The sequence below is a fragment of the Nothobranchius furzeri genome, chromosome 3 (assembly GCF_043380555.1).
Source record: "Nothobranchius furzeri strain GRZ-AD chromosome 3, NfurGRZ-RIMD1, whole genome shotgun sequence".
Lineage (NCBI taxonomy): Eukaryota > Metazoa > Chordata > Actinopteri > Cyprinodontiformes > Nothobranchiidae > Nothobranchius > Nothobranchius furzeri.
In genome coordinates this window covers 45,432,721-45,554,616 of record NC_091743.1, presented here as the reverse complement: position 1 = coordinate 45,554,616, position 121,896 = coordinate 45,432,721, and the positions used below count along the sequence as shown (strand labels likewise).

Sequence of the window (121,896 nt, the reverse complement as noted above, 5' to 3'; positions counted from 1 at the left end):
ATGCTTTATTTTAGTTTATTTTACACATAAGAAATAAAGAAAAACAGTCTTGTGCTCTGAACTGCTGACTGGTAAATGCTGGCCAAACAAGACGACGCGTTCATTGTAAACTGTTTTTGTTTTTTCAGACAAGCCCAAGTGAGCTTTTTGTTTCTGTCCCCTGCCAAAGTTTACCTAAAATCAAATAAAAACAAAAATAATGCCCATGTGTGCAAATCTTTGAATCCTCAATCATCTCTGCAGTACAAGGTTTGCATTCAGCTATTTTTAATATGTTCCAGTTTAAAAGTTATGCTTAATCAATCCTACCTGCCTTTGAAAGCTTCCTGAATGGCCTCTGCTTGGAGAAATGGAGTTTATAACCAGCAGGACTGATGAGCTAACAGCTAGTTTGAGTGCTGATGTTTTAAAACAGCTTCTATGTCCAAAGCTTCTCCAGAAACTCAGGGCGCAGCACTATTTTGTGTTCAGTTGGCGAAAGCATGCAGCAATGTGGACATTTCTAATATTGTATAATTGACATTGTTGAGATTAGAGTTGTTTTAAAGTGGCATCAATCCATTTTGAATGTTCATTTGGAGAAAAACAAGTCCTTGTCCAAAAGGTGGAGTGTCACCATCTTCACAGAGATAAATGTCCAGAACTTCTAATTAGCTTCAGATGGTTATTTTAGCAGAACTAAACAATAAATTCCTGAAAATGTGTTATTTATGCTTGATAATAACTAGATACATTTATGTTAATAACCCTTCAATGTGAAAAGAATGGTGGTGTGAAGGTTTATGCAACAAAGTTACATCAAATACTGGGAAGTTTCCCAAAACTTAAGCAACTTTAAAGAGACAATGTATATTTTTTACCATTAATCTCTGGAAATATCCATCAAAACGTTGATGAAAATGAACAAAATGATGTTCAGTTGTCTAAAAATATTTGCGGCTTTGTAACATATAACCATAAAAATTGAAAGTACATAGGGCGTGGGTCTATCGTCTTAGGGGGACGCCATGTTTCCTTCTGGTCGGCTCGAGGTCCTTCGTCTGTCGATGATGTCACACATGTACACCTTACGGAAGTTACTTTACCACGGCGAAAAACATTTAGGTGGTGAGAAACACAAATTTAATAACAGAACTGCTGAACTCTTTCCAAAACATTTGTGAAAGAACAGACTCAAAACAGAGATGCACCATATTTTGACCAAGTGGTATTGCCGTAGAATGATGACATTATTGAACGGCGCAGGACCCCGAGCACTTCCGGAAACTACAGCGCCAGAAAACTACAATCGGCATTGCATCTTCTTAATGGAATCAACTGAAGGACGGTCAAAGTCTGAGGAGTCCCATCGATGTTGCATGCTTTCTGCTCCACAGGTAACATTTACCGTAATGTTTATTTAAACTAGCGACAGTCAAGGTCATATGGTGTAAAACTACCCTGAAATGTGTATACTGCCCCCTAGTGCCAGGAAACTACACACTGCCACTTTAAGATGGCAACAATTATCTCAGCCGTGCTCAGATTAGCCATTTTCCCATCAATCCTAAACGAGGTAAAAGCATGTTTCTCCACACTGACATAAACACACTTAAAACGGCCCAAGCATCTCTTTCAAGAGAACTTACTTCCATCTTTGCTAAATGTTTAATCAAACAAATCTCCTGCTTGTGCGGAACCTTTGACGTCAGAAGCATCAGATCCCATCAGGTGCAAAAGCATTCATGAGCAAATACAACTCCCGTTGTTTGACTGGGCTGCCATGTTGGAATTGTCAGCATGATTATACGATAACTCCTCCCACTTAGGAAGCACAGCTTGAGAAAGGACACGGTTTCCCCAGTAAAATCAGGACCTCGTTCCAACAAGTAACATCTCTACACTGAGAGTCCAGAAATAAAAAAACATAAAGGGTCCTGCTTGAATCCAGAAGAAAGGCTCCCGTCACCGTCTCATTCCAAACCGACTGCTTTCACATGCTTGATAACACATTCCCAAAAGTTCACATGATGCAGACAGACGAGTTTCTCATGACAGTAACAGCAACATTAAAATAAACAACAATAACAATATTTGCCCCCAAAGAAAGAGCATGTTTATTCTTTATTCTTCTATAAGAAATCCACAGAATGAGACTATATACAACCTACAATAAATACTGTGTATCATATATCTTGCTGCGGGGGGGGGGGGGGGGGGGGGGGGGGGGGGCTTTATGAGGGGGCTGTTTGGAAGCCTCTTTTTCTGAGTTCGAGGTTTTCTTAGAATTGTTTTCTCCAGTTTGTTGATGTTTTTTTTTTCATGTAGCTTTTCTCATTGAGTCTCTCCCATTTTTCTCAGGGAGGAGGGAGTGTGGGGGGAGGACTGTGTTGAAGACGTTTCAAACACAAAGTCAGTTTCCTCATGTCTCAGCTCCCTGCTGCTCCTCTTCCTCCTGCCCCTCCTCCTCCTCCTCATCCCTGTGGTGCCGGCGGTTGCGAGGCTTCTTCTGCTCTTTGAGCTCTTTCAGGTCTTTGGCCTTGAGGGCACCGAGCAGCGGGTCTCCGAACTGCCAGTAATCCTGGCAGTACTGATTGATCAGGCTCATCTCTGGCTGGCTCAGGATGGTCAGCAAGTCCTTGTACTGGCCTGCGCTGGGTGTCCACTGGGTGCTGCCGGAGTGGAGAGATGACGGCACCAGAACCCCTGCTCCTCCGTCCACCAGCGCGTTGTTGATGGCGCGGCCCGACAGCACCACCAACTGCAGCTTTACAAGCGTGTGTTTGAAATTTTTCTCCGTGGCCGTGCACTGGTACATGCCAGAGTCCAAGGGCTGAAGAGAACGCATGAGCAGACCCTGGTCTGTCTTCAGAACCCGACCATCAGAACGCATCTATGAAGGAGCAAAAACAGGTGGTAGCCAGTTGTCTCAGACCTGTACTTATGTGTCTGAATTCTGAGGAAAACTAAGACTGACAAGCTAACACTTAGAAACTGATTTGTGTTTGTAGTATGCCTTCTAGGGTTATACAACCCCCCAAAGTGCTTTACAACACAATCAGTTATCCAACCATTCACATGCTATCAGCTAACTTGAGTGGTGCCCTGGAGCACACTGACAGAGGCGAGTTCTGCCAGGACCTGGAACCACAGGTCCCACATGTCTTGCTCAAGGACACAACAACTGCTACAGATGGGGCTCAAACCTTCAACCCTCCACACTGGTGTGTGGTGAAAATTGTCCTCTGCATTTGACCCATGCACGTGGGGAGCGTTGAGCTGCAGCAGTGGCTGCGCTCAGGAACTATATGATGGTTTAACCCCCCAGTCGAACCGCTTGACACAGAGTGTCAAGCAGGGAGGCATTGGGCCCCATTTTTAAAGTCTTTGGTATGACCCAATTGGGACTTGAACGCTGATCTCCCATTCCCAGGGCAGACACTCTACCACTAGGCCACTGAGCTGGTATTTACAGGGTGAGCACTTAACTCCTCTGCCCACTGTCGCCCTAAATTTCTAAATATTTACTATTTACTTAAACTTCTATTAACAATTTGAGTGAAAACTGGTGGCAGAGCAAGCTATATGTAGCACTTCAGATTATACTTACAGTATTTCTGCTGTAATACCAGAATAACATAATCTACAGCAATGACAAAGTTCATCAAATAACATTAGCAAGAAATTTTCTTGACATTTTTGACATTAGAGTGGTTTCAAGATGGCAGAACCCCACTTTGGGACTGGCCTGACTAGCTGTTAGCTATAGCTATTCTCCATTTTACTAAACTGAGGTTGTTCAAAAAGAGTTAACAGTAAAGAAACACTGGACTACCGTGATGAAAAAGAAACAGGTGATTTGCTACATTAGTTTTCTGCTGTTAGCTGGGTCAACACATCTGCGCAGAGGCCACTCCCCCTTTTGGGTGCAACCCCAAACTTTAATTTTATAAAAGGGCTTTTATTTATGAAATGACATCATATTTACACAACATGGTAACTATATTTGAAGGCAGGGTAACCAGTAGCAGCAGTAAGGTTTTGAGTTTAGGTACAAAAATAACTTGTACCATTAAAATAGACAAATAACAAAAATAAAAAAAAAAACAGTTTCATTCTACTAAAGCAAAATAACAAACTAAACACTCATCATAAACATGTATATTGTAATAAATACCCTTTGCCACAGAGCTCTGAAAAAAGCTGCTTTCCTAACTAGAAACTTCTTCTTCCGGCTCTTGGTGAGTGCAGACGCTTTTTTCCTCCCCTCCTCCCTATCTTATCCCCAAGGCTCTTTGTCTGTCTTTGGGTGCACGGCTGCTTCTGCATTTTTTCTGGAAACTATTAAAAATGGACCTGGTCAGCTGGTCACTCAATGCCATTGATAACATTTTTTCAACAATGAGAACAGGAGAAGGGGCTCCCGGATGCCCCTCTGGGACAGACCCAGCTGGTCGTATCATGGACTCCTGGAAACAGTGGAACCTGATTTGCCTATCTCAGCTGTCTGTAGAGGATTCTGAAGATGTCTGGATATTTGTGGTGTTGGTGTCAGGTTTCCTGCTCTTTGGCCTAGGAGGCTTCCTGGCTTATCGGAAAATTAACAAGCTGTCAAGGAATATTGGCACTCTCCCCGAGCTCAGAGATGGATTGCACCGCGCTGTGAATTCAAAGACTCACATAATTGTCGAGATGGATCGTAATCTTGGAACTTTGGCTGAGATTCTTGCATTGGCACAAAAGATGGATGCCATCAAGGAGAAGCACGGATTGGGATAGATTGATTTACGCCATTACTGGGATTTTGAGAGGTTGAGGACCAACGGAACTTTAAGACAGAGAGAAAATTATCTCTGCCTGGCCCCTAAACAATTTCTAATCTGAATCTGGTGCCCTTGAGCCTGTAAGGCTGCAACGAGTACATCCCCCCTCAGAAGAAATGTGGAATGCTGCAGTCGCTATGGCAACTCTGTCTCCCATCCCAGCCTGGGCGGGACTGCTGGCTGTGAAGGCCGCCGAATCGTTCCAGAGTCACTGTGCTCTGTAAACCCAATTACCTCCTTCCCCTGTCCAAATGGAGGTGACGAGTGCTGCTCATTGCGGCTGCATACACTGATGTGAGGAGAGTCCAACCCTACTGCCCCACCTAGTGGACACTTATGTTGTGTAATGTCTGAAGTCTGTTGCATTTCTTTCTGAGGTGTTTTTTTTTTTTTTGCAGAGCAAAGCTGCCCTCCTGGTGGGAGGGTAACTCTGAAGTGCCTTTTTTCCCTCCACCTGAACCAACCCTCATGTAACCCTCTGATCTCTATTAAGGTAGCATGACTCAGGGTGGCGAATGACCACAGTCACCAATTCTTGTCATGTGTCTTGCCCATGTATGTCTGATCTTTGAATTGTGTGTATTGAAACTAATTTCCCTCTGGGATTAATAAAGTATCTTTGAATTGAATTTGAATTTGAAGAAGAAACCAGGAAAACGGCATGATTAGTCAACCAACAAGTGTCAGGACGATGACACTCAAGTCTGATTAGGGGGCGACTGCTCCTTTTTGCTCTGAAACCAGGGGAAAAAAAAGTTATATTTGCCTTTGGGATTGAAAAAATCCAACAGACCTTTAACTGAGTAGAAAAAAACCAACAAACCCACAATAAAACTTTAGTGCCTTGAGGCTGCGTCTGAGCAGATGTCCTATCTCTAAGTGGGCCTGAGGATGGTCTGTGTGAGCAATCATGCATCAGCTGGTCTCAATCACTTGATCAAGCTAACAGATAGTCAAGAACAAATTACACTAGTTATTTTTCAAATGTGTCACATTGCAAATAAATCTTTATTCCTCTGACACGCTGAGGAGGTTTATGTCACATCTTGTGGTTCCTGTACCAGTAAGACAGATTTATGAGGCTGTGATTGGCTCACCTCTTTCCTGCGGTCACTGTTGTCTCTCTGCAGATGCCATTTGATGATAGCATGTGGAGAGCGTGCCTGACACTCCAGGAAGGTGCTGCTTCCCTCCACCCCGTACTGCACCATCTCCAAAGTGTTCTTATTAGCTGCAGGGCAGAGACAGAGAGGCCCATGGCAACAGAGACACTCATAATGAGCTCCTCAGAACCAAAATGTCCTTCCACACAAAGAAATAAATACTAACATTTCCATTTAATTTACTTTTAGATGATAATATTACACATACATATATTTAAAAATCAGACTGCACACAGTTACAAACACATTTTAAAAATATGTTAAAGCAAAGCTAGTGGACAAGAGTGGATGACTGAATCCAGTTATTTACAGGATGAGTCACACCATGGGTGGAGACTTAGTTCACCCACACTTCATGTAAGAAAAGTAAGCGATGCCTGGCGGACCGAGAGAGCAGCACTGAGGCAGTCAATGATCTAACCCTAACCATAACCAAAATCTTTAGAAATGAATCTTAATGTATTGAGTTATATCTTAATATGCTGAATTATTTTTCTATGTAAATATTTAACATTACTTCTAGATTTTTAGAATGAAATCTTACTGTAAATGTAAAAAAATATGTTAAATTTAATGTTAATTTTATACAAACATTTATGATAGATATGTTTAGAAACAAATCTAATTATTTGTGAATTACATTGATTCATTTTTTTGTGACCACTTCCTCTGTAAGAAAATGAGCCAGCGAGCATCATATACCAGTCCCCATTAGACTAGAGGCGAGAGACATCCTGGACAGTCCAGTCCATCACAGGGACACATGGAGACTAAGAAGACATATGACCAGTTACACACTCACTCACACCTAGTGACAATCTAGAGTTGCCAATTAACCTAATATGTATGGAACTAGGATTGGGACAATATTACATGCAACCCGCTTTGTAACCTGTAACATGTTTCGTAACTGTAAATTTCATTTTGTAGCATGTAATTCTCGTTTTGTAAAACGTAACTTTGGTTTTGTAACTTGTAACATTTGGTACGTAAAATGGAACTTTCATTTTGTAACTTGCAGACAACAATCAATGTACAAGTTTCAAATCACAACTCTTAAAACACACATCTCTGTCTACAGCTACAAAACACATTGTCCCAATTCTAGCTTCCTTCCCAAAGAACCAATGACAGGCTTGGATTCCTTTTCGAAGACAATTCCTGTTGGAAGGAAGCTAGAATAGGGACAAAATGTTTTGTACTTGTAGACTTGAGTTTTGTAACTGTAGACTGAGATTTGTGTTTTGAAAGTTGTGATATGAAACTTGTACGTAGATTTTTGTCAGCAAATTACAAAATAAAAGTTTCATGTTATGTGTCAAAGTTACATAATACAAAATGAGAATTACATGCTACAAAACTTGTTAGCTGTTACAAAACGAAAGTTTCGTGTTGCAAAAAACATGAATTGCATGCTACAAAACAAAAGTCACAGTTACAAAGCATATTACAATTACAAAACTTGGTACAAGTCAAGTTGAATATTGTCCAACTCTAGTTCCATAAATATGCAGCTGTTTGGTAAATCAACCTTCTTGCTGCAAGGACACAGTTCTACCACTGCATAAGATTAAAATGAAAATATAAACAAACATGACACCTAAATATTCAAAATGAAAGGAGCCTACCAAGTTAAATACAGAAATAAATATGTGATGTCTTTTAATAGAGGATTGTTTGAGTGTTAAACCATGGATCATTTACTCATTAGCAAAATTCTTAGTTTTGGGCAACTTTGTATTAATTTTAATGTATTTTTGTTTAAATTGTTAGATTTAAAAGGTGTGGTTCACTGAAAAGCCATTTTTAATCATTATTTCTGATTATAATCGGTCACTGTGAATTTTTCATGCAGGCTAAACATGAAAATAGTCTCCTACACCCATCTCCGGCCTTAGCTTCTGATAGAAAATCGACAGTGAAACTCTAGGATCAGAAAATCCTGACGGATCTCTGTCACCCTGTCACTAAACATTCATGGACTCACCCATCTTGACTCACAACAGCGAAGGCTGTTGCTGGTTTAGCATCCAGGAAACAGCAGAGAACGTCTCAGCTAGTAAGAGCTAACCATTATTATTATCAACTCCACCACACAGAAAAACTCCTCCAGGCTTCAGTTATTTATGGAAAAAACATCAACGATGCAAGTCAGTGGAAGAGTCGTGTTGCTGTTATCCAATTCGAGGCGAGATGTCCAAATATCAGGAAAGGAGACTGCAAATTCTGCCGCCACTCTGTGCGGCAGCAGACTTGTCGGCGCTGATCCAAGAAATTCTGGACTTTTTTAGCCCTGAGTAGGGTTTGCAAGGCATGCGTTCCTACCAGAGACCACTGCAAATGTATTGATTAAACGAGTGAACCACACCTTTAACATCACAACTTCCTAAAAATAAATTATGAAAAAAAAAATGACTAAAGACTTCACATTTCCTATTATCACATTTTTATCTTTAGGATTCTAAAAGTGACTATACATGAATGTGAAACTGCTAAACATGGTCAGATGCAAACCTGCCAGATAACAGTAGGTAAAGATCTTAAAATTCTTTAGTTACCGTTAGAGTTAAAGCCTCTGCACTGGCGGATGGGGTTCCCGTACCGGACGTCCTGCCTCCGGCTACGTCTAAAGGGGTCAGACCAGTATTGCCAAATAAGGAGAGAAAAACATCATAAAGCAACCGCAAGCCATTCAAAGCCATTCAATTATACACAATATGCATCCCAAACCATCACCTGGCTATAGCCTCACCTTTAATACTTGTTAGAAGAACTAGATATTTTATTAGGCTTGTTAAGCAGAGATGAAAGGAATCAGATCAAAGAGCCACTCAGCCAGTCTGATGTGAGTCAGTTAGTGGTGACATTAGTGATGATGGTGCTGGTGCTCACCTCTTCTGTGAGGCTGAGTACCGGGAGCAGGACTTGCCGTCCCAGGCGCAGTAGGGATCTCGGGCCAGGCAGCAGTCAGCGCAGGCCTCGCCGTACACATCGCAGCGGTGAAGAGCCATCTGGGTCAGCCCGATGTCAGAAGATACGTACAGCTGTTGCTGTTGATGGAAAAAAAGGACATCTGACTGAAAACTCTTCAAATAAATTCAAATAATGTTGACAGGAGCACACATCTTGATTCTGAAGACAAACGCGCCAGTGTCAGAGTCCTCAGGGAGGCGGCTGCCATCATCATTTTAAAATCAGCAGTTTGAAATCTATCTTTCTGACAAGCAGCAAGTAATCCTAACTCTGTCTGCAGGCTGAAGTCACGACTCGCCAGCAAGTCCAAGTATTTTAATCACATGCAGAACTTTTGATGTCTTTTCCATTTTCGTTCCATGTTGTCTTTAAGACCTAGAGCTTTCTGTGAATTATGAGGAAGGAAGCCAACGGGACATTACAGCCATGCACTCGCAGCTCGTATTCATTTGAAATCAGAGTGGCTTCACGGCATACGTAAGCAAATGTGAAGAAAATCTCTAAAGCAGACACACTCACCCGTTTGGACGAGATCTTCATCGTGGTTATTGGAGTAGGGACCTTGTTGGAGAGAAAACAGATCATGATGACCGTCTGTTATGTGACAAATATGTTTGTAGGAAACGTGACAAACAGTCTTGAAGCTAACCTTGAAAACCTCAACCTCCTCCAGCACCAGCTCTTCCGTCTGCAGGTCATCTCTGGGCAGCACGATGACCTTCTGAACTGTCCCCTTGTCTGTGGACCACAACACACACCTATGAGCTTTCAATCATTACAACGCTGAAATTTGCTTTAGATTCAGCTTAGTACGAATGTGCCTAAAGAATGACTCCACTGCATCCTCTTTGGCTAGCTCCAGGTGAAAAACTACAACACCCAGACTGCTTAAACATGGACTCAACTAATCTCCACTAAAATAAAACCTTTCAACAGTTTATAATTCATCTGATTTTGTTGGTAAAAGTGTTCAAACCTGATCTTACTAATGAGGTCGTTTACAAAAAAAATTAAAAAACACCTAAAGTTTAATTTTTTTTAACCTTCATAAACTGAATAAAGGCTTCAAAAACCAAATACTTCATTGTCAAGATTCTGTTATTAGTCACAGTCGTTGTGTCCTTGGGCAAGGCACTCAATCCACCTTTCTGGCTGGTGGTGGTCAGAGAGACTGGGGTCACCAGTGCTCAGCAGCTGGCAGTACAGTGTAGCTCATCCCCACCAGTGCGTAAATCTGTGTGTGGGTGGATAACGGGTTGTGATGTAAAGCGCCTTGGGGGGTTGTAGAACCCTAGGAAGGCATTTATGAATTAATAGTGTGAAGCAAATTCAGTCAATGCTTGTATAGTCCAGGTATTATAAATTAAATTGGTCTTGATCAATCTCTTATGCAGACAAACATTTAAGCTAACTTCAGCACCAACCCCAGATTGTTGTTTGATTTTCTCAGCAGCCACTAATAAAGATAATCCTAATATTCTGGGGCAGTAGTAGCTCAACAGGTTGAGCGAGTTGTCCAGTAATCGGAAGGTTGCAGTTTCAATCCCGGCTCCGGACAGATAATTCTGCTGTTGTGTCCTTGGGCAAGACACTTAAACCACATTGCCTGCTGGTGGTGGTCGGTGGAACCGGTGGCGCCAGTGCTCGGCAGCCTCGCCTCTGTCAGTGCGCCCCAGGGCAGCTGCGGCTACATCGTAGCTCATCACCATCAGTGTGTGAATGTGTGTGTGAATGGATGAATGATACACTGTAGTGTAAAGCGCTTTGGAGTCCTTACTCTGAGAGGCGCTATACAAGTGCGGGTCATTTATCATTCTCCCTTCCCCCTGATGTCCTCTCCAGGTATTTGTTTCTGCTCCCGTGACAAAACTCTTCTGTCCCTCCCACCTCCACTCATTTGTTTGGATGCCATGAGGCATTTTCTGGCCTCTCCCTGCTGTTAGAATTCCTGTGAGTTGGATACCTGAGATTTATTTTGTCCTCTGAACTGAGCCCCAGTGTGAAGCTGAGCAGCTCGGACGCTCTGACAGCTGCTGAAAGGACACGTTCCTCTACAGCGGCTGCCACACAAAAGCATTACTCTCCTCTAAAAAATCAGAGTAAAGAGAAATGCAAGGCATGATGTGAGGGCAGCGGACTGTACCATGGCTGCTGCCACACAGCGTCCTCATGAGACAACTGATAATGACTCTTACACCGGTGGGTCTAATTAAAGGGAGACTAGGCCGTTTTGGCTTGCTTTTAGCACTCCTTAGTGTCTGTTTAGTAGAACCAAAACTCATCTCATTGCTGTGCGTTTGTCTTTAAGTCCTTAATCTGAAAGCTGAAGCATCTCCCCAGCCTTCATTAGTGTCTACAGGAGTGATCCATCACTAAATGAAACAAATCAGCTGTGTTCGTGATCTAAAACATGCAGGAATGGTAAAGCATGCAGGAAATGTGCTTATGGCAGACTGCAGCACCAGGTATGTCAGACAGGTAAGTCCAACAGACCGGACCGGCACTCTGAAGTTGCAAATGCTGTATTCTGGCCACATAGGGCAGTGGGGGTCTGAGTGACATTTCTTTAACTATGTAAATGGTCATTTTAGCACATACTGGATGAAGAAAAGTATTTAAAAATATGAAAATATTGCAAAGTATGCCTTTAAGGTGACAGATCTCACCCTCCTTCCTGTGCTGTTCTCTCCCCCCTGCTGCTGATCCACCCCTGCCCTCCAGGTACAAATCTCCTGTTGTTTGCTCCACATGAGGACACACTCTTTGATGGGTTAAACTTCCACTCCAGCACAAAGGAAAAAGAATGCTTTTCTGCTAATGATAAATGATTACAGGGGAAGACAAGTCCTCCAGTTTTCTGGGATTTATTTCTATGGGGAGATCCTGTTCCCATTATTCAGCTCTCCACTGACAGTGTCACTCAGCATGTCGACTCCGATCAAAGGGTTCATGAGTTCAGACTGACCTCACAACGATTAAAACCAACCAAGATGGGATTTTAAACACTTTAAAAAGAGTTCCATAAATTATGTCTAATCAAATGACAATAAAATGAGGAAACACTCACCAGTTCCTAAAAAAAGCACTTCATAGTTGCCGTCTGCAGCCGTCACCTGGTCCACTGAGATAGTGGTGAATTCATAGTCCACGTTGGTCCGAACCACCAGGGGGCGCTTGTGTACTGGGTACACAGCATTGTGCATGGCGGGGTGATTCCTCATGAAGTTAATCACTTCATCTGGATAGTCCTTTGTGGACTTCATGCTGGGGGTGAATGTACCTCCAGGGCACTGGGAGGGGGACACATTAACATTCTGAGCACGAGAACCAAAACCCAACATCTCGTTAAAGTGCAGCAGTAAGATTTAGGATCCTGCTCAGGTGGTTTTTGTTATGATGGAGGGAAGCTGCTGATCTGACAGCTCACTGTAGGGCTTGGGAGAGGCTCACCGTGCCGGGCCGAGGGTACGGGATCTTTCCAGTGTAGGCCACCCACTGGTAATTGGGGCCTTCCTTATGAGCAAAGGGTCCGTTGAAGACCATGCGGATGTCAGCCATGGAGTACACACACACTGCAGAGCCTTTAAACACAGAGCTGGGGGGGGGTAAATGTTTAAAAAAAGGGTCACATTTTCCTTCCGCCTCCAGATGCAGGAACAGAACAGAGTAATTGTTCTTACCCAGAGACAGTGAAGACTCCATATATCACAGGATTCTTAGTATCCTGAGCTGGCTGGACGTATACCTCTCCTGTAACACAACAGAAAAGTCAAATCATTGAGTGGAGACATGCGGGAGACTCTTCACACGGTCTGAAAGGACGGACACACAAAACGTTGGATCTGGACAGACCTTGTGTCTTTCATGCAACTTATTTTTTCTTTCTTTGGGTATTCATCTTACACTTCACATACTTTATAATATTAACATTTTACAGGCCTTTATACTAGGGCTGGACAATAAATCGAAATCGTATCGTTATCAAAATTTCTAGTTCTTACCATTTTTCCCATGTCAATAAATTTGATAATAAATAAAAAGAACATACGTGTGCAGGCTGGTGACATTCATGTCGTTTTAAGAAATTGTACCACCTTAAGTCACATAAGACATATGACAGCCCCATCTAGTGGAAAACTTTTGTTTATGCACTTACATGTAGTTAACGTCTATTTAGCATTATCAAGGTGAAATCCTCATTAAATTGTGATATTGATTTTAGGCCATATCGCCCAGCCCTAATTCATACACTTTTTTTTGCACACAATGACAAGGATTGTCTAAAAAGCATGTTTTCCATATTTATATCCAATTAAACTGATCACAAAACAATGATGTACTCTCTTTCTTTCTTTGTTCCTCCCCAACCCTCATAAATCCTTGTGGCCTCCTACAGCACCCCCAAGAAACATCAAAAACAACACTATAAAAAGTCAGACGTGTTATGTAAAAACTGCTATTTTAGCATACTTTAGGTCCAACGTGTTGCTACTAGACATTCAGTGGGAGCAGTCAGGTAGCATCCGAGAACTGGGTCGTACAGTACGATAGGGCTAAACAATTTTAGGAATAGGTTTGTCACGGTAATTGGTGTAGCGGTAAACCCCGGTAAAAAAGTTGACAATAATAATAATAACCATCATGTTTAAAAAAATATATATTATCTCGGTGGATCTTGGTTGTGGTGTAGGCGCGGTGACCCTTACCAGCCACCGTATCATCTGCTGAAGTTGCCGGCAGCACTTGCACGCTTTGTTGTTTACAACTAAAACTTTCTTGAAGCTAAAGCTGAAATAATGGCCAAAGGAGGAGACGGCAGCACTCAGGACATTTATTATCCCCCAAAGAAGACAAAGTCGAAAGTACGGGCATTTTTAGGATATTTGAAGAATGCCGAGGGACAGTTGATAGACGGCTATCCTGTTTGCAGCACGTGCAGAAAAAGTGTCTGTGAAAGGCAGCAACGCTTCAAATCTCATGACACATCTGCGTGACCATCACCCACAACTCTACAGTCAACGCAAGGCAAGCTAAAGTTAGCGTTTTAGCTAAAATGCGTGATCCGAGGATTTGGGTTGAGGGAGAATGCAACGAGTCGCTATATAAAGCAGCCGCAGCGCCGCTACCTGCATATAAACCGTGTCGCGGACACCCCCATGTTGAAATGACGCTATGCATTACGGGGCTCCCAGGGGCAGATAAGAGTTGGTCTCTCTCCAAGAATAATTATGAATTTAACAATGATTACTGCCTGATGACATTTTCCCACATCTGCAAAGCTCACTGGAACACAAACCGAGGACGATATTTTCCTGATATAGGGTTTATTACTCAAGTAAGGGTAAAAAAAAAAGTATCTGATTAGAAGGCTACTTGAGTACCGAGTATTATCTGGTCTAATATTTTTAAAATGATGACATCAAACAGACAAAAAATAAGAAGTTGTGGGCAAATACGGGTATTTTAAAGCCTAATGGGGAAAAATGTAAACAAATAAACAACATAATTAGAAAATAACACATTTTAGGCAAAATTTTGACACAAACTGAGGACAATATTTTCCTGATATACAGGGTTTATGCAGTTGTCTGAAAATGTAACACGTTTAAAAAAATACCGCGATAATACCAAAAACCGTGATTATTTTGGTCACAATAACCGTGAGGTAAAATTTTCACACCGTGACAACTATTTAGGAAAAGATTGAATTGCAATTTTTCTAGCAGAAATTGCGATTTCGGTTCAATTCACAATTTTCTGCAAACAAAGGTCCTTCACTAACCTGCCAAGCCATCCTGTAGGTTAAGTGAATAGATGGTCTATATTCTAATCTAGAACAACAAATTATTCACATTAATATTTACTATTTAATCATACAATAAAAACTGTTAAAGCTATTAATATTTTCTCCCATTAAGATCCTTTTTTTATATGTGTTTGTGAAGCTACTTGTGCTTGTGATGTTTATTTAGGAGCTTTATGAAAACATGTTCTACTCCAAAAATGCATCGAGGAAATCGGTAGGTAGAAACAGCTTTTAAATGTATTAAATAACAAATAAATATACACAGTTTTCCAGCATTACCGTGGCAGGCTGGCTGCATGTTTTTTGAAGCCGTCTGATAGTTTTTCCTCACTAACGTCAGTTCTGTGAGAGAGACGCATGCATTCTGACACCTTAGCTTGTTTGAAGTAACGTGTGCCGTCAGAAACATTCAAACCATTTTTAAAAGAGAAGTTGCGCTTTCAAGTCAACTAAAGTGCGTGACTCCGCACTCGCATTGATGAAGCATAAACCAGGCTTTAGAAATCAGCCTGAACCTGCTCCGATGTGGGAGGTGTCTCTCTCTCCCTTACTCAGCTACGTTCTCTCTCTCTCTGTCCCGGGCTCACCTACGGTGCCATTATTATCGGCTCTAGCAGCGCTGTGTGTGGGAACATAAAACAGGGAAAATAACCTGAACATGCAGCTCTGACAGCAGTGGAGTTGGGCTCGGCTCTGGACGGTACACCCCACCCCCCTCCCCAGCGCTGGCTTTTGCTGCTGCCATAATACTGGGGAAAAACCCCGGATGTAAAAAAGGTTACACAACTGATCCTGGATCAGTCAAAACCACTGAAACCGCAGCTTTGATGGCCATGTGATTGCACTGTTTGAAATCGCAGTTTCGTTCAGCCCTATAGTACGAGCTCATGACTCGTGAGACTTGCTCTGTGAGGAAGTCGTACAAATTGAGACGGAGCTGAATGCTACAAGTGAAAAAGTCCACCCAGCTTAACAGGACAGGGACACTTCAGGGGGCCAGTCAGATTTCAGCAGGGGTCAATATCCCTGTGCCCCCACCCCTACAGCCACCAATGGGGAAATGGGCCTCTCTAAGGTGCCACTGCCATGACCAGCAGAAAGTTGAGGTGGTAGTAGTTATGTGTAATCCAGGAGTGTTCAGTTAGGGTATAACTCATGATTATTCTGGTTAATACAACAATCAAGAGCAGTTATTGGGAGGTGGGAAACACTTTCCAGAGCTCACATTTACATTGCCATTAAGTACGAGAGCAGAATGACTTTTACTAGAATCGGTGTAGAGCACCATTAAGCATAAGGAAAGAAATGTGGCAAACACATTTTTGTATTTTGAAACACCAACTAATAAAACTGATGAAGACACTGACAAGTGCAGCAATAGAAGCAGAGAGGAGCTGCGATGTCCAAGCATGGAGTCATTATAGACAAAAGGTCCAAAAGGTCAGGTGTTGTGATTGATGAACACCTGGCCTTTAAAGATCATGCTGCCTCTGTTGCTCGTTCATGCCGCTTTGTGTTGTATAACATACGAAAGATCAGACCATACCTAACACAACATGCCACCCAGCTCCTGGTGCAATCTACTGTCATCTCCCGCCTCGATTACTGCAATGCCCTTCTAACTGGTCTTCCAGGCTGTTCTGTGAGACCTCTTCAAATGATCCAGAACGCAGCGGCGCGTCTGGTCTTCAATCAGCCAAAAAGAGCACACGTCACCCCTCTGTTCATTGAGCTCCACTGGCTACCGCTAGCAGCACCCATCAAATTCAAATTGCTAACACTAGCATACAAAGTCGGAGATGGTACGGCTCCCATCTACCTGAATCCTCTTGCAAAGGCTTACGTCTCGGCCCGGCCGCTCCGGTCATCACAGGATCGTCGGCTAGCAGTGCCTACACCACGCTCAGGACAAGCCAGACTCTTCTCATGCATCGTATTACAAATGTGGAATGACCTTCCAAGCACTACCAGAACAGGAGCTTCCTTTTCAATTTTCAAGAAACTCCTGAAGACCCTGCTCTTCAGAGAGCATCTTCTTAACTAGCACCCTCCCTGCACCCTTCCCCCCCCCCCCCCCCCCCCCCTACTGTCCACTCCTTGTCCCCTCCTCTCCATGACTGATGTCAATGTTGTTGTTGTTATTGTCGTTGTTAGCCTCAAGGGCAACATGCCGATTATCACTGGTAAGTTGCTTTGGACAAAAGCGTCTGCTAAATACATAAACATAAACATAAAAGGGTCATTCGACCTTCAAATTTCAACTTTATGGAAATAGGCCACTGGACACCATGCCAGCATGTACACTAGGTGTGAAGTGATGGAGGAGTTTGTTGATGCTGTACAGAAACTGCATGTTTTTGCTCTCATTTAGCAATTCTGATTTGCACTAACTTTTTGTAACATATCCTGTGAGTTTATCCCTCAGAAAGTGATGGGGGGGGGGGGGGGGGGATAAGAGTGTTTGTTGCAACATGTGATGTGACAAAGAATTTTTTTATATTCAATTCAATTCAAAAATACTTTATTAATTCCAGAGGGAAATTGATTGCTGTAGTAGCTCAGGATAATAATAATAATCAAGTCAAAGAGTTGTTGTATATTACAATGGCTGTTGGCAGGAAGGATCTCCAGTAGCGGTCAGTGTTGCAGCATATCAGATTTTTTTTTTCTGAAATACACATGTAACCTAAACTACTTGAGATTTTACACAAAGTTGGCAAAAATTGTTATCATCCAGCATTCTTCCAAAACTTTTACTAGGAAATATGACTTTTCCCTGAAAGGAGAGCTGCATCATAAAGTTTTGAGCCAGTTCTGAAGGCCTTTATATCCCAGACAGTCACATGAGTTGTCCCTCAGCGCTCTGACACTGACATTGCCTGATATAGCTTATCCTTTGTTTGATTCCAAGTACAGGTGATAAGTCTTCCTGCTGTTCAGTACCTAACCTAAATACTGGTCCCGGGAGACTAGTTCACTGCCTGCAACAGGACAAGTGCTGTCCACATGAAACACACAATGAGCTCCTGACCTAGTTGCAAAGTGTGATTGGTGGAAAAAGTCGAGTAGTTAGAAATGAAGAAAGAAAAACTGAAAACATGGCCAAGGGGCTTAGGAACTGAGGAGACAGAACTGATCAGATACTGGCAAAGAATAAGTACCAAATCCAGATTTATGTGTTCACAGTCCCACTTAGACCAGCATGAGAAATTAGCTGTCAGAATGCAGATAGAGTTAGGTGGTGTGAGAACGGTCTTTGGATCGGAACTTCTGGGTTCCGTTTCGGTCTACATAAAAGAGGCTATAGAGTCATCCTCTGGGGACTGTCTGCTCACTGAGTCTTGTCCCTGGAGAGCAGTATACAGCTCAGAAAAAGCATTGTCCATACTCTAGTGGCATGCAGGTTCACACCCATCCACTCTCTCTCCCACTATCGTGTCTCCCCACAGCTGCCACAAACCAGAGTGCTGGAACCGTCATGGGTTAGCATGGCCGCGGCCCAATGGGCTGCCATGGGTGTCATGCAACACATGATCCTTGTCATGACATACAGCTGCTATACTGCAGAAATGAGAGATTTGCACGCAAGAAAGTACAAGAGCCTCCTAACAGACTTGGAGACACCTCTGAGAACCAAAATCAATCAACGCTTCGAAGAGAAACTATTAAATGTTGAGTTAAGCAATAAGCCTCTTCTCTGAATCTTTTATCCTTTATAACACCTTCTAAAGAGTCCAGATTTTACTACTTTATTTTCTCTATTCTTGAGAACAAAATTCAAGCTTTCTTCCCTACAAACATTTTATTTTCAGCTTAATCAGCTTTTGAGTTCTAAAAATGTTATTTCCACTTCTCCTAATTTCTTCATCTTACAGTTTTTTGACCTTTGCATTTTCCTGCGTCACCATTAGTAAATATCCGCTTGCTTCTCCAAGTCTCTTACAAAACCTTACAGAAATCGTGTGTGAAGCATTGGTATTTACATCACATATTCCACTCTCCTGCCTCTCACCCAGTGACATGCTGCTGATAGAGTCCAACCTCCAAGTGACCCTGGACTGGCCTGAGTTTATAGAATATTTAATATTAAGGGAACAGACACTCACTTGCTGCACCAAGCCAAATCATTTCTCAAAATCTCTCTTATTTAAAAAAAAAATAAAAATTAAGGAAACTGTATGGTTTGTTTAAAATATGAACAGTTTATTTGGTTGTGAGCGAGAAGCCAGTTGGCTAGGCCTAGCTGAGTTCAGTTTGTACAAGAAAACACTTAAACAATCTTTAAATGCTGGTCAAAAAGTAAAAGAAATTCCAACACAAAAAAACTAAGTTCACCAATATTGTTGCTATTCTGCTTGTTTGCCCCCAACCCTCATCCTATCTTCTCCTACTTTATGTTTTTGTCATTTGTCTCTAATCGCTGGCTGTCCACTCCTTTGTAAAAGCTGGAAGTAGTCTATTATGTTACGAATTGACTAAATGTATGCAACAGAACGAGTAAAAATCTTTCCTGTTTTAGAGTAAATCTGTCCTGACGTAGTTCCAACATTCTGTCAGTCCAAATGCTCAGAACAGGACTGGAGAAAAACACCAACCAACCAACTAAACCAACCTCAGTCAACCAACCAACCAACCAACTAACCAAGCCAACCAACCAACCAAACCGACCTCAACCAACCAACCAGCCAGCCAGCCAACCAACCAACTAAACCAAGCCAACCAACCAACCAAACCGACCTCAACCAACCAACCAGCCAACCAACCAACCAACCAAACCGACCTCAACCAACCAACCAGCCAACCAACCAACCAACCAACCAACCAACCAACCAACCAACTAACCAAGCCAACCAAACCAACCTCAACCAACCAACCAGCCAGCCAACCAACCAACTAAACCAAGCCAACCAACCAACCAAACCGACCTCAACCAACCAACCAGCCAGCCAACCAACCAACCAAACCGACCTCAACCAACCAACCAGCCAACCAACCAACCAACCAACCAACCAACTAAACCAAGCCAACCAACCAACCAAACCGACCTCAACCAACCAACCAGCCAACCAACCAACCAACCAACCAACCAACCAACCAAACCAAGCTCAACCAACCAACCAACCAACTAAACCAAGCCAACAAACCAAGTAAAGCAACCTCAACCATCCAACTAAACCAAGCCAACAAACCAAGTAAACCAACCTCAACCAACCAACTAAACCAAGCCAACAAACCTAGTAAACCAACCTCAACCAACCAACTAAACCAAGCCAACAAACCTAGTAAACCAACCTCAACCAACCAACTAAACCAAGCCAACAAACCTAGTAAACTAACCTCAACCAACCAACTAACCAAGCCAACAAACCAAGTAAACCAACCTCAACCAACCAACTAACCAAGCCAACCAAACCAAGTAAACCAAACTCAACCAACCAACTAACCAAGCCAACCAAACCAACCTCAACCAACCAACCAACTAAACCAAGCCAACAAACCAACTAAACCGACCTCAACCAACCAACCAACCAACCAACTAAACCAAGCCAACAAACCAAGTAAACCAACCTCAACCAACCAACCAACCAGCCAGCCAACCAACTAACTAACCAAACTATCCAACTAAACCAAACCAAGCTATTTGTGAAAGGCTACAACCATAGAGTTTTATCAATAAATTCCCTAAATAACCATCACTTGTATTCACTCTCATTGACCTGACATGTCTTTCATTGTTTACTCACCAGTCTGAATCAAGGACACATTTTTAGCCTTATTCAGACTCTGTCCTACAACTAAAGATCAGTGCCAAACATACAGTAGCACTCTTCTTTCTCTGCACTGCTGTGTCTGTCAACACCAGCCAAAATCCCAAATGACACAATCCTTTGTTACAAAAGCCAAAACATTGGTCCCTGTTTACTCTCTGACATCATGTGCCAAAGTAGCTTCTTAGATGTTGATATCATTTGTCTCATTAGTAAAAATACGCAGTTTTATTTATCAGAGCTCTTTTAAACCAGTGGACAGAAACTGAGAAGGAACTTCTCTAGAATCTAATGGTCTCTGAGTCACACCAAGTCCAGCTCAGAGACCAGACCTGTCCACTACCATATCATCTCCACACACACACACACACACACACACACACACACACACACACACACACACACACACACACACACACACACACACACACACACACACACACACACACACACACACACACAAAGGAACTGACACCTACAATGTGTGCAGTTGACATAATACAAATGTATTTATGGCCGAAGGAATAGCTTTAGATTGTGTGTTTATAGTTTTGGCAGGTAAGTTTACCTGCTCTCTACATAATATTTAAGATAGGATTAGAGGTTTCTTTGTCGATGTCATAAAATGTACAGCACAAACAGGAGGTATGGCGCCTAATTATGCGGCTATAATCTCAGTGTGGTTCACACATCGGTGGTGTTAGAACACAATGTTCTAGTTCCTCTTATGTGAATGTCGAAATGAGTTCATTTAAACATTACAAAAAAATTTAAAGTAGATCTTCACAGAATAACGTTTAAGCAGACATACTGAGAAAAGATAAATGAACACAAAGAAGATAAAAAAATCAAAGAAAGTTTTCTGTTATCAAAAAATGTGCATTTGTGGGAAAATCTAGTTAACGTGTCTATGTATTTAATCAACAGCAGCAGAGCAAAATAACCCCAATCCAATCTCAAGTTGCAGACCCATTCACGAAGCGTCTGTAGTTTGTTATCAGGGAAATAACCACAATCATCAGGAGCTGGAGTTAGGCTCAAGGCCTTCAAGTTGATGTATTCACTTGACTTTATAAATGTTTTGGGAAATTTATAAACGATGTTGGACCTACTTACAGATGCTTACAGATCTTAGTTGTGTATAACTCTGGCTTCTGTTAGCGATAATAATGAGACAAACCTGTGGAAAAAAACCTGTCTCCCTACACTGTGATCATTTTTAGAAAATCAAAAGCATTGATCAATTGATCATTTATTTATGGTGGGTTGTTTTCAAGTCTGAGTCGTAAACAGACAAAACAAAAAGAAAATATTGGATTGAGTTTTAACTTGATGGGTGTTTGGGATTAAAAAAAGAGGTTGACTGGGACATTGATGATCCTTTAAATTTCTGGGACATGAATGCTGAAACACTAATACCACCCTGCCTCCTTTAGGCGATCCACACATTAACGCATCAGCAGCAGACAGTGGAAGTTTCTTCATACATACGGAGCTCATCAAAGTGTGTTTCCATGCCGTCAGCCCCGGGCACCGAGCAGATGAGCCTGGCCTTTAGGAAGGTGCTCCACTTGTTCACCAGACAACAGTGACCCCCATCATCATTCTGGTTAAAAGACAAAACACAGATACTCCATCAGCTGCACCCACCTCAGTGGATTACTGCACCCACCTCTCTAGTGAAAACAAACCAGTGCTGAGCTGCACACACTTGCACAGACACATACACACACACCACACACACATGTACAGGGGTGTAGGTTGATGATCATCCCAAAAAAAAACACCTGCAACCAGTGTGTGCCTTTCCATAACCATCTTATGTCAACACTCAAATTTGTGTTGACTTGATTTAAGTGGTCACAGGCCTCACATTCTTCACACAGTTACATTTGTGGAGAAAAAATGTTTTCATAATTTTAATTGTAGTTAGAGAGAGTATACCTTCAGTGGAGCGAAGGACGCAAATACGGACAGTAAGAGCATCCAGATGTGAGGCGAAGCAAGAATGATAGGAGGTCAGTGGCGCAGCTCACTGGGAGGGGTGTGTGTGTGTGTGTGTGTGTGTGTGTGAGAGCATGTGTGTGTGTGTGTGTGTGTGTGTGTGTGTGCAGGGTCAGTGCCTGGCCCACCCCTTCAAAATAAATGCAACAGTGAACAGCTGACACGCCACATTGTCTCCCATACCCTTTCTCATATCTGCTGTTGTGCTCACACAACAGTGCAAGCCTGATGGGGAAGCACACACACACACACGCACACACACACACACACACACACACACACACACACACACACACACACACACACACACACACACACACACACACACACACACACACACACACACACACACACACACACACAATCAGCTCAGAGACACGCACAACAAGATTTTATGAAGCAGTTGCCATTATTTATTTTTCTGGCTCGGTTTGCGTTTTTTTCTAGAGCCATCCTGTACATCAATATAAATCCTCTAGCTTCAGCAATGAGGGTCTGCATTCTAGGCCAATGCTCGAATGAATCTCTAACCCTTTTGGGAGCACCAGGGGGAAGAGGCCAAGCGATCACAGGGTCAGAGGTCAAAGGGCATTCTCTCAGACACAAGGATGCCTTGTAGACAGGGAGGTTAAAGACACATGTGGATTCCAGCATGTTAGCCTTAGCCAAATACTATCTCAGAGCCCGTAAATATTCAGACACAGTGGGTAACTTGCCTCGGGGGACTGCAGGTTCTTCATACAGATGCTTTAGGTTTTCTTTTCATTAAACAAAGTGAAAACACTCCTTGTTGTATACACACCAGGCAGATGCGTCCAATCCGGGACTGGGTCACAGGGGTCTGGCCCATCTCTGAGGACTTTTCCCGGAAGAAGAAATAGAGCTTGTCATCATTTCTCTCAGCGCTGTCTGGGATGAGCTGCACGTGAATGAAGGTGGGGTCTGATAGGTAGAAAACATGTTGAGATGTTTAAGAGACAGAAGAATCTGGAAAGACATCTGGCTTACATACTTGGCTCTAAGCATTTGCATTCACTAGAATACAGTTTTACTCTATTGCACAGTTTCATTAATGCAAGAAAGCTACATGAGAGTAAAGAGGAGCTGCACCATTCAACCATCTGGAGTTGTACTGATCCGTTCGCATGGCTGTCTTTGTTCCCAAAGTCCGGAAAATAGCAGAGTCTGTTCCCATGAAGTCGACATAGACCCCAGCGTACAGCTCACCATCTGAAACAGGAGAAAACTGTCCAGTTTAGTAACAATCTTTGACTCTTTCCAGCACCACCCTTGGCACAGAACAAAGGCTTTAAGAATTATCTTTGTACCACTAAAATCCAGCTGTGCACACATGAGCCATTGTGGACTGAACTCTCATCCATCCATCCATCCATTTTCTGAACCCGCTTGTTCGTGTGTGTGTGTGTGTGTGTGTGTGTGTGTGGAGGGGGGGGGGGGGGGTGTCCATCAACAAATATAAAACTGGATGAAGGAACAAAACCCTAAATGAAACTGAAAGTCCCACCCATACGTGTAAACAAACAGGACATTGGAATTAACTCATTTACTGACATTGACGACTAAAGTCTTCATTTGCAATTTTTTACTGTGTGGGCGTCGGAACGAGCCCCCACACCGTGAGAACAAACATCTCAGCTCTAAAGCTGATCTCCATCCGCGTATGTCACACGTCACGTGATCAGGAAGCAGAACATCCATGTGTTAGGAGATCGTTTTGGGCCGCTGCTCTAAAAAAAGTGAGGCGCGAACCGGAAAAGCTTCTGCCGATCACAATTCAACAACGGATTATGAAAGAACGGATAACACTCGAAACACTCAGATTCTTCCTGATGTAAGAGGTGAGTCTTCGCTTTGTTTTGGTTGTTTTGGCGTCAACATCATCCTAGCGCATAATGTTTTGTGATTCTTAAAAAAACAGTGAAAATGCAGAAAAACGCTGTCAGCGAATGAGTTAACGGTCTTGTTGAACTAAACACTTTTTTTCTGCACTGAGGCAAGCAACATACAAGCAGTAAAACACTGTAAAGACTTTTTACACACAAACACATTTCAGAATGGCCAAATATCCACAAAAACACCAATTTCTTTCAGTTGAAACCAAACAGTTGAATTCATGTATGTTTAACAAGCTTAGAATTCCCTGTTGTTTCACAGCTTTTTGTTTTCCTGTCAACAAGTTTCACTAAGGAACAATAAAGACCAGACATACAGAACTGTTATGGCAACCAGCCTTCTCTCAGGCCTTTAAGACACACTAAATCATATCTATGAACACATTGTGTTGAGTGTGTAGCCTGATAAATACACACAACAGCCTTGTTAAGTTACAGGAGGGGCAAGGGTTTGGTCTTCCAGCTGTTCTGCTGGCCCCACTGGCGAGCAGGTGTGACTCTCTGAGTGTGAAGACAGCAGAACCAAGAACGACTGTTCTCCCACCGTCACAGTCAATGTCACGGTCCCGGGTGGCGCTACAGGGAGATTGATGAGACATCATTAAAACATCCACGGATGACTGGATGTCTAATCTACTGGTGAGCTGAGCAGTTGGTGGTCACTGGTAAATCTTCTGTTGTGGTAATATGTTCTTAATCCTTATCAACACTAACAACAGACTCCCTTGTATGATGCAAACTGATGGAGGTGGGTGGCAGAGCCATCTTAGACGACATTACTGGTTCCATAGTGGTCAGCAGCCACTGCGCTAAAGTGGGAACGCAGCGACTGGGATTTACACCCGCTGCCTGGACCCACAGAGAGAAGATCGCCTTTCACTGGTGGAAACTCTGTGGCTTGAGCTCAACTACAAGACCTTGGGAAAAAGGACGGTGACCTCATTTGCACTATGACACATTAAAGATAGAACACCCAGACTCCATTTAACTCATTCACTGCCAATGGCGACTAAAGTCGTCATCAGCATTTTTTTACTGTGTGGGTGTCGGAACGAGCCCCCGCACCATGAGAACAAACATCTCAGCTCTAAAGCAGATCTTCAGCCACATACGACACACGTCACGTGATCAGGAAGCAGAAAATCCATGTGTTAGGAGATCTTTTTGGGCCGCTGCTGTAAATAAAGTGAGGCGCGAACCGGAAAAGCTTCTGCTGATCACAATTCAACAACAGATTATGAAAGAACGGATAACGCTCGAAACGCGCGGATTCTTCCTGATGTAAGAGGTGAGTCTCTGCTCTGTTTGGGTTGTTTTGGCATCGACATCATCCTAGCGCGCAACGTTCTGTGACTCTGAAAAAAAACCAGTAAAAACGGTGAGAAACGCAGGCAGCGAAGGGCTTTATCGATCAGGAAACGGCTGGCAGCGAAGGAGTAAATGACAAAAGTTGAATATTAATAAAAATACAGTAGGAAATAACAACCTCTGCTTCATAGAAATCAGTGCTAAGCTGATTTATTAAAGAAAGTAGAACTAACATCATAATGAATGTTAAAGGTGCTGCCAGTGGCTCATTAAGGTCATCATGGCAACCAAACATTTGTGTCTCACTCACCGACAGCAAACCTAATGAGAGGCAGAGGAACAGAGAGGTCAACAGCGCCTTTCACCACAATGTCAGAAAGTTCTGATGGCCACAGCTTCACTTCTAGTTAGGACGACAAGCTTCAGATCTAACATATGACTGAAGCTTGGGTGTTAACTTCAATAATATGATGATGACCATGAGTTTTATAATGGTGAGAGACACTATAAGGCCAACATATCAGTAAATCCATGTTTATTCTGGAAATGTACTAAATGGGCTGTGGAAATATGGAGAGTTTGCAATAAGTTTTTAGTTCAAATGCCAAATGTGCCAGAGCGTCACTTTGTGTGGAAAAACCTTAAAAATTATAAAACCTAAAAATGCATAAAACCCGTAAAACACATCAAAATAAAAGCTCAGTGATGTGCAGTCAAAGCTTCTGTGACCTGTTTAAAGATGTTTCTGTGGGGAAGTCTGCCTGCTCAGAAGGGGGCGAAGCTTTCCTGCCCGTTTTACCAAAATCACATTATTAAAATGTCAGACGGAGGGGTTGGTGGGGCTAGGGGTGGGGACTGCAGATGGATTCACAGATTTTTTTTCGGTAATTTAGGAGATTTCAATGTATAAACAGCTCTAAAACTTCAAATGCAATATAATTGATGTGTTTCCGTTATTGTTATCTATGCTGTCCTCTGTGTCCACTTTCCTTGACATTTGTTTGTGTTAGTATAATGGGATGACTGCTTTTGTCTCTGTCACGTGACTTGTAAATACTATCTCTGTATGTTTCCACTACTTTGTGTCTAACATCAACCTGCCGGAGGGTCTGCAGATGGAAATTAGCCCAAGGCTATAATCTGGCATATTTACCTTTATTGAAAAGTTCATTAATATGTATTGCCCCTCTTCCTAAAAAATAAATAAATAAATAAAATAAAATAAATAAAATAAGCACCGTACGCTGTAAAAAGCGCATGTGCAGAGATGTCCGGTATGGCGTACTAGGCCACTTAGCTGAGAGTGTGAGAACGCACCTGTTTTCAGTTGCTTTAAAATCAGTTAGAGTTATTTATTTGTATGTTTTTTGACTGGTGTTTATGTCACATTTTAATTTATTTTATTATGAGTCGTATTCTCAACATTATAGCAAATGGCTTTGTTTTTAGTGAATTGGCTGGTTAAGCACTTTCATGCTAATGTAAAGGAGTAAATAAATAAAGTTGACTTGACTTAACTGCACAAAGTCACAGAAAGTCAGTTCATTGTAATGATTTAAGCCTCTTATCAAACATTTGCATGTTTGTTTTTTTGCTCTTTGGAACGTAAAGAATCACGACAGGAACAATGTTGGGAACTCAACAAAAGTACATCAGTGATTTAGCTTCCTTACCTTATTTACTGCAACTACGGCTCAATGCCCGATGAAGAAAATCAGGCATTAAACGTGACTTTTTAAATACCGCTCGCCCGTTTATCAGTTCTGGTACAAAATACATGCTTGTAAGGAAAGACGCATTAGTGAGTTGAAGGTGTTGGCTAAATCCCCACTGGAGAAAAACCACCTTAGCATTGGCACATTACTGCACCCATCAGCACCTTAAAGGGGGGTTCTGTAGGATTTTGTGATTAGACTCATTAGGAAAAGCAGCTTACAGCAAGAAATCAGCCCGTGCTCACAACTAACCTCCTTCCACCAGCCCATAATCCCAGGGTGTGTTTAGTCCATGTATCCAACGTGCTGAGGAGCTTTTTGTTGTTGCAGGTTGTCTAGGTAACCTGAACGTATGGAGTCAGGGGTGGACTGGCCTATCTGGCATTCTGGCACTGTCCCGGTGGGCCGCTTGCCCAGCTTGTGGCTTTCACATTCGGCGGCATAGGAATGAGTCCGCGAGCAGCGCACAACCCCCACCCCTCTGAGGGCCGACGGTTCATAAAAATGCCAGTGCTGAATTTTCGTCCCAGTCCACCCCTGAATGGAGTGGAAATAGTTTTATATTCAAATAATAAAAATCTAATATGGGGCCTACTTTTTTAAATAGATTTAAAACACTGAAACTATGAAGATCTAAGTTTCATGCTTTCTGCAAAAATTGACCAATTTCATCCCTAGCCGTTTTACTAAAAGGTGTATTTTAATTCAGAAGGTTTATCTATTTCACCCCAAACCTGGTAGTGGTCCTAAAGATAACAAAAGTCTGTGTTTAATTATACACACAAACTAAAGATGACAGAAAACGCAACAGACGCGTTTATAGGTTATCTACAAGCATGCAAAAAGTCAAATGAAGGCAAAAAAAAGGGAAATCTTCCAGCTGAAATGATGAATTGTGACAAAAAAAAGTCTCACAAAGAATTAGAGGAGGCAAATCAGACTGTTGTTGTAAGGATTTGGTGTGCTCGTGTCTTCCATCCTCACATGACTGAACCAACACAATACTCACTAATCAAAGCAGACACGCTGTTGAGCTTCGGGTCGTAGGAGCACTTTCCCTTCCCAGACTCCACTCTTCCTGGTTCCAAGTGGAAGATTTCTTCCTGAAATAGAAAAATCAAATGAAGAGGGCAATAAATCCAGCGCTCTTCATCCTGTCTCAGCGACTCCCAGGTGGAGGGAGGAGGATGGAGCAAATGCGCTGCTTCCGACACCTGCGAGACCTACTGGGCCCGATGGGGGTGTGGGGTGGTGTTAAAATAATGAGCATGTGTTCACACAGAAAAATACATGCAGAGAAACACAGGAATTTCAAATCCATCTTCACTCCAGATAGGAGTGTTGTGTCTCACTGAATAATGAGCTTCAAGCCACAAATCTCCCAGCTCCTCGGTGCCGACGGGTGTGCAGGTCGGCGGCTGACACCTGTAATCCGGCAGAGCAAAACAAGCCAACGATGGAGGCTGGATGACTGATGCTCCTGCTTATGGCATCCTATAGCTCATGGGCACGGAGGGGTGATTGGCAGGAATGTGAGTAGGGGGGGGGGAAAGCGTGGCATGCGATGACATGTCCTGTGGCTAGGCCTCACAGACCCAAGCATGTCCAGTGCTCGTTTTTCACGCCCAGCGGGGACAGAGATGGAGCCATCTTTGTCACTGTCCATCAGCACTACAGCAAGGGAGAGACGGTGGCATTTTGCCAAACACACCTTTCTGCATCACTCACACACTCGCTCGCAGCTTCCCACTCATATCTGATTAAAATCACCACTTGGGCAAATAAGAAGGTGCTGATAGTTAGAACTCGAAGCCACGCCAGATGGTGACGTTAAAAAAAAACTTTTGTAAAAAGGCCGATATGTTTGGGTGTGCTGGAGAAAATATGTGTCATAATTGTTATTTTATAAATACTCCGCAATTAAACATTTCTTACTAATGTATGGCAGCATTTTATGGCTATTGATGAGGGAAGGGGTAACACTCGGAATAAAAATATCTCCGAAACCCACAATTACTGTCAGATAGTTTTATGATAAAAGGAAACATTTGAATGATTAGATGGACATATTTGTGATGAAGTGCTTTGTTTAAGTATACAAAAAAACCTGGTATGGTATGAAAACTGCATTTTCTGAAGTGTATATTAAAAATGTGCACAACAAACACAGTCAACATTTGCAGAATTGAACTAAACTATTCTTTTACGTGGATTGGGATTGAATGCACACATCATGAATAGAATTACGAGATTTTCTTTAAATTCACTTAAACAAATACAAGAAAAACGTCAAGACTTTAGAGGCTGGGATTAATGAAGTATCTTTGAATTTGAACATGCTATAAAACACTGAGATTTCATTTCAATTTTATTTCATTTAAAATTTGAGAAAAAAAGGAGCAAAGATTCTCGTCGGTGAAATTTGCAAATTTACAACGATGTTTGGAAATTCCAACTCTTCTAAGATAGAAGTTGTGTATTTAAAAGTAAACACATGTTTATGGAAACCAAAAGTGACATTTTTATGATCAATTAATAGGTCACCATTTTAGACTGTTGAAGGGCTCCGCTCATTGTTCCTTGTACTGATGTTTGGTCCAAAGTGAGCAACTCAACCGTCTGGTTGTAAATCCAAATCCAGCTTATTTATAAATAAAAACTACGTGTACCGAAGTGATTGACTTTACATAACTGACCTACTATCACATAATGATGGACTTGACTGGGTCTGAACCTTTGTTTTATTTTAATCTGTGAGAATAAATGTCCAGGGGCCTCATTTATAAAGCACAAAACGGGGTCAGAAACCTGCGTAAGCAACTTTCCACGCAAACTTTGGGATTTATGAAAGAAAACTTAGCAGAAAAATGTGCACAACTTTAAGTTGACTAAGGACCTGGCTTACGCACATGTTGTACATGGAGAGCACCTGCAGTGCTGCTGCCGAGAAGGATACAATTATGAAATCCTGCAGCATTATCACTTGTACCGCTTCGTGCGCACACAGAACAAGTAACCCCCCCCCCCCCCCCCACACACACACACACACACACACACACAGTGCGAAGCGCAGAATACGGAATTAAGCAATATCACACGAGAGGGAGTGCGTTGTTGCCGAATCACACCAGTGCTGATATTCAGCAACAACGCACAACCTCGAGTGTGATATTGCTTTTGTACAACAGTTCTACCTGCTCATTTTATTTTTTATAACAATAAGCAACAACAGATTATGATTTGTTCGTTTATTTAATCATTTATCAGGCTTCGCCAACACAAATAGTCCCGACACAAAACGGAGACTCAGACAAGGCTGTCGCTAGGCAACTCAAACATTTTCTACAATGACGGTTAGAACGGAAGTGCACAGCAGAGTGATACTGTTTGTAAACAGTCCCAGTGCTGTTATCGTCCAATATCAGCACTCTCGGAAAGTCTCTTGACCAATCAAATCACTTGGTCGGAACTAACTGTTGTATAATGCAGAATATCAGCAGGGGGACAGATTGAGAAGGAATGTCATGCGTCTGTGACAGTGTGGCAGTCCTGTCACTGTGACCCGATTGATCATGCGCCCTAGTAACTTGGCCAAAGGGGATGTCCCTTTGGCTGACTGGTTAGCGTGCGTGACTCTCACCAGGGAGTTTGGGGATCGAATTCTAATCGGACCACTTTTATATATCCGCCACAGATCTCTCTGAAGAACTCGCAGCATTGACGGCTTCAGCAACGCTGTGCCACTACGTGGATTTTCTCTTATTTGTTTTTGAAAAAGCACTTCCTTTCATTTCTCCACCTCACCCACAGGTACCTAAACTTCTGCTTCTGTGAAATTGCACTTTCTTGATTTGTGGTCGCCATCATTAATGGCAGAGCGCTGCAACGAGCCGGCTGCATGCTATATGCATGAGATCCACAAGGCACTTTGCATTGACTATTTATAGCAGTAAGTGGGCGTGGTGAGGGCGGGATGTGACTCAGAAACAGCTGAGAACCTTTCTAGTTAGTGTCTGATTTATAAAGCAGAGATGCGTGCAGCTGTGCGTACTCCATGTTTGATAGATCACAAACCTACTTGGCGTAGGTACATTTTTGTTTTGCTGAGCTTAAGTACGGGTTTAGTAAGGATTCTACGCAGTGTTTTATAAATGAGACCCCTGGTGTCAAGGTCCAGTATTTCTTGTAAATGTACTATTTTAATCTCAGATAATGTTTTTATGGTTTGTGAGTTAATAACCTCATCAAACATTAGTTTTTATGCTAAATTTAAGACTTCAATCCTAAAGGTGAACATTTTTTCCCACAACTTAATACATTTTTTCATCTCAATCGTATTTTTAAACCCTGTTTAGTTGCAGGTTTGGGACATTCCCACAACTGAGAATGTCTCATGGTTTAATGTGAAATATGCATTCTTTTTAATTTAGACTTTTCTCTGATCTTAACCCCTGGCTCTAACCAATGGCCCTAAAATGCTGCTGCAAGAATAAAGTCAAGCAACAAATAAAAACAAACAAACCCAAACCCACACCACATAGAACCATGACGTCATTTAAAGGTCCCTGTCTGTGTTTCTGGACTGCTTGGAGTGGAGGCACATTGGTGTTGCTCTGTTATTTCCTTCGCCGCACAGCTAGCTGCCTACAGCTGGCTGGAGTTTGTCCTAGACAAGCGCAGCCTGCTGTGGGAGCGGGTCAGATGCTGACTAGGGCTCTGTGGGGTGTACGACTCGATGGGACAAGCTGCATTGACTCAGATAAGAAAAGATGAATGATTAAAACCATGTGCATGTAAAATATATGCTAAATAAAATAAATATCATGCATTGAAACGTGATAAAAGACAGTTGGTTTGAATTAGTGGCTTGAGATGATTGTTTTTAATAAGCTCATTCTGCACGATGACCCAGCTCTCATGCAAAACATGGCATTTAACGCAGACGGCATGGACCATGGGTGACCAGTACAGGGTGCTCTAACAAAAAGGCTCACACAAAGGAAATATGGTAGAAACGTGAAAGAAACTATTTCATATGAAATGCGTTTATAAAACCATACAATTCTCAGAGATTGTACACGAACTAGAGAAAATGCATGCCACATGTTACAAAGATAAACGAGTGATGGCCTTATGAGAGGCAGTGGTGACACAATGTGCTCAGACATGGACAATGGGAGCATGCTGCTGGTGACCACGAGCCCAGGCAGTGCGCTGGGCTGTGGTGCAGACAGGGCCCACATCGCACCTTTAGTCCAAGTGCTTCGTGCACCGCGCTGGGTTCGGCCGCGCGGCTAGCCCTTCCTCTGGCCTGGGCCATCTGCAGATACATGGATGTCTAAAACAGGAGACAGCAATACAGTCTGGATGTTATGCGTCTGAGGAGCAGGGATCAAGGCCTTTCCTGAACTGAGCCTCCCATGATTCACGGATACGATGAGAAACTCCTCAAACTATACAATGGAGAAAATTCTTGAGGTTGGTTTTTTAACCATTTTGAAGTCCGTGTAAAAATTAAGAAGACTTGATATTTTACAAAATGTGGATAGCTTTCTGAATGGCCAGTGTTCAGAGAAATACAGATGTTGCTGGCCAACGGTCAGTCGGAGTGCAGCACAGACAGAAGAGTGTGGTGCCATCTTAATGTAATGCTGCTTCAGTCTCTGCTTTTATTGTTTTACGGCTGCCAATTGTTTTCATTTTGCAAACTTTCTTCAAACTGGAATTTATTTTAAGGTCATTATCACCAAACCCTATAACCAACGCAGGGTTTCCTCTGAATTGATCCTGCAGTGCAAAGGCTATGTAAACACTTTTTAAATCACTTGAACTAAGGATTTATAGAAGCGTTTCACTGTCAGTGCAGGGACATTTAAAGAGGTAGTATCTTGTATTAACAAGAAACATTCTCGTAATAACTTATAAAAGTAGTTATAACAAGAACGTTTCTCATTCACTGCCATTGACGTCTAAAGTCGTCATTTTAGATCCAACCGTTCACTGCCAATGACGACTAAAGTCGTCATTTGCATTTTTTTACTGTTTGAGCATCAGAACGAGCCCCCGCGCTGAGAGAACAAACATCTCAGCCCTGAAGCCGATCTTCATCCGCATACGTCACACGTCATATGATCAGGAAGCAGACCATCCATGTATTAGGAGATCATTTTGGGCCATTCCTGTAAAAAAAGTGAGGCGCGAACCGGAAAAGCGTCTGCCGATCACAATTCGACAACGGATTATGAAAGAACGGATAACGCTCGAAACACACGGATTCTTCCTGATGTAAGAGGCGAGTCTCCGCTTTGTTTTGGTTGTTTTGGCATCGACATCATCCTAACGCACAGCGTTCTGTCTCTTAAAAAAACATTAAAAACGGTGAGAAACGCTGGCAGCGAAGGCCGTTAGCGATCAGGAAACGGCTGGCAGTGAATGAGTTAATAATGAGATTGCTCGTAACGGTGAAACGCCAGCATCTCGTGGGATGTTTGAATCTCGTCCAGAAGAAACAAAGGGAGAAGTTAGAGTCAGAGAGAGGCTCTTTAAGGCTTTTTAAAAGCATTTTGTCAGACGAAAAAATGTCTCCACACTTCGGTCAAACCGTCCTCCAACAGAGAGAACCGCTCTCATCACGGTGGTTCCTATTTCTAGTCGAGCTTTCAAAGTAAAATTTGACTTCCTGTTAGTGTTTTTTCACATTAAAAATCTTCAGAACCTTTTTAAATTGATAAAATTATATTAGCATGTCCCAATATTAGAAATGCTCTGTTTGTGTGGTAAGTCTGTGGGAATTATGTATCTGTTACACCTAAACGCAATCATTGGTATGAAAAACTGTCAGAGTGTTGCCTGGGCGGAGCCGACGGATACGTTTCTTTTTGTTTGGCAGCTTTCCCCTGTTGTTGTGGCGCTGCTGCGCTGTACTTCCTAAAGTCTAAACACCAAGAACTGGAATCACTGTCCCGTTCGTTTGGGGTGAAACGCCACAGCTTGTGTCGCTGTTTTACCGTTATAAACATTCTCGTCATTACGAGATAAGAAACAAGTTTGTTGAGAAACTTTCTTGTTAAACCGACTTTTATATGTTGGTATTGCAGGAAAGTTTCCTGTTATAACAAGGTTTAGCTTTTTATCCTCACACCGACAATAATACACTTCAGTAACATTTCACTTTTGGTGATATTTACATTTGCAAACAATCATAAAATTTAGGTGAACTAACTGTGAAAAGTGGTGTAGCAGTGTAAAGCAGCTAAAATAATGTATGATGAAACTTGGGAGGTTTGTGCTGATTTAGGATGGTGACAAACACATTGGCCTCCACGTTTATCATGTTACTCATCAGTCCTGAAGATGTAAAAGCTATTTCTATAAGCGAAGGTTTTTCAGGAAGCCATCTAAAAAAAGATAAGGCTATAATTATGTATAACATTTACGCAGAAATGTAAAAGAACTTAGCTAAAAATAGCACAAATATGTCCGTAGCATAATTTATCTAGTCGTCTCCCCTGTCGTTGAGTCAGTAAAGGCTGACTCTGTGTACTGAACACTGTACATAGCTCTAAAACCAGCTGCCTCAGTAAAAATGTACTAGTGGAGTTGACTTAGACCCAGCCCTAACGCACATGTTCCTGAATTCATCCTTCACCGGTGATAACAGGCAGTCCGAACTAATTACGGCAGAACCTGTTTGTGCACCAATCTATGTGCAGTTTGTGTTTTATGTTTGTTGACTTACGGTTAACACCCCTAGACTGCCTGAGAAAGGTGCTATTGGGGGGGGTCAGGAAACCCGTCTGTGTAGCGTTCCAGAGAAAATAACAGGCCTCTCATTAATGGACTACAACTGGAACAGTCCACCTGCACCCCATAACAAGAGCTCCCACTTCCAATTATCCAGCGCTTCATACGGTGGAGTCTGGCGGGTGGCCTGGATGGATGCATGACGGGGTGGATGGGTAGGTGAGCAGCTGGATGGAAACCCTTCATTAAATAGAGGCCATGGAGGAACTCGGAAAGGCTCTCTGAGATCTCAAGAGAAAGCAGCAAAGGAACGTTAACATTTTATTTACTACTTTTTACTAAAGTCCCCTGATCATAATTAGAGCCCAAGTGTGGTGTTTAAAGAAGACTGAGGTGTTAAAGGGGAGTGTGGCGAGGTAATTATGCCTGGCTAGGTTTAGGAAATTCAACAGGACCCATTAAAAGTTGAGACTAAACAGAGAAGCATTAAGTGCTCACTGGGGACAGCAGCTGTGTTGGTGAGCTGATTGGGGAACATATGGTACCAACAGCAGGTTTAATGATGGAGGGGAACTAGAGGGAGGCTAATATATACGCTGGATGGAGAGCAAACTTTGGTAGGTGAAAGAAAAAAAAAACAAGGAGGCAAGCTAGGCCAGTAATGATGGAAGCTGTTGTTGAGGTCACCATCTTTGGTTCTGCATTCTTTCATTTTTACTTTCTGACCTGAGGCTTGCGTCCGCGGTTGACAAAGGTACAAACTGGGTTGTAGGCTCCCGTTCCACAGATGTACAGATGAGTCCGGTTCCACGGCTCTACGAGGCGGATGAAGTTTGCACACTCCTCCTGGAATCACATCCTTCTTTTATCAGTTCAGTTGAGGAAGTGAGCAAAATAGACTGATAAAATATGATTCTATACAGAAATGTAAAAATAAATACAAAATAAAAAAATCACACCTGAATTTTAGATTAGCAAAAACTGAAAATGATGGCCTCTTTAATTCACCCTTTCTTAAATCAGGAATTGACTGTGATTAAATGCATTATTTGGAAAGCTGAGTTAGATCTCACATTTAGGATCAGAGGTCATGATTCAACAATAAAAATACAAAGAGGGAGGGGCAAAAATAGCCTCCATGGCAGAGGTTTAAACACAAAGACCTGTCTCACAATGACCAAATCCTGATGATCCCAAAGCCTTTTGGGACGGTATTCTATGGACTTGGGAGATAAGAGTAGGACTTTCTGGAAGGTGTGTGTCTCGTTCCACTTGGAGTAAAATTCAATTTAGAAGTGGTGGTGGTAGTGTGATGATCTGAGACTACTTTGCTGCTTCAGGACTTGGACCATTAATATAATTGTTGAACCCATGAATTCTGTTCTCTAGCAGAAAATCCTGAAGGATAATGTCTGACCTTTGACCTTAAACAAGGCATTCATGCTGGAAACCCTCTAGTGTACTTTAGGTTGAGGGATCAATCCCCTTCTTAGTTTTGTTTCCCTAATAAAAGACATCATCATTTGAAAACTGCATGTACTGAGTTATCTGATTATCTTTGATCTTAAACGTTTCAGTGTAACAAACAGATGACATCTCTTTTCCGCAGTGTCGTGTGGATGGAAGTACTGGATCTAACGTTCAGCCAGTCAACCCATTAGTGCCAGACTGAACTGCTCCAATTCATTCATGTCTCTAAGGCTAGATATAAGGGAACCATTTATTTCTTTGAAATTTGATTTAAATCCAAAATCAACCATTTAAAAACCAAAGCGAACAATGGGGGTATTTCAATACCTATAAAAAAAACACATTTTCTTTGTTAATGCTGAAGGGTTGTCTCTATACTCACATTGGAATCCTTCCCGCTCACAAGACATTCCATCCTCCTTCGTTCAGAAACTGGCCAGTGGATCTACAAGAGGGGAACAGAGCCCAATTCATTACTGTAATACCACCTGTTATACCTCAGTAACATTTATTGCATCTGTGGGTCGAGTCTGCAAATGAAGAATATCCACGTGGGCTAATATCGGTCCTGTTGGAATTGCCATAACCCAGTTAAAGTGTTTTTAAGAAGCCATGCCAGAAAGGCTGACGTCCAACATAAATGACCTGAGCATCAACTAAGAGGGCTGCTTTTGGGGTGATATTGGCTTCACTATTCTCCATCCATATGCTTAAATCACCAACTGCAACTCAAACTCAACAGCAATAAAACTGAACTTCTTCTAGTTGGCACTAAATCCACCATCTCAAAATCTGACAGCTTTTCTTTAACTATTGACAGCGCCATAGTCTCCCCCTCCCCTCACGTCAAGAGTCTGGGTGTCATCCTCGACAGCTCACTTTCTTTCCGAGCTCACATTAATAACATAATTCGGTCAGCATACTTCCATCTACGTTCCATAAACCGTCTTCACCCCTCACTGACCCCTCACACTGCCGCCATTCTCGTCCACAGCCTCGTCGACTCCCGTCTCGACTATTGCAATTCACTTCTTTATGGTCTCCCCAACAAACTCCTTCATAAACTGCAACTGGTCCAGAATTCAGCAGCCTGTATTATCACCAGAACCCCTTCCTTTCACCACATCACCCCAGTTCTCCAACAGCTTCACTGGCTCCCAGTTAAATTCATCTTCAAAATTCTCCTCCATACCTTCAAAGCAATCCATAACCTCTCTCCTCCATATATCTCAGACCTTATAAGTATTCACACCACATCCCGTTCTCTCAGATCTTCTTCTTCCATCCATCTTGCGGTTCCTTCTGCCCGTCTCGCTACTATGGGGAGCAGAGCTTTCAGCCGCTCTGCTCCTCGTCTCTGGAACTCACTTCCCCCAGACATCAGGAACATTGACAGTTTTACCCTTTTCAAAACAAAACTCAAAACACATGTTTAAATCTGCCTATGACCTCTGATTTTATTGAACTGTTTCTCTCTTTGTTTTTTCTTGTTTGGGTTTTATTATTGTTTTATTGTATTTTATTAAGTATTTTCTGTCAAGTGACCTTGGGTGTTCTGAAAGGCGCTTTTAAATAAAATGTATTATTATTATTATTATTAAATCATGACTAAATGGAAATGAAATGTATGTGCTGTAGGTTAGAAATCTTGGTGTTATCATCGACTCCGACCTGAGCTTCTCTGGACGCATTAAAGCTATAACTAAATCAGCGTTTTATCACCTTCATCAAATAGCAAGAGTCAGAGGTCTCATAACCAGACCAGACTTGGAGAAAATCATTCATGCTTTTATTTCCAGCCGGTTGGACTGCTGCAATGGTCTCCTAACTGGTCTTCCCAAAAAAGCTGTGAAGCAACTGCAGCTTGTTCAGAATTATGCTGCTAGAGTCTTAACAAGAACTAAGAGATGACTCCTGTTCTTAGATCTCTACTCTAGTGACCAGTAAACTACAGAATAGATTGCAAAGTGGTTCTACTAGTTTATAAATCACTCAATGGCACGGGGCCAAAATACATGTCAGATCTCATTCCTGTATATACACCCAATAGGGCTCTGAGATCCTTAGGTAACGATTAGCTGGTAGAACCTCGGGTCAGAATCAAACAAAGATGCTTTTACAGTATCTACTTTGCTGCTCGCATATGAAATCAGCTCCCCCTGTACCTCAGATCTGCTTTATGAAGTCTTAGAAGTCTTACAATATGTGGGCTGTTGTTGATGTCGTGGAGGTCCAGGGACAGGATGTGGTCCTTGCTGCCAACATACATGCGATCATGGTCCTCGTCCATTCGGAGGATCCGATAGTCGGATGCATTTAGGAGGTAGGCAAAGTGATGAGCGGTACCAGTGGACCTCAGCTCTGCAGGGACACAGAAATAATGACAGCTGCAGTTACAGATGCACATTTTCACACACACACACATACACACACGTATGGACGCCCAACATATCTGCCGTGGCATTCCAACACAGCCGTGTGACCTTATCTGATGATTTTCCACCAACATGACGTAACCATACATTCAAGAAAAGTGCTACTGAGTGTCACGTTGTGTTGACGGCTTTATGCCTTTTGAGTGGATCAAAAGATTGGGTATGTCTCCTCAGCTGTGGCCTGTGACTGAGTAGATGGACTGATCTGAGGCTTCGTCAGTAACCAGAAATGGGTTAGGAGGGTCTACATAATTTTATGGGTTTAAAGTCTTCCAAGACTTTCTTGGACTCTAATATCTGAAGGTCAAAGTACGGTGTGCCTTTAGTAAGACAATGCATTGGACACGCCCTCACATGTTGAGAGAAACCCAATATTCTGTCAGCTCTGTGTTGAAGTGTTTGTTTGATATGTTCTCCTTGGTTCAGCAGCGGCGTACAGGCAGAGCCAAGAAGCCGCTGCTCCAACAGCAAAGGTCACACACACCCCACCATAGACAAACACACTCCCTTACAACCTATAAGGAAAGGAATGAACAAACGGTGTTCACGTATTGTTGGACAAACGCTATCTTAGCTCAAAGAAGAAGGAAGGTCCAGTTTCAGGGTCTAGTTTTGGGTGTAGCAGTGGCAAACTTCTCCAAACATAGGTCCACCATTGTTTAACCCTCTGGAGGCAGGCGTTGCAGATTAGCAACGTTAAAACCTGCCTACCTGGTTACTCCACGTACGTATTTCATAAGCATTTTTTTAACTCAGAAGTACCCCTGAAGGACTTAGTGTTTTGTCCTTTTATCAAAACTTATTTTGAACCTGAGGGGGTAAAAGCCAGCATGCAGGAAATGTAGTCAGTGTGAGGGCAGTACCTTAGTACTTTCACACATAAGGGTTATTTCTAGATTTGAAAATGTCCCGAGGTAGTTTTTTTGTTTTTTAAATTACAACAAAATGTTATGATTTTGGACCCATGCATCCACACAAACAGTATAATTAACAAAAAACTGTTTAACCACCTCCCTGTCCTGGAGGCGACCCTTCCAGGACAGGGGGTGGTTTAACATGGTTGATAGTTTTGTCCTTGGCAAGGTTGAAGTGGTGCACGCTTAAAAAAAATAAAAATAAAGTAAAAAAGCACCTGGCACCCATCTGACCCCATTATCAATGCGGGAGGGTTAAATGATTTTCTTCATATCCAGGAATGAGAACGCTCTTCTTCTGTCTTGCCCTGTAAATAATGCAAACGTCTGAAGATTTTCAAGTTTAAACTCAAATGTAGTGTTTAAGTGTAAAAAGTCAACTTAAAGAAATACTGAAAACAAAATGAAAGAGTTTGACTTACATAAAAAAATTACTCTAATTTTCTTAGTTTGACCACCACATGTTTTGTGGAGCAAAATCTGGGAATATTTCTCCCAAGGGTTCCATTTCTAAACATGTATCTAAAACACATTTTGGGTGCACCTTCCCTCGCGTGGACATCCAGGGTCCCATAGCAGCGCCTGGGAATCTTTAGCAGCAGTTGGTGCCGACATGTTTCGTGATTTGATAACAATCCTAAACAACATGAAAACATTATTTTATTTTGGTAGCTCGCATTAATCCTAGTGTCTAATAATTTAAAACCCTCATAAGGTTTATTCATTGTTAAACAGCAGATCTCTGCCAGATGCTGATGACGCATACAGCCTCATTGAAATGCGAAACCTGAATGTTTTAGTCAATAATAAAAAGAAAATTTCTACTTGCTTTTAAGACTTTCCACCCCATCTATTTATTTATTTGTTTAGCACTCATCACTGAAAGAGAATCACAAAGATCAACAAAACATAAAATCACAATGATCTTAACTACAAAACAGCAAATATCACAAAATCCAAACTAAAATCATGAAAAAAGTCATGAAATTATAAATGATCAAAACAATAAATAAATAAATAAATAAAACTAATGAAAGGTCGGTATAAATTCTAGTTAAAAAAGATGAAAAACACAAAAGGTAAAAGTCATTTTAAAAGGGTCTTCAGCAGCTTTTTTTTAAAGGTGTCCAGACTGTCAAGGCTACGTAAGGATAAGGGAAGATCATTCCAGAGTCTGGGTGCAACAGTCTAGGAGGAGCGATCACCTCAACTTTTATATCTGGTCTTTGGAACTTCTTGAAGGTTCTGGTGTGTGGACCTGAGGGCTCGGGTTGGAGCATAAGGCTTTAACGGTTCAGTAATATAGGGAGGAGCTTGACCATGTAGAGCCCTGAAAGTCATAGTCAGGACTCTAAAATGAACTCTAAAGTTAACGGGTGACCAGTGCAGAGACATCAGAATAGGGGTGATGTGGAGCCTCGCTGCAGAGTTCTGGACCAACTCAAGGTGGCCAAGGGCTAAAGTGTGTTACAGTAACCTAGATGAGAGGAGATAATGAAATGGAAAACCTTTTGAAGTTCATGTTTCGACACCAGCCTTTGAAGTTTAGAGATTTTTCTCTTGATAAAACCTGTTTCAGACCAGGTGGTCATGGCATTTTTATTCAAGATTTAAAACTCTGGTCAGGATGGAAAAGTCTAACAAACTGAAAACAGATCATTCCTGCAAAATGAAGCTTTCTCAGTGTTTTCATTGAAGATCGCTCCTGTTCGGCGCTTGGAGGAGAAATAAAGGTTTGTAATCGTGTTTAATCGTCATCATTTGAATATTTATGAAAACAATCATTTAAATAGAGCAGCCCTAACAAGCAGTGGTGTTCTTTGTTTTGAAGCTACCATGAAACGTTCCTGTGAGGCTGTTGGATGTTTCTTAAGAAGAGGTCAGCACACTAAAGCAAGCACAGCCATCAACATGTCCGATACTGGGACTGAAAATAAACATCATCTCCAGACCTTCTTAAAAAGACTCCCTAAGGAATCTGATCGTACCGGTCTTTCCAGCCAGCTCTACATCTAACATGGAACTACGTCAATAAACAGAGATTAATAGCATTAAACTGTCTGTATTTGTGTAGTCTGATTTAATAACTGTGCCCACCAGAAGAATGTTTGCAGGTTAGCAAAGTGATTGGCATCTGTCTGGGCTCTGCGTAGGGGAGAAGCATGTGGTTGGACCTGGTGATTATTTGTGTTGGAGTCTTAAGTTGAATGATGAGTCCCTGTGTGTGCAAATAAGGATGAACTGCACACACACACACACACACACACACACACACACCGAGGGCCAGTTGAAGTCCTTCCTGAGGCAGGTTGTCAGCGACTGCTCAGGGAGTGTTTGTTGTCAGAGCAAAGCTGGACGGGACCATCTGTCAGCTGAGGAGGGAATGTGAGCAGTGCCAAGAGAACGGCACATTAAGAAACAAACATGTGTAATCTAATCTCACAGTCATCTGATAACACACAAAGTCCGGTCTGACTCTACGACACATTGCATTTGAATTCTGTCACAGCTAAAACTAATGAAATTCCTGTCCTCACACCGTATCCTCTAGGTCCATTTGTAACGTAGACCAAACCAAAGGAGAGCTACTTCTGTCAGATGATGTCTAAAGAAATCCAGCCCAACTCATTCATTATCAGAGACTCTGAGCTCTGCCAAGGACTCAGTTAGCAGGAACGAAACTGTCAGAAGAGAACAGGCTTACCTTTAGATAAAGACAGTCACCTTGAGCCTAGATACTGGACCTCATAAAACACCTGATAAACTTACTGCATGGATTTATTATTAATTTGTGGAATAAAATATCTGTTAGAATGTTGGACTGCTCCACGTGTTTAACATGAATTTAAACATGAAGCTGGAAAAGGAAGGAAAAGGCGAAACAATCTAAAACCCCTTCAGCTACTAACCTCCACACGTGGATGCTGTTTGCATCCCTATTATTACTGTTAATGCTGATGAAGATAAGCTATCTCTTTATACAAATGACAGGTGTTGTACAGAAAAAAGCACCCTTACTGTTCAAATCCCCCCCTTCATGGGAAGGATGCAAAGAGATGTGTCACATCAGTCAGACAGGTATGGAACTAGGATTGGGACAATATTACATTAACTTGTACCAAGTTTTGTAATTGTAATATGTTTGTAACTGTGACGTTTGTTTTGTAACAGGTAACTTTTGTTTTGTAGCATGTAATTCTCCTTTTGTAACATTTAACTTTGATGCAGAAAAAAAATCAATGTACAAGTTTCAAATCACAACTTTCAAAACACACATCCCAGTCTACAGTTACAAAACTCAAGTCCACAAGTACAAAACATGTTTTCCCTATTCTAGCTTGCTTCCAACAGGAATTGTCTTTGAAACGGAATCGAAGCCTGTCATTGGTTCTTTGGGAAGGAAGCTAGAATTGGGACAAAGTGTTTTGTAGCTGTAGACAGAGATGTGTGTTTTAAGAGTTGTGATTTGAAACTTGTACATTGATTGTTTTCTGCAACTTACAAAATGAAAGTTTCATGTTATGTATCAAATGTTACGTGTTACAAAACAAGAATTACATGCTACAAAACACGTTATAAGTTTCAAAGTTTGGTACAAGTTACATCTAATATTGTCCCAATCCTAGTTCCACACACAGGACTCAAAGCCGCAATTAATTATCAGTTCTTTATAATCAAAGTGAACATAATGAAGTTTTATTTTAAATTGTCAAAATATCATTTAGAATTTTGAAATTTAAGAAATACATTTAAAATGTATTTGGAATATTTGATGCTCATGTATGATGAGTTAAAAGAATATCTCAGACTTGGTCTTGATTAACAGTGTTATAACACTACTACTACTAAGATTAATAATAACAATAATAATAACCGTATAGCTTGATGCAATTTTACCATTTCAGAGATGAAGTAAAATCACAAGAACTACATTAGATTTCTATGGGTTTTTTTTCTAGAAAAACTTCCTTTCAGATATTCACATTTTTTTCTATATTAAAAGACGATTAACAAACAAATGTGTGAAACTTAGACCTGAAATCCCATTTCCATGCATGGAAAAAAGGGACTATTTATTCAGGGGAAAAAGACATTGGAGAGATTTTTGGCTCTCTTTAATTGTTGTGAATTTAATTAATTATTATTATTGTGCCATGCATAGCATTAAAACATAGATTTACACTTTCAAAGGTTGTTAGAAATATAAACCACATCAATGCTTATTAGCATCTGACATTAAAAACAACTTCCAGTCATCAAGTGAACCAAGATCTTACTGTAAGAAAGCAACATCTGCTATTGTAAAAAAAGACCATACCAATGAAAACCAGGAGCCCTCTGCAGGTGTTCTGGATTCATCAGCTGATCAGAGTGTGACACTTGGAGTCTAGAATATTGAACCTTTTCACAATATTCTAATTATCTGAGATGTTTAGGTTCCATAAGCTGTAAGCCGTAACCATTCCAGTTATGACAAATAAAATATCTGGATTTGCATAGAATGAGTCTGTCTCATGCATAAGTTTCACCTTTTAAGTTAAATTAGTGACATAAATGAACACTTTCACCATTTTCTCATTTTTTGAGTTTCACCTGGATGTGGAGCAATAACAAATATGCCACAATGTCCCAAATAAAAACGGATTGAACAATAATAATGAAGTGGGAAGTGGATGCCTTGGATCCCAAATAGACTAAATCAGCCTCCGAAGCTGTTAAAAGTTTGTTAAAACGATGCCGAAAGGGTTGAGTTATTGTGGCTAAAAGACATCATTCCTGATTCTTTCAGGCTTTCCTCAGCTTGACCTCCAAGTCAACCTTCACCTCAGGCAGAGCCACACTACATTGTGCTTTTTTGAAAAGTTGACCGAGGACACCTAAAGGCAGCAGGCTGAGCTGGGCTGCAGCTCCACTCGGCTCTGGAGGTCAGGTCGCCCGGCAGGTCTCTGGTCTGATTCTAGTGCCAAGCAAACATCGTCACAATCAGCTCAACAGAGAGACTTTACTGCTCCGGGGAGACGCTGTGGTCAGGCTTTTTGTTCCATTTACAACCTGAATATAAAATGTCTTTTAATTCCTAGAGGGGGAACAGCAGCGTTTATTTGCTGCACGAATAGTTTGAAATGCAAGCTGGGAAATCCAATTTTCAAGCGATCTCCGAACTGTTTATTGAGTTAGACGTCTTAGATTGCTGCCTGAATTCATGGTTTACCAACTTCAGCAGCAAATTTTCTGTTGTGGATTACAATTATAGGAAAAGGCTCGGAGGGAGGCTGAGCTTTGTGGTCCACATTAGAGCCTGACAGCACATAACAGGAGTGTGTCTCTATAGAGGCAGATAAACCCTGAAAGCAGCACATTACTGTGTTTAGGTTCACTCTGGGGGGTTCACACACACACACACACACACACACACACACACACACACACACACACACACACACACACACACACACACACACACACACACACACACACACACACACACACACACAGCTTCCACCCCTCTGAGGAACGGCGACTACTCTTTTAGGGGTGAAAGTAATCCAGAGGGGGAATGTGGCCCACACCATGTGAGCCTGAGAACTTTAGGCGTTTACTTTGTTTACCTCATTTTTACGGTAGCACAACAGAACTAGTGCAAAACATCTTTCCCGTAAATGTAGTTATCCTGGTGAAAACAGAAAAGTGAGGACCGCTGAACACCAGTGATCCTGTCCGTTCTCCACTCGGCTGAACACAGACAGTCCTCTCCCTCTCTCCCAGCATCTTTCAGTGCGGTCGGCTGACACGGCCCGCTGCCTGCTCCCATAATTCAACACTCTTCTCTGGCTGTAAGAAAGGTCGTCATTGACGTTTGAGAACAGGAAGCTGAGCAAGTCACACGAACATTCTAGCTTAATGTCACCATCAGAGTGCAGCTAAATGTTGTTCAGAGATACAAATCACACACGACAGTGGAGACGGGCTGTAACAGTTATATTTATTGACTCTACAGTTTTCTGGTACTTAAAGCCACAGGCTAAGAGTTAAAAACACCTGAGGTTTGAGTCTGTGTTTATCTATCTATGAGATGGCTGTGGACAAGAGGAAGAATAGATATACAAGCTATAAATAAAATAGCTTCGATTGTAGAAACTGTCCTGAACAGCCTCTGTTTGGAGAAATAGAACATATTCTCATTAGGCCAGTTAGTCAAAGGTAAAAATTGTTGCTGCCGACGTCAAAATGCTGAAATCTTGTGAATTTCCAAAAAAAAAAAAAAAAAAAAAAACCCTCTTGCTAGTATTATCTACAATATTAGTGGAATAAAATTGTACTCTCATTTCATTTCCTGGTGTTTCCCATTATATCATCATTACGTCTGCACCAGAATTCCTTCCCTATGAAAAACACAGAACTACATCACCCCACGCATGTTTGGGCCATTTCAGGAACCAACAAAGTGTCTGAATTGGACTATGTACTCAGAAAGGTACAGTCGCTCACTGAGCGGGACTTGATAAACTCATGCTGATTGGTTGTAACTCAGTAGGAAATGACATCAGCAGGTGTAGCCAAACAACCAGCATTTGTAAAATTAGAAGAATTGGTACATGGAAGGAAAGAAAAATAAGCAACATTCATGCTGCTTTGAAATCCCCATTTCTAAACTCCCAAAACTGAAAAACGCGTCGTAAATCCCCCTCGACGCCTTATTAAACGGCAGTGTGTTGTCTCGCAGAGTGCTGTAAACCACAGAGATTCTTTTGGTCATTCAATGCATTTTCTGTCACACAAGCACTCTTCCAAATGGCTTCAACTATGACATCCATTGACAGACTAAAACTTTTAGTGTTAATAAAGTCTGTGGATGCTTTTGGAGTTGATCAGTGACGTCACTCACTGCCAAAGCAGTCGCGATACGGTGATGTCTTTGGAAATTCCTGGGAGGGACGAATTTGTATGAAGACACAACGGCTGAGGGGGCCGAGCCGTTGCGTCTCCTGGCCACTTTTCACCATCCCAGACATTTCCCTGAACTACTAAACAGGAAACAGCTAATGCATGCTGTGAAACTGGAGGGTGCATCCCTCTGCATAAACACAACCAGTACCTCGGACCATTACAAGCATCCACTATTGTGTGCATGTGAGTTTATAAAAAGTATAGCAACACAGTCAGGAGACATGCCTCGCTGTCAGCCTGAGTTATACCCTCCTTCTCTAGAGAATACTTGGCTGCTGACGAGGATCTCCGAGGCTGCAGGCCTGCATGTTTGAGCAAATCTCTCCATCTCAAATTAACAGCCAAGAGGCTGAGTTTACTTGGGAAATATGTTTGAACAGGAAAAGTGCACGAGCACAGCACGCAAACTAGAGCAAATGTTTAGGAATGAGAAAACACTGCGGTTATTATTGCATTCCCTATCATGCACTTACATTGGAGGACTCTCAGTTTTACGTTTATGGGTTAATGCATCCCACTCTGCTATGGGTTCTTGAAACTTCCTCTCACTGAGAAACGATAACTGCATCTAGCACTGACTCACAGCTGAATCCACTCAGAACTCTCCTGGCAAAAGTTCAAGAAATATTGGGTTAGTGATCATGGATTCATCAGACTGAGTTCTTAATTATGTAAAAAATCGAGTTGATTTTGGTTAATGATAGAACACTATTTCTGAAAAAAAAAAAAACCATGAGAACAAGGGATGCGCTGAACACAAACTGAAAGCATCACTATAGAGTCACTTTGGCCATCACTGGCCACCTTATTGGGTACATGTTGCTAGCACCAGGTCGGACCACATGTTGCCTTCCGAACTGCTTTAATCCTCCGTGGCATAGATTCTACAAGGTACTGGAAACATTCCTCAGAGATTTTGGTCCATATTGACATGATAGCATCATGAAGTTGCTGCAGATTTTTCGGCTGCACATCCACGTTGCGAATCTCTTGTTCTAGCACATCCCAAAGGTGCTCTATGGGACTGAGACCTGGTTCCTGTGGAGGCCATTTGAGTAGGGCTACAACATATGATTATCTGGATAAACCGATAAATCGGATGGGGTCTCGACTCGATTAATCGGATTAAATGGGAACATTTAAAACCTGCTAACAGTTTTTCTCTCCTTCTTTAAAAACAACAGAACATTTGTAGAAAACATTTCAACAGCATGCAAAACAACATGCTATCACCTAAACATATCCATAAGTAAACTATGATCAGTAAAATTTTATGTATTCCATTAACATGTTCAGTAGTAAGCTACTGGAAAGGCTAATATTTATTTTCTACTACTATAATGTAATGGTGACATTTTATTATGTTGCAATAATCCAATTAAAATTTGCTTGTGAATTACATGCTACAGTGGCTTACCATAATCCTGCTCCATAGCGTTGCAGACAGCTAAGAATAAACAGGATGATGGAAACTTTTCTTCCACTTGTCGAGTTTAGATATTCGTAGTTTCATCTTCCTTGCACAATAGCAAGCAACTTACCTGTGTTCAATAAAGTTCTGGGGAAAAAGTTATTTCAAAAGATGACGAATGCTACGTCAAAAAATAGCACAAAGAGTGTTGTTTCATGGGATGCGCGACATATGTGATGCACTGTACAGCCCAGCCCTGGCTTACAATTTTAATTAATCTGGACCTAGGATTACTCTTTAAAAATTTACATAGTTTCTTGCAACTTACCTGGGCACTGAGTTCTCCCCTTCCTGATTGATGGCTCAGACATGCTGCTGCATCATCACCATCGTTCTCCCGTGACATGCCATGTCTGATTTACATATGTTGAAGGTTACAAAAGTCCTTGCATTGCTGGATTGTCTTGACCATGTCAACATGCCTAAATGCACTGAGTTGCCACCATGTGATTGGCTGATTGGTCATTTGTATTAACGAGCAGTTGGACAAGTGTGCCCAATAAAGTGGCCAGTGAGTATAGAAAGAATACTTTCAGAACAAGATACTTAGGCCACTAATAGGCTTTACACACAATTTTCTACTAAATTGAGCAGAAGAAAACAGGAGCAGACAGCAATGCTATAAAAGCAGAGAAGAGCTGCCTCAAGAGCCAGTTAACACCAAACAATAGAAATGTGTTTTTCAGAGGCCAGAACATCCATAAAAAATACCACTGGACTCATCACACAGTGTGTGTAGGCCATTTAAAAGAACTGATGTTTGTCTTTAAAACATCTCACTTGTGTGTTTTGCCTGTGTTCTGTCTTCTTCACTTGCAGTTATGTTTAAAAACACCACATTTGGTTACAGTTATCAGAAAGGGTGGAAGTGTGTCATTCTAAAAGCTTTTTTGCATGAGACAAAATCATTTTAACATTATGTTTTGTTGTTGTTGATTGCATTCATTTGTGATCATTTCAAACCAAAATAGAAATGAAAACAACATTATGCGACTTTTACACCCCAGTCTGTCAGTCATGCTCTGTTTAAACACAACAAGGGTAGAAAACGGGTCAAAGTTGATGTGCACAACAGTGCAAAAGGCGCACTCAGGTGTCACTCCAGATGAGCAACAGTGATAAGAGTGGAGGTGTCTTTGCAGCTTTATGCTGTATAAAGTGTTACTGACGGAGCAAGACAGAGTTATGGAGGGAGCTAATGCACATCCTGGCACTTGACAGCCTGGTGTGCACTTGCTGCATGACACTGATATGGGTGTTTCCCCCTCACTGCATATTTCTCTGGTTTCAAATTGGATTAATTAAAAGTGCAGGCTGCTGCCAGTGTGAGTGCTGAGCATGTCTCGGCTTGAAGTGTCCCTGTGGAGAAGTATGGAGCGTAGGGGGACAAGATAATGGGAAGAGACTATTTGTGGTCCAGTTCTTTGACCCACATCATCAAGAGGTGGATAAGCACATGCTGCCCTAATCTTCTCAGTTCACAGCTCTGTGGTTTTAAGCACGTGTGGTCGATGGTGAATACACAAGTCCACTCTTCAGGTTCTGGTTAAGGATGAAATGCTTTGATCTGTTTGATCAAAACATAAAAAATAAGGCTTAAATCTGACGTAGTGTAATAAACTGACAAAAATACCCCGTGAGCCTGAAGCACTCACAAGCAAGCTGCTGTACCTGAGCCGGGGGCCCTGAGGCACTTTCCATCCCGTCAGAGAGAGGTGTGTTAGTTCACACACACACACCGCAGTGGCAGTAGTGATAATTAGGGTGTTTAGGAGAGGGCGGGAGAGGCGACATGCTCTCACACATCAAAGAAACCTCTTGTCAGAAATCCTTGCCAAATATTTTGAATCCTGTCAATGCAAAGAGGCGAAAATCCAGCAAAGACCGCGTTGTTGTTATTCATCTGAATCTCCAATGCAGCAGCACAGACAGAGCTGCAGAGCTTCAGAGAGATGTTTGCAGGAAGCTGCCATGTTGGCAGTTGGGTCAACTTTTAATAAGGTGCAGTAATGAGCGCAGACGCCACAGGTGACAGTGGCACAGGTTTAAGAGACTCTCAGCAGAACACAAATGTCATTACTTGTGTGAACCTGCCACTAAATTATTTATGTGTGTGCTGCTCACTAAGATACAGTTAAGCCACTGGGTGCATGTTTCCTAATAAAGTGGAAATTACGCCTAAGCGTGCACACATGTATCTGCTTTGTGATCTAAAAGAACCGATTCAATCTGGTTTCATTAAGAATGTCCAGGTTTCTAATTACGGGGAGGCCGGCTCACCTGAAATGGTGACAGGCTTTCCTAAAAGCCCTCAACTTACACACCCAGGGGGAGCCGACCAAAGACCCTGCTTCTGCTTATATGACATTATTTATATGGAGCCTCAGTGTACCGGGGATTCTTTTGAATGAAGAGGACTTCACCTCACTGGTGCCGCCGTGCAGCACGCCCTCTGCTATCTGTTGTGGTAGATGGATCACTTTGATCTGCTGAGTTCAAAAGTAACTCTTGAGGTGAAAAAGTAGGAAGCTAGGCAGCAGTTTTTCTGGATGATTGAGAGGAGACGCAGGAAGAAAAGAGACAGACAGGACAGGAAAACAGTCCAACAACAAGAAAACAAAACTAAGTAAAAATGGAGGTAGATTTATCCCACTACACAAAGTCACCATAAGCACGTAATATTTATATATTTCATACAATTCAGATCAGACCCACACTCAGCACCATTTCACGGCATTTTGGGAGCCAAGTCAAAATAGACAACTAACATGTGACTTGGACTCAATAAACACCATTGTGGACAAACCTGCTAACACACATCAGTCAGTTACTTTATGACTTGATGTTTATGAATTCAGTTTCAGGTAAACAAAGAACACACATACACACACACACACACACACACACACACACACACACACACACACACACACACACACACACACAATGCTAACGGTAAGAGAGGATAGCCGGCTCAAAGAAAAACTCTGAAACAACTTTTTTCATCTACCAACAACTTGATAATGAAGTGAAATGTATTTATCTACTTATCAACTTACTGTGTATGATTTGTCATCTAGAGTCTTCGGGCGCTGATTCGTAACTGCAGTGTTTTCCCTACATAAGCTCTGGCGTGGCGCTGTGCCACGGCTACAAAATCAACCCCCAACTACCCCACCCCTGATTTCACGAGAAAAACAGGGAAGCAAAACGTTCCGCGTGCTATTACCCCCTTCCCCACTCGGGGAAACACCGCCATGAACCCAAAAAGCTCATGAAGTGGAAGGGTTTGGGTTCTTTGCAGACTTGTTTGTTTTGACACATGGACTGCAGTACCCCTATTCAACCACAAGGTGTCATTCTTGCTTCATGCACAAATTATTTAGCCTGATCTATGGGCTTCTTGAGGCCAACATAAACGCTTAACTTTGGGCTGGATGTGTGGTATTTCACTCTTAGGTGTCAATGATTTAACACTTTCTTTCAAAATATCATTAGTTATGGTGAACCTATAGTTGTTAGGTAGGTTAACTTAATTATTATGTAATCAGTTTCCTCATAAAATTTGAGTTCAGCAAACTTATTAACTCCACATTCAGCCTTTATTAGTTCTAATTGTGATGATTATGGCTACAGCTGATGAAAACCTCACATTCAAAATCTCAGACACTCTAATCAGCAACTCAGCCCAGAACACCTGCAGAGAGTTCGTGAGCCTTTAGATGGTCTCCCAGTATAAGATGGATTACTGAAATAAATGGACGTTTGCACCGTATTCTGATTTTTTTGAGTTCCACCTGTAAGGACAATAGAATGCCATAATTCATAGTAGAAAATATTTTGAACCATTTTAAAAGGCTGGTATGCAGATCTGAAAGCAGATGTTTTCAATTTCTGATCTTAATCCTGCACAAAATTCTCACAATGACTTCCTTCCTGTACTTGCAAGTTGAGGAATCACCTGAAACAAGGGAAATCACTGAGCATGCTACAGAGCAGATGGAGCTTTAAGAGCCTCCTGGTAGTTGTGTTTGCCTGTTGGAGGTCTGAGTTACCACCTGCATCGTTTTGTCATTAGCAGCACTCCTTTCTGCACCCACAGCACCTTCCTTCAGTCTCATCAGCAACCTCCATCAACACTATTTGTCTCATTGTCAAACATTTACATGAGTTCTTTGGGTTTGTGTAAGCTGCACGCTTCAAAGCCAGCCGAGAGGTGACGGAGTTGTTAAAAAATGCCTGCATGAATACTGGAGAGTGGGCATGAGGTTAGCTGTGCTGCTAAATGAGAGGGAACGATAACAGCACAAGAAGGCAACAGCTGCTCGACTCGGCTTAGTCATTCTGCATGCTGGTGGGGAGGGGGAGGGGTCAGAAGTGGGCACAGTGTCACATTAGATAGAAGTGTCACTCAGCAGATAAATATGCAAGGGCACAGGATCCCGAGATATGATCTGAACTCCTGGTAACGCCAAAGATCCCGACATGCAGAGGAATGGAATTCTTTTGTGAGGTGTCCAAAGCTTTGGTGTGTGTGTGTGTGTGTGTGTGTGTGTGTGTGTGTGTGTGTGTGTGTGTGTGTGTGTGTGTGTGTGTGTGTGTGCTGGTGGAGCAACAGGCTTTGCAGCTTACTGCTATCAAGGCAAACACACACATTTACTTCAGGCTGACACTTACAGTGAGATAATAGTTCAAAGTTAGCATTAAACGCTTTCATTATCACACATGGTTATCGGTTTTATCTTCAGAACAAAGCAGGCTTGCCTCGCAGCAAGAAGGGTGCAGGTTCAACACCCAGCTAAGGCCTTCCTGTTTTCCCACAGTCCACAAACATACAGGGTTTATGCACGGCAATGATTAATCCCTATAGGTGTGTTTGAGTGAACGGTTGTGTGTCTTGTTTGTTTCCATGTGGCACTGTGAAGGACTGGAGACCTGGTTTCAACTGCTGCTCTTTTAAATATTCAGCTATCTCCCATGGCAGTGCTGATTTAGCCAAAGTAAGTAAGTAAGTAAATACATAAACCCAACATTAATCACAGTCTTTTAAGTGTCCAAGTTCTATAAAAGTTTATTTATTGAATGTTTATCATCATTCAGAGCTGAAAGCTGTGAGGTGGGCCATGATATTTGTGCCCATGTTAGAGTATGTGTGTGTCTGGTAACACATCTCCTAACTCACTACAGAGATTTTAATCAAACTCTAACAAAGTACTGACTGGATGTTCATCTACAGATGATTACTTTTTTAAATCAATTCAATTCAATTCAAAAATACTTTATTAATCCCAGAGGGAACCTGATCCAAGATGGTTGCTCCAGCTAATCAAGCATGGCAAACACAAAAATGGCTACAGGTTGGTCATTTTTACACACACAGAGTTCTAATTTAACGTGGTAGAAGACAAGAGTAACACCTATTCTTAAAAATCACACACATCTTTTTCAATTGTTGTCCAGAAAACCAAAACCTCTCAAATAGATATTTAATAAATGCTCCGTTTCTGTTTTATTGTGTTATGTTTTCATCAGATGGACACACCCCACCAACAAAAGAACACACATAGGTGTGTTTCTGTCATTTTTGATGCAAAGCCATAATAAACAAGACGTTCATGCCTGGTGTTTGTCCTTTGTTGCTTAGAGTTCCCCTGCAGGGAAACAATGTGACCCTCTCTTCGCAACTGGTGTTAAATATAAGCTGCATAATGCATCTGCTCTAAAAGTGCTCCCACATCACACATCATTAACCATCCTGTTCATCCTCGCAGCATCCAGAAGTCGCACCACAATCTTCCATGTCAGTGGGAGGCTGTTTAGCAACATCACCACCTCGTTACTACTGCACCCCGCACCCTCACACTCCCTCTGCTGACCTGGGGGACTCACCCGCTCTATAATTAGGAGCCACTGTCGTCCTCCTTCCCCCCTGAATCTACTCCCCCTCACAGCTAATGGCACCAATTTGTATTCACTGTCAGCTCCGATGAGCTCTCATGTGGAGAGATGGCCTTATCACAGGGCCTCTGGCTCCCATCACCTAAGCCCTGCTGCCCGTTGTCTGCCAAGTCCGATGTGTTGATGGACAGGGAGAAATTATGAGGGGGAAGGGGTCTACATCACCCCCATTTTCATGTAAACTCCTGTTAAAGCAGGTTTAGTGTTTTGGTGCACCCCCCCCCTTACCCCCACCCCCCAGCTGCATCTCACTGACGCTCTATCTTCAGTGAAAAAGACCTTTTTCTAGCTTTGGGTCAGGAGGTTTCTCTACTGGATCTTTGGTCTTTCTCAAACAATAAAATTCTTCCATCTTACCCAGTCTGGAGCAATCTCTAAAGTCAGATGAGCTGTGTGTAAAATTTTAAGATGTAGAAAAAGATCCTCTCTTGATAGTTCCAATTTAGTGACACATCTGCAAAAGCATGGTCTTGTTTCAAAGGACAAGAGATTCATTAGCCCTCTCCATATCAATAAAACACATGTTACCCATGCTCATCACACACGTCTAATTTTAAAACACTTCCACGTCACACCTCTGATTATGTCAGGGGTCGATAAAGGGGGTCTCAGCTTCTTCTCTGGATGGCAGTTTGATAAAATCATCCTCCCTGGCGCTGGTCAGCAGGGAAAGGGCTGGGCAGGAGCCAGGAACCACGGTGAGGTCACAGGTCACTGGTTAGCAGTGGCAGCTCTTTACATCCACGTTTAATCTGGGATTAGCTCAGGGTCAGGGTTATCCCGAGAATCAGGAAACAGGGATTGCCTGGGGTAAAGTGGCATTACTGGGTGCTCTGTCTGGAATCACAATGAGCATGTCCAATGGGGGGAGTGGAGAGTGTATACCAAACATTTCTCACTGGGTTCAAGGTTGATATCTCTTTTACTTCCATTCTATCCTGACATATATCTAGAATACTGAATTACAACACGCTGAGTAGATATGGTAGTTGTCTAGCCACAGTTATGCACATTCCTCCTGGTTTCCTGAGCACATTTGGTATGATGAATTCATTTTGAAGTAGGTTTCATCCAGAGGACGCAGCAGAACACACAACCACTGAGTATCATATAGAGTAGACACCACAAAGACTAAACATAGCCGTGATACATTCAGCCTCTCTTATCTGTACTTGGCAGGTCTCAGCTTCATGTCAAACTAAATTCCCAAGTACTGGATGCACTTAGGGAAACACTGACGCGCCTGAGTTCAGAGGTCATGTGAACCCAAATAAGTAAGTAAGTAAGTAAGTAAATAAATAAATAACCAATGCTTTCTGAGAACCAACTTTATCCTTTGGTAGGGCTGGGCAAAACATCAAAAATTTATCGTTATAGAAATTTCTGACTCGAAATAGTTTTTCCATGTCAATAAATTTGAAAATAAAAAATGAAAAGATGTGTGTAGGTTGGCAACGTTCATGTCCCTTTAAGAAGCTGTGCCACCTTGAGTCACGTAAAAATGTGACTCAATGTAATACACGTGACAGCACCATCTAGTGGACGACTTTTGTTTCTGCGCACATCTGTAGTTATCGTCTATTTATCGCATCAAAGTGAAATCCTCTATATATCGTGATGTTGATTTTAGGGCATATCGCCCTGCCCTATCCTGGGTCAGAGGAAAAAGCTGTTTCAACCAGGAGCATCAAACTACAAAGAACATTAATCTGCACAAAATATCATTAACTACATAAATGTTTACCAATGCCATGTTCAAATGATCATTTATTCAACATCAGAGTGACTAAAAAGTCAAATTAGCAGTGGAGGTACTGTCATTTCTCTTGCTATATATCTACATCTGGTTTAGCACTGCAGCTCCAGGTGCGTCTTGGCCACAGACTATTTGTTTATAAGTTCTACATCGTACCATTTTAAACCTTTGAGAGCTAAGGTCGGCACAGTAAATGATAAAATATTACCGTTGGCACTATTGAGAAGTCGTTTATCTTAAATACAAGTTATTTTCACCAGCCTGAATTTACACACAGAAATAAAACGCTTCTGATTTAGTGCAACTCCGCCCACACCTGCTCTGTCAAAACATGTCTACAACAGGGCCTTAGGCAAGTGAGCCACTGCATTAACAATGGTAGTCTAGTGGTTAAGGCAATTGCCTACCATCTCATTGTCTCATTTTTGCCATGTGCTGATGTGGGTTTCGAATCCTGTTGGTGTCGGCAGTCATTTATTTAGCCAGCTGAAGCAGATTTTATGTTTATATCTTTTAGTTTTATTGATTATTTTCTGCAAAATATTTTGTGTCTTTGAATTTGGTCATTTTCCAAACAGCCAAACAGCATTTAGTTGATTTACTCTGCTCGACTCACATGGACTCACACTGGCTAAATAAACAAAGAAAGTAAAAAAAATAAATAATAATAATAAAAATAAAGAGATTACTACTTATATTTTAAACTGTTTACCAATAAAGGGTTGAAAACATCATTCTGGCAAGTGTGGCTAAATAAGAAGAAGAAAGTTACTGCTGAGGCCAGGAGGCAAACCTGCATAAAGCTACATGCCAGCCCAGCACACTAACCACTAGACTACCAAGTATGCTACATGATTACAGTCGCCTATGCCATATGTCCTGTGCTGACCACAGGAGACAGGTTTTAGACGAGAGACTCGTTTCTGGGAGAGGAGCAAGGCCTGATGACGAGACTAATTTCCGTTAAGGAAAACTCAAAATTTGCAGTTGAAAGAGAAAAATGCATGAATGCAGCAGAAAATGAGTTTTTCATGAGGAAATTTCAATACCACATGGAAAAAAGCTCCCAAAAGTGGATTTTCCATGACATAGCCCCTTTAAATCGTTATGTTGATCTTGGCCCTCTTTCTCCCTACTCAAAACCAGTTGTTACCAGTTTGGGGGTGAAACTTGATGATGGACTTAAATTTGATGCTCACATCAATTCTGTGATCCGGTCCAGTTTCTTTCACCTGAGACGCCTTGCAAAAATCAAGCATATGCTGTCGAGAGCCCACCTGGAGCGGGTACTGCATGCCTTTGTAATTTCTAGGCTTGACTACTGCAACTCTCTCTATGCAAGGTTGTGTCAGTCATCACTGCGTCGCCTACAGGTTGTGCAGAACAGCGCAGCCAGGTTCCTGACTGGGACCAGGAAACGGGACCACATCAGTCCTGTGCTGGCCTCCCCGCACTGGCTTCCAGTTTGCTATCGCTCACAATTCAAAATCCTCATCTTTGTTTATCATTTCTTCCAGGGTGGTGGTCCCCCCTATCTGGCCACACTCCTGAACAGACACTCCCCATCACGCGCTCTGCGCTCCTCTGACCAAGGCCTGCTCGCTGTCCCTCGTTCTAGGTGTCGTACCCGCGGGGACCGGGCTTTCTCAGTCCTAGCACCGTCACTCTGGAACCAGTTGCCACCCTCAGTTAGGCTGTCCCCATCTCTGCCAGCCTTTAAGAGTCGCCTAAAAACACACCTCCTCCGCTTGGCGTTTCCAGAACATGTTTGATTTTGGCCCTCTTTTATGTTGAATTTATTTCACAGTTTTCATTGGTTCACTCAATCCATTGTTTTACACATTTGTCCTGTACCAGAATGTTTCACCTATTCTGTAATTTGTATTTTGTAATTTGAATTGCTTTTATTTTTGATTTATTCGATATATTTACCTTCAACTGAACCATGTTCAGCGCTTTGGGCTTCCTGACAGGGTTGCGGAAGGCGCTTTATAAATAAAGCTTTTATTGATTGATTGATTGATTGATTGATTGATTGATTGATAAATAGCCCAGAAGTTGCATAAATAATGACAACCCATTCAAACTAAAGTAATCCACTCCAAAATCTCAGAAATGTGATTTTAAATAATCTAATGACTCCTCCTTACTGTGTGAATTCACTTCTGGCAGAACCAAGCCAGATCACGTTTTTCTCTCAGGTGCTCTCCGCAAGGCCAGAGGAGGATTTACAGTTGAAAAGAAATGGGATATAGCAACATAACATAGCTGACACCAGAGGCTCGCCGTCATGATTTGCGGTCATGAATGCCTTATTTGTTGCTGGTGCAAGGGGTCATGGTGTGGGGGTGGGGTTGCTCCACTACTTTCCTGAGAATGACACAGAGGCACGACAGATTGTGACAGCAGCCATTGTGGCTCCGCACCAGCTTTCCTCCTCCCAGCGATCCCCCACGGCTCCCTCATCCTGGGTAAGTGTGCTCTGTGCCACTTCAGCTCTGATTTTCCTGTTTCTTGGGTGGGCACGGTTAAGAATATGTTGTGTACAGGAAAACCTTTGCTGTTCCGCTGCTAAAAAAAAACATCTCTTCCTCCAAATCATGTGGAGAACTACCAACCTACTGTATCTCTCTCCTCCCTTTTCTATCCAAAATCATTGAAAGGGTGGCTTTCAAGCAGATCACAGAATACCTCTCACAAAACTGTCTGCTTGACCCTTACCAATCTGGGTTCAAAAAGGGCCACTCCACTGAAACTGCTCTGTTAGCAGTGGCGGAATCCGTAGACTGCCAAATCCTCAGTGCTTATCCTGCTCGACTTATTGGCTGCATTTGACACTGTCAACCATGGCTTCCTTTTGTCCAGTCTCTAGCATGGGCATCACAGAGAAAGCACACATCTGGTTGAATTGTACCTCACAGGACGATCATTCAGTGTATCTTGGCTTGGACAATCCTCTACCGTGCACCATCTTGCCACAGGAGTCCCCCAGGGCTCTGTACTAGGACCTCTTCTCTTTGCTAAATACACCACCTCACTGGGTGAGATCGTTTGATCACATGGCTTCTCCTACCACTGCTATGCAGATGACACCCAACTCTATATGTCATTTCCACCGGACGACCACACTGTCTCTGCACGAATATCAGACTGTCTCTCTGACATATCAAAATGGATGAAATCCCACCATCTCCAACTCAACCTCTCTAAAACTGAACTACTTGTCATCCCAGCAAAACCATCCATTCAGCACAATATCTCACTCGAAAATGACTTCCTATCTCTGGCTCCTTCAAAGGCAGTTCGAAATCTGGGTGTTGTGATTGATGAACACCTGGCCTTTAAAGATCATGTTGCCTCTGTTGCTCATTCATGCCGGTTTGCGCTGTATAACATACGAAAGATCAGACCATACCTAACACAACATGCCACCCAGCTCCTGGTGCAATATACTGTCATCTCCCGCCTCGATTACTGCAATGCCCTTCTAACTGGTCTTCCAGGCTGTACTTTGAGACCTCTTGAAATGGTCCAGAACGCAGCAGCGTGTCTGGTCTTCAATCAGCCAAAAAGAGCACACGTCACCCCTCTGTTCATTGAGCTCCACTGGCTACCGCTAGCAGCATGCATCAAATTCAAATTGCTAACACTAGCATACAATGTCCGAGATGGTACGGCTCCCATCTACCTGAATCCTCTTGCAAAGCCTTACGTCTCGGCCCGGCCGCTCCGGTCATCACAGGATCATCGGCTAGCAGTGCCTACACCACGCTCAGGACAATCCAGACTCTTCTCATGCATCGTTCCACAAATGTGGAATGACCTTCCAAGCACTACCAGAACTACAGCTTCCTTTTCAATTTTCAAGAAACTCCTGAAGACCCTGCTCTTCAAAGAGCATCTTCTTAACTAGCACCTTGCCTGCACCCGTCCCCTCTACTGTCCATTCCTTGTTCCCTACTCTCCATGACTGATGTCAAGTTGTTGTTATTGTTTGTTGTTGTTGTTGTTGTTGTTATTGTTGTTGTTAGCCTCAAGGGCAACATGCCGATTATCACTTGTAAGTCGCTTTGGACAAAAGCGTCTGCTAAATACATAAACATAAACATAAACACCATGTGCAGCCTCACTGGTCATCAGTCATGCTTGACATGAGCCGGATGATGACAGAATCAGCAGGATGATGGTTTGCCCCTCTTCTCTCTGTCCTCTCTGTATACAAGCATTAACCGAGTTCCGATGCACCCTTCATTCCTTTGCTTTGGAGACCGTAAGTGGGATTAGAAAACAAATCCCAGATTTCCGTGTGTGTATCAATAGCTTCAATGCATTTTGCCATCTCGTTTACTTTCTCTATTATCATCTGAAATGAGAATGATTAGCCCTTTACAAAAAGGTTTGTGTTTTGGCAACCATTGCCTCACTGGGCTCGTCTGACCCCTGGTGCAGAAGTTATACACTGAACACACAACCCTCGAGAAGCACAGGTCACATATCAGCTCTAAACACAACTGATTCAGCTCTGGAGACATTAAAAAGAAAACCAATGGCAATGCACAAGGGAAATAGAGACCTTGCACAAAACATTTTAAACCAGACCTGAGATGCTTTTTGGTCTTTTTGGTGTGACTCTGTAAGGTCCCACACATGATGTTCAGCAACTGTAGCCACCGAGTGAGCTTGTTGCAGCATCGTAATGGTCCTCATGTGAAAGAGAAGCTGAATTTGCAGCTCACGGATGTGAAATAACCTCAGTGTCCAGTTGGCCAAAAGGCTTTAAAAAATCAACAAAATTATTTTCTAAGATGAGTAGGAAAGCTTGATCTTTTAAAAACAGCTGCCATAAATGGCAAAATGAGACATACATTCCACGTGTGGTGCCTCATGTGAAAGGTGATGACATCCACCAACCACTGGTTCTGTGATGACAGCTCACAGGATGTTTCCTGAAATGATTGTGGGATCCCGGTGTTTGCTAAAACACGCTGGACATGTTTTAATATTGTTCGACGGAAAACTTTAAATTGTCGTTATGTCTGACGTGCCTCTTCTCTTAACTTGCTAAAATAAAATAAACGTCCTGCAAACTTTTAAATGCAGACTGCTTGTTGATAATTAGCTCTGATTCTGTGACACGTACATTTTTTTCAATGATCTGCAGAGATGGTCTCCGCAGCAGCTGCCTTCAGGAGCGCTTCTTCTGAGTATTTTAATCAATCTGCACGGTGTGCACCGGAAGCTTTGAGCAGCTATTTTACAAGTGCAGCGTCATTTAAGATAATTTCTAATTATTGAGATAGTTGTGCTGAACTAAAACGCTAACAGTGGTTTATTAGATTAGTCCAACAAAGACGAGATGAGCCCATAATATGTCTGAGTTTCATTTTTCTCTTAAAGGAGACATAACATGAAAAACCCACTTTTTTATCCATTAACACAGTGTGTTTCACATTTTAAGTGTCTAAGTGAGCAAAAAGGCTTATATTATTCACTGGAGTTGCTATTTAGATATTTAATAATTAAGTTTTGGGCATATTTGTCCACCCGTTCAGTTTTTACATTATCCATTACGTCAGTAATTAATTTAGTCAGGATAACTACCAAATATGGTAATGGCCCTCGGCTAAACACAGAGCCAATCCGCCATTTTTTCTTCTCGCTAAGATTTTTTGTAGTCCTATTGGAAAAATGCAGAATGTCTGGTTATTTTAGCCACACACAGCTCAAAACTGTTCCTCGTTTTAAGGAAGGGTGGTGTGGCAGTATTTAAACCCAGGAACTGATGACACTACTGCTAAAAAAACACAGAAGAAAAAGTAGTGTGTTTGTGTTTGTGTGTGTGTGTGTGTGTGCGCGCGCGCGTGCGCGTGGTTCGTTCGTTCCTGTCTCCAGGCTAGTAAGTACCGAGGGCTTCATCTATCTAAAAGGAGTCATTTGCATCTGAATGTGGCAGCACCGGGACACAGCAGCAGAGCGGTAAGCTTCATATCACTCTAAAATGTCGACAAACTTTACTTTAGATTTACGGGCATTAGCAGCACTAAAGCGTTAGCATCCGGCTTGCTATCGCTAGCACAGTATGCTAGTAAAGTTAGCACCCAGATCAATGTGGATTTGGCTGATTTTCGTGGAATAAAACGTGATTTCTGATCAACGCCTTCTTTTACACCAGATGATAACCTCCCACTGATTGTAGCAGCAGAGAGCCTGTGTGTTATTCTACGTGAGTGTGATGTAATCTTAGCATCCAGTAAATAAAGTCCCATATCAGCTAAAATGCAGCGTGACAAAGTCATTAAAGTGCGTCAACACAGTGGATTTAATAGTTTTAAAGAACAATCTCTGAGTGGAGTGAGGTTAGTTTTTTGTCTCACTGCAGATATAAAAACTAACTTTATCAGTCATACGCAGCAAAGCTCACCGTCTGTATGAGCGTGAGCGTCGGAAAGCTGATAAAATCGGCTGTAAAACAAAAGTAAAAATGCTCCTTTGCTTTTTAGAGTCAACATCCAGAAGACTGGAGCCGTGTTTCACTGACAGGCTGTCAGACTAAAGCCCTGATGAGCTCAGCTGGGACAAACTGGTCTGATGTTTAGGTAAGTGAAGATCTGCTTCTCCGAGATGCTAGTAAAAAATAATTTAGCCAGCTTGCTAATGTTACTTTTCTTCTCTTCTAAGGAACACAGAACGTTCAGATGTTGGCATTTCACTTCACCTACTGAGGAAGGAGACCCACCAGTAAAGAGATGGTAGCTGGACCAGACCAAAGTGAGTGATGACACACCTCAGCCACCCTCATCATTAAGAACACCTCACCCCCTGAATCACTCCGTCTGATGACAGCAGAGTGATTTATTTGATGTTTTACTTGTTTAGTCTGTTTAGAAATTATTGAATTACATTATTTTCTGTAATCGACCATCTGATCTGGATGTGTGCAGAATAACTTTCCCCAAATTCAGCAGCAGCTGGCCTGTAAAAACATCTGCAGCATGTAGTAAGTCTGTCTGCACTGCTCTCTAATGAGCTTCCTTTCATAAGGAATCATTTGTATAATTTTAGTGTCACTATTTTATTACATTTGTAGGAAAATATGAAGTCACTGCAGCAAAGTGAACTTGTGAACAAACACAAACGTGACTATAAACATGAAAGCTAAAGAAACAACTTTCCTAAAGCTGCTTGTAAACAAAATATGTCATTAAAGTTATTGTCTATCATTACAGAATATGGCGATGACATCATGGAACTGGTCTTTGGAAAAGTTTTCCCTGAACCAACTCCGTTTCTAGATGAGGTAGAGAAGATCTGCATCTCACCAACACTCTGGTCTCAGAGACAACGGAGGTCTCCCACTGTTGTCCAGGACCAGTTTGAAGCCCACATACTGCCCCTCCCTCATCATCAGGAAACATCAATCCGTATCCTGAGGACAACAGAAGACGGCAGGAGGACAGGAACTCTGAGACCTAGACACCACCAGCACCGAGACACAAAGCACCTGTGTGCACAACGCCTGTTTAACTACTAAAGCCTGTTTATTATATTGTTCTACTTATTTGCTGTGAGGTTAATACTTAGAAAATTTGTATATTAATGTAAACAATTAAAAAAATCACTGATTGTATGTTTTCTTTTAGATGTAATGGTCCAAACTCAGCCTTGTAGACATTTATTGCATCCTGTAGGTAAATACACAGAACAGGCTCAGATCCAGGATGACCCAGCATGCTCTTCTTCCATTCTGGCTGTTAGGGATTGTATCAATAACTCAATGCCTACTGATGTTTTCACCTAACGGTATTTATTTAGAATGCAGGTAAGATTTAACTATATTTGTTAGCAAAGCAGACTGATCTTGGGAATTTCACTGCAGCACTGATGTCCACCTCTCTGTACACATTAGAGAGAATTACCACTTTTCAGCTAAACACATTTAATAAAGATATAGGCTACGCATTGCAGACAATAAAAACAAAGTTGTAAGCATTAGAATTATAATGATCACATTAAAGAACATTTGGAGGAATGTTCTTTATTTTTGACTCGAATCTCAAATCTTTAAATTAAAATGTAACTGCTTTTTATCCATTTTCAGCCATTAAGACACCCAATATAAAATAAGACTACTTATAAAATTATTTATAATTATATGTATGTATATATATATAGATAGAGATCTTAATAAAATGTATTCTTTTAATGGTGTTTTAATGAGCTGTATCATTTTTTAAAACATTTTTTATAGAAATAAATAAGCAAGCAGCATTCCTTGTGTGTGTGTGTGTGTGCGCGCGCGCGCGCACGTGCCTGCTAGCTGATCCCTCCGTCGGCAGTGACGGGTGTGTGTGACTACAGACAAATGCATGAGAGAGTTAGCAGCCTTGAAACAGCTTGATGAACTACCCTCCCCACATGTTTTAAAAATGCTAATATGCTATGCTAAATCTGCTATGCTAAATAATGATTTCTCTATAGAACTACAAAGTCCGACTGGGGGAGGAGAGTACAGGTCTGCACTGTGGAGGGGGGCGGAGTTTACAGCTCCTCCTCCAGTTTAAAGAGACAGTACCCAAAAACGGCTCGTTCTCAAGACTCTCCTCAGAACAGGGGTAGATGAGGGTCTGTAGAGCAACAATAATGAGGAAATCAGACCAAAGAACTGCAGTTCCACTGTATTTAGACCCCAACTGAAGGATTTAGATGTAAAAAGGAATAACTTAAAAGCATGTTATGTCTCCTTTAAAGGAACCGTAACACTAAGACACAACAGCTCTCACAATAACCTCCTATGGATCATTACAACATTTAGAAATAATTTAATGTTTTCTGGTGTTTCATAATAGTTCCTAATAATTATACGATGAGCTCTAATAATTCTGTTGGTTTATTTCCTAAGCAGACGGACTGTCTAATCCTCACTCCCTGAATTATGCAGAAAATCACATTAATGGTTCCTTTTGCAAGTTATTTATGAGATTAATGTCACAATAAAAGTATGTCTAACCTACAGAACCTGAAGATCGCGGACCTGTGTAGTGAAAGAGGCTTAGGAGGCGAGGACTCTTACGGTGCAAGCCTGCTGTCCGTAAACTCTGCTGGTTTTAAAGGACCTTTCAAAGATCTCCAGTCTTATCCTCTGGGTCCGATTCAGATAATAGACTCCCTTAAGGACCATGGAATCATTAAGTTGTTCCTAATGTGACCAACTGAAGGATTCGATTCTCCTTTTTTTTTTTTTGGTACGCGTCTCAAGCACTTTCATAAAACATAGAAAACTTTTAAATGCATGACTTGGATTATCTTAAGCGTATTCATAAATAATAAACACATTTCTCAGATTCAAATCTACAGTTAATATGTGTTGAGCATTAGCACACATTTTGGCCTAATTCAGTTTTAAAAACAGTAAGTTCCCATTGCAGTCATCACCTCAGAAGTCCTCAGAGTTTTATCTTGTCTTAGATTGTCCTTTAGGACGACCACGTGCCAGGGCCGGGGAAGATGGTGCTAAGGAGACAGTGGCTCGGGGGGGTGGCTGCTGGTTTGCAGGGTCAGCAAATTCACCAAGCCAGTTTAGACATCCCAGTTTGACACTGGTAATCTCTCTGCAGCCAGCAGGGTGATCAAATCAGTCTGATAACTGCAGGAGACGGATTGAGAGAAACAGACGGAGGAGGTGAGAGTGAAATGTCTTTCTGTACATGCCTTCTTACACCTCATCCTTTTGTCTCTAACTGATAGTGTGCACAACATGTACACGCACGTGAAAGTCTCGCACGGAGGAGTGATGGTTAAGATGCTGGTGCACAAAATAATGAAGGTGTTGGTATTTGCAATGCCCCTACATGCAAAACAAGCAGGAATTAGGCAACTCCAGACGGAAGGGAGGGAAAGAAAAACACAGAAGTTAGAAGCGTGTGAGAGATTCAGATTGAACCTGATGAGGTTTATTATGGAGGTGTTTGCTTTGGCAGTGTAAACCAAAACCTCAGCTCTCCGAGGTAAAAACAGAGACACGCAGCCAAAGCATCCCCGGTCTCTTCCTCCTTAAACCCCTCCAGGATGGCCCCTTTTCGCCCCACCATAAACACTTCATTTCTTTCCCAACTCAGGAAATGTGCTTTCTAAATCATCAAACTCCTGCTCTGTTTTTTTCTCACGTTCCCAACCCAACAGAATTAATCGAAAGAGGTGGAATGTTTATGAACAAAACTCTAGCAGCATGTCACGTTAAGCAAGGAGCTCATAAAAAGTGAAGTTGATGGGGTTTATGTTTCCCTCACAGGCCAGCAGGAGCTCATTTAGAAGCTGGATTTTAAAGAGGCATGTTAGAAGGAAATGTGCATGTCAAAAGGCATTTAGTGGGTTCGGGTCCGACTGGGTAAAACTGTGACAAGGAGAAACTTCTTGGGTTGAAATTCAAGCCGGCGGGTTGTTCTGGCTCACCTCTAACTGCAGGGTTACACATCTTCTTCTCAACAAGACCCCATTACAAGAATCTAATAACAATGAAAAACACATTCAAAGTTTAATTCACTAACTCTGAACATAACTGCAAATAAAGTTGTATTGTTGCCCCAACTGAATGAACTGTTTCTTGAATTTCAGGCCAAAACCACAGTTTTATGTCTCGCTGCAGCGGATATCCATTTCCTCTCCTGCTTTCAGGTGTGTCCGAGGAGCTGAAGCACTGCGGTGATTGAAAACCCTTCTCACAGCGTAACCTCCCTCTGGTAAAGCCAAATCTGAGCAAATAAAGCAATCCCTGTTTCTCACTCATCACTTGCTTGTCCTGCAGCCTTGCAACACAGAATTTGCGAGGTGACCTTGATGATGGAAATAATAACTGTCAATCATTGATTGCCAGGACTTTTTACACATTCACTTAGGGGGCTCCCCTTTCATGTTTGATCAATATCAGACAAAATGTACACAGAGGCGTAGCTATGAAGGGAACACTGCCTCGGGAAGGACAAACCATTTTTAACATGTAACCATTGGAGCAGAATGAGAACAGAGATGGTCTCATTCTGTGAATTTTGCAGCCTCTATCTTAAATTCTTGCTTTAATTTCCTGAAAAACACACATCAGTCTAGAGATTAGTAATGAGTTTCCTTCTTTAGGAGGAGTTGAACTGTCACTACCTTATCACGACCATTGATAAAAAACATGTTTATGAAATGCTTTGCACTAAATACAAATGCCACGATTTAAGCAGCTTTACTCATGAGAGTTTCAGTATCTTTCAGAATGAGCCATTTCAGGGTTGTCACTTTAAAGTGACAATGTGTAGTTTTTACCATTCATCTCTGGAAATATCCACTGAAATGTTGTTGTAAATTAATTAAAAAGTACCCAGTTGTCAAAACATATTGGTGGTTTCATACCATATAACCATAAAAATCTGGTCTAAAATACATGGGAACGGGTCTAAGTCTCTGGGCGACGCCTTATTGGATGCCATGTTTCCTTCTACGGAAGCCCGTGAGGCCAGAATGCATTTACTGATTTGTAACAAATGGTTACAAAACTTTCTTCATTAATAAACATTGTTGTTTTACACATTTACCTCTTCACTCGTTGCCAGTGATGAAAGGGAATCTGATGTTCTTGTTACTTTGCTGGAGGTTGCACTCCCAAGGGTTTTTGACCCTAATGGCCATCTGTGGGTAAGATCTTATTTGAACACAAAAATAATGCTTGCTTGCAATGATTTAGGTATCTACTGCCCCCTATCACGAGGGAAAATACACACGGTCACTTATAGGGAACGAGCTGGAGCTAGCCACGACTATCCATTCCCCGCTTAGACTGCTATAAGCTGAGAAGTTCTTATAAGTGAGAGGGTCTTGGAGTACAGCCGCTGCTCCTCCAGTAGCAGCTCTCTCTACAAAGTGAGAGGTGGTTCTATTCTAATTTCCCCATTTGTGTGTCACAATCAAGGACTTTTGGAAACTATTTTATGCACATAAATCCTAAAACCAAACACTGACAGAAAACTGGTTAATGTGTTTTATTTATTAATTTTGTCTAATTTGGTGTGGTCATAGATGCAGTTGAGACCATCATGGCAGCACAAAAGGAGACAAAAGGTGAGTTTTGCACAATATGTCCTTTTTAATCTTACATGTCTCAGATTGGTATTTGGACAAAACCATCTTGGCCAGGAGAATTCACTAGGTTTAAAAATAACTCCAGGTTAGCCTGAAGCCTTTCAAGGTAAAACATTCTAAATACGGGAACGATTCACCTTTGACCAGTGAAGTCCTTCAGTTCAACCATGTCTTCATCCTAACCATCTAACGACTTAAAAGAATGATGGCTCAAACTACAAAACCTGAACATGTATTTTATAAACAGCAGTAAGTCCAAAATATCTTGTGTGGAGCGTTCTTACTGTTGTGAATACACCTGGTACGACTTTTCTACTTTAGAGACGATTTTCTTTCACTAAAAGTTAAATCCTCTTGGCGTGAAAGAACTCCTGAAACCACAAAGGACCAGGGCCCTCATACAACTACAGTGTTCCACTGAACAGCAGAAGCTGCGGGTAAGTAATAAAGTTAAACATACTAAAGTAATAAACCTGTGAGTATCAGGAAAAGGTTAATGCCTTTTCTTGTTATTCCTGAATAGCTTATTTGACACGGACTCAAAAGTAATCCAGAGAAAATCCTGTTGGGTTTATATATCAGAATGGCCTCGCCGTGGGAAGCTGCGGAGGGATCGCTGCTGTGGCTAAGTCTGTAAGCAACCATCACAAATCCCTGTGCGCTCCTCAAAACAACGCATTGATTTGTGCTCGTCGATTCCTGTCCACCTTATCTCAGATAACAGAGCCCCTTCATGGTCTGTTCAGGACTGCAAAGCCTAAAGGAAAGAGCATTGAGTCAGCGGTGTTGTTGTTTATCAGTTCTGTTCTAAAAGCAACAAAAAATATCTTTAGCTGAACATTTGTCCTCCTTTGTCAACATTCACTTCAGCAAACATCCTTCTTTTTTTGGTGGAATGGTTTACTGTCCCTGTAGGACTTCTTTTTATCATTTCAATAAACTCACACTTCACACATCCATAATTCTTCTGGGTCCACGATAGCCTGGCTTAGACCCTGAACATTTGAAGCTCACAAAGGACCTCCCCTTCAAAACCCATGAAAAGACGATTTATAACGTTTGAAGCTGGCATGACAGTGGGAGCAGCAGGGAGTAGGTGTAGGGGGAGGAGGAAAGCATAAAAGGTCTGAAAAGAGGAACCGAGTTGACTGTAGTTGTAAACATGTTCTTTAGCAGACTGATTTCCTGTTTCCCCACGATGGAGATTAAAGAGTGTTTCTGTAGTAGAACCAAACACATCGGCTTGTATGATGTGTGATTTCAGAATTACACATTGTAAGAAAAATTCCACGTAAATCATGGATTATTTTTGGTGATTTATTTTACCTACACTGTGTTCCTTCATGGTTACAAGACTGAGAAGTTCAGTGGTAAAAAATCTTTTTCTGTTCAAATCGTCACCAAATAATCACCAACATAAAGAAGTATCTGCTTAAAGTGACAGTGTGTATTTTTTTCTGAAGATAGGGGCAGAAGATACCTAAATTGTTGCAAGCAAGCAATATGTTTGTGTTGGAGTAAGACCTTCCCAATGGATCCCCATTAGGGTCACAAAGCCCTGGGGAGTGCAAACTTCAGCAAAATGACAAGCACATCAGACTCCCTTTCATCAGTAGCAATGAGTAAAGAGGTAAATGTGTAAAACAACATTTATGAATGATTAAAGTTTTGTAACACATGTTTGTTACAAATCAGTAAATGCATTTTGTCCTCAGGGGCTCCCGTAGAAAGAAACATGACATCTAATATGGCATCGCCCTGAGACTTAGGGTGTTTCTCAATGTCAAGGCACCTGGCCTCGCAAGGCGAGATGTCTTGCGAGGCCAGGTGCCTTGCTTAAGAGGACACTGTCCTTCCTTGGTCAAACGGTTAAATGGAACGGACTTGCATCACGTGGCCGCGGCATCTGCGGTGGTCATGTAAAGTCTCGTGACATGGGAGATAACGTTATATTTTATACGTATAAGTTTCAATTTAAATATATACTGAGCCTTTTACTTTCTACATTGTGTATATATTTGTTAAATGTGTAAGTGAGTTACTACCTGCTAGCCACCAAAGCTGAAACTACTAAGCAACTAGCCAACCATAGATAACTTTTTTGGATCTAAAAAAAAAAAACATTTCAGCTATCGGCTCGATAGCTACAATTAGTTGACTTAAATTAAAACTTGAAAAATTTCCCTGAAGTAGCTGCCAGCCTACGATCCACCATCCTTTTGAAAATACAAGGGTGTATTCTGTGAAATTTTTGACCAAGGCCAGGCTACAAGATACCGTCCGTGTATCCTTGCTCAGCTAGCTAAATGGCTAACAAAGGGAGAACAGAAGCCTCGGTAGAACATGAACATTGGAACACGCCTTGGCTCTTCGTGATGACGTTTTTCCTAGGCAACCGGGGCGGGCCAAGACATCAAGGCAAGGTTCTTTGGCATTGAGAAGCATCCTTAGATCCGCTCCCATGTATTTTAGACCTGCATTTCATGGTTATATCTTAAGGAGCTGCCAATATTTTTCAAATTTATCTAAACTAATTAGCACGTTCCTACCCTTACCTATGGTTATGAGCTTTAGGTAGTGACCGAAAGAACGAGATTACGGATACGAGCGGCTGAAATTAGTTTTCTCCGCAGAGTGATAGAGTCCCTTAGAGATAGGGTGAGAAGTTCAGTCATCCAGGAGGGGCTCAGAGTAGATTCGCTGCTCCTCCACGTCGAGAGGAGCCAGTTGAGATGGCTCGGGCATCTGGTCAGGATGTCTCCTGGATGCCTCCCTGGTGAGATTTTCCGGGCACGTCCAACCGGGAGGAGACCCAAGAGAAGACCCAGGACACGTTGGAGGAACTATGTCTCTTGGCTGGACATAGAACGCTTTGGGATTCCCCCAGAAGAGCTGGCCCAAGTAGTTGGGGATAGTGGCTGCCCCCGCGACCCGACTCTGGATAATCGGACGAAAATTGATGGATGGATAAATAACATGATTTTAATTAATAATCTATCCATAGAAAAACAATACAAAATATCTTCAGTGTCACTCAAGGTAATTTATTTAATCAAAACTCTCCACAAAACAAAATGAATCCGACAAAATAAAATAAAAACTGTGACACAATGAGAACATTTACTAAAAAAAACTATCAGTTAACTAGAACTCCATTATTCTGTCCCTCCATTATTATTCCTCATTAATTCGGAAGAAACCCGTGTCATGGACTCAGTCGTGCCCGAGGTGGCATCCATACACGGAAGAAGACAGACAGATGACTTGACATCCGTGGAAATACACTAAGGCCTGGTAAAATTCAAAACTCAACCTTCCTGGGAGAATTTAATGACCAGTCAGTCTCTCTCCACTTGACATTAAATACGACACACCTGACAGCCCTGACATTTGAATGACAGGCAGGATATCCCGCTCCATGACCCTGCGGCCCTCGTCTTGAGTGGTTCTGGCAGAAGGTAACGAGCTACAGCAGAGGTCGGAAGTACACATTGCAACGTGAAATAAAGCTTTGGTCAGGGAGGAGGACTCATCTGACATGCAAAAATTTGTTTTTAGTCAGTTTTTGTGGTGAAACAGGAATTGTAATGGGATGAATGTGATCAACAAAAACAATCATAAGTCCCTCCAGGCAAACAAGTTCAAGCACAGGTGGTTAAACTCTGTTTGGAAGTTGTCAAAAATGTGGTGAGTGGCATGAGTGGCTGGGAGAATGGGGTTCAAATCTGGTCGGGTCATACCAAAGACGTTAAAAATGTCAACACTCAGCTTTAAGGGGTTGGATTGGGGGATTTAACCACCAAATAGTTCCCGAGCACGGCCACTGCTGTTGCTCACTGCTCCCCATGGGCATGGGTCAAATGCGGCGATGTAGTTTCACCAGTGTGTGATGATGACTATGGGACTTCATCTTTAAAGAATTACCAATAGGAGAACACCATCCAGGTTCAAAAAATCTATTTTCTCTTTAGTTTCATACAAATGAAACTGATTTAGTAATGTATAAAACATAAGAAAGTCACTCTACCATGTAGAGGTTTTATCACTGATTGGTCCACTTAAGACTACCCAGATCAACCTTCAAGAAAAATGTTATCCCAGATTTCACACACTTTATGCCTTAATCTGGATTAAAACTATACTACTCATCCCCACCTCCAGCTTTTGGAGCAACAGAAACTCACACCTCAGGTCTTCAACCTCATTTCTGCAACACTGCAGGCAACCTACAGCTGAGAACATGCCACAGCGTCTTCAAATTCCACCCCCACCTCCCATCAGCATGCACGCACACACACACACACACACACACACACACACACACACACACACACACACACACACACACACACACACACACACACACACACACACCATGTATCTGAAGAACATTTTAATTAATGCAGCAATTGTGCAAGTCACAACAGATCTGTCTCATGGAGCATCTTTGCAAGGAGACAATACTGTTCTTCCCGAGGTGTGTTCATCCTGGGAATGTGGAACCTGCATATTTGCCAGCGAGAGAAAGTTCACTACAGAGAAAATATTAGGGAATAACATGTGATTAGCTTCACAAACACAGGGGGTTATGGGATGTAATTTGGTGACGTATTATTGCTGTGTCAGGGAGTTTTTAACCTAATTAAAACAAACGATGAGCACCAATAAGCCATAACATCATGACCTCTGACAGGGTGACTTTGGCTTGTCTTCCTAAATCATTGGGAAAAGATGTCTTCAGGCCTTCACATGGACCTAACCTTCACACTTCCCACAACCTAAACCTTCATAGGGACCAGTGGCATCTCCAACTCCTCTCACACGCTCCCCATATCAATGACAGCATGGGATCCTAATAATCTGAGAAATGACTTATTTTTAAGCATCAGCTACCATAATAAAAATATGAATGCTCGAACTTACAGTAAAGGGGAATCAACATAAGTCAGCACCTGGATATAACATACCTGGCATGATATTGCATTGGTGTAAGGCATTTCTACATGCAATCAATGTTCTGTTATGTTGGTTTTAAATAAGCCCCTCCCCTTTTTATATAAAAGTTTTGAATGTGTGACTAACACATTCCGTATTTAGTTACCAGCATCCATCCTTGAAGTCCGTACTGAGACGGTTCAGCACAAATACACCTCTAGTGTGCCAGCCTATCCAGTGTACTAACCCTTAACATCCTACTGAAAACCATTATTACCTTAAATTTCAGTAAAAATGAAGTAGGGCTGGGCAATAAATAAAAAATTTATCATTATCGCAATTCCGGACTCCTTTCGAGATAATTTTTCTATGTCAATAAATCTGATAATAAAAAAATGAAAAGATGTGTGTAGGTTGGCAACATGCATGTCCCTTTTAAGAAGCTGTACCACCTTGCGTCAAGTAAAAATGTTTTTCAACGTAATACATGTGACAGGCCCATCTATTGGACAACCTTTATTTTTGCACATATCTGTAATTATCGTCCATTTATCATTATCAAGGTGAAATCCTCAATATACTGTTATGTTGATTTTGGGCCATTTCGCGTAGCCCTACAATGAAGTATGTACAATCTGTAATTACCAGCTTCACACAAGCATTAGAAAAGTCTTCTTTCCTATTTATCAGCAGCAATTTATTAAAGTGGCAGTGTGTACTTTCCTGCCGCAAGTAATGGTACACGCATACATTTCAGGGTAGTTTTAAATCATATTGCTTTTACTGTTGCTTGTTCAAACTTACCCGTGGAGCAGCAAGCATGTGACCTCGCTGTGACTCCTCAGACTTTGATGGTCCTTCAGTTAATTTCATCGAGAGAATGCAATGCTTGTTTTTTTTTTTTTTTTTTTTGTATTGTAGTTTGATTGTAGTTTTTTTTTTTGCTGTAGTTTCCAAGTCGGTTCGAGTTCCTGCGCCTTCTGATGATGTCATCATACTACAACAATACCACTCGGCTAAAATATATTGCATCTCTTTTTAGATTCTGTTCTTTCACATATGTTGTAAAAATAATTTAGCAGTGTTGCTATTAAATTCATGTTAACGTAACTTTCATACATCGTAAGTGTGTGACATCATCGACAGGCGCAGGAGCTCAAGGCGGCCAGAAGAAAAGCTGTGAACTAAATTGTTTGTTTATCTTCAATCCTATTGTTGTTTTTTATAAAGTCGATTTTACTTACTCGGAAGACGGATTTTCCGAGGACCAAGGAGAAAGCGAACACACCATTAGCTGAAAGCAAAGGAAGCTAAAGTACCAAGCTAACATTATCTTACATGGTTTATTTACCTGCTGGAGCAGATTAAGATGATGATGCCTCACTTAGAATGTTGCTGATGTCATCATCACCCAGTCACCCATCACATTTAGTGAAGTGGACCTAAACTTCAGAGGCTTTCTTTTTACCATGCTGCTTCCTCTGTTTACAGCTCACCCACAGCGACTGACGACATTTCACTCTTGTGCATGCGCTGCTGTCCCTCTTGGCAAATCGCTATCTCGCTTGTTCTCGTTAACGAACGACAAATACCAAAACAAGGCGCGGTTTCAGATCACGTGAATTGGTCCTCCGTCTGTACCACAGAATTTTTTTTGGTGCCTTATAAAGTACCGCATTCAGTACCCACCCCTAGACGCGCGCCCTGTGTACTTGAAACCAGATTTTTATGGTAAGAAGCCGCCAATATTTTTCAACACCTGTACATCATTTTATTCATTTTCAACAATGTTTTGATGGATATTTTGAGATATTAAAGTTAAAAACTACACATTGTCTCTTTAAGAGATCAAATTACAACAAATTCATATCATCAAATTTTTGTTTCAATGTAAGATTCCCGAGGTAACAGGCAGAACATGGAAGACAGAACAAAGACAAGTGGAACTGTCTACTTGTTCTAAAGCCCACCAATAAGAACAGGGATAGTTTGCTGTTATTGTTCTAATATAATGATTAAAAAAAGTATTTTATTTGTTAAATAGCAAAGCTAAAAGTTTGCCTTCTTCCAAGATGAAGCTTTCAATGAAAACTTCTTATTTTTCACTTTCTTTGAAATTGTATTCGATTTAATTTTGATCCCTTGGGTCCAAACTGCTCACAATAGAAGGGAAAGAGTGATAATGTCCACAGGCAAGCGTGAAACCACATGAAAGCATCCCGGAAAATTACCTCCCAAATTATAATGAAAGATTAGAAAGAAGAGGTGACTCTTTGACAAGTAAACCATCAGGTGTGGCTGAGTGTCTGGGGTCATGACAGCTCTTTCCTTGATTTAACACATGAAAGTGGATTTTCTTGACATCTCAAGAGGCAGTCATTGCCAAGCAGCTAAAGCACGTCAACAGGAGAGACGGCTGAACATGGGAAGCTGATGTTGGCTCCAGCTGTAGATATACTCATCACGTCGTTGATCAGTGAGCGACTCCAGGGTCTGTGTGTTAAAAGCTTTGTCAGAACTTGACACAACTTGGTTGTTGGACTCTGGGCCATGTTCTTTTCTTCCCATCAAGTTATGACAAGGTGCAAACAGCAACATGGGATCATGAACTCAAAGTGTGTAATTTTTAAAAACCATGGTGTCGCTTTTCAGTAAAGTTGCCTGTACTGTTACTTGAATCAGAAGACAATCCTGCTAATCCAACAACAACCACTCTAATCATAACAAATGGAGTAACTGCATAATAATCACATGCTGCTGTGATAATGAATGTGTAAAGGTTTGTTTCCATCTGGACTGCTTTAGATGTGACACACAATAAATCTGATCACTTCCTGCTAGACTATAATGTGCATTTATAAGATACAGCAACTAATTCTAAAGATGAAATGTTTGGTTAACATGACTTTAATGTTGGGTGGTGATTTGCACGGCATTAACCACAGAAATATGTTAGCGTATGCTAGCAAGTAAGGTCGAGCGATAAATAACATTTTTACAAGCAAATCAGTCAGTCCAAAAAAGACGGGTGATATGTTACACAGAAGTCAGGACCTGTACACCTGCAGGACATTGAGGCGTGCAGGTCGGATAACAGCTGACCCGTGTCATCCTGGAGGAGGGACCGGTGGCGCCAGTGTTCGGCAGACTCCGCCTCTGTCAGTGCACCCCCAGGGCAACTGTGGCTACATTGTAGCTCATCCCCACCAGTGTGTGAATGTGTGTGTGAATGAGTGATTGACTGACTGTGTTGTGAAACGCCTTTGGGGGTTGTAAAACCCTAAGAAGGTGCTCCACAAGTACAGGCCATTTACCATTCTAGGGTTGGGCATCGAGCATCGATTGGAACCGGTTCCAAATGTTCATTTTTCCTGGAATCGCTCAAAGTTTTTTCTTTCGATTCCTAGTTTCGATTCCTAGTGTGTCGACGGAAGAGGAATCCGCGGATCTCCGTGAAAAGTAAACGTGATCTGCAAATTGTGATCAATGCTTTTCAGAGCTGATCACACCAGCTGTCTGTGTGCAGCATCGAGTCCTCCCTCCCCCCCACCCGGCGCGTAGCGGCCAAATATAAACAAACACGTCTGCCGAACTTTTATTCCGTAACGTAAACTTTAACTCCTGCAGCGTAGAGGAAACTATACGTCAACACGGTGGATTTAATAGAAGCTTTAAAGAACAAACTCTGGACGGAGTGAGGTGAGTTTGTCTCACTGCTGAAATAAAAACACACGGAGCGTCAGCAGTCAGACGCAGCTGCTCACCAACACTCGTGTATGTGTGTGTGTGTGTGTGTGTGTGTGTGTGTGTGTGTGTGTGTGTGTGTGTGTGTGTGTGTGAGCGTGAGCGTCAGAACCTGTAGAATAATTAGTCATCATGCTAAAACATCTTCTCTGTGGTGGGCCACACCAGCTTCTGCCACAATAAATAATAATAATAATAATAATAATAATAATAATAATGATGATGATAATAATAAATCATACACAAAGTTGTGAACATTTTAATTTCCTTTCTGAACTATTTCTGTTGAGAGTTTTAATGTTTAAAACTTGTTAGATTGTTACTGACAGCAGCTACATTTAAGTTTCACCTTCTGCTGACTGAATGCTGCTGCAGCATGGAGGTGTAGTTCTCAGTCATCCTGGACATGATCATCCTGAGAGTTTTAGTTGAAAACAGCTGGACGTTTCTGGATATGTTGGAGACATTTAGCCTCTCATCCCAGGGGCTTCTTCCAGACTTTGGTTGTGGTCAGAAACAAACACACTGGTTGTGCTGCAAGTCTTTTTCTTTTTTCTCCAAAACATGTTTTTGTCTAAATGAAGGTGATGTTATTGTTCATAGAGTTAAAATTCATGTTGAAGTTAAGATTATTTCATCAAGTAGGACCTGTGGTTAGCTGGATCATGTAAAACATGTCATGTCTTAAAAAAATCAGAATCGGGAATCGATAGGAACCGGAATCGAAACGAGGAATCGGAATTGTTCAAAATCAAACGATGCCCAACCCTAACACCCACTGAGTTATTGATGTTGTTTGTTTCTGTTTGCAGACCAGAAGCATGTTTATTTACCTGCGGCCATATATAAACCATCCCATAATCATGCCACTGTAATAGATAGAACAAAGGAACTTTGGCTTTGAGATTACCTCCACTCCTAGACTCTCTGACCAGAGACCGAGTCAGCCACATCAACCAGTAGCAAGACAGATACAATACGTTTTCAAATTCACCCACAAAATAAAAGGTTAATACACTGCTAATAACCATTTAACAAAGAGCCTCATCCACAATTGTAATACTGTAAATTGGCGATGTTTTATATTTTCTGAAGACATCTGGTGTTTCAAGAGCTGCAGTAGGGTCTAGATCCAAACTTCCAACCAACGTTCCCCTCTGTACTTAATCAAAAGATTACAAAGACTGATCAAAGCTTGTTAGGAAAGCTTTTCGTTCCCATTTTTTGTTTCTGTTGAAACTCACATTTTAAATTTTAAAAAAGTTCATCGTTCGGTAACTCAGCAGAGTTCAAATCTTGTCATTTCTACACTTGGGACTTCACTGCATTAAGTCCTAACATGATATTTATGTCATACCTTCCAAGCATGCATCACATCGCCTAAATAGCAAGTCCAGTCCAAGAATGTTTAAAGAGCAAGTCACCCCCAAATAAACTTTTTTTTGCTGATAAACTAAATAAACGAGTGTCTAATCGTGATGCAGACACGTGTCGTCAATAATTTGGCACTTCAGTGCATCTTAGTTAACATTTAAATATTCTGCCTAAAACGGGCAGTGTTGTGCCGTTGTCAGGTAAAAACTCTGCACTGTATTTTAATTTAAATCTGCCACCGCTATTGGCTAAGAAGTATGCTATGATGTAAACTGGTACATTATGATGTCATAATGCTGTCGTGAGCCTGAGTGTGTGTGTATTTGTTAGCGGCTCCGCCCTCTCGGTCTGCCAGGCAACAGCATTTGTTGCATTTTTCAAACATGAAGTGGGAGTGGAGTTAGACTCTGGTAGGGGTTGACTTGCTCTTTAAGCTGTTTAACTTGGACCAAGCATTTTAGGTCACAGACAGGTGTAGCTTAGGGTCTCTGTCTATACACCTTATAAGACAATTTAGGTGATGGCATGTTGTTTTTCTGCTATTGAACTGTTTTCTAATAATGTTGTGTTTAATAAAGTGAAGGAAGGAGAGAAATGACGTTTCCCTAGCAGTTTTTAAAAATGTCCCTATGTAATCCGATTAATCGATTAATCGTGCCGAGACCCCATCCGATTCATCGATTATCCAAATAATCATTTGTTGCAGCCCTACTCAGCAGAGTTCAAATCTTGTCATTTCAAGACTTGGGACTTCACTGCATTAAGTCCTAACATGATATTTATGTCATACCTTCCAGGCATGCATCACATCGCCTAAATAGCAAGTCCAGTCCAAGAATGTTTAAAGATCTCTATTTTCACAGTAATACCTCATTAAATATTTAAATACTTCATTAATGTTTCAAAAGTTGTGCTGACGTGTTGTTACGGAGACGAACCAACAAACAAGACCAAACTCTCCTCACAGCCATTAGGACTTAAACCAAATTGCCATTAAAGGCCCCAAATCTCACCTAACCATCGTTTATCTCTCCTCTGCTAATTAGTTCCAATCAATTAACTTTACTCAATGCTGCTTCCACATTTAGGAAAACAGGAAGAGCTGCTTATTCATTGCCGCTCCTTTTCCCCGTCTCTTAAATACACCCTCGGGTTGGTTCCACTTGCTGATTTTTTTTCTGCTGGGAGGCTTCCATTAAAAAGCCATCGCTCACCACGGGGTCCAGCGCGTGACAGAGGTGGGCACTCTGAAACCCCTCGCTGAGACGGAAAAAAAGGCTAACTGACTTAATTATGGGCTTTAAAACAGCAAACAATCGTCACAGTAGAGTTGCAGCTCTGAGTTGTGTCTGACAGAGTTATGGGCAGAGGGAAGGAAAGTCTTTAAAAAGTTAGGTGACTGTATCAGTCATTAAGCACCTGAGGTGGAGTCGGGAAGCTTGCTCAAGCGTAAATACAAGCTCCATGATGACAAATGCATGGACGGCTGCCTGATTGCACACTAGTGGAGCTTAACTCCAGCTAAACGACGGCGTCCGGACGTGTCCAAGTGTGTTAAGTTACTGATAGAAACTTCTGTGTGAAACTTGGTTTTCCATTCTGGAAAACTCATCAAACAAACCTGCTATTCAGTGCAAACTCACGGTCGACTTTTTATTTCCCTCCTAAAGGATAGGAAGAAGGAATGTCAGAAGTGAGAAAGGTGGGAGAAGATAAGTGGGAGTGAAATCCTCACTAAGTCTCACCCTCCCTCTGTCAAGAGAGCTTCGTCTTGGACTCTCCACCCGTTTGTCCATTAAACAGAAAGAAAATGCAAAGTAGGCTGCTTTAAAACTCTGGGAAACGCCACAGGATGTCCAGAGCGGGGAAATGAAGTAAGGCCACTAAGATCGACTCAGTTATGTGGCAATAAAGCATTCATTAACCCTCCATTGATGGGATAAGCAGGAAAATCTGCAGCTGAGTTAAGAAGTTGAACAAGGACTTGACAAGACATAGTAACACCACCTCCTTCTCAGCTGAAGGTTTACTCAACAATGAGACTCGGAGAGCTCACACGTCTGGTTCAGACAAGCAGAGATCAGAGAGTCAACAGAGGAACGAACAAAGTGAGCAACGCGAGGGCATTAGCAAGTAGTTGCACAAACATCCCTTCTGATGCTCGTAATCCTCTTTACTTTTCTATTTCAACACGTCACCCACTGTTGGTTTGGCACAACTCCAACCCTAATGATGTCAACATGCTTCTCTTCACTTTTCTCTCCATCTGAGGAGCTCATTTGTCACCTTTGCTGTGCAGTTCCACAGCAGTGCTCCGTAAACCAGGTCTGAGGAGACTATAGGCAGCACAGATAAAGACCAGCAGGATGCTGCTTATGTCTTTCACTGAGGGGGGGGGGGGGGGGGGGGGGGTCTGATGCCAGTTTGACGCCCACCCCCAGATCTCCCAGAATGTGAATGAACTTCTGTGAATAGGAGGCAAACCTACACAAACGCCCCTGCTGCTGAATGGCCCGAACGGGGCGAGGGTGTGTGGGCGACGCCAAACAACAACAACAACAACATGCATGCCAGGGTTCCCCCTTTTTCACCCCTTCACCAATCAGAGGGAAGCTCCGCCACAGGAGGGCGCCTGAAAGAATGGGTTGTTGACAAAAAACTCTGACTGTTGGGGGTCAGCGCTGGACCCACTTGGTCCTCAGCATGAAACCATCTACTACAATTAACACCTAATCCACCAACACACAGGAGGCAGCACGAGAGAAATATTCAAATCAGTAACTCAAAGCCACACAAAGACATCAAAGTGTGTGTGTCCGTGTCCGTGTGTGTGTGTCCGTGTGTGTGTCCGTGTGTGTGTGTGTGTGTGTGTGTGTGTGTGTGTGTGTGTGTGTGTGTGTGTGTGTGTGTGTGTGCATTAAAAGGCCTGTGAGCTTAGAGTCTTCCAAACAGCTTTCTGTCCCTTTAACCGTCTGAAACAGTAAAATCTCATCAATGGTCCAATGAGATAAAAAGGTCGACAACTTTCTAACAAAACTAAACAACTTAATGATGAAAGCATCTAATTGTTTAAATAAAGAAGGTCTAATGATGCTGCTTTGTTTTACTTCTATTACATTTGTTGTGATGTCCTTAAATTATAGTATTTAAAACCCCAAAATTCACATAGTCTATTGAGTTTTAACGCCCACTCCGGTTTAGCAACATGAACTGATTTCTAATATTTGCTCAGTGAAAATAAGGCGCACACAGCGAGCAATCTGATGAGCAAATGGTCATTCAAGGCCGTTTGCTCAGCAGATTGCTCTGCAGCTGTTACACACCTGCTTAGACTCTATCAAAACCTGGATGGTGGGAGCTTTCTACAGCTGAATGAAGATAAGACTGAGATCCTCATCTGTGCCCCAGACAAGCTGGTTCCCAAAGTTAGAGACTCTCCTGGTCAGCTTGCTTCTCACACCAAACCTTCCGTCAGGAATCTTGGCGTGACCTTTGACCCAGCTCTCACCCTGGATTCTCATGTCAGTTCTCTTGTTCGCTCTTCCTTCTTCCATCTCAGGAACATTGCTAAGCTGAGTCCCATTCTGTCCCGCTCTGAACTTGAGACAGTTCTCCACACCTTCATCTCCTCACGCTTAGACTACTGTAACTCTCTTTTCACGTGTCTGAGCAGAACCTCTCTGAACCGTCTACAGGTGGTTCAGAATGCCTGTGCTCGGCTTCTGACCAAGTCCTCCAAACACACCCACATCACCCCGCTTCTCCTCCAGCTTCACTGGCTGCCAGTCAACTTCAGGGTTCATTTCAAGATCCTGGTTCTGGTCTATAGGGCCTTACATGGACAAGCACCATCTTACATTGGTGATCTTCTTAGTCCCTACACCCCCAGCAGGTCCCTGATGTCCAGTGATCAAAGCCTACTGGTTGTGCAGCACCAGGCTAAAGACCAAAGGTAAAAGATCATTTGCTGCTGTGGCCCCCAGACTCTGGAACTCTCTCCCCCTGAGCCTGAGATCAGTGGACTCAGTGGACTCCTTTAAAAAGCAGCTGAAGACTCACTTGTTCAAGCTGGCTTTTGTATGACCTTCTTCACCACTCTCTCTTTATTCTGCTCTCCCCACTTATTCCACCTTCCTCAGGATCCACTGATTTCCCTCTTTCCTGTTCACACTCTCTCTTTCTTAACATTTTTCAATCACAATTTTCTATTTTTTGCTCATTTTAAAGAGCAAGTCACCCCCTACAAGAAACTTACTTCACTCCCACTTCATGTTTGAAAAATGCAACAAATGCTGTTGCTTGGCAGACCGAGAGGGCGGAGCTGCTAACAAATACACACACACAGGTTCACAATGGCATTGTGACATCATAATGTACCAGATGACATCATTTCACACCTCTTAGCTAATAGCAGTGGCAGATTTTAATTCAGATACAGTGCAGAATTTTTCCCTGACGACGGCGCAACACTGACAGTTTTAGGCAGAATATTTGAATTTTAACCAAGATAAACTGAACTGCCAAATTATTGACTACACATGTCTGTAGCATGATTAGACACTCCTTTATATAGTTCATCAGCAAAAAAAATGTGATTTGGGGGTGACTTGCTCTTTAAATATATTTTTAAACATTTTCTAAATGCATTTTTATATTTTTACATTTTTTGTTTTTGTGAAGCGCCTCGTGATTTTTATCTTGAGAGGCGCTATAGAAATGATATTTTCTTCTTCGTCTTCTTCAGAGTGATTTCGTGTGCTGCAGGCTTAAGCCGTGGGGCCCAGAGACTCTGGCCCCAAGCTCAGATCATCCATTTAGTTTATGAGAAGCAGAAATGAGCTTACGTTTATGATCTGTTAACATCTGCAGCCATGTTGGTTATGCCGGTTAGCTAAGAAGAAACAACAGAAATAATGAAGGGAACTTTGCCACTTGAACAAAAGTTTGAGATTAACTAAAACTTTCAAATAGCAACATTGGCACTTATTGCAAATAGGGAGAGGACGTAGTCGTGGACTTTTGATGAACCTAGTTTTTTATCTTTGAACCACCGAACTCTTAGAGAAATGTTGTCTATCTAGTTAATGAGTTTATGATTTTAAACATGTCCTCTTGTCATAAGAGTCCATAGAATAAAAGCTGTTATTCATAAAGGGCGTATACAGATGCCTTTAACAAAATGATCCACGAAGACTCCGAGACTAATTTAACAATCCTGCCCGAATGGGATCCGTCCGCCACCGATGCCTTACAACTGGAACGATTCCCATGTTTGTTCTTCTGTTACCCATGGCTGCAGAGATTATGAACTTTTGTTTTTCTCTGTCAGCCCTACTCAAGCCGCCAAAAACAACACTAAAGTAGAATCAACACCAATCGCTCTCAGTGTTCCTTCTATCTGATGCGTTCATCCTCTGAAGCTCATCTTTCAATATGACGATTAGACCGTGTACACACACGGTGTGACATCACAGCAGAGCTGTCTAGAGACGCTCAGTCCAAATATTTGCTAATGACATCACCGTCATTTAATGTTTGTTTAACTTCTATAATCAGTGTTTTCACAAAAGTTCATCAAGCTCATTACTACAAAGATTAGGTGACAACGAACTGTTGGCATTTTATACACAAACTAATTATTTTGACTTCAAATGTTTTTTTCCTTGTTGTTTCAACAAATCTGACTACTGCTACAATAGAATATATGTTTTTATAGAAAATCAAAAAGGTTTTGATTAACAGCACATGTTCAAACATGTCATTTAGCGTGTAATATCTTTCAGTTACCACTTTAATATACTATACCACAAGCATTTCACAACTATATTAGTCACTTATAGAATAAACATTTAATATTCTTCTAAATATAAGATGCTACTACATTAGGCAACGGAGACGCCGAACAGTTGTGATTCAGTTTGCTAAACAAACACAAACCCAGCATGCCAAAGAGCCGTAAATCTGGGATTAATGACCTCTGAGAGATCTTGGTCATTTTTACAAGCTAAGTGATTGGCTGGTTAAGTTGAAAAAATGTAAATGTGCATTATCTCTGCCCACCTCAACATGAGTAATGAAATTCATATTTTCTGTCATAAAAACAGATAATAAGTTATTAACAGGAGCTCTTTAATTCATTTATTTAACATCTTAAACAAAAGTTGAAGCATGTGAGCAAAAATTTCAACCAATGTTCATCTAATCAGTTGTGATGAGAAATAAAGTTAAACCCGTGCATTAGAGCAGTTGGTTTGTCCTTCTATCCTGGCAGGAATGTGAATGTAATTTAAACGAAGCCGGGACACACGACAACACCTTCTGCACGAGTGTGGCTGCAAAGAAGCTCAAAAATCATTCTAACACTTGTTGACGTGTTTATACGACTCAGGTGACCTCTCAACACAAACAGCAACACATTGCTTACTTTTAAGTGCATGCTTATTAATAACTTGATGAAATAATGTCCAATAGTGCAAAATAACTGACCTGATATAAATAAATTAGACTAAACATCAGTAATTCATGTCTTTATTTGTCGTGTTGAAACAGGAACTGCTGGTTTTAGATGTCTAATTAAACGAACCCACGTTTAGTCCTTTTTAAACAACAAACATCAGGGTCTGGTTATTTGTTATCGGTTTAAAACTTAATTTGGTATAAATGACCATTAACAAATATAATTAACACTCATACACACTACTATTTGCCCCCCACCCCCCCACCCCCACCCCCCACCCGAACACATAGCAATAATTCAACCCTGGTATCATCCCCGGCAGCCCAGAATATACAGAGCATATAAACAAGTACAGGTCTTAGTGGTGTTGGGTGAGAAACTCAATCCCCTTGTGACACAGAGTGAGAAATTACTTTGTGGATGGAGACCAGAGGGAGTTCATGGCCTTGACCCCTGTAGTGGGGCTGGTACCCTCCCACTTGACCTTACTGAGAAACTCCCTCATGATTAATGAGTTTGGAGATCTACACATGCCTGGAGACGGGCCGTAAACAAAGCTCTACACGTACTTCTGCTGGACGGGAGGTACGTGGTCCACAGTGACACAGCAATAGGTATAAAAACTTGTGACATAAACGACCAAGATTACTCATTTTATCTGCAGTGGTGTGAAAAAAGTTCTCACACTACGGCAAGGTTTGGAGTCTTATTTCCTGATATTCGAACATCTCGCCTCTGATTGGCTAACAGCAACGCAACTCTGCCGCTAACTCTATTTGCTCTGCAATGTTGATTCTTTATCTTCACAAATAACACAAGCCTGAAGAAGTTCTGCTTCGTTGGGGGTTTGCTAATGCTAACCATTAGCATTAGCAACTGAGACGTGCTCTGCTCTCTCCTGGATGCTAAACCAAAGCCATCGTGAGCCGAAAAGGGTGAGTTCATGAATGCCAATTTGAAAATGTAAATTTCAGTTGACATGCTTTTTCTAATCCGGGGGTTTCCCCATCTATTTTCTATCAACAGCTAAAGCAGGAAACAGGGGTGGAGAACTAGTTTCATGTTCAGTCTGCATGAGTGGCCGACATTTCTAAAGTTACAAGTAAAAAATGGTTTCTCAGTAAACTTGGTCTTTAATGCTAAAAGGTGTATTTATTACAAATAATTAATTTAAAGATAAAACTTTATGGACGTTAAGTGAAAGGAATCACTTTTCTGAATCTGTTGGTTTTTCTCTATTATGTGATAAAAAACATCAGTAATTGTGTTTTTGTTTAAGAAGTTTAAGAATTCTGTTAAGACTCATTAATCCAGTGAGATAAAAGTTGTTAAGTTATTTTCTACATTTATTGATCTTTTACTGCTTGACTCTGAGGATAATTTTCAGATGAGTTGTGTACTGATGAGAAATCCAAGTGTCAGTACAATCGCTGTACAAGAGCTTCACTCCTCGGTAAATAAATTCCATTCTGAAGGGACAAAGACAAATTATTAGTTTGAAAACTGTGAAGTTTCTGCTGTTCAGGATGTACGAAAGGCTTTGGTGCTGCAGGAGAGGCATGTACAGGAGCAAACAAGTGAGGACTTGGCTTAGAATGAGCCAAGCATCTTTATGTATCTTAACCAGTGCAGGACTTGAGCCACAAGCCAGGAGGTAAAGGGTGGAGTGGAAATAAGGTGGGATGGGATTACACCTTCAGAAGCTAGCGCTGCAGCTCTGAATTTTCAATATGACACAAGACAGAAAAAGTAAAGGGGAGGTCATTTGGGAGATGACTAGACAGTTGGATATATTCTTTAGACTGAAATGAGTTCTTAATTAGAAGGCACACTTGGCAGTTTTGGCTTGCTTTTAGCACCCCTTAGTGTCCGTCTAGTGAAACCAAAAGTGAAATTTAGCTCCTCGCTGTGCGTTCATCTTTTTACCACCTTAATTTAACAGCTGAAATGTCTCCTCAGCCTTGATTAGTGTCTACAGGAGCGATTCATCACTAAATGAAACAAATCAGCTGTGTTTATGATCTAAAACATGCAGGAAACGTCCTGAAACCAGACTGCATTGCAAACACGTCAGCTCTATTCAACAGGTGGCAGGCCCGCAACTCTGAAGTTGCAATTACCACATTCTGGCTGTAGAGGGCAGTTGGGGTCTGAGTGACTTTTCATTAGCCCTGTAAAGGGTCATTTTAGCACAGGCTGGCTAGTAAACTTCAAACAACACCACTTTTGCTGTTCTTGCATTCTTTAGTAATATATGTAAGAAGTCAAGAAATAGCCCTGACAGTGTTCTTGTATATCTTCTGTGGAAACATTTTTGTTTGTTTGGCTTAAGCCTTTCTCTCACTCAGTGTTTATGCAGATGATGTTACTGAATGCAATACAAAAAGACCAACTTGTTGACACTCAGTACGATCTAAATAACTAAATCTAAATTGAGTTAATACCTTAACCAGAATGAAAAACTTTATCTTGTGTTTCAGAAAATCAAATTTGACTTTCCAACATGTGCTGATTTCAAGTTGGCATTCTTCTGGTTGACCAATGGCGTCAAACTACTAGTCCACTAACACTGGCAGGAAAGCAAGATATGCACAATGGCCAAATGAATGGACAACAATACCGCACATTTGGTACATAATGTTTGATGGTGTTTTATGTCAGATGCTGACTCTTGAGGCAATGATGTATTATCAGAAGACTGCTTCCCAATAAAGTTTTTAAATCAGGTACAGCATTAAGCTGAATTTATACTTCTGCATCTGGGTACAAAGTCAGTCACAGTCACTGTAAAGGTGGAAGAGTGTCTCGCAAAAAAAGTCCAAAACTATGAATGTTTATTCACCCGTGACTGAAGGAGTACAAACATATGCAGGAAGTACTATTCGTGGACGGAAACTAAAGAAAACGTTGGTTTAGAGGTGGCGACCACATGAAGAGGTGGAGGAGAATGGAGGACAAATTAATCCGTGTTAAAAAGTCTCTGAAATACATAAACACAATATAACACAATAGAAAACACACTATTGTGGACTGGATACACGACTGTAATGGTGGCAGAAAAGTGCTATGGACTCTGTTGTCCTGGCAGGGAATTTCTTCGCAACACTCCCCAGCCAGCTAAGCTGGAATGTTGTTTACAATGAGAAATATGTTTTTAATCGCCTTATCTGGGTATCTTAGCTCGATTATTTGTCCAAACTGACATAGACTAAGGTGTGTACATGCATGCTAAAACTCTGAACTTAGAATACGACAATACTTTGGTTTTCTCTCATGTGAACCAACTGACTGATCCAAAGAAGCAACATTAAACTCCATCACAGAATAAAAGAATAAACCTGTCATGCAAATTTCTCAACATGGAAAGTAAAAAGTGTGTGATCAGCTGAGTTTATACAGAATCTTCTGTTGTAAAACCAGCTGCTGTAGAAATGCTTAGACAATGCAGTGATATTGTGATTCATTGGTAATTTGATTAACACCTCATTAACACCTCAAAAGTCTCCTATGCTTTAATAAAAAGGCAGATTGTGCTGCATTCAGGTGGGCTTTTATAAAACAAAGTAATTACAAAACGTTGCTTTCTAAAGCAGAAGCACTCACAAGCATAGGTTAGAACTGGATTCAATAACTCACCTCTTCTGTCTGGACTATTATTCACATTGACACTTTAATCTGTCACAAAAGAAACACGAGTTCCCAGAATACACAATGCTCATGACACAAAGTTGCGCTGAGTCCTCAACCTGTTCATCCAGTCTCCACTAATGCCCTCTTTTCACAGGTGAGAAAAGATGCAAAGTCCCACAGGAAGCCATACTTATGTCACCAAGAAAAACGACATGCCTTCTAGCTTGGCAGGTGTGTTGTGTCCTAACCTGGTCACCAAGACTGAAAAATGCTGCATCATTAACTATTAACAATAACCCAAACAAAGGAAAGGAACTGTACAGCAAATGTGGCGACTGATGGTTTCCACCACTCGAGTTCAGTTTTAATGGAGCATGAAGAGGTCCAATGATGTAACCGATACGGTCTTCTCCTAACGCTGGTCAGGAACCGGCTCTTTTCTTGGCTCTAATATGTGATATCATTTACTGTTGCCCTAATTCGACATTTACATACAATACCAACATGCATGACTTTCCTTCTGTTTCTGCAAAATTCTAGCTATAAACCTACTTTTCACAAAAAAGGAGAAAATAAATACACATTAGAAAAAATATATATATACATGTAGAAAAAAACCTGCCAGTGGAAAGAAAGTGATTTATCTGGATCATTTGGTAGGTATTCCCCAGTCTGGAGTGCTGAGTGGTTTCATGGAGGGGCACAACAGATGCTACAGCATGCCTGTGAAGGACTAAATGGATAGACAACACTGAGTCTTCTGTCTTCCTGAGACACAGTCTTGGTTCCACTGGTGAACCACTGGCAGGGAGCGAAATCTGACTCAGGAGGCTTTTCAACAGGTGAAACCCCAAAAGAAACATCATACTTTCATCAACGTTTTCTTACTAGGTTTTAAAACACAGAAGCTGTCATGTTTACTGCAGTCAATACCAACGTGTAACAAAGGTTTCAAGTTATCCTAAAAATACATTTAAGCCAGTTATATTTTTGTCAAACAGGCGATATAGGAAAGTAGAAGAAGTGGACAAAGAAGACAAAAGCATTCTGAAACGATCCGCAGCTTCCATAATTTCTTAAAATTGGTAATAAAACCACAAATAGGAAAAAATGCAATGTTTGTGGTAATAAATAAATAAATAAATAAATAACATGCAGTATAATGAACACATTGGTACTTGCACCACTTTGGAAAGTCACATAAGAATCTGCTACCTTGCACAGGAACAGGTGAGAAAAGAAAATGGATGCAAGTTCAGTTTCCCCTGCCAGCTAAAATTCCCTTCAGTTATTTACAATATTGTTCTTCATTGCTTTTGAGCCACAACACACACAATTTACACAGCAACCACTGACCATATGCTGGAGAAAGAGAATCCAAACACTGAGACAATCTCCTTTTTTTTTATCAAACATAAGGACCACCCAGGCAGAGTGTGATAACTTTACAACCTTATCACCATATGGCAGGAGAATCAAGTAGAGCTAAGTGCCAAGAGGCTATAATCTAAAACAGCGACATACAATGTCTCAATTCATGGGCCGGTATAAAGAAGGGCTTGTGTGCACTTAACGACCACGGTGAGGAGAGAATAAAACAGATACTCCAGGAGCTGCAGCTTCAACACCAGGTGGGAGGTGCAGAGGTGAAAGTTGGGCGCCCAAGCTAAGAGACGGCACCGTGAGCATGGTTTTATTTCCAGGGGAAAAACTGGCAGAACGGATGTGAGATCACTGCCTGATGAGGAGGCGACGTGCTGAATGGTGCTATCGCACCTGTCCCCATGTCTACAAGCAGGGAGGATGAGGATGGTGCTGCAGTTTTCAGATGTGTGGAGATAAATCTATGCTTTGTAATTTAATCACTAATGTGGGTAATAACCTTATATTATCTCATGATATGTTTACTTAATGGCGATTTGTTGTGTTGGTGCAAGCACACTAGGGTGGTGCAGTGTTAATTTCATAACACTGGTGAAGCCTGAGTAGGTTTCACTTTTGTAAACAGAATCAATTGAGATAATAAACTGGAGTGATGCAGAGCTCCAGGAGCTTCTCTCCATTAGAGCTGAAGCTCAAATCACCAGAAACTGCACGGGAACTGTGGAGGGCAGACACCTTTAGGAGCAGCTTGTGAAAATCTTAAGGATTCGATCGCAATAAAAACAAAGTTATGCTCAAGCATAAAGGAAGTCCGTGACAGCGCAGAGACCGCACCATACCTCCTTTTTACTGCCATCTTTTGTAAAAAGAACATGATTGTGCCGCATTACCGCTACGGTCTGACCACTAATAAAACATCAAAGGCTCCCTGATGCCGGCTCAGCATTGTGGCAAATTGGTGGCATTGTTTTATGAAAAAGGCTATAGTGACCGCAGTGTAGAACAAGATGCAACAAACCTAAAACTACTAAACTGTGAAAAATAAATTATAGAAACTACCCAAAAAATTGAGGTCAAAATTTGCACACAATTTGCTTAGTTGATTTAAACCCCATGTATGTTTGTAAAACTGTACCTTACAGTTAAAGTAGGGCTGGGCGATATGGACCAAAACTTATGTCTCACTATCTTTATGCTGAATTCCGATAAACAATATTTATCTCGATATTTTTCCCCCAGTAAAGTATTTACAAGTTAACTCACTTCAAGCTGTCTTGAGAAATGATATACATAAATAAGTAGATTAAATGGCTGGACTCTAACAGTATTGACTCATATCAGTGATTATACTGTTATGACTCAGAGTCTCTGGTTGCTCTTTTATCAGTATTATTTTCAGGCTACTGTCGCCGTAACCCACGCCTTACAAACTCTTAACTTTTTCAACAGAATTGCTCGTAAGAGAGTATTTACTAGCATAGCAAACCAGAGCCGGAAAAAAAACTGGAACCGGAAAAACATTTCTCACCCATTGAGCTCACCTTAAAAATAAAATGTTAACCTTATAGTTTACTATTGAAATCCTTACAATATGTTTGAGGTAATTTGGCCACTCCGGCTATCCGTAGATGTTTTCTGATTACACAGGGGAGGGAGGGGTTTCGCTTGTCTCTCCGCACAAGCAGGATGGAAAAACAAAACTCAGTTGGAGTTGAACGTCCCCAAATAATTAGAAACCAGGATGCCAAATGCAAAGTTTAGAGCAGCACATTTACCCAGAGGCTCTCAGATTGAGCAAACTTGTGAGAATACACGTAATGATACTTAGAGATGGAGCAACATGTCGCTAGCATAGCAGCTAATCTCTAGCATAGCAGTTTGACCAGTTATATCGATATAAAGATATAAAGTCATCTTGTTTCTTGTTGAAAAACTATATAGATATTTTTTAAAAATCAATATATCGCCAAACCCTAATTTAAAGTTAAGAAATACCTAAAGGAATTGATTAAAATCTAACTGACATGTATTAGTAAATATTAACAGATTTTCTAAACCAGAAAATAACTAACTAAATTGTACGCACATGCCAGAGCTGGAATTGATCCTGCAACCTTCAGCTAACTGGACCACCTGCTCTACCTTCTGAGCTATACTGCTACCCAACGTATGACTGTTATGGATATGAATCCATTCAAACAAAAGCAATACATAATAGCGTATTTCTGGTTTACAAAAGCTGAACTGAACTTGCATTCACTGTTGCTCAAGATTGTTTTTAGACACGCCAAAAAATTTCCATCAAAATTTAAGGAAATATAAAGCAAATACAGCACAGAACTGTGAACAGATACTCTGGCCAACATGTACAATTATTCTTCTTGTTAATTAGAAGTGGCAGTAATTCATCAGTGCTGAACTAATATTTTTGGGTAAAGTTTACTCTTTACAATTGGGTTATATTTGTTAATTGAATAAAATGGGTAGAATGAACTCATTATTCTTTATTTCAGTGTTTAACTAATGTATTTAGTCACATTTTAGATCATTTTATTGGGTGATATTTAACATTCCAAAAAATAGTTTTTTTTTCAGTGTACTATGTTACGTAGTATGTTGCACGTTAACCAATCATTCACTCACTACATTAACTCCAGACATAGCATGTTCAAGACAACATTTTGACAGATTGTTTCTTCATGTCTTAACCCATACGATAGTTAAGGTTTTCTGGACTGAGAGCAACCTGGTCTTACATTTAGATCATTCTGATCAACGCAACCAACCTGGAAGTGAAATGCAATTATGATCCTATCAGCCTCACACCAAGCAGGGGGCAGAGTTGAAGGTAAAACGGACAGAGGCAGATGGATAATCAATCCTCCATAACTGACCTGTCAGTCTGTGGTGACTGGTCAGACACCACCGTCTGGTGACTAGATAATCACTCAGGTGAAAAGCTGCCTAAAAATCAAACTAACTAGATTTGAAAGCAGATCAATAAAGAGAGAATCCTTCAATATGTGCTCAGAAATTAGATTTTGGAGTTAACAGTGAAATGGGCTGAATCTCAGTCTGACAAGAACACAATGTTTAATTTTTTATCAAACACAAACACCTCTTCATACCTAAAAAGACAATTTTCAGAGAAAAATAAGCACTGTTTCTAAGCCGAGGCTCAGACCAGACCTTGGAACACAGCCGTCTTTCACGTTACACACACTCCTCTCTACACCCCATCGACATCCATATATATATATATATATATATATATATATATATATATATATATATGGACACCACCGCCATTTTGACCGTGTCACAGGTTTCGTCAAGCCCATACAATTCCACAAAAGGGGAGAGAGGTGGAGCTGAGGGTGGGGCTGTAAGGGTGGGATCAAATGATGACACCCGTCGAACTGAAGCTAATGTAGCTACAAGCTAACCTGAAGCTAACCAAAAGCTAACGCAGAGGTGGGAGCTAAGCTAATGGAGGTAGCAACCTAGCTACAACCAGAGTTAACTGTGCACAACACCAGAGCTTCTGAGTCACAGATATGCCGGGCTGACCGCTGGGTAAAACCGGGTGGAACACAGAGGTCTCCCGAGAGCTCCACAAGCCGGCAGCCGCACAGCAGACAAGCGCCACTGCGATCTGAGATGCGCAGAGCTGCGGGGAGGGGACCATACCGATAGTTGGAACCCAGCTACACCAACATGTTATATTTCAACCCATTTTCTAAAATGCAGCATTATGTTAAATGCACTGGGTTTTACCCCATTACATTTAAATTTCATGGTTAAACAGTACACGTTAAAATCTAAGCTCAGCTCGGCAGTGACCTAAAATACATAAATTTAATTTTACTTACCGAAAAAAATGAAGTGGAGACTCCTTGGACGCTCTATTAGTGCAATTAATACCACAGCAAGTCATTCTGTCCAACAATTGCACAAAAAATATCCAAAAAGAATACACAAACGCTACAACTACTGGTCTAAGTTCAGAGACAAAAAATCGTGGAACAGTTTTCAGGTGAAACCAAGGCTCAGACTGAGGCTACTGAGGCCTTTCCACGGAGCTAGCTCTGTGGTCACGTGGGTCTGATGCTCATCAATTATACAGAATTTTAGGCTTTTAATACACTTAAACAGAAGAGTGACAAAAAAATTCACCCCCCTCAGAGTTGTCATGAGTGTAAACTAGATCTATTAAACCTAAAACATGTTTTGGAACCAGGCTCTAAACATGTTTATTTCTGCTGTGAAATTGGTATTTTTAACATGGGAGTCAATGAGGATTTGCTCGCTTCTGACACCAGCCCCTAGTGGATGAGGGTGGAACTGCAATTTATTTTATTTCCGCATTAGCCTCAATTTCAGACCCGCATTGTGGGGGCTTGCTACACCCACTCGATTTTGAAATATTTCACAGTTGAGAACGGCCTCTGGCCGTCAAGGAACTTACAATTAGGACAGATGGGTCACAGCAGAGTGCAAGTTGCAGTGGGACCAAGCTGTGTTTGCACTTAAATCACCATCACCGCTCTGCAGATTGCATTCAGCGGTTAACTGCAGCCCTATGAATGACTGCTGTGTGCCTGCTGAGGGAGGAGAGAGTTTGAGGCGAATGGAAGTCAGCTTAGCTGCTGTGGAGACAAGCTGGGGTCTGGGAGGTGGCCAAAGTCACTTTGGTTTTCTAAGCTCTCGGTCATTACTCTGCCATTCAGCCTCAGCCCTCACAAACAGTAATTAGAGATCACAGCCAGACTGCTGCGGTGGTGGTTTCACGGCTTCTACATGTGGTCAGACTACACGGCAATATTACGGTCAGAGTAAAGGGCCAGTGCAGGAGGCATACGGAGCCGAAACAAGAACCACTAGGATCAGAGGCCGACCGATGTATTGTGGCCAATATGTTAAATTTTCTCTATACCGACCATCGGTCAAAATTATTTCTAAAAGCCGATTTAAAACAACAATAACACCAGACGCCTTTGTGACTTCAGGACGTTTCCAGTCACATTAACGGGGACAGAAGATGCAGCTTCCAGCCGAGTTGGTATGGGTGGAACACTCTGGTACTCTGGACTCTGCCTAGGGTCATGCTGCTGACGTTTCAGCCGGGAGGAAGTGTGTTTGACTCACCATCTGGCTTTAGGAACTGGACAAAAGCTGTCTGTGGTGCTGTAAGCAGTCAATTTCCCCACCGTGGGATCAATAAATTCTATTCTATTCTATTCTATTCTATTCATGTCAAAGTGGAGTTTCTGACCCCTCTATCTACTCCCACACGCTCAAACACGCTTAGACCCGATTTAGACTGAAGACTTTGCCAAAGAGTAAAAATAGTAGCCAGTTACTGCCAGGAGGACACACAGATGAGAAATATTTGGAATACTGACACGCCTCGACTGCTTTCTTTCACTGCCACCTGCACTGCCTGCAGGGAGTTGTACTGTAGCGATGCTGACCCACATTCTTGTTCCCTCCCAGTGGATTAGGCCGTATGTACTCTATGCATTGAGGAGGAGTACGAGAGAGCCTGATGACGTTACGGCATTTAAGCGACTTTCCTTTTGTCCTGACAGATAATTCCATGGCTGTGGTTGTCATGAGAAGCTGCTGCTAATTTCATTAACACCAACGCCGAGGAAAGGTGAGAAGTGCACGGGAATAATTCTCCTGTGCTCTTTGTGGCGGAGGACATGGCTCCGCCCTCAAATGTATATCAAGTCTCCGTGGGCTTTTCAGAGGGAAAATTTACATTTGTGGAGATTCTTGACCCCCGAGCCGTTGTTTACTCTGAACTACGTGTTGCCTGTTTATCTCAGCAGAGTGTGAAAAACTCCACACTAAAGGCAGAATGTAAACAGCTTCAGAAGAAACTTAAAAGAGGATTTGTCCCAGATGGATTTTTTTAGTTTTTGCAGGGTATCGCAGCAGTCCACCCAGATGAGGCAAATCTGTTCATGTGAGGTATAGACCTATAACTAGCAGAGGCACTATAACAGATTTAGATCTGGATCTGCTGAATGCATGATTTCACATATGTCAGCTCTGGGTCGTGGGCCAGAGGCAGTGATGTTGCACTCTTAACAAAACTTGTTGAGGCAGTAACTACCCAGGAGGTGTTTTTTTTTCTTTTCCATTTTAAAAATGTCATGTTTTCTCTACCTCACACGATACGAGGACGCAAAAGAAGAAAACAACAGCCGGCACATGTAAATCAGCAGAGCAGGTAATGGATTGATGCCACGAAAGCACTTGCATGACTTTGGAGTCCTGGAGAGGCGAATCCATCACACGAGCCTTTCACATGTTAATTCGGCATTTTGCTTTGGTGATGGGCACGCATGACGAAAACAGGACGATCCTACGGCACTAAATCTGAGCCGGGTTCAATCTGGAATGACGTCTTTCCTGGGCTTCAACACAAAACCTTCACTCTGCTCCGGAGAGCTGAAGGAAGCTCAGGAACCAGAATGTGAAACAAGCAGGTCTCCAACACATAACCATGTTTCCAGGAAGCTGACAAGGAAGGACAAAGTGTACATTAATGTAATTAATGAACTGATGTGGTGAATAATAGGAGATGAGCCTATGTCACACTGATTCCTAACTCAAGTGGAACTGATGAACTAAGACAACATAAAGAAACGCGCAGGAGGAAAACGTAGCAAACAGATGATATATGATCTGACATTTTGATGTGAGAGATGTTTTTATTTTTGTTTTGAATTTAGTGTTTGCATTAAAACGGTCTCACTGAAGGCATTTTATTAAATACAAATAACTTATTTCACAGGGATGATCTGATCCAGTCTCAAGTTTTGGATCAAGGCCATTTTCCATGTGTTACACACTCACTGCAGACCCACTCTGGTTTTACATCAACAGGGCATATTACAACGCCAGCTCCATGAGCTGTCCTCAGAAGCTAGATGCAAGCTCATTATTGAAAATGTTATGATCTCTATATTTAAAAACTCTGAATTTGTTTCACTTTTCCTCTGCTTACTTTGATAGAAAACTCTACTATTTAGATTAGGAAGTCAAAATGGCAGTAGAACATCGTGAGCTTATTTTATTACACTTTCATAGTCAGTTTTCATATGGATTTGCTTGAAACATCATTTATTAATATTGTCAGCACTTTAATAATAGCTGTTTCCACTAGAGGAGTTCTGGAAATTTCTGGGAGGGAGAAGAGTGACCAGAAGATATAATGGCTTGGTCCTCTCACCTTCATCTCCTCACGCTTAGACTACTGTAACTCTCTTTTCACGTGTCTGAGCAGAACCTCCCTGAACCGTCTACAGGTGGTTCAGAATGCCTGTGCTCGGCTTCTGACCAAGTCCTCCAAACACACCCACATCACCCCGCTTCTCCTCCAGCTTCACTGGCTGCCAGTCAACTTCAGGGTTCATTTCAAGATCCTGGTTCTGGTCTATAGGGCCTTACATGGACAAGCACCATCTTACATTGGTGATCTTCTTAGTCCCTACACCCCCAGCAGGTCCCTGAGGTCCAGTAACCAAAGCCTACTGGTTGTGCAGCACCAGGCTAAAGGCCAAAGGTGACAGATCATTTGCTGCTGTGGCCCCCAGACTCTGGAACTCTCTCCCCCTGAGCCTGAGATCAGTGGACTCAGTGGTCTCCTTTAAAAAGCAGCTGAAGACTCACTTGTTCAAGCTGGTTTTTGTATGACCTTCTTCACCACTCTCTCTTTATTCTGCTCTCCCCACCTATTCCACCTTCCTCAGGATCCACTGATTTCCCTCTTTCCTGTTCACTCTCTCTTTCTTCAATCAATCATTCAAAGCTTTATTTATAAAGCGCCTTCTGCAACCCTGTCAGGAAGCCCAAAGCGCTGAACATGGTACAGTTGTAGGTAAATATATTGAGTAAATCAACAATAAAAGCAATTCAAATTACAAAATACAAATTACAAATAGATGAAACATTCTGGTACAGGACAAATGTGTAAAACAATGGATTGAGTGAACCAATGAAAACTGTGAAATAAATTCAACATAAAAGAGGGCCAAAATCAAACATGTGTGACTGAGGAGTGAGCACCACCTCACCCCTGCCACGTGGACCTCAAGGGATAAACCATCAATCCTGCTCAATGGACAACTTTCCTGGCGCAGTCACCCATTAGGACAGTGGGAGGGTTAATGCTGGTGAAGTTGAGATACGTGCGTGCTGCGAAGGTTCGGTAAAATTACCCCAAAGCTCCGACAGTGGAAACACGCCTAATGCCATGTTTGTGGATCCTGGTCATGTGTACCTCACGGCAACAGCAGCATTTAACAAATCTATTAACAGCTCCTGTTTAAAACTCAAGTTTTTAATCTTTCATCTGTTTATGAAATTTTATAATTTTATTACTTTATCTTTTCTGATGTTCTGTTTTGAGATCATTATGATTTTATGACTTTGTTTTATTTTGTTTTGATCTCTGCGAAGCGCATCTATGTCTGTGATAAGTGCTGTAGAAATAAAATGTACTTACTAAAAAGAAGAAATGAAAGAAAAAGCAAAATGAGGAAAGTACTGGCTTTACCCCCAAATTTCACTACCTCCGCTCTGCTCCGACACGAACGCCGGAGCAAAATCGGTCCCGTTGTAGTCAATCAGAGCAATTCCACTACTGCGGCCGTGCTCCGGCAGTGCGGCGCAGTGCGCCGCCCTCTGTTCTGGCGTCCGGCAAAAATAGAATCGATCCCACTTTCGCCAGACACCGGAGCACCTCCGCAGTAAATGGACAGAAATCACAACCGCCCAACAGGAAAAGGAGCAAGCACAGCTTCCGTTTTTCACAATAAATCGATAAACAAAAGGCGTTTTTTGTTTCATATGCACAGGTTTAACAACTTTTAACAACCATCAATGGTGGCTGAAGTTTAAATGCACAAAAATAAGCCATAAATACAGTTTACACTATCAAAGTAGTCACACTTTGTTGATCCAAACACTGCTGATCTCTCAACACAAATGATGGGCAGATTAAACAGCTCATTTCGATGCTTCTCCCACACAACGGGTGTTTGGATCTAACTTCCGCGTTTATTGCTCGGACTGTATCGCAAGATCTCGAAAATCCCGCGCATGCTTGTTTGCCCACCTCAGGTCTCCACACCGGAGCGGAGCCGTTGTAGAGCGGGTACCAGTAAAAATTGAGTTTGGAAGCGAGCGGCTGCGGAAGGCGGGGGCGGACCGGAGCGGAGCGGAGCAGAGGTAGTGGAATTTGGGGGTTAGGGACAAAACATTTGCATTGCTCACTTTTAAAGATACACCTTCACCGCTCTGGTCAAACAAGATATGACTGACTGATATTATCTGTCTATGAGACGCATAGAAGAGATCCATCAGTTAGCTTAAATAAACCAGACCAGAAGTGGTCTAACTCATCTATGGAACATGGCTTTTACATCAGAACTTCCATCATTGCTCTCGGGGAGGTCCTGGTCCAGTTCTGGTTGCAGCACTCAGATCCAGCACAAACGTATGGAACTAGGGGAAACCTGCTTCTTGATTTATAGAAATAAAATTGATTGAATCACTTTGCTTTTGGTGTAAAAGTGGGACGCGTGAGAGTGATTGTATTGGAAGGCTTAAAAAGAGACGTGTCGTGTCGTAAACAAATGTCTCCGTTGGTGAGAAAATGGACCTTGTCCTCAGCAGCTCCAGATGTCTGATGCTAGACTCTCTCTGGGTTTAATCTTTATTTAAAGCAGATTTACTTTAATCTCTTTTGTTTTCATTTCAAACCACGTTTGCTCACCTGACTCTGATTTAAGCTCCTTGTTCTGAAACGACTTGTTTTACCTTCTTACCTCTGCTTTCCCTCCGCGGGTTTCTGAGACAGAAAACGTGATAAGGCTGAACAAAGTCTGCGCCCCAGCTCCATCCGTCACACTTTACAAACACTAATCTGATTCTAATCATCATAAACAGACATGTTTTCCTTCAACTTGCTCTTTCTAGCGAGTGTTTTAGGGGTTTCTGGGTTTTCCTGTCATAAAACGTCTGCAGACAATCTGACCCGAAAGCAACGCCGTCAGCGTTCGTGATTTACTTTACCTGCTTTATTAGAGGGAAGTGAGGGCCTCCCAGACGGAGGTCAAGGTTCATGACCTCACTCAGCTATCGAGCTAATGAGTTTGGAACTTTTATAAAAAAAAACAGTCAGAGAAAAAAGCTACGCTTTACGCCAACAACCGTAGTTTTTTATGTGAGCAAACAGAACATCGACTGGTTCCTGCAAACTGCAACCTTATCGGCTAACCTGCTTACTTCCTGCAGTCTCACAATACAAAGCACACTTGTTGTCTTCACGCTGTGCTGCATTAAAGCTGCCGCTTAGGGCCAAACCGTATTCTCAAAGAGCTCGAGCAAAGAAAGGAAAAGAAGCATAACTTCACACGTTGTGGGTGCATCAGGGGAAGTGCAGAAGCCAATGTAAGGACTACACGGGCCTCTCCAAAAGCAATTAAAGCAGAGGAAGTCGTATATTGAATGGAGCGGGTAGCACTCCTCTGAGAGAGGCAGCAGCAGCAGACTGTGAAATTCATATTGACTGGAGAGGCAAACACATGCAGGTAAGTAGCAGCTTTTTGTCCTCTACAGCCAAAGGGGTCCGCAACTGTGCACTCCTTTTATTATTCATTCCAATTGAGTTAAAACATCAATCGGTGCATTTGTTTTTAGGCTTTTGTTTGACGCTAAAGGGAAATCAACGAGGACGAAATGTGGAAAATGTAAACAATCTGCTGATCTCTGGTTGTGAGCTTACTGATGTGTTAAATCCTACTTGATTAAAGCAGGAAAACGCCTTTTAACAACGAACCATGCCAGTCCACTTAATTATGTCAACTTGTACAACCAGGGAGCGCCTGGGAAAAGCAAAGCAAACAGGGCTGAAGTTCGCTCCCTTCCCTTTTCTCTGGATGCTAATCAAAGGCTTGATCTGCGAGCAGGCCCGGCCCCGGGGAAGCCGCTCTGCTCCACTGATCCTCGCAATTTGCTCTTGATAATACCGTTTCTCCCTCTGCATCCCGTAGAACTGCAGCAACCAGCCTCACCTAATCTCAATCCTCCCCCACACACACACATCTGCCTCACCAGGGACCAATCACGTAATGATCATCGAGTTACTGTGAGCTCCTTACAACCCAGCCTCTCGATGTGCAGCAGATTCAAAGTTCCTACGCATCTAATCAAATTCACCAATTAGGAGTCCTGATTGTATTTGCTCAGTCACTTTTGAATGGTTGATGCAGTCTACAGCAGTGGAAGCATCTGGTGGTTATTAAAGGGCCCGCAGGTCTGAGCAGGGGGTGAGGGTGGGCAAGGAAAACAAAAAAACTGATGATTTATTTGTGCTCTGTTAAGTATTACAGTGGTGCTTCATTACAGCCCGCTGCAAAATCATCACGTCTGTCTGAGAAACCAGCGTCAAACCAAAGCAGCGGGGAAAATCTGACAGAAAGACAAACGAGGCGGTTTTGCTTCTTACCTTTAAAGGAGACGAAGACTCTGGGAGCAGCAAGCGCATCGTTGCTCATTTGATTCCCACAAACCAGCGTGGACAGAGCAAGAAGGACGAGGCTCGTCCGCACACCGTCCAGCTTCATGTTGGACCAATCGCCAAACAAACTCCCGATTTCTCTTTTTAAATCTGCAGGACCAGAAAGAAAGATGAGAGAAGGAACAGCGTTGTCTTTTCTCTTCCAAGAAAAATAAAGTATAAATTAAAACCTCTCACACTAAGTCTGCTTTTGTTTATCGATTTATGTGACTTGTCAAATCAGTAACTCCCAGGGGCCCGGGGACTGTTTGGTTGGACGCAGCACATAGCTCTGGAAGCATCGTAAAAACTGATGAGCCTTGACAAAGTGGAGCCAAGCTCTGAGTGATGTGTACTCACTTCCATTTGGTAAAAATTATGTTTTTTTTTCATAGTGCTACAAAGTGGTGAAAGAACTGCACTGGCTCTCCTGGGAGAGGCTTTTATTTCTCTCCTTGCTCCTCTTCTTCATGCATCCACAACACATTCCTGCTTCATGACGCCACACGCGTGCTGCTGCTGCTGCTGCTGTAATTGCAGGTTCACCTAATGCCAGGTTACAGCCCTCACTAGGACCATACAGGTTGACTGATGAAGTTCAGAATAGTAAAAGATGAGTAAACTATTGGAAAAATGTAACAGTTGAAATGAACCAGCATTCATCAATTTACCAGGAGCTGAATATGGAGACAAAACAGCTGAATTTCGCATTTTAACAGCTTCTTTTTGTCACATTTGACTGCAGCAAAAAATAAAAAGTGTGAATAATTTGTCTCTTCAACACGTGTTTTTTTAGGAAATTGCAACTTTTTCGTGAGCATTTCAACATTTATCCATATAAAACATTTTAACACACACACACACACACACACACACACACACACACACACACACACACACACACACACACACACACACACACATATATATAACATGAGCCTTCAGAAAAAGAATGCAGGGTTATGAGACCCTTTACATAACATCTCCAGACCCCCTTGATGCTGAAATTGCATGGGTCTGTTCACTATGAGTGAATTATCCTATAGGTTTGTCTTTTTATACTGAAACACACAATCAGACTCTTGAGACGTTATGTTGGGGATCTCATCACTCCAGTTAGATTTTGCTCACACCCCGGCATGCATGAGACGATAATTATTTAATAGGCTATAAAACTGCCCTGTTTGTTTATTTGGAATGAGAAACCTAATATTTGTATTTAGATTCATTTATATGGTTGTGACTATTTAGATTTAGCTTTTAAACGTTTAGATTTGATTTTAAATGTTGGGATCTCACTTCATCCATTGAGAGTTCATGAAAAGTCAGATGAAGCTTGAGTCTATTTACGTTTCATTTTTAATATTTTACAATACATTTTCACTGGATTCTTCATAATTAGATGTAACACAATTATTCTGGATCAAATGTGGTACAAATACAAGGGTTTGTTTTCATGTACTTTACAAATAGACACCCCATAGCTTAGTTTTAAATGAGCCTATCTGAATAAAAAGAAACCAGATCCATGAATAATCATCAAGACAAATTCAGTCTTTCATTGATTTAACCTTTTTTCACTCAAGTCTTTAATTCCCACCTCAACTGGACTCAGCCTCCCACTTCAAACGCACCTTTGGAGCCTCTGAGCCCGATTTATGAGCATGCTGCAGCTGTTTAAACCTCTACTGTTTACAGACTATTTGTTAACCATCCAGCTGTTTATTCTAAGACAGAGGCCAAGTCCTGCGCACACGCACACAAAACTCAAGCAAGGCTCTGCGCGCGCTGGAGATTGCGAAACCTTCATTATTAATAAGAAGCTGAATATGTCTGAGGCGTTTTTAATGTAGCGAAAATAATACAATTGGTCTGAACTTCTTCGTGTGTTAGGTTTGAAATTTTAGGGATATTAATAAGAAAATTCATTAAAAGTTGCTCAATTGATAAACGCCCCCTTTATTTCTTTATAGTGAGACTGTTATTATTTATTATTCACATTAAATAGACTTATTTAAGTCATAATATCAAATAAAAGTGAACACAAAGAGAAAACGCGTGCAGATTGTTGTTTCTGAGAGTTGCTGGAGCCAGGCTGTCAGCGTGGACACATGGAAGACAGAACTAACAGTCTGCTGTGGCACTGGAGCGCTCAGTAAACTGCAGATATTCAGTAAATACTCATAATTAATCACGAAGGAATTATGCAACGGGAGATAAATCTGAATATACAGAAAAAGAAGCACTCGAGGTGTTTGGAATGAAGACAAGCAGCAATCAAGAAATGTTTCAAGATGATGATCCAAATAAAACCCGGAGTGATCCTTACCTTCAGCTTTCCGAGAACAAGTTCTGATCCAACCTCCCAGCTGCTGATAAACCCAATTCCAACTGATCGATCCTCCTTTCTCTTTAAGCTGAAATCAATAAAAAGAGAAAATCCACAGTCCGTGTTTTCCTCGGAGGGGCGGGGTGCGGCAGGGGGTCTGTACCTGCGCGCCACATACAGAGCGTGCGCTTCGGACCCGGAGTTATGAGAGCAATTTAAAAGTATGCGTGCCTCTAATTCATCACTGCGCGACAGCGCGCGGAGAATGCATGTCGCACGAGCTGGGTCAACATCTCGTGGAAGGAAAAGAGAAAGAAGAGGAGATAAAAGATTAAAGTCCCCGCGTAAAGGAGGTCCGACGTGCGCTCCGCTGGAAAGTTGGAGCTTCTGACTGAGAGGAGAGGCAGGGCGCCAGTCAGCAGGTGGATGCGGCCTTGAGCACACCCACGGGGGGCGGGCAGGAGAGAGCCGAGACGCCCATCAGGGAGGAGGGCAGAAGCGAGCTGCAGGCTGAGCGCAAACACACCCAGGGATCCGCATCAAGTTTATTCCAGACTTCACCAAAGTGACAGAATTTCCTTAAAGACACATTTTCCTACTTAACACCACCAAGCTAAAAATAAGCACAATAAAGCAGGATAAAGTCAGCTCAGGTGGTGTTTCTGTTGACAGCTCATCAGCTTGCTGTAAAAAAATAAAAATAAAAACTACAGATTTTCTTCTTTAGAGCGCTCGGGCTACAATAAGAAATGCAAGAGTGAAGCCAGTAAAAGGAGCAGTAAAAATTTTATTTCTTGTAGGCTTAGAAGTCCCGGCATCCATTTTTGATTCACTATAATATCGGGTAAAGAAGGCTACAGGCTAACGCAGGGCTAACAATGCTAACGTTGAATTAAGAACAGTTCAGAAAATATCTGAAACTACCAACAACTCTATATTACAGCAGGGCTGGGCAAACGGCCTAAAATCAATATCATGAATATTGAGGAATTTGCCTCGATAACAATAATTGGATGATAGCTACCTGTACGTACAAAAGTTGTCCACTAGATGGGGCTGTTACGTATATTATGTCGAGTCGCTTTTTCAGGGGATTCAAAGTGGTACAGCTTCTTAGTGGGACAAGAACATCGCCAGCCTACACTAATATTTTCATTTTTGTATTATCAAAATTATCGATATGGGAAAAACGGTATCGATCAGGGTCAGAAAGTTTGATAAGACATTTTCGATTCATTGCCCAGCCCTACAGTGAAATGTATTCATCTGCGGATCAACTTACTGTGTACGACTCATATGTTTAGGACTAGAATCTTATGGCGCTGATCAGTAAATGGCAACAGTTGATCGGAATGGACTCATTTGTTCTGATACGTGGACTGCAGTACCCACATCAAAAGTCAGCCCCCTACCAGAGTCTTACTTCTTGTTTGAAAAATTCACCAAAAGGATGTGTTCCCTGGCCAACCGAGAGGACCGAGCTTTGACAGTGACTGGTAGCACCCCCAACCCCACTTGTAGCATCACTGGTAGTCCAACCCCATGGTGTTTTAAGCCCCAAGACCTCTGTAATACAATCTCATAGAATTATAAACATGATTGTCACATGATCAGGTGGGAGGCCTGTACGCAATTCTAGTCATAGAGGGTTAAATGTCAGTTTTATACAACTGTTAATTTATACATATCCAATATTTACAGTATTGCTATTTAAAGCCATACTATGCAACTATTTTATGTTTTAAAATATCTTTCTTGGGCCAGTTTGTGCTAAAACTACCATTTACATGGTTAGTGAAATGTCACTATTGCACTTGCAACTTCAGAGTGGTGGGCTGCCTCCTGTTGGACTTAGAAAAAGGGGAGCTGACATACCAGCACTGGAGTCTGGTTTTAGCATGTTTCCTGCATATTTTAGATCATGAACGCAGCTGATGTGTTCGATTTAGTGATGAATAACTCCTGCAGACTCTAATGAAGGCTGGGGAGACATTTCAGCAGTCAGATTAAGATGTTAAAAAGAGAAATGCACAGCGAGGAGATACGTTTCACTTTTGGTTTCACCTAACGGACACTAGGGGGTGCTAAAAGCAAGCCAACACTGCCTAGTCTACCTTTTATTGAGTGAGGTCTAAAGAACTTCAAAAATGTTCATGTTCAATGGACAAAATTTCCACATTTCATTATTTCATTAGTTAAACAATAAAATTTTATTTTAGAATACTTAATCACCTTTTCCGACTTACCCAAAAGACCAAAACTAGTTTATCCGTTTAATTATAGATCCACTAGGATAAATACAATAAAGTTTATCTCTCACCAAATAGAATATTTACTAAGACATCACAATATAACTATAGACACATTACTTGTGTGTGTGTGTGTGTGTGTGTGTGTGTGTGTGTGTGTGTGTGTGTGTGTGTGTGTGTGTGTGTGTGTGCGTGTGCGTGTGCGTGTGTGTGTGTGTGTGTGTGTTTCTGCTCTGTCTTCTCGATCCCCAGTGAGTCGTGGAGGATGGCTGCTTATACTGAGCCAGGATCCTCTGGAGGTTTCTTCCTGTTAAAAGGGAGTTTTCCTCTCCACTGTCGCTATATGCTTGCTTAGTATGAATATTGCTGTAAAGACTCTGACACTAGTCAGTGACTTGATGCAATTTGCTGGGTTCCTTATATAGGAAACATTATTTCTGATTAGCTTAATGAACTGACCTGAATCGGAATGTTTATTATGTGAAGTACCTTGAGACGACTCTTGTCGTGATTTGGCGCTATATAAATAAACTTGAATTGAATTGAAGTGACTGTTAGCTCTGCTGTTTCATTTCTTTTATTTCAATGAATTAAATAATAGCTATGCTACTATTGATTAGATTAGTATCTTTCTCCATCAGCCGAGTCCTACACTGAGGAAATGTTTCATCCCTTTAAGTTGGTTCCCCGTGTTTCATCTCTGTGACAACCAGAGCCTCCACCTGCCACCCGCACATGAGCTAAGGAAAGAAAATGTCTATGGGAGGGGTGCTAAATGGTGCCTATGTGTTCTTTTCTCTAAAACGATTGGCACCACATTCAACTTATGTTATGACGTTCATACAAAAGAGATAATAAATATTACTTCCATTTATTTGGGAGTTTCATGCATGACTGGTTTGGTATTGACCTCCCGCCTTTCTATTGAAAATCTGACCTGTCAAGTTCATCTTAGTGACTTGGAGCAGAGACAAAGCAACACTTGTTGGATCCGACTTATCAGAAATTAAAGCTCTAATCTTCGTTATGTAGCCAGTAGTTTTTTACATAAAGGACGAGAACGTTAATTCATTTGGTGATACGGGGGGAAGAAAGCTTCATTTGCTGAGCTATTCAAACACTGATTGGATCCTCCAAAGTCAGAGTTTTAGTGCCTGGGACCAATTTCTGAAGCTCGTTGAGAAAATTAAACATTTCCTCTTTGCGTTTAATCGTTTTCCATTCAAAGGCCTTTCACACCTGCTTTATCTGACTTCATTCAGTTTGGAGCTTAAATCGTGAAAGACTCTGCCAGAGAAGTGGAGGGAAACTTTGGGAGGTGTTTAGCTGTTGGCTGAATGAGATCAAAAGAACCTGTCCAACTTGACATTTCTTTATGAAAGCAGCTCAAACGTATTTCAAGCTGATTTGGCAGCGTTTGGATAGAAACTGGCTACAGGGAGACTTTTAATCTGTTTAATAAAGATCCAGCTGATTTAGAGACAACCGTGACCTCACCAGCTTCAGTTTTTCTAAAACAACATTTACTGTCAGACCTGACTGCAGATCATTCATCTGTTCATTCATTTTTTCTGGTTGATGGCAATCTGAGGAGTTTTTCTGCTCCCAACCAGGCCTGAACGGCTAGAAACATCGCTGAGACGCATTTCCCAGCTGTCGCTGACAACCATCTCAGTGGTGTCTGAAGTTTTGTCAATGTTCTGCAGCAGAACCTGCATTCCTGCTGAGGTGTGAACGGTGCTCTTTGCAGCTCTGCCTGCAGGGTGTGAACAAAAGTCAGGTGTTAAATCAGCATTTGCAATTTTTATACAGTTCAGGAGATCATCTGCAACACAATCCAGGTTTCAGCGTGTGTGGAGAGATGTGCCACAATGCATGCTTTGTGTTGCACTGAACCATGAAACGTATCTGTGATTCTGCATGAGGTAAAACTGAAGCAATGTGCTTTGGCTCTGTGTTGCTTAACTCTTAGATCATCATCTTTCATCCCACTTCTGCCTGGGTCTTATTACCTGCAGCTTTATTTTTCCTCAGCTCGGCTTGCAGCAAGATTCAGACCATTTGCACCCACTGAAGGGAGAACAGCAACACACACTTCAAAGGTTCATGCAAGCATAAAGTCCTCCCCAGTCTTGCATGTTGTGGTCTTTTGGGTGCTTCCTTGTTGTATTAGAGTCACGCCCTGATATAATGAATGTGTTGCTCTTGAGCTGCGACAGATAAGAAGGAGCCGAGCTTCGGGAGTTAGGAGTGGACTCAGGAGCAAACTCAGAAAGACCTTTTTTTAACAGTTGAATGTTGTGCAGTTGGAAGTGGGGGCAGATGCAGGACAGCGGCTGGGATCAGACTGGTTGCTTGATTGCAAAGCCAAGGATGACACTTGGTGCTGCAGCTGTCGACAGGATCAGGAGGGGAGATGCTCAGAACAAGACACTGTTCTAAGAACTTGAACTTTAGACTGTGAGGCTAGCTCTGAATATGAAACAGAGAACTAAGATCTGGCATCAGGCCTAAATTGTGAGAGTGTGTGAAAGCGTCTTTGGGGGTCTTGGGGCAGCAGTAGCTCAGGTGGTAGAGCGGGTTGCCTCATGATCGGAGGGTCACGGGTGCGATTCCAGCTCCCGCCAGGGGTATCCTGCTGTTGTGTCCTTGGGCAAGACACTTCACCCAACTTGTCTGTGTTAGTGGTGGTCAGAGGGGCCGACGGCGCCAAATGGCAGCCTCACCTCTGTCAGACCTCCCCAGGCCAGCTGTGGCTACAAGTAGCTTACCATCACTAGCAGTGTGAGAGTGTGAGAGTGTGTGGACGCGTCTTTGGGTGTCTAGAAAAGAGCTATATAAGTTCAATGCATTATTAAATGGAAAAGGGCCTGCAGCTGCTGCTGATAATTCAAGCACACTGAAGCCACTTCAGGTAATCAGCAAGGAGAAGAAACTGTCTAAAGCAACAGTAGCCCGCTGCCTAGGAGCACCTCCTGCTGTACGACGAGGCAGGCCCAGCTGGGAGTTGTGTACGAGAGCAGTGTTGAGAATCAGCAAGGAGGTTCTCAACACAGCTCTCGTCCTATGGAGGGGTGGTACCCATGACACCGAGCAGAAAACCTCAGCTCTGAAGGTACTACTCTGCCAATGTTCCTTCATAAGATTTGGGTGCTGAGACCTCTGATTAGAAGTTTGGGCTCATTCAGCTGAATGTTGGAGAAGAGCTGCTATTTTTTACCAACTGAGGTGCTGATGGTTATAAAATCAGATTAGATGAACGGGAACACGTCAGAGGAGGGAATGATGTCTTGTTTCTTCCACGGACTTGTCTTCTCTCTGATCGAACCATGGGTCGAGTTCTAACAGACCCAGAGTCCAAAACAGAATGACTGGAGACAGAGTTTGATTTGCCCCCCTAGGGTTGGAGTTAGGGATGGGTACCGAATTTGGTACTTTTTAAGGTACTGACCGAATTCCATAGTACCGACCGAGCACCGATTCACGTCTTTTCAAACGGTGCCTCGTTTCGGTACCCGTCCTTCATAACGAGAACTTGCCAAGACAGCTGCGCATGCGCAAGAGCGTTATGTCGGTCGCTCACTGCGAACCAGTTGTAAACAGAGCAGCATGGTAGAAAGAACGCACGCTAATGCTTGGGTCCACCTCACTAAATGTGATGGGTAACTGGGTGATGATGAAACCAGCGACAAAGATCTAAGTGAGACATCCTCATCTTAATCTGCTCCGGTAGGTAAATAAAATGTTTAAGATAACGTTAGCTTGATTTGTTAGCTTCCGTTTCGCTAATGGTGCGTTCGCTTTCTCCTCGGAACTCCGAACTCCCGACTAGAAGAACATGAGCGCGCTCTAAAGTTTGGCTTCACTTTACTAAATGCGACGGGTGATCGGGTGAAGATGAAACCAGCGACAACGATCTAAGTGTGAGGCATCATCGTTTAAATCTGCTCCAGCAGCTAAATAAACTGTTTAAGATAATGTTAGCTTGGTATGTTAGCTTCCATTGCCACTGTTGTTATCATCTAATGGTGCGTTCGCTTTCTCCTCAGAAATTCTAACTTCCCAGTAGGAAAAATCAAATGAAAAAAGACGGTAAAAGGAATGAAGATACACAGTAAATTTAGTTCACAGTAAAGATGTTTGCTTCAGTTTAATTATCCGCTTATAAAACTACAAGGACGATGTTAAAATAGAAACAGTTGAATGATATTTATCACGATATTTATCTAATATTGTAATATATTGAGAAAAATATATATTTAATTATAAAAGAGAATTAAAAAGATAAACACTAAAAAGTATCGAAAATTGGTATCGTTAAGTACCGGTATCGATTCATAGGTACCGGGAATTAGTACCGGATTGATTCAAATGTCAAAGGTACCCATCCCTAGTTGGAGTCCTTGCTCGAACCCTCTGTCTCTGCTGAAATACTCCCAATTCAGACAATCCTCGCTCCTGGGTTGTGACAGTAGTTTGCCTTGTTGCCACTCCTGCTTGTGTTTTCACTCACAACTGTGATTAGTCCAAATGTGATAAAATACCTAAATCAGAATTTCATGTTCTATGTTGCTCTCAAGTGCAGATTTTCAGATAGGTTCACGTGGTTTTGCAGCTAAAGACACAGAAGGAGTGGGAGCATACAACAGGCTCTTTGTTTTAAAAGTGTCTGCTGCTACCTCGCTGTTGGGGATAATTCTGATTCCTGAAAGTATTAGGTCTGCTGATAACCAACACAACAAAATATGTGTGGTGCATAAAGCATTTTAACAAAGCCCCCGCTGCTTTCCTTCTCCCCGCAAGATTTAGTTGTATTTCAAATTCAGCAGTGAGGTGCTCACCTGGTGTTACAGCCAGATAGGAGCAAAGCTTTGCTCCGAGCACTCTCTGTCAATGATGTCCTCAAAGTTATTAGCATTTAAATGAGAAAAAGAAAAGTGTCATATCGAGATCACAGAATAAAACTCTCACAAGTACGAAACTTGTTCAACACTTCTGTGTTTAAAACAAACTTTTTTCATATCCTGAGTGAAGTGATCGAGCGCGGCTGAGTTAGTGAACAACTCAAAGGTCAAACAAGAGGGTGGAGGGCGATTTCAAACCCTCTGATCACGCAGAAGGAAAGTGTGTGACTTTGTGGAGGGAAGATTATAACCCGAGTGTTTGGACCACCTTTCTCTGACCCCACCTGTGGTTTGGGGCCTTGAGCAACAGAATCTTCTGTTGTTTTTGGCAGAAAGTGGAGCTCCATAAACTTCCTAGACGCTGAGGGTCCAGCGATAGTTAACTGCCAGCATCGCCCCGCATTGCCCGAGGGAACTACAGCAGCAGAAGAAAGGAAACGACTTTGAGTTTCTTCCAGTTTTTACACATTATTAGGCCAAGAGTGTGAGGACCTGACTGAGTTTAGTGTGTGTGTGTGTGTGTGTGTGCGTGCGTGCGTGTGTGTGTGTGTGTGTGTGTGTGTGTGTGTGTGTGTTGAATACAGTTTTATGTGTGCTGGGGAACAGGTGAGTTCATTTTCCCATCACTGCTCTACATCACTGTTGATGTTATGTGAAAGGTAAATACTCTGTAATTGACTAAAATCACAAGCATCGGTGCAGGAAGGAAAAACCGGCCCACTTTATGTTTCACAATACACCTCTGTTCTAAAAATAAAGGCTGTCTGGTGGGTTTTTTCAGCTGCAAACGCAGAGCTGACAAGCAAAATCTTAACAAATAATACATCCACCAAAGTCTGAACGGTGATTTCATTCTGCGGAGGAATGGCTCTGTCTACATGCATAAAAAAATCACAACCAGGTCCTTGAGTTGGATCATGTTTGAGTCATTTTCTGATTGCATCATGCTTCCTTCTCACACCAACTGTCAGGGAGGCACCAGACTCGGACAAAGTTGATTCTGTGTTGCTATGACCCATGAGGGAATTAAAACCAGATTACATCATCAAACAGTCGAGTATTTGGATATCCATGTAGTAGGAATAACTTTAGCACGTACTGTACAATGGCTGTGTGTTAGAACACTGATTCAGCTCAGAAGTCAACACGAATCCCAGCAACGCAGCTGCAAAACTCAATCCCTCCTGCATGAGGTTTTCATTTTCATTTCATTTTTTACATTTTTTTATGTCTGCATCAAAGTAAGCCATGACACAAAACTACATAATTAAATGTCGAAAATTCCACAAGCCAAAGCATTGTCACTTGATTGAGCCAAGTTGCTTTTAGTCAATCAAATTACGTATCTCTGGTCATGTGACAGCCAGCTTCCTTGCTTCTGACCTAAAGCCGGGCGTACACTGTGCGACTTTTTCACTCGTAGCACTCAGCTTCAGCTCAAACTGTACGACTTCCTCGCAGGGCAGATCTCACGAGTCATGTGCTCACACTGCACGACCCAGTTCTCGGATGCGACCTGACTGCTCACACTGTACGTCTGGTAGCAACACGTCGGCCCTAAAAACATGCTAAAAATAGCAGTTTTTACTCAACACGTCAGACTTTTTTGTCTTGCCTGTTGTCCTTCGGGAGTGCAGCAGGAGGACACACAGGGATTTATGGGGGTTGGATGAGGAAAATGAAATAAAGAAAGTAAATCTGTGTTTTGTGATCAGTTTAATTTGACATGAACACGACAAACACGCTTTCTTGACAATCTTTGTGAGTAAAAAAACGTGTAGAAATTAAAACGAACACCGTGTGTTATTAGGGAAATAGCGGGGAGCGGTGTTGATGCAGGATTGCGAATGCGCCGTGAGCGGTTCTGTTGCATTTTGGGTCGCAGCTGCTCGCAGCGCCGCTTCAACAGTGCGATACCCTCAAGAGGGACGAGCAAAATATTAAGCACGCCAGAAGTCCTTGCGAGCTCACGATTGTCGATCGGTAGCTGGTCACGTGGTGTTAATCGCCTCACGTAACCCCCTGTACACTACACGACGCTCGGCGCAAAACCCGCCCCGATCTCGTGGATTCTCGCACGAGTGGAAAATCGGCTCAAAAAAGTGAAAAAGTCGCACAGTGTACGCCCGGCTTAAGCCTAGCTTTCACCGCTCCGTTCCACATCTTTATTGTAGCTTCATTCCTCCTAAGTTGCCACAATTCTGTATGGTTTCTTTGTTCTTAAAAATCTGCACCAGGACACTTTTCCTCCAGTCCTCAGGCATCTTCCCACTTAATTAAAACTGCATGCAGTCGTTTGGTTTCCAGAGTAATCCGTTTCCCGTGATCACCATTAAGCTATCGGAAAATGGTGATACCAGTTGCTGTTCCAACCCTGCATCAGAACTAGAACAGCCAACTGGCTCACAGAGGTGTATACTGGAAACCTCTGCTCTTGCTTCTTATCTGTTGTGCTGTTGGATGTTTCCTGAGTATGTCACAGCACTCCGAACGGGAGAATGTGCAGTACTTTCTCTGGAATCTTGTTCTCTTCCTGCCTTTCCGTAGGAAAAACAGGTCCTAACCTCATCTACTGAAGCCATGCTCAGGACAAACCCAGCTCTGTCAACTAATGTTCCTGCTGTTCATCAGAAGAAACAATAACTATTTAAACCTGCAGGGTGAGGTTTGCCTTTCCTATGCATTGATTTGACTGTAGATGAGAAAAGAGATGAGTTCACAAGAATGTCAACATTATATATATATATATATATATATATATATACATATATATATATATATATATATATATATATATATATATATATATATATATATATATATATATATATATAGACCTTACTGAAAAAATGTTTAAATCTGTACTTCTAAAAGTAAAATGTTTATTAAAGTGACAATGTGTAGTTTTTACCATTACTCTCTAGAGATAGCATTGATGTGTTGTTGTAAATTATTTAAAAGATACACATTTGTTGTAAAATATTGGTGGTTTCATAACATACAACCATAAAAATCGGTTCTAAAAGGCATGGAAGCAGGTGTAAGTCTCTGGGCGATGCCATATTGGATGCCATGTTTCCTTCTACGGAAGCCTGTGAGGATAGAATGCATTTACTGATTTGTAACAAATAGTTACAAAACTTTCAGCATGAATACACATTGTTGTTTTACACATTTACCTCTTCACTCGTTGCCAGTGATGAAAGGGAATCTGATGTTCTTGTTGTTTTGCTGGAGGTTGCACTCCCAAGGATTTTTGACCCCAATGGCCATCTGTTGGTAAGGTCTTACTTGAACACAAAAATAATGCTTGCTTGCAATCATTTAGGTATGTACTGCCCCCTATCGCCAAGGAAAATACACATTGTCACTTTAAGATGTGCACAAACCTTGTAGCTGTATAAGAACATGGTAACAGGTGTTTTAGTTTTACCCAAAAATCTCAGCTCCACAAGAAAAATGTCTATTACTCAAAGCAGCATCAATCAAAGCTGGTAACCCACCCTTCAAACCACAAAAGAAGAGCCAATTTTTTTCTTCTGAGCTGAAAAGTTTGTGTGTTTTCATTTCTATGGCAACCATGAAACTTAGGGTTGAGTCGCTGGAAGTTTCTGTTGGAGCAGGGTTATCATGAAACTTCTAAGGGAACTAATCCTGCAAACTGTTCTGTTCAATGATTGTTTCATCAGACAGTAGCCTCACTTCCTTTCCCACACTCCAACGATAACAAAACTACTCCTAGTTGGAGTTCCCTGGACCAACCAACAACTACTAATGCACCTTGAAAATATTCAACAAATCATAACAACTATTTCTGGGAATCACCATTCAGGTAGCATCAACCATTCACATATTAACTCAATAATCATTGAAAATCTGGCTTGAAAATCAATTTTTGACAACAGCTTAGATTAGTTATGAAGAGTTATGAAGTGAAATTGATTCTAATGTATTTTTTGTAATGATCTTACAAAGAAGGCTTTGGATCATCCGAGAAAACTCAAAGTACCAAGGTCAGCTCTGAATTGTGTTCCAGCTGCAGGACATCCCAAACATTTAGTACAGAGAGTTAGGGTGGGAGTTCCCATCAGTCCCGTGTCCTGCCAGCAAGCAAAGCATGCTGAGACCATTTGTGTGTGTGGGGAGTGCTTCTCAGCCAAAGGAGAGGAGTCACTCACAGTTTAGCCAAAGAAAAGCCATGGAAATAAGATGATACCTGAACACCCTCTCAGAGGAACTCCTCCAACCATCCAAGTACAGTTTGCTATTATTTCCAGCATGATGGAGCACTGGGGCATAAGGATTAGGTCAACAAACAAAAAACCTGTTCAATTGGGAACTTGTGGTCAATCCTCAAGAAATTGGTGGAAAAACAAAAATCCACTATTTCTGGCACTAATGAAATAATAAAATGTGCTACAGTCAGTGAACATTTTGAGCCAGGCGGGTGGCTTGCTTTCTCCACTCCTTGATGGAGGAAATTAAGTTATGGATGAGCTCCAGTTATTTGCACTTTAATGAGCGCAAAACTGAGGTCATTGTGCTGACCCCTGGTAGGACTGTTTGTACAGCCCCTGAGGTTGACCTTTTTTTCATTAACCCCTCGTGTGATGACGGTTGTCTCAAACCTAGGGGTAAAATTTGATGCTGCTCTCAGGTTTCAATTCAAAGATACTTTTTTAATCCCGGAGGGAAATTAGAGTTTCAGTACACACATTTCTGAGATCAGACATACATACATAGACACATGACAAGAATTGGTGACTGTGGTCATTCACAACCCGAGTCGCGCTACCTTAATAGATCAAGAGGGTTTATATGAGGATAGAGTCAGTCTGATAAACAAATTTCGATGGTTGTACATTCTTGGTTTTTTTTTCACCTCCAACGGATCTTTAAGATCAAGTCAATGCTGTTGAATGCCAATTTAGCCACAGTTTTACATGCATTTGTACTGCCACGCCTTGACCATAGTAATGCTGTGTACGCTGGTGTGAGCTCAGGTGCACTTGCGCGCCTTCAACTTGTGCAGAAATCAATGGCGAGATTCTTGTCTGGTACTAAGAGGAGGGAGCGTATCAGTCCTGTATTGGCCCAACCTCACTGGCTCCTAGTCGAGTATCAGGTTAAGTTTGAATTCCTGCTGTACAGGGCACTACCCCTAACTATTTCTCCTCACTGCTCCATAGATAACAAAGGGGCTACAAAATGCCTGTAAAAAGAATACACTATACAAACTATTCATAAAAACAAGAACAAAACAGGCTGAAAACAGATACAAGTCATATAAAAACTAACTAACAACTATAATCAGAATTGGTAAAAGGGAATATTATGACAAATTACTACAACGGAACAAAAACAATACCCAAGGAACAAGAAAATATAAAAAAAAAGATTAATTATAACAATGGCCAAAAAAAACCCAATTGAGGCTCTGACCAGCGAAAATGGAATTCCTATAAAAGAACAGGGATAAATTGCAAATGTACTAAATGATTATTTTGTAAATATTGGGACCAATCTAGCTAAGATGATAGAAAAACCAAAAGTTGAAATGGATGTTACTAGACACATAACTGCTAACGTAAATACCATGTTTATTAAGGACACTGATGAACAAGAAATCATTTCCACTGTAAAAAAAATGTAAAGACAACAGATCAAAAGACCCTGAGGGTTTTGACATGTCATTAATAAAAAGCATAATAGAATATATTGCTAAACCGTTTGCATACATTTGTAATCAATCATTTAAAACTTGCATTGTCCCCAGTAAAATTAAAACTGCGAAAGTCTTACCAATATTTAAATCAGGTGATAAAAACAATCATCCAACTACAGGCCAATCTCTCTGTTATCTCAGTTCTCCAAAATAAAGGAGAAAATATTTATAAGCAGATTGGATGATTTTATTGAAAAAAATCATTTACTAAGTGAGCATCAGTATGGATTCAGAACAAAAAGATCAACGGCAATGGCAACAATTAGTGTGGTAAAGGCAATATCTAAAGCAATCGATTATAAAATCACTACAATAGGAATTTATTTAGATCTTAAGAAAGCCTTTGACACAATAGATCACAATATCCTGCTAACCAAATTAGATAAGTGTGACATACGAGGAATAGCATATAACTGGTTAAAAAGCTACCTAACAGGAAGACAACAATTCACTGAAATTGGAAATGTAAAATCATCTACAAAACAAGTGTCCTGTGGGGTTCCTCAAGGTTCAGTGTTAGGACCCAAGTTATTCACACTTTACATAAATGACATCAATAAAGTAACTAATCAATTCAACTATATTCTCTTTGCAGATGATACCAATATGTATATCACAGGGAAAGACATAGAACAACTACTGAATATCGTTGGAAGTGAACAAGAAATACTGAAGACCTGGTTTGACAGAAACAAATTATCATTAAATCTAAGCAAAACTAAAACCAGCTGATTAGCCCTGTGTCAGATCCGTGAGAGCTGACTCATGTTTCAGTGCTCCTGTAGCTGCACTACAGAAGCTGTGAATCAGAGGAAACTCATGCATGCCTGCATGCCTGAACTTCAGTATCACCCACAAATATCTCAGAAAGATTACAATAAAGATCAAATGAACGGATGTGCATCACCAAGCTCAATATTATCTAAAAACCATCTGCTACTGTGCTGTTTCAGAATGTTGTGGGCTTTGATCTCCTTCATGACAATAACCCCCCATTCCACAAACTGCACAACAAAGTGTGGCTACATGTCTGCACGGCAGTCCGGAGGTAACCTTGTGTTCCAAGTGAAAACTCTCGGTCTCTATGTGAATTAGCTGTGTGTGTGAGACTGCTCTAGAGCTGGAGGGGCCTCAGCTCTGCGTGTCTGGACCACAGTTTCTCTGTTTGCAGCTTCTACGGCACCAACAGCATGAAAAATCAAATCATGCATTGATTTGGTTTATTTAGGACATGAGTTTTACTATGAGTAATGCTGAAAAACAGAAATACTCACTAAATACAATCTAATGAGGTTTATCTTAATAAACAGACTTTAGACAAAATTTCACTAACTTTTTTGGCTACATTTGGGCGTGAACTAAACTTCATGATGTCAGTGGAGTGGCTGCTGGGTGCAGCCTTGAATGTTAAGAGCAACACATTCTCACTTACATATTGGTGGGATGGAGACTGCATAAAGCATCTGTTATGAGGAAACTTTCATCATTGAGTTGACATGTGAAAGCTCATGGAACAAGTAAGTAAAAAAATAATTGTTACATAGGAAGAAAATAAACGTATGTACTTAACCGGGACCGGAAGTGCAACTAAGACGCTGAATCAAAATCAAGATGAGCACCCAGGGCCAGATCTTGATGATAAGGGCCCCTCGGCACAAAGAAGTCTCCAGAGTACAGGCTATGAGCTCCGCTGAGGCAGAGGGCGTCAGACACGGATAAAGGACAGAAAATATGAGCAGAAACGAACAATCGTGTGTTAGTTATTGTCTTATGCTGGTGCCATATTGAGAATGTTACAGTGGCTGAGACAGGTCAGCAAGAAGCATCTGGAGCGCCTGAATAATCAACGCTCTCCTTACTTGAGGAGATGCTGAAACGAGCGCGAGAGAGGCGCACAGACTTGGAAGAAACAGGGTGCAGTAACTCCACATCTCTATAAAAGTATTTTAGTTGATTACTCAATGGTGTGTGTGTCGTGCTTGATAGCCGAGTCAGTTAAGAATGTCTCCCTGATGTTTTTCTTAGACCTCATTTATTCTCCTTCCTTGGGCTGCTCACATGGGCCCCAAGTGGGCGAGGGACCCTGGGCCCGTGCTCATAATGCCCATTGGATAATCCGGCCCTGTGAGCTCCCCCTAGTGGTTGGTTCTAGTTAAAGTTTTACTCCTGCTCCCTCCTCAGCCTGTTTCTGTATGTTAAAACATTTGTTTCTCTAACACATTTAGCGGTTATTAGTTATTACAAGCTTTAGAAAACAGTGATTGGTACATGGTGCTACTAGTTAGACTTTTGGTCCTTTGGCCACAAATGAATAATCTGGAGTGCTGACAAATACCTTTACCTCACAGTAGTGATCTTCTGAATGTTGACCAGCTGCCTTGCCTTGTTAAACATGTGATGATGGTAAATGGCCTGGATTTATATGACATCTTCTAGATTCCTGCAAGGCACTTTACAAAAATAAAAACAACAACCATCCACTCATTCACGTGGTGCTGTAGTTTCCGTCTGACCACCACCAGCAGGCAAGGTGGGTCAAATGAGTGATTTCATTAATAGGGCAGGAACCTAACTCTCACAACTGAGGGTTTTTTTTTCTTTGTGTGTGAAATGTATACAAATAAGAGCTTACTTTTTAAACTTTAAAAAACAAAAACAAAACAAAAAAACACCAGAACTGATGAGCCAATAGCAAATGCAGCCAAGACCAACTTAAAACAGCTCAAACCTCCGATTTCATAGCAGCAAATGCCATGAAATCCACAATCAAAGGGTCTTGAAGGGTCACGGATCATATGGAGGCTTTCAGGTCAGCTGCATTTAACTGTCCTTTTAAGAAAATCATTTATTTTTAGTGCTGTTAATTATTTTAATATTATTAAAAACTGTTTCTAACCACAGCTGTCCCAATTGCATTCACAATGTAAACACGCAGATATGAGCTTTCAAACATGCATTAAAACAAACACAACAGTTTGTCTTTGCTCAACAGGAAAGCACATTTGCAAAGCCTCAAATAGCATTTTTTACATGCAAACATAAAGCAGGAACCAACAGCCACAGTTTAAGAGACTATAAAACTACCAATGAGTGAGAAGAACACGCCAACGACGCAGAGTCACACACAAGTCCCAAAGCAACTCAGAAGCATTTTGAGAAAAGCTAAACTCACTTCCACGTTTGCTCCGATGACTGGTGAATATCTCTGGTAACAGCTGTGGCATGAAACTGGATTGTAGACATGGAGCAAACATAAACATGATTTTCCTAAAACTAAGTTACTGATTTTAAATGAAGTCAGTCAAACTTTGACCCTGATAGTTTCCATCTGCATACGAAACAATTGTTATATGCAAGTTACAAAGGTGCTTTCACGCATTCTCACAAAAACTTTGATTCTGAAACTTCAGCTGCTGCAGAAAGCTAACAAAAACAATCAAACTCCAACTAAAATGTTCTTATTCTCAGGGAAATTAGACAAAGGACCTTACCTCTGAGTCAACTATTTCACCTTAACCTTGATGTCGTAGTGACTGGAGTTGAATGCAGGAACCTTATTGGATGAGGTTGCAACACACGCAGTTTCAAACTTCTACAGCTGATTTCCATTCCACCGTTATAAATGTCTGTGTAGCCAGACTTCTCCAGTCTGAGATGTCGGTTTTCATCAGCAGCTAATACAAAAAAGACAGAGAATCTGTTAGGATGTGAGCTCGAGATCCTGCAGACGGCTGGAGAAGCGATCATGATCAGATGTCCTCTCATGATTTTATGGTACAGATGCTAAACTCGTGTCTGCAGGTGACCGACTCATTATGCACTTCTAATTATTAATGGTGATGAGTGCAGCTGAGGGCCGAGCTCTGCTGAGATGATGTGAGCAGGTTGAGTGAAGGTTCTTGGTAAAAGTGTCCCCCAACACTCTCCTAAATATCATCTGTCATGTTCTTTAACAGTTTTAACATCAACATTGGCACAGCTGAGCTGAAGTATGAGACTCCTGGACTGGAGACGACTCTGGCTTCTGTTCCTTTCATACTAAATCAGCACACTTCATCAAACTTTTTTCCTTATGGCCCTTCTGATTCACAGTCTGTATCTGTTTCAAGGTCCTGGCTGGACTCCTATGTCCCACTTGGTGACTTTAGAAACTAATTAGAGACAAAAAGACTGAGAAAATATACAGATTTTCAGTAAAAGTCACAATGAAATCAATATCAATAAAATCATTTTCAGATGTTTGGTGAATCTGCTGACAAAGTGTGACTGTCAAGCAAATATTATGCCACATTCTATGTGTCATAAAGATGTTTTTGGGACAATTTTTTATGAAACTCGAGATGAAAATTAAGATTTAACGATGCATGTTTGCTAAATAGAGCAGATTTAATGGATGGCCATATTCTAATCCCAGGTTAAGATGTACTTCCCCTGATAGATTGTGTGAGATGAACTTTGCTCTTGTAATGAAGTGGATTACGTGTTATTTAATGAGCCATAAGGCGTGGGATTCCATAGGAAATATGAAATCTACCTTACAGATCTGTGAGGTTATTTAAACCAGAAGATTGGAACTTTTTATTGCAGGGATTAGATAACAGCTTCGTATTCACTCAGAGACAACAGAAGAGAGAGAGTCAAGTTTAAAAGTTAAGAATTTTATTACTAACAAATTAAACTAGACTGAATTTAAAACTAAATGTATGGTGTAACTAAAGTGGATGAGACGGTGAATGGATGACGTGTGATGTTAATCAGAACCAGCAAATCTGAAGAAGCGATTGTTCTGACGGGAACTGAAGGTGTTGTCTTCGCATTCAGCTTTGATTAGGAGGTTCATAAACACATGAGACACCATCATGCCGGTCTTCCTACCCTTCGTGGAAGTCCCCTTTAGATCAGGAATATCGAGGTCCAGTGGACCCTCTCTGGAGAAGCAGCGGTTCTAACCAGTCCAGTCTTTGAGTTACTTCTGGGTACACGGCAGGTTGTTGGCATCTGGTGAGACCCAAGCCTGGGTCTGGATGGTTGAGCTTTTGTTCTGAAAGGAACTGTTGCTGCAGGAAGGTGCCCCGATGCTAGGTTGGTAGGACCCAAAATGCAGTAACCCAGGATGACACGAGGCAGAAGTCTAATAATAAAAAAAAAATCCTTTTATTTTAGGATGACCCAACAACAAAAATAATCCCAAAACGCTGGAAGCCAAAGTCCAAAAATCCAGATGAAGATCTGGAGATCCAAATACACAAGAGGCACGAGAAGACTTAGATCCAAATACGAGAGGCATGTGAAGACATGACAGAACTACAAACAATGAGTGCGTT

General features: G+C 41.7%; 1 protein-coding gene across 5 annotated transcripts; it reads right to left on the bottom strand.

Moving 5' to 3' along the window:
* Positions 1 to 2,192: 2,192 nt before the first annotated feature.
* On the bottom strand, positions 2,193 to 104,104 carry LOC107385790 (semaphorin-3F). 5 transcript variants are annotated; one of them, XM_015959897.3, is made up of 19 exons: positions 103,695 to 104,104; positions 101,315 to 101,476; positions 38,866 to 39,026; positions 37,048 to 37,110; positions 35,922 to 36,041; positions 32,701 to 32,790; positions 28,462 to 28,555; positions 23,627 to 23,746; positions 23,319 to 23,458; positions 22,004 to 22,118; positions 12,619 to 12,688; positions 12,389 to 12,533; positions 12,006 to 12,228; positions 9,588 to 9,676; positions 9,458 to 9,499; positions 8,858 to 9,015; positions 8,524 to 8,591; positions 5,900 to 6,033; positions 2,193 to 2,872 (listed from the first exon to the last, which is right to left on the bottom strand). In XM_015959897.3, the coding sequence occupies exons 2-19, from the start codon at positions 101,430 to 101,432 to the stop codon at positions 2,402 to 2,404; spliced, it is 2,421 nt and encodes an 806-aa protein (XP_015815383.1). In that variant the 5' UTR covers positions 101,433 to 101,476; positions 103,695 to 104,104; the 3' UTR covers positions 2,193 to 2,401. The 5 variants fall into 5 exon arrangements, with proteins under 5 accessions (XP_015815383.1, XP_054604819.1, XP_054604828.1 ...); XM_054748844.2 differs by having other exon boundaries at positions 8,524 to 8,616; positions 8,859 to 9,015; XM_054748853.2 differs by having other exon boundaries at positions 8,524 to 8,607; positions 8,859 to 9,015.
* Positions 104,105 to 121,896: the final 17,792 nt, after the last annotated feature.

Excerpts from the sequence above, each read along its gene's own strand:
- LOC107385790 (XM_054748844.2), bottom strand. The coding sequence starts at position 101,432 with ATGAAGCTGGACGGTGTGCGGACGAGCCTCGTCCTTCTTGCTCTGTCC. Across the intron at positions 23,747-28,461 it reads CAGCGTGTCTGCTTTGATTA|ATGGTGAGCTGTACGCTGGG; the intron begins GTGAGTATTGTG and ends CTCCTGTTTCAG. Across the intron at positions 6,034-8,523 it reads CAGAGGCTTTAACTCTAACG|CTAATAAGAACACTTTGGAG; the intron begins GTAACTAAAGAA and ends TCTGCCCTGCAG.